At 40.3% G+C, this 144,179-nt stretch overlaps 1 protein-coding gene and 2 long non-coding RNA genes across 4 annotated transcripts in view; 1 reads left to right on the top strand and 2 right to left on the bottom strand.

Annotated features, from left to right (window-relative positions):
• Positions 1 to 46,445: 46,445 nt before the first annotated feature.
• On the bottom strand, positions 46,446 to 105,888 carry SP3 (Sp3 transcription factor). Its single transcript, XM_049615992.1, has 7 exons — positions 105,798 to 105,888; positions 105,020 to 105,174; positions 104,336 to 104,458; positions 95,233 to 96,592; positions 56,254 to 56,446; positions 50,638 to 50,834; positions 46,446 to 48,206 (listed from the first exon to the last, which is right to left on the bottom strand). Exons 1-7 carry the CDS (start codon positions 105,802 to 105,804, stop codon positions 47,890 to 47,892), a joined length of 2,352 nt encoding a protein of 783 aa, XP_049471949.1. The 5' UTR covers positions 105,805 to 105,888; the 3' UTR covers positions 46,446 to 47,889.
• LOC125911834 (uncharacterized) lies at positions 89,360 to 90,748 on the top strand. The gene is made up of 2 exons (XR_007454475.1): positions 89,360 to 89,907; positions 90,096 to 90,748. It is a non-coding gene; the product is annotated as an uncharacterized LOC125911834 (long non-coding RNA).
• Positions 105,889 to 133,276: 27,388 nt separating the features above from the next.
• Positions 133,277 to 144,179, bottom strand: part of LOC125911832 (uncharacterized) — an 18,557-nt gene continuing 7,654 nt past the window's right edge. For both annotated transcript variants that reach the window (XR_007454473.1, XR_007454472.1), the window contains exon 3: positions 133,277 to 140,450. This is a non-coding gene — a long non-coding RNA (uncharacterized LOC125911832). The remainder of the gene's footprint in view (positions 140,451 to 144,179) is intronic.

Genomic DNA, 144,179 nt, shown 5'->3' with positions numbered 1-144,179 from the left:
TCATTTTATAATGTATGCATATATCAAAACATCACGTTGTACACCTTAACTGTATTCAGTTTCATTTATCAATTATACCTCAAGAAATCTAGAAAAAAATCAATTAATTTAATTCCTTTTTAGGTTTTTACACATACACACACACACACACACACAGAGGAATAAATTCTATAGTAACATTAGGTGAAGATTTTTTTTTTTAATTTCTAGCATTCTCTGATATTCAAGTAGGTCTCTCGAAAGGTAAAACAAAACATTGAAGGGTTCTTTTTCTCATCATTTACAACAGGCTACATTAATAATTTTAGAGTGCCATTAATAATCTTTCCACATAAAAATAAATGTTCTAAAATTGTCCTAATTCAGCAACGTCAGCAGTGCCCAGGACACGAAATGAAAGTACCATAAACAAGTGTTATTAGTGGAAATGGCTATTTCCTTCAGCTCACAGACATAACAGGGCAACAGTAGGAGGCAGCGGGAAGGCGATTTTTCCACTCGGTGTCGACACCACAACCAACAGACGCACAGGACTCTGAACCGGAGGAACAGGAGGCTAGTGGCCATTGGCACCAGCCAGTGACCTCAGCCCTCCGGACCATCCTCTCCCTGGCTACACAAATGATAGGATTGGGGCAGACAAACTTTAAGATGCTTTCCGGTTCTGAAATATTATAATTCCAACCGAATCAGTTAACATAAGTGGGATGTAAAGGAGCCATTTGTTTAATGGCTTGGAGGAAAGCCAGCTGTCAGCCTCTCCTTTCCGAAATGTTTATGCCCCTTGCCACCGTCTGGGCACAAGGCACGCACATTGCAGTCCTTGTCCTCAGGGAGTCCGCAGTCTTGGGATGCAGAGGGGAGCCCGGTGTGTACACAGATCACTAGAACGCAATGTCCCGAGGGCTCTGGGGGAGTAGCAGGCAAGGGGCGGGGGAGGAAGTGACTAACCCACCCTGGGAGATGCCTAACAGAGGAGATGCTGTTCAACATGAGCCTGGAAAGGTGAGTTCAATAGATCGTCTGTGCAGATGGCCACGTTTGAGGGAAGAAAATCTGGGCAGGGGAGAAAGCAAGTGCCCAAGGAGCCCAGAATGTTCTGAGAAAGGAAATCTGGAGAGTAGACAGGTAGGGGGACCTCCCTTGTCGATGGGAAGACCCTCCTGGGCTTTCCCGCAGGAGTTAGGCACGTTCAGATCTGCCTCACAGAAAGCTCCCTGGTAGCAATGTGGAGGGTGAGTTAAGGAAAAGGAGCCTGAGGACAGGGACACCGGGCTATTGGGGATGTCCTGCATCAACAGCTGAGCCAGCTGAGGGGATCTGGATTAAGGCAGTGGTGGGGATGGCTTTGGGGGGTGCGGTGGGGCAGGGAGAGACAGGACAGGTGCTGCCTAGGAAGGACAAGCTTCCCGGGGCCCATGAACTACCTAATTTTTACCATGTTGGGGAAGAAAAATTTTTCTTGGACCTTCTTAATTTTACTACACAGGGGCCCCTGAATTAAACTAACAAAGGACAAATTAACAGGAGAAAAGTCACAGGACTTTTGTTAGGATTTACGTGCACAGGAGAGAAGAACTGAAACTCAAAAAAGCAGTCAGACCCAGAGATCATGTGCCACTTTAACAAAGGCAAGCGGGGTTGTGCTTCAGAGGCAGATACATCATGGGGGAGTAACCGGAAAACATATAGGTGAACTAATGGGAGATAAGTTATTTTCCTAAGTTCTGTTTATGCAAACTTAATTCAGTGCCAGCTCCCCGTCTTGCTCTTCCTTTCCTGGTGGGAGGAGAGGGTACCTTCAAAAAGGGAAATTCATGCCCTGCTTTTAGGCAGATTTTAAAGGAAGGCAGAGAATCCTTCCCGCCATCTGTTGATTCTCAACTGCCTCCAGCTCAGAATAATTCTTACACCGAATCGGCACATTTTGGGGTGGCATTTTCTGCTCCCTTTCAACTGCATGTGTGGCTCAGAGTTTAACCTCACTGAGCCTCACTTTCCTCACCTCCAAAATGAGGAAAAAACTTTGCAGATTTGCAGCTAAAATACTATGACACAATCCACTTGAACCACTCAAGATAACACTAAGTGTTCAGCAAGCATAAATCATCATCATTTTTGTTATCACACACCGCTATCCGGTTCTCCGGGATGGCACGGGGCCAGGATGGCCAGGCCCATCCAACCTTGCCGTGAGATCAGTGCAGGCTGGGGCTCAGTGGACAGGGGAACCCAGAGTCATCAAAAGTAGAAAAAGCCAGAAAATGAGGGAATAAGTATGTTTGGGGTACCAAGGGTCAAAGCTACAAAAGCCAGAATCCGTCATCTAAGTTAAAACCTGGCCCTAGCGTGGAGGCAGAATGGAGAACCAAAGGCAAGAAAGGCAGAAAGATGTGGGGACTAAGTAGGAAGCCGAAAGCAAGGTTTCGAGAAAGGAAAGAAGGTCCAGAACAGGACTGAAGAGCCCAGAGCCCAGAGCCCAGGGTGTGGGTGGCCCAGGTGGGTCAGAATGGCTTAAAAGACTGGCTGCATGGGAGCAGACATCCCTGACCACCACCCACTAATGACCTTGAGGATACCTCCCAACAAAAGAACAACTTTGTCGTGAAGAATCTCTCCACTCTCCAGAAAAAGAACAATTAAACCTTCCCCCGAAATCTTCCAGGTAAAAGGAAAAACATTCAGTCCTCATTGCCCTTCCCACCCAACACTGACACTATGAGGGAAGAGATCATTGAACAAAATAGGAACTTTTCATTGATTTGCAAAGCCTTGTTCTTAATGTTTTTCCTGTTTTAATCCTTTCCCCTGACACTGAGGTAAACACAGTCATCGTGTCCGTTTTACAGAGGAGTAAGGTGAGGCTTAGAATTGGTGAGTGACCGGGGTGAGGTCATCCAGCCAGTGAGATCCTGGCTGTGCAGTGTAGGAGCACCCCCTGAACCACCTGCCCCCCCTGGGGCAAAATGCCAGGTTGTGGAGAAGCAAGGGGCAGTGACGGAGAGGAGATAAAAGCCCAAGTCTCTTCCTCTGAGACTGGAGGGAATGTGGGGAAGGTTAAATAATGGGCTAAGGAAGTTAACAGCCTATATTTTCTCTGAATAGCCAGGCTTGGTTTGTGTAGAAAAGTTGGGAGTGGAGTGATGGTGGGGGAGCATGAGGCCTTCTGGAAGGAGCCCATTGTGGTGTGGCCTGTGGAGAAGGCATATACTAGAACCTTGCTATTTATCATGTGACCCCGATTCAGCAGCAGGAGCACCTGGGAGGGGACTCTGCCCCCCCCACCCCCCCCCACACACACACACACTCAGATTTACTGAGAATCTGCATGTTAACCGGACCCCCCTGGTGACTCATATGCACCATAAAGGGCAAGACATACTGTTCTGGAAGGCAAAATACCCAAGCCCAAAGCTTCAGTTTGAGCCCCAAAGTCAAGGGTCTATGGCCGCAATACTGTTTTGATTCTCCTCAAAACATAAATCTCTGGAAGAGACAGAAATGTTTGAGCCTGGGTCAGCAATTCTGGGCATGGTCTAGGTATCAAAGTCCAGAAGACAGGTGGAATGGGATGATTCCACAATGTTCCCTGACAGGAGCAGAAAGCAGAACTGAATGCATAGCCTTGTGCAGGAGAGTGTTCCTGTCACATATTCTGTGGTCTAGGGGGCAGTGTGTCCCATCCCACCCCACCATCCATCCAGTCATTATTGAACGGCCCCTATGAGCCAAGCACTATCCCAGCTGCAGGGAAAAACCACAGCAAATAAAATAGGCAAAGATCACTGCTTCCAAGAAGCTTTCATTCTACTAGGAAAAGAAAATAAATTAAGTGAAAATACACTGCATGCTAGATGGTGTAAGTACTACAGAGGAATATAAAGCAGAAAAGGATATGGATGATATCAGTGCTAGTTTGCACTTTTAGGTAGTGGGGCACAGGTAGATCCCCCTGAGAATGTGACATTAAGACCCAAAGAAGATGAGTGTGCAAGCTAGACAGTTATCTGGGGGAGGAGCATTGCAGACAGAATAAACAGCCAGTGCAAGGGTCCTGGGGCAGGAGTGTGCTTGGCTTGCTTAAGAAACAACGAGCCATCTGTGGTCGGAGAGGAATAAACAAGACCAGTAGGAGAACTGCTCAGAGAATCAGCACAGAAGCAGATCCTGTAAACCCTACGGAACCCAAAAGTTTTGCTTTTGCCACTGGTGACATGGCACCTCACAGTGAGGCGTGATGTGGCCCGACTTATGCTGTAGGATCGCTCTGGTGGCTGTATTGAGGAGAGGCAGAAGCAGGGAGAGCAGTGAGGAGGCTGCTGATAGAGTCAAGCCGAGAGAGGACGGGGACCCGTAGTCAGGTGGCAGCCGTGGCAGTGACGAGGAGAGGCTGGGTTCTGGATATTGAGAGAAGGTAGAGCCAAGAGGATTTCCTGTGGGAGGACTCCAGGGTGTTTGGCCCGAGTAACTGGAAAGACGCAGTTGCCCTCATCTGAAACGGGGAAGGCTGCAGGCAGAGCAGGCCAAACAAAAAAATCTGGAGCAATAGAGCACGGTTCGCAGTACTCGGGGAAAACATGTGTCATGTCCTCATCTCGCATGTTCTAAGAGCAAGTGGTGTTTTAGCTTTAGTTGGAAAAAGTGGTTAGGTGGTCCCTCCTCCCCCACTTAAAAGGATAAACGAAAATATCAAATTACCAAGACTTTGCCAAATGTCAACAGTGAGCTGGCACCAAACGCATCTGGGCCAGTACATCGCCCTGAGCACAAACAGTGAAGATCCAGCTCATCGCGATGGAAACCGAGGGCTGGACGTGACCACGGAATCTGGTTACCACTAGCGGCCATGCTTCCTGGCCCGCCCCTGGCTCCCATCTAGATTCTCTCAGAATGAACCCTTTAATGAATGCTACTTGGTTCTCGGCTTCTTCAGTCACCACTGAGCAGGGCCTTTCTCTGCCTACAGGGCCACCAGCAGGGCCAGGAGAAGACCTGTCACCTTGTGGTCACCATGTGTCACCATGTGGTCACACACCAGACAGGTCACCGTGTGGCCACGCCTGATTCACATTTGGAGACCTCTCTTTTCCTTCCAGCTTCGTTGAGATCTAACGGACCTATAACATTGTATAAGTTTGAGGCCTACAATGCGATGATTTCACACGTCTCCATTGTGAAATATTTACCACAATAAGGTTAGTTAACACATCCTTCACCTAGGACAGTTACCATTTTGTTGTTGCTGTCATTGTGGTAAGAACAGTAAAGTTCTACTCTCGTAGATACATCTCATGCTATACATTGTACATCCCTGGAACTTAGTCGTCTCATAACTTGAAGTTTGTGCCCATTGACCAGCATCTCCCCATGTCCTCCACCTCCTGGCCCCTGGCAACCACCATTCCACTCTGTTTCCGTAGGTTGATGGTTTCAGATCCCGCATACGAAGGAGGTCATATATTTATCTTTCTTTCCCTGTCTGATTTATATCACTCAGCCTCAAGTTCCAGCCATGTGGTAAATAGCAAGATTTCCTTCTTTTCTATGGCTAAATAATATTCTGTTGTATATATATATGCCACACTTTTTTTTTTTTTAACGTTTATTTATTTTTGGGACAGAGAGAGACAGAGCATGAACTGGGGAGGGGCAAAGAGAGAGGGAGACACAGAATCGGAAGCAGGCTCCAGGCTCCGAGCCATCAGCCCAGAGCCCGACGCGGGGCTCGAACTCACGGACCGCGAGATCGTGACCTGAGCTGAAGTCGGACGCTTAACCGACTGAGCCACCCAGGCGCCCCAATATGCCACACTTTCTTTAACAACTGACCCATCATTGAACCCTCAGGTTGTTTAGATGCCTTTGCTATTGTGAATAACGCTCAGTGGACATGGGAGTGCACACATATCTTCAAGACAGTGAGTTCATCTCCTTTAGATATACACCCAAAAGTGGAATTGCTGGATCACTGGGTAGTTCCATTTTTAATTTTTTGAGGACATGTCATACTATTTACCGTAGCAGCTACACCGGTTTCCATTTCCACCAACAGAGCGCGCCTGGGTTCTCCCTCTCCACATCCTCACCAGCATTTGTTATCTCTTATTTTTTTGATAGTAATCATTCTAACAGGTATGTGAGGTGATATTTCATTATGGTTTCAATTTGCATTACCCTGGTGATCAATGACACGGAGCGCTTTTTCATGTATTTGTTGGTCATACGTATGTATTCTTTAGGAAAACGTCTATTCAAGTCCTCTGCTCGTTTAAAAAAACTTTTCTAATGCTTATTTATTTTTAAGAGAGACAGAGTGTGAGCGGGGGAGGGGCAGAGAGAGAGAGAGAGAGAGGGAGACACAGAATCCGAAGCAGGCTCCAGGCTCCGAGCTGCCAGCACAGAGCCCGATGCGGGGCTCGAACCCACGAACTGCGAGATCATGACCTGAGCCGAAGGTTGACACTTAAGTGACCGAGTCACCCAGGCGCTCCCTCTGCTCATTTTTAATTGATTGAGTTTTTGTTTTGTTGTCGTTGTCGTTGTTGTTTTGCTGGTGCGCTGTTCCTTATATATTTTGGATATTAACCCCTTATCAGATATAAGGTATGCAAATATTTTCTCCCATTCCGTAGGTTGCCTTTTCGTCTTTTTGATTGCTTCCGTTGCTGTGCAGAAGCTTCTTAGATTGATGTGTCACACTTGTTGATTTTTGCTTTTGTGCCTGTGCTTTTGCTGTCCTGTCCAACAAATCACTGCCAAGACTGATGTCAAGGATCTTTTCCCCTATGTTTCCTTCTAGGAGTTTTACAGTCTCCATTCTTATGGGTAAGTCCTTAATCCATTTTGAGTTAATTTTTGTGAGTGGAGCCAATAGGGGTCCAGTTTCACTCTTTTACAGGTAGATACCCAGTTTTCCCAACACTGGGAAAATTGAAGAGATTATAAATCTCTTTATTAAACATTTATGAAAATCAGAGGCGCCTGGGTGGTTCAGTCGGTTAAGCATCTGACTTCAGCTCAGGTCATGATCTCACAGTTCGTGGGTTCAAGCCCCGCATTGGGCTCTGTGCTGACAGCTCAGAGCCTGGAGCCTGCTTCAGATTCTGTGTCTCCCTCTCTCTCTCTCCCCTTCCCCCACTTTCTCTCTGTCTCTGTCTCTCAAAAATAAATAAACATTAAAAATAAATAAATAAAGGGGCACCTGGGTGGCCCAGTCGGTTGAGTGTCTGACTTCGGCTCAGGTCATGATCTTGTGGTCGGTGAGCTCGAGCCCCACGTCTGGCTCTGTGCTAACAGCTCAGAGCCTGGAGCCTGCTTCAGATTCTGTGTCTCCCACTCTCTCTGCCCCCTCACCCCCTCTCAAAAATAAATAAACATTAAAAAATATTTTTAAAAATAAGAAGCGATCATGTTCATTGTCAGTTTAACTGAATGTTACAGAGGACTTTCCTTAGTAGAAATGAACAGCAAATGGGTTTATTCAGCAAAAGAAAACAACAAAGATTTGCTAAATGGCTAATTATGTTTTTCAAAACCTAGACTCACTGACACCAAATTCACCAGGTACCAGCAATGCATTACCACTAAAATAGTAGGAGGAAATATATAGACTCTTTGCTGAATAATCCAGCAAACAGGGGCACCTGGTAGCTGAGTCGGTTGAGCATCTGATAGCTCACAGTTCATGGGTTCAAGACCCATGTCAGGCTCTGTGCTGACAGTGTGGAGCCTGCCTTGGATTCTGTGTCTCCTTCTCTCTGACCCTCCCCCACTTGCACATGCTCTCTCTCTCTCTCTCTCTCTCTCAAAAATAAACATAAAAAATTTTTTTAATAATAATCCACCGAACAAGCAAAACAACCAAATGATAGAATGTCTCCATCACTGCTTTATTTTTTTATCCAAGGATAATGTAAACTACATTGAAATTACCATAACATTTAAGATTTGCCGAAGCTTTCCGGCTAGAAATACACGACCATAAATTAGATGAACTCACACACTTTGTACTTCCGTGTGTTTTTGTGGGATTTCAGTTGCGCACAGAGAACCTGATTTCTTCGGAGAGTTATCTAGTTCAGGATTTCATCTCTGCTCTTGTACTTAAGTTTCTCCTCTATGTCTTTACTTTGGTGGGGGGAGGGGAAATGAGAGGTCCACAGAGTGTCCTGTCATGTGGATATGCAATCAATATTAACCCAAGATAATGTAAACGATGTGTTCTTCATACAAACAGGTCTCTGTTACTCTTCATACTCTGAAGAAGCATTCACACACAAAAACACAAAAGACAAATGCTGTAATGCCTTACAAAATAACTATGCGAGTTTCCAGGAGTATTCACCAAAACAATACCATCTGAATTGTTCTAGCCTGGATCCCTGCTGTTTTAACACACAAACACACAACCAGTTTATGCCACCTGCCAAGCAGCCTGTTTGATGCCTGCCAGGGAACGTCTGGGAATACTCTACTGTATTTGTAAGTGCACATTCCTACTGCTTGCCCATCCCCCCCTTCTCTTCTATATTATCAGACACGATGCTAAGCTGTCCATTGATATGTCATACCTCCAGCACCCCCAGCAACCGAAGCTGCATGCATGCCTTGCGAAGCCTCACGATTCTTTGCAGTGCACAGAAGACCTCTCAAGTCTCAGTCCCCTTGCAGTTGGGCATGGCCATGTGACTGTCCTGATCGATGGGCTATGAGAAGAAGGGAGTGTCATTTCTGGGATCTTGCAGGGCTATGAGAAAGCAACATTTCCAGATAGTACGGCTACATGGTGGGGGGCCCCTGTTTATCATGGTTTTGAGCCCCCTGCCGACTTGTGGGGAACATGCAACAGGAGCTAGAAACGAACATTGCTGTGCTGTTTAACACTGAGCTTTGACATCACTTGTTTCTGCGGTCTCCTGATGAACCTAATAACTTTAGCTGGCGTTGCTTCTGAGCCATCTGAACCAGCTGTTTCCCTTATCAATGTTCTGCCCATTCTCCAGCAGATCCTACTTCCCCGCCCTGGGGAAGGACACATAAATTTAATTGCACAGATCCAGAATTCCTCCAAGAGGTGACTTCTCCCTCATGAAGCACCCCTTCTTCTGGCCTACCTTAGCACACCTCCCTTGGTCTTCCCAGTCACATTCATGGGCATTCCAGGAAGACAACTGCCGGTAATCCCTGTGCAGCCAGGTCATACTTCCCAGACCCTTCTCCCAGGAAGCTCCCGTCCAGCCACCAGCTAGCTCCCTCCGGGTACGATCCTGGCCTTCCGGCTCCTCGCCAATCCACTCAAAGAATTCAGTTCACGGCTCGGTTTTTCTTTAAAAATTTTTTTAATGTTTATTTGTGAGAGAGAGAGACAGACAGACAGAGTGTGAGCAGGGGAGGGGCAGAGAGAGAGGGAGACACAGAATCCGAAGCAGGCTCCAGGCTCCGAGCTCCGAGCTGTCAGCACAGACAAACTCACAGACCTTGAGATCACGACCTGAGCTGAAGTCGGACGCTCAACCGACTGAGCCACCCAGGCGCCCCATTGGTTTCTCTAAACAGCAGACCAAGAATTGCTTCAGGACTTGCCAGAGATGCTACTTTCTCCCTCTGTTCACAAAGGAACCCTCATATTTCTGCATTTTCTCTCTTTTCTACCATGGAAGGAATCAGCCAGTTTCTACTGAGAGCCAGAAGCCCGAATCTGAAATGTAGGCCTGAGGCCACGGGGATGATCTCATATATCGTATTGTCCATTCCAGCTCAGGCAATTCCCATGCAGATGCTTCCAGCTAGAGCTCCTCTGTGCTCCACTTCTGATTTCCAGGGTTTCCTTGTCTGTTAAGCCTGCCCCCTCCTGTTATTTTTAGATTTGATTTTATTCCTTCAAGAGGGCCAGGGATGGGGAAGGGAGAAACTTTTTTTCCTTTTTAATTAAAAGCAGATGACAAAGACAACTCAGTCATGGAAAATAATAGGAGTCACACTGTCTCTCGGGCTCCCAATCGTGCATTTCCGCCATCAGCCTCGACTGAACAGAGCTGCAACAATGCTAATCGAGTCTCCCCTGCCTCTTCTGGAAGATACACATTATCTAAACAGATGTCTACTGGGATTCCATTAGAAAGCTGCATATGCCATTCTTCCTTTCCATTCCTGCTCACACAATGATTGCATTTTGGAGCTGGAGGGGGACTTCTATGACTACCTCCATATTCCCCAGGAGGAGCCCCGGGACAAGGGAGGTTAAGGGATGCGACTGGGAAGGTGTGGTGTGCTCAGGTCCCTCCATTCCCACCCTCCAAACACTGAGCCCGTCTGTTGAATCCGTGGTTCTCCGCCGCCCTAATAACCAAAATAGACCGAAAGCTCCTTCAGGTGGGACCCCTGCTTTCCATATTCTCTTCCTCAGTTCTCAGGTAACTGTACCAGGCAGATCAACGTTCATGGAGAAGCACTGGGTTTTCACACGTTCTTCCATAAACTCTTGTTGTTGCTTACTTCCTTTCCAACGACTGTGCTTCTCTCTCTCTCTCTCTCTCTCTCTCAACCGAACGCAGCCTTATGCATATTCTGTGAGCCTGGACATTTGTTCGCTTGCCTCTTTGCTAACTCAAAACTGTTTGATTCCAGTTTTTCTTAGAAGACTTCATTTGGATTCAGTCTCAAAGTCACATTATCAAATGTGTGCACAGTTAAAATGTTCTATTACCACATACAATAATTCAGTAGTCCTGGTCTCTGTGCTCGGGTAACTTACATAGAACAGAACATAGCACGTGTTCTGGTCATGGCATAGAACTTCGTTTTGCATTGTCAAACTCTTGCCTTTCTTCCTTGTTTCCCAAAGAAGAAGGTCATGGGGTGGGAGTGACCAGATGAAATCACTTACAGGTTATCCATGAGACTAGGCCACAGAAGGTCTGATAAAGACAACTTCTGATCATATCATATGGCAGGGAGGAAAAGCATGTGTTCTAGAATTTCTGTCTACCTCCCTAGGAAAATGAGAACTCTTGACTGTAAAAGATAGAAACCCAAGCTAGCTTGAGCAAAAAGACGAACTTATTTGAAGTGTCCCCTCCCCATCCGGGAAAAGCAAGAATGCCACTGGACATCAGAGACAGCTGGGACCAGGGACTCACAAACTCGCAGCATGCTCTCTTTTCTCTGCATCGGTCTCTGAGGCAGCGTTATTTCTGATGTTCCACGCTGATGTCCTCGTTGGGAAACCCTGAGCTCTTCCTCATCCTTACCTTAACCATCAGGGAAAGATTAGCTCTCTCTCCCCAGTTCCTGTTGCAAAACTCCCAGGGAATGATTCACTTGGTCTGACGAGGATGAGGTCCTTACTCCCATCCCTGAATATTGGGGGCTTTTCTCAGAAGAGGGGAAATCGTAGAGGGCTCTTCGGTCACCCTAATTCACATTTACCACGATATGCAGCAACGGGCAAGTTTCTTAACATCTCTGAGCCTCGGTTTCTCATTATAATAGGACAGGTTGGGAGGGGGCACAAAAACAATACCTTCTTCAAAGAGCTGTTGATTTCACATGGATAAGCAGTATTAATGGCTGGTGCGGTGTCTGGTCCATATGAAGCATCAATAAATGTTCATTTTTCCTTCAAGGTGAGTCTTAAAGTCAAGGAAGGAGTGAGCACATTAAAATGGAGAGGAAAAATTTTTGGAGCACAGGGAACCAAATGAGAAATGCGATACAGTTCAGAGTAAGAGGCACTATAGGAGTTGTTAAAAGGAGGGTAATTGAGCCTTAAATCATTCCCACCCATAAATCACCCACAAGATCCGTGTTCTAGAAAAAGGCGGGGGGGTGGGTAACATTAGCTATTGGGAACCTGGAATGTCAAGTTGACCAATGAATCTGTAGCTTGTGAGACATTCTTTGCCATCGAGGGGAAGATTATTTGAGTCAAGTAACATTTTAGGGCCAACATAAAAAGAATTGTAAAAGATTTGGATTTTGATGAACTCTGAGGAGCAAAAGCTGCATTTGCTCATATTCCCTTTATAACTTTCTGGAGTCCAGCCAATGAATATAGCCAGCTGTGCAGTAGGATAACTTGAATTGACTACACGTTCTACAAAAAGATTCCCTATGTTGTCTTCCCTCATACATTTCATCCTTAAGTTTTATGAGAAGATAAAATAGACTTCATATTACACATTTCTTCCATAAGATTACTACATCAATGAGGCACTGAAATCAATAGATTGTAAAATTTCCAGTTTTCCCAAAGCTTTCCCAAAGAGTTTAATACATCTCAGATCTGGCTTTTTTTTTTTTTTTTTTTTTTTTGCATTTGAATCGATTTGACTCCCACAAACATCTGTTCTTGATAAAATAATATGAAACTTAATGTCTTCATGGTGGCACAGAATCAAACTCTACCTCCTCTCCTCACTCCTCATCCAGTTCTTCCATAGTCCCCATGTCATCTGCTCTCCCAGTTTGTAAATGACCATGATGTCTTGCTCTCCAGCATTCACCTGCCCCTGGTTTCCATTTTCCTAGACACACGTGGGCGACCAAAGGTGGTGGCCACAACTCCTCATCACCTGTGGTTCGTGGCGTCTTATACAGCTGAATCTTTACACTTGCCAGATTCATTCCACTCCCTTGAGTTTGACTCAGCCTAGATCCTGGCTCTAAGACCCACTCCCTCAGTGAAGACTTCTCTTAACTCTCCCAGCACATGGCACATTCTCCTCTAAGCTCTTACTTACACCCTCAATACTTATCAGTACTTTAAGCAAAGGCTGCTTAGCATTGCAATTTAATTTTTACGTGCCCATGTCTGGGACCTTGTTGTCTACTTGTTCCCTGGTACCAAGCCCAATGCCGATACATAGAGGCTCCATAAATACATGCATGAATGAATAAATGAATGAATGAGTTGACGGAATGCATTTCTACACAGCTTGGCATTTTTAATCTTTGGGAATTGAGGTCTACATCAGACTTAAGTCTAAATACAGCAGATTTTAGCTCAATCTTGTCAGTTACTCTTATCACAAATTACGTTATGGATCTGGGAGACACTAGGATCAGCAGATGGAGATAGAATTAAACAGGGAGCTATTAGGAATGGCATGGAGCTGTGGCCAAGCACAGAGGTGGGACTGGGGACTAGGGATGGGCAATCATCCCAAACTCTGGTTCAGGAACCGAGTAACCTGCATTCCATCCAGGTCAACCACTGAAAAGCAGGTTCTGTGAACCAGGGCAAGTCATTGATTCTTTCTGAGCTCAAGAAAGTTCATATACATCTACCAATGTGTATACAAAGCCCCCCCGCGTAAGCAGAACAGATGACTACAGGGCTCAAGAAACATCTATGTGAAAGAAAGCAAGCCCAAAAAAGAGCTTTCATCATTTGTCTATTTCAGAAGAAATGTTCAGGAGCACGGGTGTTTAGGAGACCATCCTTTATGGGCTAAAATGACTAGAAGCAGCCTCTGTAAGTCACTGGAGAATTGGAAATACACTCTCGTCCTCTTGAATGTTCTTCAAGACTCAGTGAGAGGTAGATAGGTCCAAACAGAAAGGATGAAGGCTCTTCCCATCCCCTCCCCTCGACCCTTCCTGAACACAGTTGAGCACTACTAGCATTGTCATAAACATCTGACTGCTTAACAACCTGGTAAATAGTGGGACTGGGTCCCTGGGCACTGAATGACGGTGACAAAGGACTGAGGAAGAGGAGGAGGGGAGGGAAGGAAGAGGGAGAGGAGAGAAAGAAAGCCAACCTCCTTGAGACATTCCCATATGCCAAGCTCTGGGCCTCGGTCACTTTCTTACCTCACCTCACAAAGCAGCTCTCTGTTGCAGTGGGCAACCAAAGCCAAGGCCTTAGGAACTTGCCCATGGTCACATCTCTGAGTAGCAGAGGCACTCACCAGTCAAAATGCACAGGCTGCAAGGGACCAAGGGTGTCAAGGGACAGAAAAGAGACCCTGAGAGGGCAGATGGAGGATGCTTGAGGCTTGCTGGGGCCAGATCTGTGGCTTGTGAGACACTTTAAACATCAAGTCACCATCTGGTTTAATCCAGGTGTGATATTGTCCATCATGGGAAAGCAATGGGGGGGGGGGGGGGGGGGGGGGGGGGGGGGGGGGAGGTGAGGAGTCATGCTCTGGTGGAGCCCGAGCAGCTGGAGTGAGGGAGAGAGCGTGGCACAGGAGCTTGGGGACAGGGGCGACCTGCCCATGGGCACGAAGGATTTCCACAAACAATCAGTACACACATTAGTGTGTACCAATAAAACATGAGTCCTAGTTTAACCCCGTGCAGACACAGAGCATAAGGTTTCCTTATGTGTAGAGTAGGAGATTAAAAAAAATTTTAAAGTCCTTTGGCAACCTCTTTAACCCATCTCTAATGAGGTCCCAGATGTCTCAACGGGGCCACAAACCCAGCACATCTAACTGCATCTGTGAGGACATGGTCCCCCCTGTCTCTACCAGAAGGCCATCCTGGGAGCTCTGTTTGGAAGCTAAGGCAATTAATTGGCGTGCATGAACCTGGTGGGTAGAGTGATAGGGAGAGAAGAGGAGAGATTCCTAAAGCATGTCCCAAATTTATCTCAACTTTCACATTTGTGCTGGGAAAAACACACCCAATGTATAACCAACGGGGATAGCTCATTACTTCAATGTTCCAAGTTTTCAATCCGCTAGGCAACTTCTGAGAAAATGTCATCCCCCAGTGAGGGAGGGAGGAAGGGAAGGAGAGGGAGGGAGAGGGAAGGGGAGGGAAGGAGGAGGCCCACAGGAAGGTCTGAGGATTGCTACAGAGCCAGCGTCTCAGGAGAACATGATTGAAAACAAATCACAAGTTTGCCGCTTCAGAGATGTTAACCAAATCATGGAATAAAAATTTGTAATGAAAAATATGGGCTGATATATACATATTGTTTATGCAATACTCTGGCAATCATTCTGCAGAGATGTAAGGAAATCAGAGCACAAAAAGAGGGACATCCATCGCCCACACCTATGCCAGGCGAAAGGGGAAGGGATCTCTGGTTTAAATTTTAAGCCAAACATAGGGCACCTGGGTGGTTCAATCGGTTACGCGTCCGACTTCGGCTCAGGTCATGATCCGGTGGTTTGTGGGTTCGAGCCCTGTGTTGTGCTCTGTGCTGACAGTTCAGAGTTTGAAGCCTGCTTTGGATTCTGTGTCTCTCTCTCCCCATCTCTGCCCCTCCCCTGCTCACTCTCTGTCTCTCCCAAAAATAAAATTGAAAGCATTTTTTAATAAAATAAAATAAATAAATTTTAAGCCAAACATCAAACCATTAGTCAATAGTGATAGGGTAACAGTGAAAGGTAACAGTGAAAACGGAGCTGTCTGGATGTAGAATCCACGTAAAAGTGAAATGTTAACACTGCAAAGATCCCAGTCATTGGCCCAGGTTTCACAGTGGTAACAACACCGAGAGACTTCTCACTATGTGCAGGCACCTGTCCGGATGCTATTTGGTGTAACCCACTCAGCAACCCCATATGCAAAGTGCCAACCCCACACCCCGGTCACCAAGGGAGGAATTAAAAGGTCGTGCAAGTATGTGTAAGAGTCAAGGTTTGACTCCAGGCAGCCTGACTCCAGGAGTCCCCTTTGTTTATAATACTATAAACATTTCTTTATGTCCATGTCCCCTATGCTTATAATATTAAACACCAACATTTACTGGGTACTTAGCATGTTCCAGGCACTGTCCTAAGTGGTTATGAGATGGTATTCTCATCCTTTGTTTTTAAATGAAAAAACCGAGGCACAGGGAAGAGCTATAAATGACCCCAGATCTCAGAGTATGTTGTACAACCAGGGCTCAGAACTAAGTAGCCTGGTTCTGGGACTCATGGCCCTGGCCAGTGGATAATTGCCTAAGGAACACACACATCCGGGTTGAGGGAAAGCGTTCACTGAGATCTTAAAAGCATGAGAGAATCCCACTGCCTGAAATCTGATCAAGGTCATGCGTGGGGAAATTTTCCACCTGGCTGCCCACATTAGGGACACAGAATCATGGGAACAAGATGAAAAACATACCTCTTGATATTTTTGCCACGTGGGCTTGGACCCCAGTTTAACAAACGTGGCTTTGCCCTCGGTACCACCCTCTTGGCACCCGTGGGATGGTTCTCCACCCAGGTCAGGGCACCCTTGAACTCTTCGTTTTCTCAAAAAGATAGCCCTTCTGTTTAACTTCCCAGGTACATGAATCTGCCCCAACTAGTCCCACACGTAAGTGGACTCCAGCCCTCATCAGTGAACCTATTCACAGACTGACTGCCCGACCTACTCCAGCCCAAACCCCCACTGGATGAAGTCACATTTGTAGAAAGAAAACTTACTCTAGGTTCGGTTCTTGCATTTAGATGGGCCACCAGAAAGCCAAATATCTGGGCTGTGTTATCCTCCCCGCCCCCCTTGCAGAATTTCTTCCCTTGAGTTGCATTTGGATATTTTGCTGTCAACATTTACCAAAAATCTTCTGTGAAACCGTTAAATGAAACTCCTATAGCATCTGCCATAGGAAAAAAATTGAGGATATTGTCTACTGTATCACCCAGTCCCCATAGGAAAGACCCCATAACAAACCTGCTCTTTTTCAAGCTCAAAAAAGCTTTACTCATCTTGAGGAAATAGTATGTTTTGTCACTTCTGAGCATGAACATTATGTCTTAACTGCCCATCCCTTTTTCTATCTCCCTCTCACTTCTTAAAGCTTCTAGGAAGCTCAGAGTCAAACTTGAAATTGAAGGTACGGACCTTCTTAGTCTCTACAAGAGGCCATAAAACTTGTAATCTTACCATCTCATAGGAAAAAAATTAAGGTATATATTATTTGGTGTAATTAAGGTGTATATTTATTTCCCTATTTATAAGTTCTATGCATGTACATGATTATATATTATTAACTGATATTTTAAAGCACAATATACAAGGGGCGCCTGGATGGCGCAGTCGGTTAAGCGTCCGACTTCAGCCAGGTCACGATCTCGCGGTCCGTGAGTTCGAGCCCCGCGTCAGGCTCTGGGCCGATGGCTCAGAGCCTGGAGCCTGTTTCCGATTCTGTGTCTCCCTCTCTCTCTGCCCCTCCCCCGTTCATGCTCTGTCTCTCTCTGTCCCAAAAATAAATAAAAACGTTAAAGCACAATATACACAGAGGGCAAAGTTCACTGTTCATGACTAAGGATATAAATTCATATTTTAAAATGTCTTCTAATAATTTCAAAATCGTTTTGGCCTTTTCTCTCAGACCTCGCTAGATTAGACTGTCATCGCACTTGCTCTTAGTGAAGCTGAGACAGAGCTTGCCCAGGCAGCCCGGGAAGGATCAGCAGATGGTACTAGCATGAAAGGCAAACCAGCAGTTTCTTTGCAGGGATATTTTGAAGATACTATCCTCCTTTTGCGAGGAGATACTTAAGCATGGGTAATAGAAACCAGAATCCGCGTAACTGGACGCAGGTGCACGGCAAGATGCCACAGGTTGCCAACGGCAACCCAGCCAGCCAGCAAGGAGGCTTTTCGGCATCTCTGGGTGTGGAGAGCCTGCCCAGAGCTCCGCAGACACCGTCCGGGAGTGTCACGGGCTGGCCGAGGGAAGCATGTGACAGGCGCGCGTTAAACAGGACGAGATCTCAATGGCTCTCATTTTAAGATGAAAAGTCTCTAACTAAACATTCTGATATGGGTGCTTGCCACACTACAGTTGATCTGATGTACAGATCACGTCCCTTCGGAATCCATCTATCTCTGTCCTCTATCTTGGTTTACCTTATCCTGGTCCTGACCTCCTAGTCATGTGCTCTCCTCTCGGTCACTCTATTTTTAGTCCTACTTACCATTATTTCTGGCCTGGGTCGTCCTGAAATCCTTTATGGAGTGGGAACGTACCTTCCTCCACGTCATGAGCAGGATGGATAGAAGAAACAAAGAGGAGGCTTTTTCTCAGCGTCCATATTGTTCACTTCAGCTAATGGTGTATTTGGGATTCTTTCATGTAAAAGAAGTCTCGGGGGTGAGTCAGGCAGCTCCATGAAATTATCTGGGACTCAGCGGCCTGCAGTCACTCCTAAGAGTGGTCTTCCTGTCTGTCATCTTCCAGCAGCTAGAGCTCCAACCACCACGTCCGTTCTCCAGGCTGACAGCAACAGGACGGAGGGGTGGGGCACCCCCAGCAGAAGGGCTCCATGCCGCTTGCCCTCGCACAGCCTCACCCAGGTAGGAGGTAGAGTGAGAGGGCCGTGAGGGTGGGTGAGAAACAGTAAAAGTCAGGGAGGGGCGCCTCGGTGGCTCAGTCTGCTAAGCTTCCTGCTTCTGGTTTGCGCTCTGGTCATGATCTCATGGTTTGGGAGTTTGAGCCCCGTGTCCAGAATCTCCCCATTTGGGATTCTCTTTCTTTCCTTCTCTCTCTCTGCCCCTCCCCTGCTCATGCTAGCTCTCTCTCTCTCTCTCTCTCTCTCTCTCAAAATAAATAAATAAACTTTAAAGATAATAAGTAAATAGATATGTGTCAGGGAGAATGGAGATTGGGAGAATGATAAGCAGTTTTCGCCACATCTGTTTTAAGATTCGAGATCTTTCAGGGTCTCCTGGGTGGCTCAGTTGGTTGAGTGTCTGACACTTGATTTGGACTCAGGTCATGATCTCACAGTTCGTGAGTTCGAGCCCTGCATTGACAGCACAGAGCTGCTTGGGATTCTGTCTCTCTCTGCCCCTCCCCCGCTTGCTCTCTATATCTCTCAATATAAATTTAAAAAAAAATTTTAAATAAAGTTTAAAAAAATTAAGGTTTTCATTAGCTAAGTAGGACTCAGTATTAGAATGGCATTCAGGAGAATCCTCATTCTAGACCATCACCCTGAACCTAATTTGCATCTTTTTTTGCCCCCCATTCAAAGACCCAGTATCAATTACCACTCAAAGGTATTTAATTTTTTTTTAATGTTTATTTTTGAGACAGAGAGAGACAGAGCATGAATGGCGGAGGGTCAGAGAGAGAGGGAGACACAGAATCTGAAGCAGCCTCCAGGCTCCGAGCTGTCAGCACAGAGCCCGACTCGGGGCTCGAACTCACGGACCGTGAGATCATGACCTGAGCCGAAGTCGGACGCTCAACCGGCTGAGCCACCCAGGCGCCCCCCCACTCAAAGGTATTTAAAGTAAGAATCATCCCAGGAATACATTGTCCACTGTAGAAGCCCTAGAAAGTATGTGAATGCATAGTTAACACAGATGTACAGAAAGGCAAACATTTTTTTGTCTAAGAGAAACCACAATGGGTATCTTCTCAGACACAGTTGCACATCAGGTTTTGCAAACTGGATCCTCCTTCAATTAACTATTTAGTGAAACTTGCAGTGAATTGGGGTGGGGGAGACCTCCATCTTGTAACATGAATGATCATATTCTAACACGTCTGTGTCTGGATTTGAAACGTTCGCTTAGACTGTTCTAAGTTAGTGCCAGCTCTCCAGACTAAAACGTGGCCTCTGACACAAACCCGAAATGCAAGTGTCACGATGGGCATCGCCTCCTGTTTGAAGTCTCAGCTGCCACGTGTCTCCCAGAGACCCCAGTGGCAAGATGGTCCCTGGGATTTTGCTGCTTTCCCCTCGAACTGACTTCAAGAGCCAGACATATGAGCAGATGCTGAGTGGACAGTCTGCTGTTGTTGAACACGAGTCAGGGACAGAATTCATTGTGCAACGACGCACATCTCTCATCTTTCAGATGCCAAAAGTATAAAAATACCCCAGTGGGTCACTCACCAGAATAACATAGGCAGTGTTCCATTCATGAGCTCACACTGTGCCAGTGACATCACAGGAAGGCCTGTGCAGTTTACAACGAATCAACCAGAGACCCTAAAATAGATAGGCTCTCCCTTCCTGGGCCTCGCCCCTCCCACCAAACCTGGGGTGCTTGCTGGCTCGAGTTTACAGGAAAAGTCCAGGAACCTGGAGAGTTTCACTGAGCTGAAGAGTAAAACATATTGGGGATGGGGGTTGAATTTAACTGTGTACCTTATGAGTAATGAAATCGCCACAGCAAAAGGTGTGGTTTCCAGAAGGCTGACAGGCCGTGAGCACATTCACTCACCCGCCAGCATTAACTCCAGTGCATGAGGAGGGGAGGGAATCTCTCCCTCTGTTGTGTACTTTCCCCCTCTCCGAACTGCAAGTGAAAAAGGAAAACTATAAAACCAAGAGGCTGCATGTCCCCTGAGACATTTAGATTTAAGCTGGACCAAGCACTGCCCGTGTATCACAGGCCACAATTTCACCCTGGCAGGGAAGTGAACTAAGTGACTTAATGGGTATTTTCCATCTCTAATTTCCATGATTAAAAGAAAGAGGTTGAGAGGGGTACATGTGGAGCCTATTGTGAGTTTGCCAATGAATCCTAATTTAGATCAAAGAGAGTCAATGTGACACTGAACCATAAACACCCTAGTGTGCGTTACTTCAAGGAAGTTGTTAGTGCGTCCCCGATGGCTATTATGTGATATAGTTGCACTCTATAGCCTGCACCCTTTAATTACTAATATAGAAGAAAATCCCATATGAGAGGAAGGAATGTAAATGAGACCTCTGCTCTTTTGAACATTTTATGCATTTGCCAAATGAAAATTTGCTGTGGACTTTGGTTTTTCCTGATCGCTGTTGGTAGTGATCATTTGGCTCATGGGATTAAATCCGAATTTCCAAAAACGATTTCTGATCAGTGCACAGGTTTTAGATCTTTATGGATGCTTTGCACTGAGACATGGATCATCAGAACCAGATTGGGAACGACGTCTTTGAAGTTTTCAAAGGTAGGGAAGAAGCCCTCTTCCGTTCTCATCTTTCCTCACGCTGAGCGTTGCTCAGCGCGGGTCGAGGGGTACAGCTGAGAGAGGGACCTGTGGAGGCCAGAGCCTTGGTATCACCCCCAACTCGTGCACTATCCCCAACATGTGCCGGTAGCTCCTGTGTAGAGCGGATCGTGCTTTAGGGACACGGGTCTCGTTGTTGCGCACGACCACGCCTGCTGACGTGGGGTTTGCTCACGCTAAGATTTAAAAGCACAATTTTAAGAGAAGGATGGCCCCAAGGGTGCACTTGAACAGTGCGATTTTAAAGATATTTCCTTCTCTAGGATTCTTCTACCCTTAGCCTATGGGCACAAAAAGAGGATCGACAACAACTTGGCACTTAAATGAGGGGCTGAGTGTAGGACCAGGCCTTGTACCAAAGCGAAGATGCTCATTAGACACAACAACGACTGAAGATATTAACCATTCCAGGCGATTTGCCGTGACCAACACTGCATCTCGTTCAGTAAAGCAAACTCCTGCTTTGCCATCTGTCTCATACTACAAAGAGATAATAATAATAAAATCGTTGCTTCATGAGTACACCAGGTAGAGGATAATTCTCTGGTAGACCACATCAGTGTTCTTCTCCGAAGGATGCCATATTCTCAATGAGGCAGAGAACACAGGGGAGAGTGCGTGATTATGCACAAACGGGATGCCTAAAATCAAAAACCAATGCAGCATATGTCAGTATTTAAAGCCCCATCAAAGAAACATCCAACTTTTCAGCTGTAACCCAAATACAAATTTTCCTTACCCTGTCAATTAGCAGATTACACAACTTCTGTAGCAGGAAGACCATTCTGCCAGCAGAGCCGTAGTGTTTGGAATGGGTCCAGGTCAGACAGATGGTGTGGAAAAAGGATGCAATGAGACGTTCCCGATTGGCAGAGTCAACAGTTCTTCCGTGCGGCAAACAGAACCTTTGAAGGGCGGAGCCAAAAGGTAAAGTGTGTTTCCCACACCGCGGGAGAAGCACGCAGGCGGCCAGAATCACCAGGGTCATCAGTGACTAGCACAACAATGGGCTGGCTTCAGGGAAGCGTCTAGAGAAGAAAAATAGGCAAAACATTACATAAACGGAAAACTTGTTCTTTGGCACGTAAAAAGCGCCGCCCTCCTCCCCCAACCCTAAGCCAAAGGGGCATAAAAAGCAGAGCTATATCTTCTCCAAAACACAACGGTTAAATTAGTACAAGAAAGTGTTCTTGCTGTCTTTGGAATGCTGGCTATACTATAAACAATCAAATGATGTACCCACGAGGGGAAGACAAAGGATATTTGCTATATTGTTATTAAATTCCACCTGCACATGTCACACTCTGTTTGCAAAACTGGCTCGCTTACCGACAGCACCCATCCAGCTGCACAGAAAAGCTTGATTCAGGAGCTGACTATTGAAGTTACTATGCATAGTAATAACAATAACAGCCCACTGAATTCCAAAAGTGAGCTCTAAAATGTAATCACTTTGGGGCGCCTGGGTGGCTCAGTCGGTTAAGCGTCCAACTTCAGCCCGGGTCACGATCTCGTGGTCCATGAGTTCGAGCCCCGCGTCAGGCTCTGGGCTGATGGCTCAGAGCCTGGAGCCTGTTTCCAGTTCTGTCTCCCTCTCTCTCTGCCCCTCCCCCGTTCATGCTCTGTCTCTCTCTGTCTCAAAAATAAATAAACATTAAAAAAATAAAATAAAATGTAATCACTCATTGAGGATTTTTTTTTAATTTTTAAGAATTTAAATTCCCTTTCATTAAGATCAAAGAAGCAAGGCTATTTCATTAACTTAAACATCTTTAGGTCAGTAAAAGTGTCTTTGTAGCTATCTCTTTATTTTTTTATTTAAAAAAAAATTTTTTTTTAATGTTTATTTATTTTTGAGACAGAGAGAGACACAGCATGAACAGGGGAGGGGCAGAGAGAGAGGGAGACACAGAATCTGAAACAGGCTCCAGGCTCTGAGCGGTCAGCACAGAGCCTGACGCAGGGCTCGAACCCACGGACTGTGAGATCATGACCTGAGCCGAAGTCGGACGTTTAACCGACCGAGCCACCCAGGCGCCCCTGTAGCTATCTCTTTAATAGCAACCGGCCATCGTAAGCACCATCAGTGCACTTAATCCTCTACACAACCCTGCAAAGTGGAATGATTCTCATCATTTTAGAGGTAAGAAATTAAAGACCCAAGAAAGGAGCCTGGACACCCCCTGGCCATAGCTCGAAGTGCTGCTATTCCAATACCTGGGTTCTGGCTCAAAACCCTGTTTCTCCATTCCCCTCTGGTGCCCCCCAAGGAGGAAGTGAATGTTTGTTGCAAGTTCCAAGTCAAACTTCTCTCTCCAAATGGAGAAGTACGGGGCGATGATGTGTGGATGAATTGGCCCAATGCAAAAGAGCCGGTTGGATGTATGTGCTAATTTTTATTCTCGCGACTTCTGGGCCTTCACTAGAAATCACTTCACCGTGAAGTGATTTGTGCCCAAACACAAGTTGGAGTCTTACTTTTAGGCAGCTCTTCCTGAAGGGGATCGTGCATGACCAGGAACCTAATTCCACCCTGCCACCTGTCTTCTGCTAAGAGACAGAGAGATAGGCAACTCATAAGGTGGGCATGATACGTCTGATCTTCACAGTGCCCTTCTCCACCAAACCCTGATTCTTTTCCTTCTATTTTTGCCCACTCACCTATAGAGGCTCAGGTCTCTATGTTGCAATCGCGTAGAGAGGAAAACACGGAGGTCATTATCCGAGGCTGCTGGGCTAAGTTCTTTTCAGCTGCACTGGCAAAAGCAGACTCAGCCTTCGTACAGAGGCTGGGTTTTCTTTGACATGATCTTGTTGGAACAAAATGGGAGAGAACTCGCATGTCATGCTCTGTCTATAATAGCCCCTGATTAGAGAGAATATAGACCTGGCAACACGTTTGATGCTATAGAGATTTCAGAACCAAAGCAAGGTCGACCTGCCAAGCCTGGCATGAAATTTTATGACTAGGACCACTGTTTTACTTCAGAACAGCTATAAGAAAGATGATTCAATGATTAAAACAGCAAGTAACTTGGTCGTCAGTTTCAAGTTTTCAACCCAGGTCCCTGCCCTATATCCACACCCTGTGAAGAGAAGGGGGAAAAAAAGCACAAAAGGCTCATAGAAGTAACAATTGCCTATTTTAATGTTGGCAACGGATAAATGACAATTATGTTGTTAATTGATAGTTATTCCAATGAGTTGTCATCCATGTAGATTGTTCAGATTAGCAATGTTGTTTTTGCATTGTGATTAAACCACTGAGTTGCTGCATAAAGGCTGTTGTATTCCATAGTAGACACATTCTAATAACCCAGAAGAGAAAAAGGGCCAAGCCCCTTAAAAGAGGCAGTTGATTTTTTAAAAAGGCTGGGAGATATAAAATCTCGTTAAGATGTGATTTTTAGCCGAATGCTAGATTAATGAAATGCACTGTTTAATTAAGGAAGTTTCTATACAAATGAAGTATTAATAAGACAAAAGGCAGTAAAAAGGGAGCAACAACCGAAGAGGTTTAGAACAAATTCACACCCCAAGACTAAATAGCAGCCACCAACTCTGTACCTTTAAAAAACAAAACAAAACAAAACAAACAACTCTACATCTTACTTAAATGTTTCTGTGGCTTTCCAACGTTGCAAACAATTTTGAAGTTTGAAGTTTTTCTACTCTATAGGAGCTTTAAGTTATAGCCGCTGATTAGTAACATTAAAAAAAGTGATCTCAAAGTCTGCAGCCAGCCATTCAAGAGGGCTTGACTGATCCCTCCCTGTGGCAGCTGCCCAAATCTTGGGTAGAGAAGCCTGTTGGAATTAAGCAGAACCTAGCAGCCATTTCATGGAATTTCGGCATGAAATTGGACAAAAAGCATCATGTGAAGCAAGCTTCTCTTTATTTCTTCTTAAAGTAGGTCCAGCCAACAAGCCTGGCAATGACTCTTGCTAAATTGGGGTAATATTCCCGTTCTTATCAACTGTACATACTTTAAAAAAAGGAAAAACCAACTCACCTTTTGGCAGTCATTTGCATCCGTGCAAGTATTCCTACGCTTCACTCCTCCACCCCTCACCTCTCTCAGTATTGACATTGCTGTACTACTGTCCCACTCAATGGAGCAGTGAACATCTGTGGTTTTAACTTGCCCAGAATTATTTCCCTTTCTTCTGATAATTGGACTCTAATTTCCGGGAACCACCCCTCATCTACACTAAGCCTTATGGTTTAGATGGGACAGTCTCACACACACACACACACACACACACACACACCGTCTCAGGAGTGGACATGTATCTCAGGCCTGACTCATCAGCTTGATCCACTCCTCTGGCCACAGTAAATGGATCAGGGATGAGCACAGAACCCAGCCCGGTAAGAACCAATCTTGGAACTTTTTCTGGAACTCCTAGGAAAGAGAAAGAAGCAATTTGGTCACAACTTTATATGTTTATACCATGCTTGAGAAAATAGGTAAATATAGTGTAGATAATGAGAGTCCAGCTTCTCACTGTCAGAGAAAAAAGTTAAAAATAAGGAAAGAAAGGGGGCGCCTGGGTGGCTCAGTCGCTTTAGCGTGTGACTCTTCATTTGGGCTCAAGTCATGATCCCAGGGTTTGCGGGATCGAGCCCCGTGTTGGGCTTTGCACTGAGTGTGGAACCTGCTTGGGATTCTCTCCCTCCCTCTCTCTCTGCCCCTCCCCTACTTTCACATGAATGCATACTCTCTTGCTCTCCTTCAAAAAATTAAAAAGAAATTAAAAAGAAATAAACTAATTTAAGAAAATAAGGAAAGAAGGGAGGTTAAATGAACCCCAAGATTTTTGGATTGATATTAGAGGTACTAGTATGAATTTGTGGTTTTTAAATATGTACCCAAATGGGGGCACCTGATTGGCTCAGTCAGCTAAGCATCAGACTCTTGATTCGGCTCAGGCCATGAACTCATGATTGGTAAGATCGAGCCCTGCATTGGGCTCTGTGCTATCAGCACAGAGCCTGCTTGGGATTCTCTCTCTCTCTCTCTCTCTCTCTCTCTCTCTCTCTTCCTCTCTCTCCCCTACTCCCCCGCTCACACTCTCTCTCTCAAAATAGATAGATAGATAGATAGACAGACAAATAAATAAAATACGTGCCCAAATAGATGGATAGGTTTCTGATATACTCAGAAATAAATATGTGTGTGTATGCATGAGCTAGTGTATTTCATAGCCTTGTTTTTGAGAAGGCCTAGACACAATGACACCCCAGGAGTGATAAGCATACCTAAGCACCCAGATCTTGGGTTCCAAATACCATTCTCCAACAAAAGGAACCAGGGCTCCTTGGAGACATGATTGATTCTGGGACTACAAAAGAGAAAACATATGAATCTGTTGCATCTCAAAGTGCTAGAAAGTTGGGAAGGGTTCAACAACAATGATGGAGGCAGGGTGCCTGGGTGGCTCAGTCAGTTAAGCGTCTGACTTTGGCTAAGGTCATGATCTCATGGTTCTTGAGTTCAAGCCCCGCATGGAGCTATGTGCTGACAGCTCAGAGCCTGGATCCTGCTTTGGATTTTGTGTCTCTCTCTCTTTCTGCCTCTCTCCCCCTCACACATTTTCTCTCTCTCTCTCTCTCTCAAATTAAATAAACGTAAAAAAAAATAATAATGATGATGGAGGCATATCAAAAGGCATGAAAGAGCTTCCAATAGCCAAAGATGAACCATTTGAAAAACAAAATAAATAATGACATTATTGGATTGTATAATGACAGTATAGAATAAAATAAATGTCCATAAATGTCCACAGAATAAAATAAATGTACAACGTGACTAGTCAGGTTGTAATTTATAGAATAAAATAAAAGTCCATGTCATGGACATTTATTGGTAATGATACCAATAAGTAATTGAATAAATATATCAATGGAGAAGAGACAGCTTTTTTTACAGAAAACTTCCAGCCAATAAATATAGATGGAATGAGGGAACTAGAAAATTACTATTAGAATAATACAGTAAAAATTGTTGCAGGCAAAATCAATCGATGATTTCCAAAATTAATGGGCAAAAGTTTGAGGAAAAATAAGATATTTGTGTAGTCTCAAAGTATCTCCCCCAAGATATGTATTAATTACAAAGGGAGATATTGTTAACTTTTCATTGGAGAAACCTGGCTGACACCATGTTAAATTAACATTACCAGTAATACGACATCCTGATATCATGTACCCCCAATATGATGGCCTGAGAAGAGTCTATATTATTTCTGAGGTATTCTTTTTTTTTTTTTAATTTTTTTTTTTTAACATTTATTTATTTTTGAGACAGAGAGAGAGAGAGCATGAACGGGGGAGGGGCAGAGAGAGAGGGAGACACAGAATCTGAAACGGGCTCCAGGCTCTGAGCAGTCAGCACAGAGCCCGACGCGGGGCTCGAACTCACGGACCGCGAGATCGTGACCTGAGCCGAAGTCGGACGCTTAACCGACTGAGCCACCCAGGCGCCCCATTTCTGAGGTATTCTTAACACAAATGCATGACCTCAGTCTCATCATGAGAAAACATTAGACTCAAATTGAGCGATGTTTTACAAACTGACTGATCAGTACTCTTTGAAAGTATTAAGGTCACTAGAGACAAAAATGGTTAAGGAAATGTCACAGAATGGAGGAGACTAAGGATATGTGACATCTAAGTAAGACGCGAGATCCTCAACTGGATGCTGAAGCAGATTTCCATGGAAAAAAATGGCGACCCTCAGTCTTTTTATTTAGATTGCAACAGTATTAAGTTCTTAGTTTTGAGCATTGTACTTTTGCCACCCAGGAAGTTAACATTACTAGAAGCGGGATGAGGGTATTCAAGAACTTTCTGAATGACTTTTGAAACTCTTTCACAAATTTAAAATGATTTCAAAATAGTTTTTGTACTATTTTGTACAGCATGGGGACTATAGTTAATGGTACTGTATTGTGTATTTAAATGTTGCTAAGAGAGTAGATCTTAAAAAGTCTCATCACAAGAAAACAATTTTGTAACTATAAATGGTGACAGATGTTAACTAGACTTACAGTGGTGATCATTTTACAATATATACAAAGCAAATCATTATGTTGTACACCTCAAATGAATATGTTCTATGTCAATCATACCTGAATTAAATTTTTCAAAAATTAAGATAGCTTTTTTAAAGTTAAAAAAAATTTTTTTTGATATAGAGGTTAAAAGTCAAGGGTCATTTAAGATTACTGAATAATGGCGCAGGAGAAGAGTAGCCAGGGCCTGAAAATAGGAGCTCCTGGATCAAGCTATGACTGAAGCTAACCACGCCAAGACTTTTTGGTTGTTTCTGGACAAGGATGCAAATAAATTTATTCTACAGAACAATAAATTTAAATAAGTACAGCAACGTTGGGAAGAAAGCAAAAGAGAAGTGTACAACAAGGAGAGCAGGTAAGAGTTGCATTCTACAAAATGTTAAAATAGTGTCATTAATATTTTTTAAAAATTGAAATGTTTATAAATACGCTTCTCCAGCTTGCCCAACACTTCTGAATATCACTTCAGGTTATCCACTGAATTCACATTTTGCCTAGCGATACCGCCTACCTAGTGTGCCTGAGAAATGCAAGAAAACTCAGCCTGAAACATCTTTCTATTGGCCATGCCATAGGACATGAAATTCACGGTGTCCATTTCCTTTGGAGTTAATGCCCTAAAGATCTCTACTAAAATGGAAATCCTGTGGCCCAACATATAAAGGCCATCCAGGTTCTATCTGGAAGAGTAACAGTTTATCAACAATTAGCAACTTAGCACCAATTTATTAACCAGATTAAGCACTGCCCCCTCAGAGGGTCTTGGAGGAATGGAGCAGAGGATGAGGAAATTTTTTTAATGTTTATTTATTTTTGAGAGAGTGACAGAGACAGAGTGTGAGCGGGGGAGGGGCAGAGAGAGAGGGAGACACAGAATCTGAAACAGGCTCCAGGCTCTGAGTTGTCAGCACAGAGCCCGACACGGGGCTCGAACTCACGAACCATGAGATCATGGCCTGAGCCGAAGTCGGATGCTTAACCGACTGAGCCACCCAGGTGCCCCGAGGATGAGTACTTTTTAATGAAAGAACCAAGAGGGAGGAAGAATTTGAAGACTAAGAGGGAAGATCTGGATAATGTGCTGACACTGGAGGTCCAGCTTGAAGGTAGCAGGCGGAGAGAGGAGAGAGGAGCACAGACAAAAGGAATAGGGAAAGAAGAATGGCACAGTGCCAAGAACAAACCCGCCAAAGATACCTGTCTGCAGCCACCTCTTGCAGTACTAATAGAATCATTGTCCAAAGGGCACATTAGAGGGGCGCCTGGGTGGCTCGGTTGAGCTTCCGACTTCAGCTCTGGTCATGATCTCATTGTCTGTGAGTTCGAGCCCCGCGTCGGGCTCTGTGCTGACAGCTCAGAGCCTGGAGCCTGTTTCAGATTCTGTGTCTCCCTCTCTCTCTGACCCTCCCCCATTCATGCTCTGTCTCTGTCTCAAAAATAAATAAACATTAAAAAAAAATTAAAAAAAAAAAAAAAAAACAAAGGGTACATTAGATTATGGCTGCCATATACAGTTGTGCTGGCTGTTCCCAGGCAAGGGGACAAGTCGGGATTGAAATCCAGCCCAAGATGCTCTTGCCAAGCCGTGAGTCCGAAGGGGGGGTGGGGGGGGGGTGCTGCATCTGCTGAGAGGAAGGCCTTTCCTGTCGTTGAGCAAATACTTCGCAGTGGCAGCCTTGCATCAAAATAATTGTCAAGCCCTTTTCCCCGAGGGGACGAGAACGTGTTGATACTTTCCTGGTGGCACAATCTCCTTCCACTTCCGGGGAATGTGCCAATAGACCTTGCTGCCTTTCACATCCACTGTGCTCCCAGGCCACTCCCACCCAGTCGCCCTTCTAACACTCAGATGTGTTTTGGAGGTGGTTGAAGGCGGAGGACAGGGGGCTCTGGCTGGAAAGAACTTTGTAGCCGTTATCAAGTTATTTTCAAAGGCAGAACTACTGGAGCAAAGTCTGTGCCGGAAACGTTTTGTGTGCTGGTCTATCGTTCGAGCTGTTCGGAGAAGGACAGTGACAGAAGCTTCCATGCTACTAGCATCCTCAACAAAAATCACAAGTTAAACATCTTCATCCACTCTTTTTTCTGCTACCTTATGGACTGCAAAAAATACTTGAGTCAAAATTAGGGCAATCACCATGCCCTGTGAGTTATTTCTCCCTACTGTTCTCAGGACAGTGTTAACGTGCACGGCTGCTTCTGATACATTTTGACAAGGAGAAAGTGGCAAATTAGCTCATTATCTCTTTAGAGCAGTGCAGAGACGCTGGGAGAAAATCCCATCTGGCCTTAGAGTATCTTACCTGATGAGCAGAACCAGCAAATGCTCACTTTTGTTTTGCCCAAACTCTTTTCTGCAGCTTTTTCTCAGGCCAGTAGTTGAAGCCAGGCTCCCTTTGGACCAGAAGTCATCTGCTGTCCCCTCAGGATTGTGGCCACTTCTGTAGAGCACCACGCACCCATGGTGAGCCCAGATGAGAGCCCAAATTTCACCAGTGAAGGAAGTTGAGGCGATCATCATTAGCATTTATTTCCTGGTTTTTCCTATCCATATTCCCAATCAGTGACGTAATGAAGATGCTGAAGATACAGGAGGCAGCCACGTAAGAGCTTTTATCTGAGACACCATCTGCCCTGAAGCTCTTCCTCCCGAGAGTCTGCTGCTGCCCAAAATATTTGCATAGGGCTACGTTCCTGCTGAATGCAAGCATGTTGCTGTAGAAGGACAGCACATTAATGGCCCTTTCCGCAATCACACGTCCATTATTTATTGACCGCCTACTATATTTAATCAGGTCTTCCCGCTAAGCCCTGAGGAAACAGCGGTGACCGAAATAGACATGGGGAGTGTCATGTCCAATTTGCCATTCTTACCTAGCCAACCCTTTCCACCTTCAGTTTTTGTCACTCCGCCGGGAAGCCCTCCCTGAGCCCTAACCCTGATTTAACGGACCCTCTTCTATTCTCCCCTCACGTTCTGTGCACACCCCCATGGCACTTAATGCTAAAAGGGAACCCCCAGTCCCCAGGATTTCAAACAGGGGCAAAGGTTAGTTTACATCTCAAAATCTCCTTTCATTTTCATTTCAGTTGTAAAGGACCACATAAAATAACTCTTAAAACGTCACCCTTAAGTGCTACTGAAAGGAGGGGAAAATTGATATTCGTTGCGCAAAATCTGGAAAAAATAAAGTCTATATTGCTCATAATGGCAAATGTGGTTGTGGGTCATGAATCTGGTCTAACTCACTAAAATCCATAAAAATAGTTACAACTTGTTCGTAAAACACCTCTTGCGAGACTTTCCGTAAGAAACTTCAGAAGGTAATGAAACATCGGATAATGGGGAGTGCTAATTGACTCTGGCAAAGCCCTGAGAGGCTCTGCTTCATCTTCCTTAGGTGCGCCATGGATACTGCCCCCACAGACAGGTGACTTCTTCACCCAAGTTTCCAAGAACCAATAGCCAAAAGAGCCAGGGCCCTTCCTACCATGAGACCTCTAACCTAGATTTTACTTTTGAGTTTAACATGGTACCTTCTCGTGTCTTCCTGCACATTCCTGGGTCATCAGATAGAGTGATTTTGGTAAATAGATCCTATAATTGAGAATTAAGATCATTAAGGTCTCCCAGGCATGTCCCATGTTCAAAATTTAAAATTGAAACCAGGCCTATAATTCATAGTGAAAGATGGAAAACCAAAGGGAAACTAAAGTAGAAAAGAGAAAAAATTCTCACACAGGCTGAGAAAACCCTTTCATGTCTAGCTTCTCTCATAAAATATGGAGTCTTGGGGAAATCACAGTATCTTGGATTCAGAAAACCATTTTTACGCTTTTTCTTCTTTGCATTAAAAAAAAAAATCCATGATAGTCTTGGCCCACTTCCTCAGGTTTTCCAGACCCATGAGCCATTCTGCATCACCATGGCGTTTATTATAATCTTGAGCTCTTGACAAAAGTAGAGGCAATTTTCCATCACGGTGAAACATTTGCTAAGTACTGACAAACACAATTTGCACATCTCCAAATGGAGCTAATTTTGACATGATAAAATAAAATAAGATTACTGCGTATTTAGGCTTCATAATGACCAATTTGATTTCACAAAATAATTCAAAGGGAGGTAGGGGAAATCCACCAATTACTAACTGTCAAAAACATATTAAGAGGCATCATGGCCAGTGTAAAGTTATTAAGTTAATCAACGGAAACTTCTGTTCTCCCCCCAGCCAATCTTCTGTTCAATATTGACTCTCTTGACAGTATCCTTTAATGCCTAGGAACTGCTTTAATAATCTTGAAACAGGAAAAAATAATTAGCATGTATTTGTAACAAAAGGTGTATAGACATTGATGCTGTAATTATAGATCATAATAGAGGATATAACTTAACGTCCTAAAAGACAGCTTGCCTGAACACACGTAGGAGATGATTTGGGGATGTGTGCAGGGATGGTGCAGTTGGGTACTTGGAAAATAATTTAGGCGGCAAGCAATGTGGTCTGCTTACCCAAACCACAGAGCGAATGTAATTAAAAGGGGGAATGGAAAATATTGTGGGTTTGTCCCCAAAAAATTGGGCAGGGACTTTTTCTGACTATAATCTTCTCTTGTTACAAACGTCAGCAGAAGGAAGTAGCGATGTGAAGAACATGAAACAATGGCAGATCTGTCCAGGCTATTCCTCTTAACTGCTTGGTATGCAGACAAACAGTGAGGAAGACAGAGGGAAGTCTGGACAGTAAGGCTGGTAAATTTAGATACTTCATCCCCTATGATAAAAACTCTGTACCAGTCCCCTTTAGTCTTCCACTGAATTCAATTGCAAGAAAAAGAAACAAAGAGAAAGGAGATAGAGAAACTCGGGGTTAACATGAAAAGAGAAAGACCTGCTCAAACAAAAACATGGCTCGCTTCTTCTGTCTTTTCTGCTACCACCAGGTTCCTGTAAAAGTATTAGAGAAGCTCTACAATAGAGTACCAGGGAAGGCACCATGTTCTCTCTCATACAGTATTTATTTATACTTTATTCTACTTGGAATTTCTTTCTTCAGGAAGTTCAGATTTTACTTGAGGCTTTCCCATAGCACAATGTCTTGAAGAAAAGAACTAGGTCAGCGTAACTGGGTTGGATGTTACGATCTGACACCACCAGTGTCGGGCTTGAGACCAGAGGCATCGGTCATTTTTCTTTCGTTAAAGTCAGGTTCCCCGAGGGGAGGTAGTGAGCTGGGGGAAGAGCATGAGAATCAAGAGAGGACCCTGGTGCCAGGAGCTGGGGAGAAGGGCTAGGCTCCAGCTGAGGGAGCCAGACAGTGAGTTGATTATACATACAGATGTGCAGAGCAGTTCTTTGCTTTGAGCGCAGAATGCCTCTTGCCATCAATTTATTTCTCCCTGGGATGGAAATTGAGACTAATCCAGTCTCCATCTTAGTGGGTCCCATCTCCTCTCCCAACGGACACTTTGCACCCTCCCGTGGTGCGGCAAAGATACAATAGGAACATCTCAGATGGAAGGACCAGAATGCAGGGTCCACTTAATCATCAGGCACAGTAGGCACAGTACCTAGGCTCATAATACATTTAGGGGTCCATGCAGATGTTTTTAATTTGTTTTTAAAATCAGGAGAATAATGAATCCAGCAATCATGCTCCTAGGTGTATACCCCCTAAAGTTGAAACAGGCATTCGAATATTTACACGTGAATATTCATCGACGCCAGTAGAAAGGTTAAACAACCGAATTCCCACCAGTGGACGAAGGGATGACCAAAATGTGATCTATCCATACAACGATGCAATACTATTCGGTCGTGAAAATATTCAGCCACGTAACTGATAATGTTCCATTGTGGATGAACCTCCAAGATGTGGCGTTAAGTGAAAGAAGCCAGATACAAAAGGCGACATGCCGTAGAATTCCACTTACATGAAATATCCAGAAGAGGTAAATCCATGGAGACAGAAAGCAGATTAGAGGTTCTCAAGGGACTGGGTGAAGGAGGTTATGGAGAGTAACTGCTTAATAGGTACAGGGTTTCTTTTCCAGGTAGAGCTTTGGAACTAGACAGAGGTGGTGGTTGTACAACATTGTCACGAAATTAAATGCCGTTGCATCGTACATCTTAAAATAGTTCATTGTATGTTATGTGAATGTTATCTTGATAGAAAAAAGAAAGAAATGAATCCAACCTGGATCATATTTACCTTTGTACCAAGGTTATCATAAAATACAAACTTGTAGAAAATTCGTGAAGGGGCCCCCAACGCAAAAGTGCCTGCAGCATACCGAAGCCATAATGCAGCCTTGACAGAATGCACAAAGCCCAGGCGCAAGCCAGAAGGAACATGAACTATCTGAGGAAGTGAGAGAAGCCACAGTGGCTGGAGCACAGCAAATGAGGGACAGACTCCTTGAGGAAGATGGTCAAGTCAGCAGGGGATCAACCATGGGAAAGACTCAGGATGCTATTGGAAGTGCCAATAAAGAGTTTTAAGGAGACTGGTTTTGTTTTGTTTTTTTTTTTTAATCCCTCTGGGCTGCTATTTTGGAGAGTAGACTAGTAGGGAGTCAAGAAGGGTGGTTACTTTGGTGGAGTCCAAATAAGAGGATATTGCCATAATCTGGATTAAGACAAAAAAATAATGGCTGCTGGCAGGAGAGGTGTAGAGAGACGCATGGCTTTGGAACATTTGAATTTTTTTTTTTAATTTTTTTTTTAAGTTTATTTATTTTTGAGACAGAGAGAGACAGAGCATGAACGGGGGAGGGTCAGAGAGAGAGGGAGACGCAGAATCGGAAGCAGGCTCCAGGCTCCAGGCTCTGAGCCATGAGCCCAGAGCCTGACGTGGGGCTCGAACTCACAGACCGCGAGATCGTGACCTGAGCTGAAGTCGGACGCTTAACCGACTGAGCCACCCAGGCGCCCTGGAACATTTGAAATATCAACAGGACCAATATGGGGGATGAGAAGGAGAAGGTGGTCAAGGCTCATTTTCGCTTTTCTGGCATGAGCATCTAGATGCATATGATGATGCTATTCATTAAGAAAGAAGCCACCTGGGTGGCTCAGTCAGTTAAGCGTCTGACTTCGGCTCGGGTCATGATCTTGCAGTTCACGGGTTCGATCCCCATGTTGGGCTCTGTGCTGACGGCTCAGAGCCTGGAGCCTGCTTCGGATTCTGTGTCTCCCTCTCTCTCTGCCCCACCCCTGCTCACGCTCTATCTCTCTCTCTCAAAAATAAATTAACACATTAAAAAAATTAAAAAAAAAAAAAAAGATAGATACTGATGGTCCAGGATTAGGGGCAGACATTCAGAAATTGTGTTTTGAACATATAAATTTTGAAGTACCTGTGAAACTTTCAACAGGGAGGACAAAAGGGTAGTTCAGTATCTTGGGTGCAATTCAAGTGGGGAGCAGAGTAGGGACAGAAAACTTGGTGACTGTCCATGTCCAGAGTAAAAGGAAACCCCCAGAATGAATGAGATCAAAATGAGGAGAGTAAGAGTGCAAAATGAGGAGAGAATTCAACTCAGATCAGGACTTGAGAAAACCCAACATTTTAAGTGTCAGAAGAAAAGCTAGGAAAGGAGATAAGTGGAAAGAAGTAGAAGGAAACTCAGGAGGGCCATGGATGTCAAGGAAAGATACTGTTTCAAGAAGAGGAGGACACACAACTGACCCCAACACTTTTGAGGTCAAGCAGAATGTGAATGTTTAAATGTTACATGGTTATGCTGTGGAGGTCATTATCGACCTTTTCGAAAGCTTGTTGTTAGTGGATGGGACAGAAACCAGACGAGAGTAAATTGAGAAGAGGGTGGGAGAGGGGCATCTGGGTGGCTCAGTTGGTTGAGCATCCGATTTCAGCTCAGGTCACGATCTCATGGTTCATGAGTTCAAGCCCTGCATTGGGCTCTGCACTGACAGTGCAGAGCCTGCTTGGGATTCTCTCTGTCTCTCTGTCTCTCAAAATAAATAAACTTAAGGAAACTTTTTTAAATAAGAGGGTAGGAGAAGAGGGGGTGGACAGAATGTGGAACAGCTCTTTCAAGAAGTTGTGAAGCTGGAGGAGCAGGTGATCGTGAGACAAGCCAAAGCCCGACTTCGCTCACCCTCACTGCCCATTTGGCAAGAGGGGAATGAAGGCACAGCAGAGACTGCTAATTCTTAGAGACCAGGGACGAGCATCAGAGGCCCTTCTGCAGCTGGAGGCTTGACTGCCCAACAACTTGACAGGGGCCGCACCACGACCCTGCTAATTTTGTGACTTTGCAAAGGACAGCGTTCTCCGCCCTTTCAGAGCAAAACCACAGAGAAACTGAAGTTTGGCAGCTTTCTCGCCAGCAGCTCTCAAGTTGTGGGGGGAAATCCTCAAGAACACGAAGGCATGATCACAGTGGGTCCGAGTCCAGAATGCCATCTTCAAATAATATTAAGACTCTGTACAAACAGCAAGCCAGAGGGCAAGTCGGGGAGGGGCAGAGGGAGAGAGAATGTTAATCAGGCTCCAGACCCAGCACACAGCCCGACACGGGGCTTGATCTCACAGCCTTGGGATCGTGACCTGAGGTAAAATCAGGAGTTGGATGCTCAGCTGACTGAGCCAACCAGGCGTCCCCCGAACACAGTTAGGAGGACACCCAGCGCCAGTGCTGAAGACAGAGCCCCGCCCCAAGATCCCCTTGCACGTTCCTCCTCACTGTTCACTTCCTTCCACCGCGCCTCTCCCCCCTGTGTCGTTAGTTTAAATTCTGGGACACAAGAAACATCAATACTGTCCCTTCATCCTTTGCCAACCGCAGAAGGAACCAGCCCAGCAGAGAGAGGCCCAGATGATACAAGCCTCCTGGTTCTGGGTGGTTTACACCTACTGCCCCTGCCGATGTATAGCATCAGGCAAATGATGCTTTCACAGGGCAGAATGTTACTTTTTCCTTCCTCAAGAACTGCGATTAGAGAGTTGGCTGTGTGCGTATGTTGCTGCCTTAGAGTCTCTAGTTTCTGTTTCAGGGTTGACTACTGTCTCCAGTGTTCGGGTAGATTCAAGAAGACTTGAACCAGAAAGACAGACCCCCACAAGCAACTTTTCTGGGTTTTTTTCCCCACCCTGAATGTGGCCTATCAAGTAAGCTTTGAGGTTCACACTAGAGCCTGAGCAAGTAAGTCTCTATGTTCTTTCTTTGAACATCATAAAATGTTTATTAGGTGTCCTCATGCATATAACCCTGTGCCAAGCAGACAGAGGGCCTACACTCTGGCTCTTACATACTTGAGGTACGATGTTCCAGATGTCGCATCTGTGGACACTTAGCAGGGTTATGCTGGAGCTCCTGGTGGGTAATGTTTAAGGGGGAAAAAAAAGCTAGCCCTCCCCTAACTTTGAAATAAAGGGAATATGTTGTTATAATGTTAAAGAGTACAGGAAACTAGATTAACAAGATAGAATTTTTTTTTTTTTTTTTTAAAGTCAGAAAGGCAATTGTAGTCAGAATGTCATCAGCCTATTCACCTTCAGGACAAAAACTACGAATTGATCATCTTTTTATCCCAAGTGCCAAGCTCATGGCACAAGGATCCAATGTGAGAAAGAAAAGTAAATGATAGTCAGAAACAGGGCAGAGATGTCTGTTACCAGCATTTCAGGTTAATACTAAGCTGCCAATGCAGTAAGATAGATTTTTTTTTTCTTAAAAATGTTTGTTGTGGTTTTTTTTTTTTTTTTGAGAGAGAGAGAGAGAGAGTGTATGAGCGCAAGTGGGGGGAGGGGCAGAGAGAGAGAATCCCAAGCAGGCTCCGCACAGTCAGCACAGAGCCCGACGTGGGACTCGAACTCACAAACCATGAGATCATGACCTGAGCAGAAGCCAAGAGTCAGCTGCTTAACTGACTGAGCCACCAAGGCACCCTGCAGTAAGATATTTTTAAAAGTAGAGGTATCAGAATTGGAAATGAAGAGACAAAACTTTTCTTATTTGAGGACTACATGACTGTCTCCATAAAAATGTTATAAAATCTATAGGCAAACTATTAGACCTAGCAAGAGAATTATGTAGGATTGTTAGACAGAAACAGTTTATAGAAATCAATAGCAAGTATATAGATCAGTAGTGACTAATTTACTCATTTAACTTAAAAAAAAAAAAGTGGGGGGTGCCTGGGTGGCTCAGTTGGTTAAGCAGCCAACTTCGGCTCAGGTCATGATCTCGCAGTCTGTGAGTTCGAGCCCCACGTCGGGCTCTGTGCTGACAGCCTGGAGCCTGTTTCAGATTCTGTGTCTCCCTCTCTCTGACCCTCCCCCGTTCATGCTCTGTCTCTGTCTCAAAAATAAATAAACGTTAAAAAAAAATTTTTTAAAAAAAGTTATTCCTATAGCAAAAGAACAAAAAACCAAAAAACAACCAAAGAAACAACATAGAAAAAAATGTAAAAAGATGTGTAAGACCTTTCAAAGAGAAGATCGTATATAAAAAGAACATTAAAATAGACTTGAATAAGGGAAGATACAGAATTTCCATGGATAGGAAGATAACATTCTTCCTCCAAACTAACATATACACTCAATATACTTCCAATAGAATCCTAACATGATTTTTCAGTGGTACTTGACAGTTTAATCTTAAGCTCACAGAAAAAGCTAGGGACCAAAACAGTCAAACTATTTTGAAGGACAGGTTAGAGGTGAGCAGAGGCTTGCCCTACCAGATAGCAAGATGTGGAAGCTAGGGCACCTACGTGGCTCAGTAGGTGGAGCGTCCGACTCTTGACCTTGGCTCAGGTGATGATCCCAGGGTCGTGGGATCAAGCCCTGCATCAGGCTCTGCACTGAGCATGAAGTCTGGTTAAAATTCTCTCTCCCTCTGTCCCTCTCTCCCGCTTGTGCGCTCTCTCTCTAAAAAACAACAAAAAAAGATATTAAAGCCATGGTATGGTTGTATGGTGCTCACACAGGGAAGACAGAAAGGACTGGAGGAATAGAGCTACATAAAAATGGAAACTTGATAAATGACAGAAGTAGCATTACAATCAGTGGGGGAAAGTTGGGCCATTCAATAATGTGCCAAGAAGACATCCATATGAAAATAGTAGAGACTTCACACCTAAATGAATAACTTCAAATTGGACTAACAAGCTAAACCGAAAAACAAAATGGTAAAATTTTTATAACACCAGAGAATTTCCTTAGAAAGACAGAATAGCTGCACCTCATAGATTCAATAAAACTCTCACAAAACGGCAACCTATATACACAAAACACCATAATGCTAGGAAGAAAAGCCCCATGTTGGAAAAAGATATTATTAGCCCATTGATCTCTAAAATAATATGTATCTGGAATTTATTATGTTTAATTTTTTTGTGTTTACTTATTTTTGAGACAGAGAGAAACAGAGCATGAGAGGGAGAGGTGCAGAGAGCAAGGGAGAGGCAGAATCCCAAGAGGCTCCAGGCTCTGAGCTGTCAGCACGGAGCCCGACGTGGGGCTTGAACCCACGAACCATGAGGTCACGACCTGAGCTGAAGTCAGATGCTTAACCAACTGAGCCACCCAGGTGCCCAAGAATGTAAAAATCAATGCAAAAATGCAAATAATTAAAAAGGCAAAAGGGCAAAGGATTCGAATAGCTAATTCCCTTCAGAGGAAACATGGATTATAAACTTAATGAAATAGGCTCAACCGCACCAGAATAAAGGGAAATGAGAATCAAACTCATGAGTTATTTCACATCCATCATGTGGGAATATATGGTAATTCTGGGGGTCTGCAAGAGAGGGTTTCCCCAATGTGAAGCTGGCTTATGCAGCTGGCGGGCTGGTCAAAAGGACTACGTGAGTTGGAGTGGGTGTGGGGATGCCGGGAAGAACTGGAGAACAGAGCAGACAAGAGGCCACGGTGCCGTAGCAGCCTATATCCCAGCCCCTGGATGAAGGGCACCACGGAAGGCAGTCAGCTGGGCTTGAGCCTTCTTTACAATATTCCATCCAAGAGGGTGGTCTCCTGTGTAGAAGCCTCAACAGTGAGAGGCTAGGGGGAGTAGCACACCAGGGCAGGGGCTGAATTGCCAGTTAAAGGGTGGAACCAGTAAGAAAAGCACGCATTGTTTGTTACTCTTGTCCAATGCTCGCTTATGCCTGCTGATATCCATGTCTTTATATACACGTGGCTTAGGTTTTCCGATGCCTGTTTAACTTTTTACCCTTACTTGTTTTTCTCCCAGATGAACTGTAAACCATTTTGTCAAATTCCAAAATAAAATTGCATTGCTTTTCATTGGAAAAAATACCTGCCAAGGCCAGCAGTTAGACAGTATGGGAACATGTGAACGCCTATACACTGCTGGTAGGACTGTGATTTGGTATGAACTCAGTGCAGATCAACTTGGCAATACTTAACAAACTTGAAGAATATCCTGTTGGCCAGTGACCGAAGTTCACGATACATACCTCAAACACTCACACAAGTGCACAAGGAAACATGTCAAGTATTTCATTGCAGCATTGTTTATAAGCGAAAAATTTTAAGTAACTGAAACATGCGTCGACAAGAAAATGGAGAAATTGTGATATACTCAATGAACTACAGCGTTTTTAAATGAATGCTTTAGAGAAACATGTATTCACATGGATACATCTCAACAACATGAATGAGAAAAACAAGTTCCATAATCTACACTATGATACCATTTATATAAAGTTTCAAAAACATGAAGACAATCCTATATATGCATATATATAATAAGCATGTAACACAGTTCATGGTATCATTCCGATAAACAAAATTGAGAGCAGCAGGTACCTCTGTGGGTAAAGGGAAAGGAATGGAATGAGACAGGGCTGCATAGATTTCACTGTAGCCAGAACTTTTTAAAAAGAAGCAAATGTGTGTAAAATATAAGATTGTAAAAGCTGGATGGTGGATACACGGGTATTCACTATATTGTTTTCTATATTTTTTTCTGTATGTTTAAATGCTTCATAATAAAAAGGCACAATACAAATAATAGCAATTTTGTTAATGTTTGCTGATAGACAGCTAGCTAGATGAAAGCGAATAAACACATTAATACATGATGGGGATAACTGTTTCCAAATGTAGGAAGAATATTGATTCCTCCAAGGCTTATATTTACTTAATTCTTAGCTATGTATCAGGCACTGTGAGAAATGGTTTACATGCATTAACTTATTTAATCTCCTCCATCCCCCTTATGGAGATAATGCTCCTCCTATTATCATTTCACAGATTGGAAAACTGAGGCTGGGAATGGAATGTAGAGTCCAAGGTCACATAACTAGTAAGCAGCAGAGCCAGGACATAAACCCATATGTGTCTAAGTCTGAAATCTAGGCACTGTGTCTACTGTGAAAAGTTTCACCTTTATTAAACGAGTCAAGATGAAAAGCCACAGAAATTTACCAAGAGCACAAATGGGAAAGATGCAATTTACTGAAGATTTTTAAAGAATCAGGGTGTAAGGAGGACTAAGTAATTGGCTACACACAATTAAAAGTGAGGCCCAAACCAAACCTGTGTGCATAATGAAAATATGAAGGGAAGAACATATAGCATGAGAGATTAACTACAAAGCTAACATTGGCAAGAAAGCCAATATCCCTTAACCCCAAAAACACAGACAGCCCTTTGATAAGAGTCCTCAAACAGTAGATGGACTTTTCAGGCCTTTTAATCAGTTCCCTTGGGTACATTTCACTGGCCCTTCAAGGCTCACCCTTTCTGACTCACTCAGGCTCTAAACTAAGTTCTCCCTCATCTAAACCCGACTCATCTGGCACTGATGGTTTTTTTGTGGTACTTTCTACAGGACCAAGTCATCAACTAATTCAGACCACTTACGTTATGCAAGAAGGAATTGTATCTTATGTTTTAGTTGGCATTATTTGATAACAAGTAACAGCCTCCCAGACGTTAAGAACTAAAGGTGGAAGGCGAGGAACCTCTGTAAGGTTTTAAGGGTATCTTACTGAACCCAAGAGCCCGAAACGTAGACAGGCACAAAACATTGGAACAAAAACTGCGGTTACCAGCAATCAAGGCAGCTGTTCTCGTCATCTTTTTATTCTGGGATTGTACAGTCTTGTCTTTTATTCTTTCTGCTTCACATCCATGTCCCAAATGCAACCTCCCAAGACATCGGTTTCCCTGTTCTAAATTCGCAAATCACCTACTTGGCTCCAATTTGACCAGATGTCCACTCCTTGTCCAATCATCTAAACAACTCCTCCCTGAAGGTGGCAGAAGTAATCCTCAGAAAATAGGTCAAAAGTTGGGCAGCAATCCTAGAAATTATCTGCTACAACATTTCATTTCTGTTGTCTATTAATTGGATGCTTAGACTTTTCTTGGAGAAAATAGGCCGAATTTCTTTGATGGCCTTTTCCAACTTAAGGTTGGAGCCACTGAATGCTAAATTCAATCAAAATGAATCTAAAGATTCTCTGGTTGGTTCCTAGAAATGTTAAAATAGGATAGAATTCTACATCAGGTTGTAATTTCCTTAAGATGACACTTTCTGTGCTTCATTCTTTATTTCCATCCTTTCTGACGGGGCAGTCACTTCCCTGACATTGTCCACCAGCAATTTAGATTCTATAGTTCTCTTTTCATATTTTTTTTTCCATTAAAAAAAAAAAAACTCCCTCTTTCTGAAGAAGAAAAATCAATGCATGAACTACAAACAATGGAAACCCCCAAGTACTGTCCCCTTCACCACAGAAAAATGTCTTCAGATGTGGAAGGAGAAAAAATTATGAGTTGCTGCTCTAAGCCAGAGGCACTATGATAAATGCTTACATTTTAATCCTCACAACAATCATATGAGGGATACCATTGTTATCCCTTTTGTGGATGATGAAAATTAGGTTGTTTTTTTTTTTTAATTTTTTTCAACGTTTTTTATTTATTTTTGGACAGAGAGAGACAGAGCATGAACGGGGGAGGGGCAGAGAGAGAGGGAGACACAGAATCGGAAACAGGCTCCAGGCTCCGAGCCATCAGCCCAGAGCCTGACGCGGGGCTCGAACTCACGGACCGCGAGATCGTGACCTGGCTGAAGTCGGACGCTTAACCGACTGTGCCACCCAGGCGCCCCGAAAATTAGGTTTTAAGAAGGTAAGAAACCTATCTGTTCTCACATATCAAGTAGGTAGCTTAATACGGATTTATAAAAGAAAGAAAGGAATTAAAACCTGGGGAGTGGGGAAAGACTGAAGGAAACCGAGACCTCTCATTCGGCACCCTTTTAATACCGAAAAACTGCATTTAAATATATAATGAAGAAATGATTAAGAATCATGTTACTTAACAGCATATGCAGTTCTTTAAAAATTTCAAATCCAGGGGCACCTGGGTGGCTCAGTTGGTTAAGCGTCTTTACTCTTGGTTTCAGCTCAGGTCACGATCTCATGGTTTGTGGGTTTGAGCCCTGCATCGGGCTCGATGTGCAGAACTTGCTTGGGATTTTCTCTCTCTGCCCCTCCTCTACTTGTGCTCTCTCTCAAAATAAACTTAAAAAAAAAAAAATTTCAACTCCAGCTTAGAGGTCACTTAAATTTTTATAGTTAATATTTATTAATATAAAAATGTACCCATTTTATGAGAAACTTCAACAATTTTCTCATTCCTTACTCAGCATCTGCCTCCTTTATTCTCTTTACCATCAAATTTAACAGAATAGCTATGCTTGTTTCCATAGCCTCTTCTCCTGTGCTTTCAACCAGTCTTTTACCCAATACTCTCACCAACTGCTTAAAAAGATCAGCAGGCAACTCCTTATTGCCAAAACCAACGGTCTTTTCCTGCTTTGCATCCAACTTAACCTCTCTACTACATTTTATGTTCATCACCATCATGACACCATCTATGGTTTCTGACAACCTCCCTGATGACTCCTCTTTCTCCCAATTCCTTAAGTCTGACCATTTTCCAAGGGTTCAGGCTTTAGCTCAAACAGATCCCCATGCAGTGTTCAAACATCTTGGATTTAAATGAGAGCTCTTGCATTTTTCTCTAAGACCCAGGATCCAAAAAGATTAGGAACCACTGGTAAAAATTAAATTCTGAACGCCTCTGCAATCTGACCACCTCCTCCAGCTCTTCCACTCCATTCGTCACAAATCCTCGTCATGTGTAACAAATCACACTGTGCCTTTCCTGACGCCATTTCCTCTGCCTTTCCCCAGATCTCTCCATGCAGAATTCTCCCTCCTCTACATTTCTGGAGCACGTTGCATCCGCTGCTGGTATATATTTATCACAATATATACAAATCTATCCAAAAGACCAAAATCAGTATCTTTGGGTCTTCAACACTTTAGAGAAGGTGATTTCACTTAAAATATCAACCAATTCATTTTGTGCTCAGTATCAGACAAAAGACTTGCTACTCATTTATGGCAAAAAGTTTTAAACATAGTATTTGGTGAACCAAATAGCTCTTTTACATTAAAAACATTCTTACCAACTTAATTAAAACTAAAAACCAAACGGTTACTAATAGGGTTAAAGCCAAATGCTATTAGTAATAATAACCACAAATTTCAAGCTATATTGAATACAAGATTTTTAATAAAACAAAAGTTTTGAGATCAAAGATGCTTGCTCTATTTAAGTGATTCTAACCCAGGAGTGTTTATCAGAACCACTTACGGAGCTATTACAAAATACATATATAGTCTCCATCCCCAGAAATGTAGATTTAGGTAAAAAATGCAGCAAGACCTGTGGACGTTTTAAAATGCTCCCAGCATTTTCTGATGCAATACTGGCTAAAAATGATTTTCTATGAAGTATGTTTGACATGCCTTCAACTTATGAGTACACGTATTTTTACTATTTAAGTATTTCCACTATTTTGAAGTATCTTAAGCATTTTCACTATTTTGCCCAATGTTACTTACAGGGCACCTGACTTTTGCAACGTATTCCTTTAAAGCTTTATGTGCTTTTTGGTTAATTGCATTACTTCTCAAAGTCATTAAGTCTCAAAATACAGAAAATAAAATTTTCTTGTGATATTTTCTTTAAGTTGAGGTATACAGAGTACAGACATCTACCCGACTAGGTGACTACGTTCTGATAGTTCTGATAAAGAGGAATTATTTGCATGTAAATATACTGAATATGCACCCTCTAGGCCTTCACGAAAATAAAGCAATTGATGAAATACCTACTAAAGAGTATACTTGCACTAAGAAATATACTCTTACACAATACTAAGATTCTAGAACTAGAAAAAAATAGATCAATATATTCAGCACTTTTAAATACAAAAATAGAAATATTTGAAATGACCTAGGCTGAGGCTGAACACTGACTCTTTTGCTAGGTAAAGAGCCACAGCTCACGGACATATTCCTAGTGGGCACTCTTTAAAATCTAAAAGTGTAAATAATTTTTAGGACTACTTAACGTTCTTCATTGTATTCATGCTCCAAGAACTGATAAAATATGCTTGGAAACTCATGGATCAAAAGCACTCTATAAACTTACTGTAAAATTTCAATATTATTTAAAAACATCTCTACTATCACACTCTAGAAAGATTTTTAATCCCCTGACTTAATAGGTATTTTGCTCAAGTGAGCAACCTTCTCACATAATCCTTTTCACACATCTTCAGTAATAAAAAAACTTCTAAAAATTAACTGGAGTTTAAAGATTCAAATTATGATCCTTGTAACTTCAAAATAATTGTACATTCCATTAATTTCTATAATTCAAGTAATAATGCCTATTTCACATCACAAGCTTAAGTCTCACATTTAGGAAAGAAAACTCTGCCTGTGTTTCTGTGTATCTAGAGTTGTCCTATGCATTCAAAGATATTATTGACAGTGTCAGACTGGGCCTGGAAAACAATGGAAATCTTAATCTTCACCCCCACTGGAAACACGTGGAAAGTAACTGGATTTTTCATTTAAAAATATCCAAAATACAGTCATATTGTTAACTTTTCCTTTCCTTTTCACTCTGCCCTTATCATGATTAGACCTACACAAACTCAAAACATAACTTTTTCAACTAACTCGTGCCACGGTTACCAAAGTATGTCTTATGTTATCATTTTCAAGAATCTTCATGTAAACTCACATTTTTAATGAATCAAAATATTCTGCACTGCTTTAACTGCGGAAATAAAAACAAGGTTTGCAAAATGGGATTATTACAATTAATGTGAATCAATGTGGACTTAGAATTAAAAGATTTTTTTTTCAAAAGTTTTATTTAATGAGCTCATTTTCAGGAGAAAATCAGTCATCTGCTAGTGCCTCTACTCCTCCCTTTTCAAGTAAATATCCCTTCTCCCAATAATTTCAGTGTCTGAGATCAAGAATCTGTGAAAAAAGGTGAAGAAAAATGAACCATACAGATTTTTCTTACCCCATACCACTGCAAATATTTTAAATGCATAGGAATACAACAAACTCAAAAGAAAAAAAATAGTGTTTTATTAACTACCACACTGTTATAATACACTTTAAACGTACAATAAGGTAGCCTTTAAGTTTGAGGTGGTCTTAAGAATAACAAATGAACAGAATTCCAAATTTTGAAATAGGTGAACTGCTGCAGTTATAGGTATACATTTAGGAAAATTGTATAGCTCTTACAAGACCAGCAATGAAACTTTATTTTGTACATTTTTTAATAATTGAAAATATAAACAATAATTAAAAAATAAAAAGAAAATACAGCATAATAAAAAACATACATTTCTCAATTAAATGTACTGGATACATATAAATTTTAAGGGAAGAAGCAAAAAAGGAAAATGGTTGATATTTAAGTGCAGACTGACTACCTAGACAAAAAAAAAAAAAAAAAAAAAGACTTAAAAAAATATCATAAACCTCTAGTTTTCTATGACTAATATCCATATGGTTGGAGTATCGTCACTATGGAAGTGATTTTATGTTTGCATATGTTATACTTTACTGGTAATTTACATGATGGCTTTTAAGGCCCTGGCAGACATATGGTTTTTGGAAACAAGATTGGATTAAAAAAAAAAAAAAAAAAAAAAAAAATCACTGCTAAGACGCAATACACCTTATTTTTTTTGGTCCTCCAATATTCAAGAAAAGGGATAATTCACTTTAACATTTTCTTACCACCCAAATGCCTCAACCTATACATTTTAAACTTTTTTTTTAAACATTGGTTATATTGCCCAACTTCGTTATTGAAAGAATATTAACAAGACATTATTTTGGCAAATTAAATCTTAAACATGGCTTTTCAACAGGATTTTAAAAGGGACTATCCCTAGAGTTCCATGTTAAAATGTAGTTTTCAAAATCTTACAAGAGTAATGCTTAAAATATTGTACATAGTTAACCTAATTAAAATAATTAGCTTCAAAATGACAAATTGATAAGCTAAGTAAAGCCTACACTATGTAACATTTGCTTGGAAACTTGATTTGTCAGTTATGCATAATAAAAATTCCAGTCATCAAGAAAATTACAAAAATTTTTTTATCATAACATGATTTCTTTCACCCACCAACTTTTTTTTTTATCTTACAATAGATAAATACCAACATGTTCTCATTTTTACACTAAACCACACAGGATTGATGCATTTGGTTAGACTACCATTCGCATTGTTAAATTCAATTTTCTCTTTATATAACTTGGTAAAATTTCATTTCTTCTAGATTCCAAAAGTACCTACAAAACCCATGCAATTTTACCATTTTTAATATACTATGGAATATCATACAAAGTAAGGCATTTCAGTGTCATGTATAACCAAGTTACTGTCAATCCAAAAATTTTTGCACATCAATAAAAAGATATCTAAGAACTTAGGAACAATATTCTTCTCACTACTGTATAAAAATAACCACAATGAATAAGTATTTGTGTAATATTTACTCCATTGTCTCGTTTCCAGAAACTGTGACAAGCTGTAAAGGTATTTCAGTGTTGGTAAGGATATCCTGATTGCTGGTGGTGGAAGTATTAACAGTTCCTATCCCTGAAACAGAACCTTGTTGAATATTTGCAAGGATAAGTGTTGTTCCTCCTGCAGTAATCAAAGCATCGTCTCGTGCAGCTTCCACAGATGCCAGCACTGCACTGCTAGAGTGAATACCTTTTTTATTCTGATGTGTTTTAATATGTTTGGCAAGGTGGTCACTTCTCATAAAGCGTTTTGAACATTCTGGACAAACAAATTTCTTCTCACCTGTTAAAAAGAAATTAGGTTACTTAGTTTTTTAAATTCAACATGAATAGACTGATCATCTGCTGAGAAAGAAAATAAGCCAACACTGACAGAGACAGGAAGCAGAGTTCAGTTCCATTAAAAGCGTATTCGTTTCGTGAGCTGTCCTTGCAAGATTTCTCACATAGAGTACTCTTCCCTCAAAATAAATCTGTCCTCTTTACTTCTGAATGAAAAGTGATCTTCGAACTTATAGACTGATATTTGGATATGACTTGAATACCTCAGCTATGCCAATAGTTTGTTTTGAAACATCTGTTAGAAGACACCGTACAGCTAAAAAATGACCATCTGCAAAGAGCACACTGTTTTAAGCTATATTTAAGGTATTATTAGCATGTCATATCCACGATACTAAACCTTTTAAATGTGAATTCAAGGAACTACACAGGGTACTTAAGATTAAAGCAAAAACATAGCCTGTGCTCCAATAAGACTGATAATCCCAGGAATAATGGAGATGGCTAGCTGATGTGATTTTAGCTGGAATAGTCAAGAGCAAGCCTGATATACCATCATGTTATAGTTAATTCAAGACCCTGATGCCTAACTTTATTTCCCCAGTATGAATAAAATCCTTTTTTTAAATACAAAAGACTGACTGAACTTCTATTATGTTGAAGACAACTACAAAAGAGAATTACTGGAGGAAAAGGCAAAAGGCAAATCTAAAAGGAATCCAGAGAGAAATCAAGTAGTAAACAAATCTACCTATCTCTTATTTCAGCACCTCCACCTTAAGTAGGTCCTCATCAGACCTCACGCCTGAACTATGCTGCAGTGACACCCTAAGTCATTATCCCCCCCTCTCCTATCCAGTCAGTCAATGGCAGACAAATCTTCCTTAAATACCAAATCGTATCAGTGTGAAACTTCACCATGACACTAAGTGGTACGGAAATATAAGAATAACTTGCAGATTATGAAATAGATTCTCTACTGCCTAACTTAAAAGGACCTCCATAACATAGCTCTATCCTACTTAACAGAAATGTGCTATATAGAATCTCACCTTCACTCATGGCAAATGGTCTCTCACCTCTTCTATTCACATATCATTCTATTCTTCTGGGAAGGTATTTCCCAAAATTTCTTTTGGAATTAATCCTGAGAGATGCTCCATGGAAAATGGCACAACAATCAAAGGAGGCTGGGAAATGCTACACATACTACATCTCCCAACTTAAGAGATGCACAGTCTTCTTAATGTTCAATTAATGGTCCTAAGAGGTGTTGCCTTGAAGGTAGCTGGACTAAACCCTGTTTAACTCAGTGTTTCTCACATTTATTTGATCACAGACTTTTTTGTCCCCTTTTATGTTATTCCTTTTTATATCCTGATCAAATTCCACAGAGGAAAATTCTGTTACCAGGCCACTTTAAGGTCCCAGCCCACTGCCCAACAATGTCTTACTATCCCATGCAACACTGATCTCTGTCTCTAAGTACACTCGATCTATTTTCTTATTTTGTTTGCTGCAGCTTGAAACAGGTTAAACTCATCTGTCTAACCTGACAAATAAGACAGAAAATAAGTAGCACATGTAATATGTATACTACCAAATACTTCACAGGTTATTTTATATATTTAAAGACAATGTAGAAGGTGTGAAAGTAGAGTGAGAGACAGCTTATTTGCTTACTCTAACAGAGAACCTGGATTTGAATCCAGATCTAGAACCAACACTTTCATTTCACAATAAGCTTTATTGTGACTATAAATATATATTTTTCAATTCTTCAGTGTTGAGCATAGACTGATGAACACCTTGACCATTATATGGTAGCAGGAGAAAACTCTAAGATACATTAAGTTAGGATTTAGTTGGAGTCACTCCTAGGCTCATTTCATGTAACAACCCCACAATACCATGAAAAACAATCAAACAGAAGAGTTCTTCCATCAATAATGCCCTGGTTATTCCTCATTGAAATGTTTTTTGCTTACCTCACAGATACTAAAACAAGAAAAGGTAAAATACTTCAATTTATCAGAAAAAAAAAGAATTATTCTTTAGCATGTTGAAGAAAAATAAAGACAGATCAAGAGTAAAAGCAGACAACTAATTTAAAAGGTTAACATAATAAATAAGAATTGCATAAATGTGGCTTAAGACATTAAACAACGTTACAACAAAACAAAAAAAGCTAACTATATAAAAAAAAAAGCTAACCAAAGTCTGCATAAAATAAAATGCTATTTTACAAGATAAACCATATTGGCTTATTTGGAATTACTGTTCTTAAATTGGTATTACTGAAGATAAAAATTGAATGTAACTAGTCATATTTTAAAAGATTCAGATCAGTAAGATGTGGGGGGGGGGGGACTTCAAGATACTATGCCCTATAAGTCATTTTTTTTTTTCAGTGAAAAGTAAATATTAGTAACCTGTATGTGTTCTTCTGTGCCTCTGTAATTCATCACTTCGAGTAAATCTTTTACCACAGAACATCCAGTTACAAACAAAAGGACGCTCCCCAGAATGCCAACGCAGATGAGCTCTCAGATGTGAGGTCTTCCCATAGACTTTACCACATCCTGGTATATGACAAATGTGTTGCTTCTTTTTTCCAAGATTGGTACCTCTAAAAAACACACAGAGAATAATATATACTTCTATGGAAATATTCAAGTAAACATTACTACTTCTATATTCCCAAGCTGAATTTCAAATCGAAGACGTTAACGCCATGAGGTCAATCAGAAACCAAGACCATTTAAGATCAATTTAAATTTTAAAAAATGTGTGTGTGTGTATATATATATGTGTGTGTGTATATATATATATATATATATATACACACACACATATATCTCTAACATGTAATATCACATTATTAATTTTACTTCAGATTTAATGTGATTGCTGTCCAAATGTAAACATGCTCAAGAATTATATAATTTAAAAGGACATTTCACAAAGAAAGATTGTACAAATAAAGCTACTTAAGTATTCTGTCAGAACCATTCACAAATTCAATGCATAGGCCCAATCCATGTCCTAGTGGTATAAGAAACTAAATAGTCTCTTCAAAGTCACAATGTCAGCTAATTTAAAAATTAAATAAACCAAGAAATGACTACATAACCAATCACAGGTACAATAAAAACGATAGGCACCTTAAGCAGACTTTAAATTAACATGACTTAAGCATATTTATTCCTTTATTTGTATAGCCACACCCTGAATATACACGGAGACTTGGGAGAAAATCGTAAAAAAAAAAAATCTAGACAAAGCTACTGTCATAGCTCCCTTAGCACTACAGAAAATAAATATAAATCAAAATTATCTTTACAGTTAAAATTCCTTTCATATTAACCATGCAAAGATACCCCAAATTACACATCAGAGATATAATAAAATACAGTTTCTCCACAGCATAAAATTTGACATTTGTTACATTTCAGTATTTGATACCAAGAACAGGGTTTGGGAGATATGTGCTTAGATGAATGAACACAGGTATTTTAGCCTAAGCAAGAAGAAAACTTTCTTGATTCCAGAACTGATATTCAAATAGTATTAAACACTATAGAAAGTGTTATTTCCCAAGCTTTAAAAAAAAAAAAAAAAAAATTGGGCTGGTTACTAAATAAAAATGAGTTTATAAAAAATATGACACTTTAGACTCACTGTCAAAATCATATAAACTCTGCAATGTTTCTGAGATTACAAAAAGGTACATTTAAGACCCCCCCGCCCCGACTTCCCCTCCTCCCCCAATCTCATAGTCTAGGTATATAGCCTGTAAACTGTCCATAAGCCTGAAAATCCTCCTTTATATATTATACCTAGCGTTTTTCAATTTTTACTGGAAAAATGCATATTTCCCCACATTTATATTTTAATGTACTCACACTCAGTAGCATGTGAAATTGCCATAGGACAAACAGTGCTAAACGGTGCAGTGCTGGCTGTTAGATGCCATAGGTGTTCTGAACAGGGAGACATCAATGTGGGCTCCAGTAGTTAGAGAAGGCTTCGTGGAAGAGGTGGGTAGGATTTAGATAGAAAGGAGGGAAGGCATTCCAGGCAGAGGAATAGCATAAGTAAAGACAAGGAGGAGTCATGCTGTTGTCTTAAGGGCAAGGACGTCATAATCTAACACAATTCTAGTTTCTGCTCCAGTCCACCCCCAATTTCTATAACTCTCTTCCAAGAGCTGAGTTGAGTGAAACAGGTTTTTCTGGCTCACCTGCAATGCCAAAGTATTAACCAAAGCCAATATTTCATTTAATTTAGTTTTTAAAACTTATTTTATTCTTACACAGCCCTAAGAAAAAAGAGTAATGTTTGTGGTTATTGGTGTACAAACCAATTTCACATATTGTGTTCACCATAGCAATTTCACAGAGAACCCAATTCAGTTCACTCTTGTACTCATGACTTCTTGCCTCTATGCTAAGTGTACCACTCAGGTGAATCCATGTGCTTTTATAAACTCAAAAGTGCTAAATACTTTACTAACTAAGCAAAATTTAGCTTGAGAGCACTAACAAAGCACAAGATTGTAACAAATTACAGCAACAAATCTGGGTTCTCAAAGAACCAAAGAGCTCGGGAGAGGTATTTTCAATTGAATTTTAAGAAAATGAGAAATACTATTTGAAAATGGGACAGGCATCTTGGGGGGGGGGGGGGGGAGGGGGACAGGATGCACACAAATATATCTAATTTAAGGGAAAAGCCTAACACCCGGGTCCAAATTTCTATTTAAAAAGGAAATTTTATTCAAGATAAGATCTAGATATGTTAGATATGGATTTATGACACGTGATGTGAAGGAAAAGAACTTTCTCAACAAATAAATATAAAGGTAATAATAAAAGATTTAGTCGTAAGTTTTCTTCTTGATTTACATAATCAAACCACTAACACCTATACCACCTAGAAAAAACAAACAACTTTGAGTTTCTATTCCTAATTGCCTAAACTTGTTCTCAATAGTTTAGCAATGCCAAGACAGAGTGACACAATAAATAATGCTAAATTCTCAGTATGGGAATTAAGAAAAGTGAAGTAAATCAAGTACTTTCTTTTGCTTGGAATGGAAGAAATGAGACACCAACTGAAATTGCTGACAGATTTTGCAAAATAACTTAATTTTTAAAATATGGACTGATGTTTAATCCACACAAACCCCACATAACAATAATGCTTTTAGAATTTATTCTACTTTATTAAAATTACCTGCCTCTTCCACTAGAGTAAAAAGTTTCTGAGGGCTGGTTCTGCTTAATAAATATTGGTTAAATGCCCAGATGAATACAATTTTTAAATATTTAACTATATTTTACACCTTGCTCAAGAAGGTAAACAAAATTTTGTTCTCTGAATATTCCACTTGATATATGTGTATTTTTAATAGCTGAGGGAAAAAAGGCCAATATTCTAAAATGTTTGAAGTACTGCCCACCTCACCTTTGCAGAACCCTTTAGAATGCTCTGGATTTACTATATGCTATGCTTCTATTAATTAGATGCAACAACTGTCAATGATACAATTTTGCCTGTCATGTATATATCAGTTGAAGTTTGTTCAAATGAGCTCTAAGAAACAATAGTTTTTTTTCGTAAGAAATTCCATTTTGATTGCTTAGAATAATTTTTAAAAATGAACTCACAAAAGTTCTAGAAAAAATAAGTCTTTTTTTTAAGGTATTTCATAAAGACTGATTCACTAAAACTTTTGTGCATAAAACAAAGTTTGCAAAGTTTTAAGTGGTAGAACTCTTCTTTTACTTGTATAACAATGCATTATACAAACCACTGACAAAGTTGAAAGGCAATGTAAAACTAGGAAAAAATACCTGCACATATGATGGTTAAACACACGAATTAACAGATTCACAAAAGACAATTCACAAAAGAAATCTTAAAATGGTAAAATAACACACCAAAAAATGTTCAATCTCACAATGTAACAAAAAATATACTAAATGAAATAATAATGAGGAATTATTTTTCATATCAGACTTTAAAAGGTATTAAAAAAATGATGAAATCCAGTGTTGGCAAGGGTGTGGGAAAGCAGATACTTTCATACACCACTGGTAGGAGTATAACTTGAAACAGATAGAAAAGCAGACAATTCCCTTCGATCCAACAATTTCACTTCTGCCAACTTACAGTGATGAAGTAATCAGACAAAGGTGCAAAAATGTATGTGTAAGATTAGAATGACAGCAATAAACTCTCAAAAAAGATGTTAAATTCTTATGCATCCATACAACAATATTAACAGCCATTAAAAACTTGATGTAGACTCTATACAGACTTGGAAATATGGTCACAAAAATTTTCAAAATAAGAGCAGACATGTAAACAGTGAGAATGATTCCACTTTAAAAGATATGTAAAGTCTGAAAGGATATATACAAAAATGTTATAATGGTTATCTTGACATGGGGTAGAAGTTTGGTATTGTTTTAATATTCTTCTAGATTTCTGAATTTTTATGAGCACATATTAGTTTAATAAATACAAATCTAAAGGAAGTTCATTTTCAAGAAAATGCGTTAAGTAAAATATAGGCCAGATCTTGACCCTCAATTAGATTGGACTTTCACGAACAAATTTATCTTTAAAGTTCCTCTAAAAAGGAGAGTAAATTTCAGAGAAGTTATTGTCTAACCAAACTTAAACTGGCCAAAACATGTCAAAGAATAAATAATATTTCAAACAAATAATTACCCAGTAAACAAAAATACCTAAGGATCTGATATAGAAGCAAATCCACTCAAGAGGTAGTAAGTACAGTTTAGTGGTTAATGGTCTGGAGTAAGAAATTGGGTCTAAATCCCAGTTGCATGTTGCTCTTAAGAATCATTCAACCTCTCTGTGCCTCATTTATAAGACTTTCTAACATCTAAAACTCAGTAAGCCCTCAATGTTAGCAGTTATTAGTCATTGTTACCATCATTGTGAATGGGCTGGCCAATGTACAAATCAACTAATGACACCAACTCGAAGGCAGATAGGCTCTATTTCTATTAGCTTAAACTCATTAACTGTGTTAATAGTATATTTTATCTATTTATGGCATATTTCTGAGAGAGATGTGTTAAGGCTTTTCACTATGACTAGGGATTTGATTAGTATGTCATTAAGAGTCGTATCAGTTTCTGCTCTCTATATATTTCAATGTTATGGGGGGAAAGTATCATAACTATTAAATCTCCTTTGGTGAAAACTTCGTATTATTAAGAAACCTACCCCTATTTAACCATGTGATGATTTTCACCCTGATCCTTCGTTGTCTGACAGTAACACTGCTATCCAAGTTTTCTTGTTAACATTTGCCTAATAAATCTTTTTCCACCCCTTCAACATTCCTGTGCCAATTTATCTGAGATGCTCCCTATAATTAACATAAGGCTGGATTTTGTTTTTAAAATACAATCTGAGTTTCAAGGTCTTAATTATTAAGCTTAATCCATCCACATTTAATATAATCAGTGATCTGTTTTGAGTTTTTCCTGTCATGTTATTCTGCCTTAACATTTATTTTTTTAAAGTACAGAATTAAAATACTACAGTTCCACTTTCTTAAAAAATTCCATCATTAAGGCTTATTATTCATTTCTGTTGAAAATAGAAAATGTTTATGCTTATCAACTATTTCTGAACTTATTTTTATATAACTGCTATTCTCAAGCTAAAAATCAACTCTTTATCTGTATTTAGGCAAATCTCATTGCTGGTTTGCAAATAGGCTAATTTCTCATATGGGCCTGTTAAATGGCATCTGTTACATTTCTTTATTTTAAGGCAAATTAAGTAACTTTAGTTTTAAAAAAGGCACTTCGATCTGAAAATTCTATCTTATATATTTTGTCCCCTTTTTCTACCACACTCATACAGACATACACACAAAATGATCATGTAATGAGAAATTTCCCATAATTAAGTGATACTGCATGCAGTATTTCAAAAATTAGGGTGATGATATTAGCAGTGTTTAAAAAAAAAAAAAAAGAGTATGTTTCATGTGTGCATACCTCCCACCACCTTCTTTACAGTTGGGACAGGTGCAAGCTACCCTTCGAAGTCTTTTTCCTTCTTGATGTTGTTGGTCCCCTTCTTCATCTACCACCTGCACTCTTAAGTGTGTTAGATCATTGGTATTCAATGTAGAATCACCACTGAGCTGCCACTCTTCAGGATCAGGTTCTTCTTCCTTGATCCTAATATCTAAAGAAAAAAGCAAATACAGATGAGAAGCAGCCCACTGGCCCAAAAAGCATGAGATGTGAGCCTCTCTAAGGTAAAGTGAATACTATGTAAAAGTCAAAAATCATGTCTATGGAACATAACCATTGGTCCTAAACATAATCATTGGTTCTCATTTCTATCTTACTCTAAATATCAAAGAATTCAGCCAAAAAGAGAATAAAGCGAGCATGAGAGCTTGCTTTTTAAAAGATTTATTAAGAAAAGTAATTTTCATATGTGGAATTTAAGATACAAAACAGATGAACATAAGGGAAGGGAAGCAAAGATAATGTAAAAACAGGGTGGGGGACAAAACATAAGAGACTCTTAAATACAGGGAACAAACAGGGTTGCTGGAGGGGCTGTGGGTGGGGGGATGGGTTAAATGGGTAAGGGGCATTAAAAGGAGGACACTTGTAGTACTAGGTGTTATACACAGGGGATGAATCACTGGAATCTACTCCTGAAATGATTATTACACTACATATGCTAACTAACTTGGATGTAAATTAGAAAGAAAGAAAGAAAGAAAGAAAGAAAGAAAGAAAGAAAGAAAGAAAGACAGACATTTTTTTTTAAGCAAGCTAAGGCTAAATCACAAGCAATCTGAAACTTCAATTATATACTCGTTCAGCTAATCAATAAATCCAACAGTCAATTCAGATTGGAGCAAATTCTAAAACCCTTCACAGCCTATATCAATCGTTCCTATCAATAGGTACTATGGGAATGCAAAAGAAGGGATCATTCACTTGAAACTGTTACTCACAAATCTAACCTTTAAATTAAGTCATCATTACTAAAATATCTATAATGGCCACAATGTCACTATGGAAGGAGACAGAAATATGAGAGACAGTTTCTATTTTCAAGGAGTTTTATTACAAACCAGATTGGGAAACAAAATGAGGAGGCAATGGTAAGGAAGAATGGACATGGCAGGAAGTTGTGTCATTTTCTCAGCAGAGCCAAACATCTTTATATCGATAGTGATACAATATCATTTTCTACATGAAAACGAAGAGGTTTTTCATCTCAGAAAACTTTGTTAAAGAAACAATACAGGATTTAAAACAAACACTGAATATAACCATCTTTGGTAAAGCAAATTCTCACAGATTTTTATTCTGATTTATGTAGTAAACTAAAAATCTTAATGGAAAATTATTATTTTAAATCCAAAATTAGTCACTAATAACTGGGGCAAAAATAGCTTTAAAAAAATCAAATGTGTCTTGTAACTGCTGAATTTAAACTAATGAAAACTAGAATGTATAACCAACAACCAAGAAAAACACCTCAAACAGTGCAAAACTAGTTTATTTTATCAGGATAACCACAACAAAGTATCGGGGGGAAAGTAGGAAGAAAGGGAAGCATGGCATGGGCAACAGGGTACAGAGCAGTGCCATTCACCAAAATAGGAAATACCGGAGAAAGACCAAGTAGAATTAAAGAAGGACAGTTAATGAGTTCAAGGTTCAAGACCATGGAGTCTGAACGAGTACAGAAGCAGGACCTATACCTTTGGAGCTCAAAATAGAGGCAAGTGCTGGAGATACAGAAATTATCGGTATATATACAGTGATGGGAGTCTTTCCAAAGAAGTAGGTTAGATCACTCCACGACTATAAAGAGGATGAGAAAAGAAAGTAGCCAGTGAGGAATACAAACATTTAGGGAACAGGCAAAAGAGGAGGAACCTGCAAAGGTAATTAGTATCCAGGAAAATGTGCTACATCAATGAAAGAATGTGTTTCAAGAAAGAAAGGAAGTGGTCAACATCAAATACTGCAAATAAGTTAAGAAAGAAACTAAGAAAGTGGGCAAGAAGTGAGAATGTGTTTAATAACAAGTACAGACAAGTTTTTCAAGAAGTCTGGTTTAAGAGAGAGACAAAAATATGGCAATAGACGCTTGAGAGGACCAAAGAGGAGAATTAAGGGGAGGGAGTGTTTTGTTTTATTTTTAAAGACACAAAAAACTTGAACATGTTTAAATGCTTATGAGAAAGATCTATTACAGAGAGACTGGTTGAAAATACAGGATTTTGAAACCCCTAAAAAGTGAGGAGGGGATGATGACCCATAGACCCTACAAGTTCAGCTGATGGAGCACAGCCACAACTCCCTCTATTACATGAGGTAAGAAAAGATACAAGCACATTCGTTCATACCATAAGTAATTAGCTGCTATGTGCTGTGAACAATGCTAGACTCCAGATGCAGAGAGAATTCGATGGCTAGAAATTGAAGGAAAATTGGTTTCTATTTCCTCAGTGAAAAGATGAAGAATTACACTATATATAAAATTCCTCCAAATACACAACATAAATGTGTATTGACTTCTGTTCCTTTATAATCTGATGCCCATCTGTATCACTATGACCAGATACATAAGTACTTGCACAAATATTGCATAATACTAGCTTTGTAAGTTAAAGAAAAGACATAGTACATGGATACCACATATCCAGAGTAGAGTAAGTTTGAAGTCCACACATGAGGCAGTTTATCAGATGTTTTTAAAGCTGCTCATCTTACATTATTTGTGATGAGGCAGCAGGTAAAAAGGAGGACAAAATACTAATATCAAGGATGGATAAAGCAGTCTAGACAGACAGAAGACTTGAAGACACCAAAGAGAAGAAAAAAACAGCAATCGATGAGAGAGGGCAAGAATGAAATGCAACTTAACTGAGGGAATGAAGATATTATATAGCACGTTCCTGCCCCCCATTGCTAGTTCTCTTACTGGAACCTACAAAATACGTTTAAACATTGTGTCGTGGACATAAATACTCACAATTTAGTGTCCTTTCTTACTGAATCTGAATACAGCACAAGCAAAAATACTTCACATGTAAATTGAACCCATCTTGTCCACCAACCAACCTTCTCCTGGCATCTCCTTTAGTTGACAGCATTACAAGTCACCTAATTTTTCGGACTATCAACTCTAGCAGAGTCCTGTCAGTCCATTCCCAGCCTCTCATCTTCCTCTTTTGCTAATCCATCTTCTCCACAGCCTCTAAAATGTTCTTCTTAAATAAAAATCTAATGACATCACCTTCCTGATAACCACACTTACACTAATTCTCTATTTTCTACAGTATAAAGACCACACTCATTAACTTGGTATTCAAGAATGTTCTCAACCTGGCCCCAACCTGGTCTTCCAAACCTCACTATTAAAAACACTGAAATTCTCAGGGCTCCTGGGTGGCTCAGTGGGTTAAGCATCCGACTCTTGATTTTGGTTCAGGTCATCATCTCACAGCTCATGGGATCAAGCCCCACACACATCAGTGGGAGCCTGCTTGGGATTCTCTCTCTACCCCTCTTCCACTTGCACTCTCTCCCTCAAAATAAAAAAAACAAAACAAAACAAAAAACAAACAAACAAACAAACAAACAAAAAAAAAAACAGTGAAATTCTCACCATTTTCAGAATACATGCCCTCTCTTAACGTCACTCCTTTGTGTGTGCATCTTGCCTGGACTGTTTTCTATCTCTTTTCCTTTTTCATCGAACTAACCTCTATTTATCCTTAAAGGCTACTTCAAATGTCATCTCTTTTATATATACTTATGGTAGAATTATATTTATTGGCTCATATATCCCTTTAGATATTGAGTGCTTCACTCCAAAGTGCTCAGAAAATACAATCTGACTAAATGAACAAAAACTTCCCTAAGGAGGAACTTCCAATATAGGCAATAATCTACCTGGAGAGACTTTGCCCTCTGCTTTTCTGTGCTCCTTCTATCTGCAAATAATACATAAAGAGAAGTGTTTTTTTTATAAGATTAAAAGTCATTTCATAGGGACAGGACCACTAAGTGTTCACTAAAAATAATAGATTAATTGCCCAAAATGTGTTACACCAATTTTAAATCACTCCACTTGTTCATACGCAATCTGGGGTATTTTAGAATCTTAATGATAAAATTAATTAATCCAATAAATTGGAAATAATTCCCCTTTGCTAACTGCATATCATTTTAATTACAGACACCTTAAAAATAAGTCTCCAGTACTAGGCAGTCAAGGTTACATCTTCCTCAATAGCCGAGTGTAGACGACAGGAAAATATTTTTTACTGTGCTCTATTAATGTCTTACGTGTGGTACCTAATCATTCTTAGAAATCTATTTATAAGGCTCAGAGGAAAGGGAAGTAATAATCCATCAAAATAGATCATACAAGTATGAAGAAGTACCCAATATTATTAGGTATCAGGAAAATAAAAAGCAAAATCACAATGAGGTATCATACCACCACAATGGCTAACATTCAAAACAGACCAGGCCAACTGTTGGCAAAGTAGTGGAATAACTAAAACTCTCCCACACTGCTAGTGGGTGTATAAATCGGTATAATTTTAGAAAACCTTTTGACCACATCTTCTAAAACTAAACCTATGCATACCCTATAACCTAAGCAATTTCACTCCAACAGAAATGCATACACTAAAAATTCACCCTAAATGAAACAATTCCAATGTCCACCAGTATTAGAATGGAAAATAAATCATAATATATTCATTCATACAGTTAAATGTGTTAAAACAATGAAAATTAACAACCTATATGCAACAGGAATGAATGTCACAAACATAATTTAAAACAAAAGGCTCACATTTTTTCTCTCTCTAGAAATTCTATTTTTATATAAAGCTTATTAACACAGGTAAAACTACTCTACAGTGACTGCCTATCTTTAAAAAGGGGTAATAACTGGGTCTAAGGAGATTGCTGGTTTGTTGATAATGTCCTATATTTTAATCTGGGTAATTTTTCCTAGGTGTTCATTCTATACAAATTCATCAAGGTACACACATATGATTTTACATTTTTCTGAATGTGTATTATACTTCAATATAAATATTATTCTAAATAAAAAATTTTCTGAGTAATCTATAGATTACTTAGGAATTCTGTGTCAATCAGCTTCTTTTGTTGCGGCTTCATCTGTAGTTCCTTATAATCAACTAACACCTTCCCCCAACATAGGAATTTAAAACAAAACAAAACAAAACAAAACAAAACCTTTAAGAGATGAGTGTGCTCTAAAAATTAAGTCCATAAACTGAAGTTTAGAATATAATATTATTCACTCAACAAGTATGTGAGTGACAATAATGTGCCAGGCACTGTTGTAGGTTCTAAGGATAAACAGTTAATACAACAGTTACCTTCATCAAGTTTCCTATTTAGTTGCGAGAAGACAGAACAATTAAGTAAATACACAACATTTTAGGTGATAAAGTGTAATGAGAATGGTAAAGAGAGCAGGAAGTGAAAGGAGTGAAATACTAGCTGTTTTAAATAGAGGGGTCAGAGAAAACTGCCTGGAGGCAAAGGATGAGCAAGGTGGAAGAAAGTATTCTGGGCAGAAGGAAAAGCAAGTTGGATGCATGTTTGGTGTATTCAAGGAAAAGCAAAGAGGCCTGTGTGGGTAGAATGAAATGAATATGGAGAAAGTGTAGTAAGAGATAAGATCACAAAGTAAAAATGTGGAAGAGGAGGAGAGATGATCATATATGATGTTACACATTGCATATTACCTCACAGACCATTATAAGGACTTTACATTTCATTCAGAGTGAGGGAAGCCACCAAGGCATTAGGAGTAGAAGGGTGATATAATTTAAATTACATCTTACTAAAATAAATTCAGTATCACTCTGGATGCTGCATTAAAGAGACTGTTGGGAACAAGGGCATAAGTAGGGAAACTAATTAAATTAGGAAGCTAATACATAATTACCAAAGCAAAAGATGACAGTGGCCTAAAATTAAGGTGTTATTGAGGAAGTAGTAAGGACTGGCCAGTCAGGTAGAGTCCATGACATTTGCTAACAACCTGTTTATTACTAACAGGTTTTTTTGTGAGGTGTTGAGAACAAGAAAGGAGTTAAAGACAATTCTAAGGTTTTTGTGCTGTGTAATAAAAGAGATGGAGCTGCCATTAACTGAGATAGGGTAGACTGGAAGGTGAAAAGATTGTGGGAGAAGGGTGCCAATCAGGCCCCCATTTTTGGATATGAAAGTTTGGAGGTGCCTATGAAATAACCAAATGATGATGCTCATCAGGCAGTTGATGGCTCTGGAGTTCAGGCAAAAGCATGCCCTGCAGATATAAATTTGGACATCCATCAGCATACACAGCTGATTATTGAGAGTGACTTGGAATGGAATACAGATAAAAGGAAACCCTGAGCACTTCAACGTTCACAAGTAGAGGAGACTAAAAGGAACCAGCCAGAGACACGAGGAAACTAGTGTCCAGAAAGCAAGTGAAGCAGTCATTTCAAGAACATAATCATAGGTGTCAGTGCTTGATGAGTCAGGTAAAATGAAGACTGAGAAATGACTTTTGGATGTAAAAATGTGGTAATCACTGGTGATCTTGACAAAGACTGTTGCAGTAGAGAAGTTAGGACACAATCCTGCCTAGAGTAGATTGAAAGAATGAAAGATGAATTGCAAACAAGTACATACGACACTTCCCAAGAGTTATGCTGGGAAAGCAAGCATTCTAAGAATGTCACTGAAATTCCTAAGCTAGCCAACAAAGGCAGATTTAGCATGTCTAGTAGCAAATACATGTATTAATATATACTAACAATATAAAAAATGAATATGCTTAAAAAAACAAATGTGCTTATTTGAAAGGACTTTGGGTACATAAGAAAAAACAAGTTTAAATGCAAAAAAAAAAATTGAAGCAATATAAATAGAAATTCTCAAAGAGGGGTGCCTGGGTGGCTCAGTTGGTTAAGCATCTGACTGTTGATTTTGGTTGTCATGATCTCATGGTTGGTGGGATCAAGCCCCATGCCAGGCTCTGCACTGACAGCATGGAGCCTGCTTGGGATTCTCTCTCTATTCCCCTCTCTCTCTCTGCCTCTCCCTGCTGGTGCACATGTGCAACGCTTTCTCTTTCTCTCAAACATTAAAAAAAAAGAATGTTAAAATAAACAGCACTTTTTTTTTAAGTTTATTTATTTATTTATTTTGAGAGAGAGAGCAAGTGGGGGTGGGGGGGGAGGAGAGAGAGAGAATCCCAAGGGCTAGAACTCACAAACCCCAAGATCATGACCAGAGCCAAAATCAGGAGTCAAAGGCTTAATCAACTAAGCCCAGGTGCCCCAATGGCACTATTTTCAAAATTATATTTATTCTCTACCTCAAAATGTTTAAATTTCCTTTTCATCTGGCTTGGTATATGGCAGTATTGTCTCACGTTTATGGTTGTTTTCATGGCCTACCATAATAAAACAAAATAGGAAGGAAGGGAGGGAGGGAGAAAAAGAGAAAGAGAAAGGAAGGAAGGAGGAAAGAAAGTTTGGCTGCTTTTGTGGATTAGGAAGATAAAGCCAGCCAGTGGTCTCCAAATCTTTGATTGGCACTATTAGTAAAGCTGTGAATATGCACCCCATAAATATTAAGCATATACACTCTAATTGACTATAAAATATTAGAAAACAAATACATGTAAGAGATTAACAATTTTAATTTTATTGTTAATTACAATGGCTCAATATTAGATAATGCCACAACAAAATATTTAGGGCAAGATTCAATGTTATCAATAGCAGATAGAAAGTGACTACTCTGCCATTTTCTTGGGTGTTCAGTGATAACTTCATTTTCTTTGCTAGTCAATGCATGGCTTCTTTACATGGATATTAAAGACACTCGTCCACTTTAAAGGTTATTTAGTTAAAATCAGAAAATATAAATTCATTCAATTCAAGGATATATAAATAGCAATACGCAGCATCGTGCTAAAAGCATGTAAAAAGAGAGAGTGAGCAGGCATATCATATGTAACACAAACAGAGCTGACATGGAATCAATGAAGGCACCAGTGGTAATCTGTATGTATAATCAATATTAGTCAGGCATTAATAACCCAGGACATGCATAGATTTCTATTAAAAATATTACCAGAAAATGCTAAACGCTTCCTCCTAAGACTATTTATCAACAGAGCTAATAGAATATTTAAGATACATTCTTAACTGGTTTATCAAGTCTGGAATATGCATATTTAATTTAAATAAATAATACTAGATAAATATGAATTACCATACTGTTGATAAAATGAGATATTCTCCTTTATCAATAGTATATCATTAGGATTTTTGTTGTTCTTATCAAAGGCTTTCATATTCTGCCTTCAATTTTTTAAGCTCTGACGAAATTATTTCATTTGATTCTAAAGTTTATTTTATTTACATTTTCCCTTTAATCAGTTTCACCTGCCATAAAAAAAAAAATCACCTGAACAGAATTATAGGATAATCCTACAAGATCTCATATATTATTTTAATTAGATTTTCACATTCATAATTATTCAGATTCCTAAGGATATGTGAGAGCTACCAAGTCTCTTTTTCCAATTTTTCTTTCAAGGAGCTAGTTCTAAACTCCAGACATTGATTCCTAGAAATATAACTGTGCTAGTCTAATCAAAAGAAATTAACACTTTAGGGGAAAGTTTTAAAACCAAACTTTATTCCTTTACTTATTTTAAACAAAATATATGTACATATATTATCTGTGCTTTAACATGAAGCAATCTCTTTCCCACAAATCCTATCTCTCTAAACCTAGATTATTCTTCTATGACTGCTCCCTTCCCCCTACTTAAAATTAATCTTTCATCTCTACTAATCTTTTTCAAATCCTCCCCTTCTCTTTTTTATAGCAGTTTTCAGAATCATCTTCGAAGCTTTTCTACCCAAGTGGAGATTATACAATAGGATTATTCATCCTAGTAAATATAGACAAGAGAAGCTTGTCAGATACACACACAAATGTAAACATAATTAGAAATAACTGATTTTCTAATATGCCTCATAGAAGACTTCACTTTATAACCATACCACAAATATATGAGAAAAAGGCTATGTGACTTGCAATTAATATACTGTAAACAGTAAAATATTAAGTCTCTGTTAAAGGGAGCAGTGTTCTATCAAATAACACTTAAGATTTACTCCTTGTTCAGACACTACTGTAAGCACTTAATATATATTCCTCTACTTAATAGATAAGAAAACAAACATTAGTAGTTTCAAGTAGTTAGAAGTCACATAATCAAAAATGGATAGAGTCAGAACACAAGGAAAAAAAATTATGCAAAACATACTCCAACTATTGCTAAAAATCGGTTCTCTACCAGGGTTAGTTCCCAGGAAAAGTAGCTTAAGTAAAGTTAGCTTCCTTACATATGAATATATGTCTTTAACTGTAGTTTGATCAAATGAAATTAATGTGACTTTTAAAATCTGGGGAGAATAAAGAAAATGTTGTATATACCTACAATGGAATATTGTACAGCCTTACAAAAAAAAAAAAAGAAAAGGAAATCCTGTCACATGCTACAACATGGATAAACTTGAAAACATTATATGCTAAGTGAAATAAGCCATTCACAGAAGAACAAATGCTGTATGATTCTACTAATATGAAGTATCTAAAGTAGCCAAAATCACAGAAACAAAGTAGAAAGGTGGTTGCTAAGCACTAGGGAGAGGGAAGATGGGAAATGGATACAGAGTCTCAGTTTTACAAGAGGAAGAGCTCTAGAGATCTGTCCCATGAAGGTTGAGTGTTAACTACAGAACTATACACTTAAACATGGTTAAGATGGCACATTTAATGTCATGTGCTTTTTACAATAAAAAAAAAAATCTGGAAAAATCTTCCCTGTTGCTTCCCACCATAGAGGACTTCATTTGAGGAACCTCACAGATAAAATCTTCAATGTCACAGATAACAAGTTCAGAATAACTGTAAAGGATACACATCAATATAAGACAGTACTGCAGACAGTATAAGGCTCCTCCCTTCCCCCATAAGTTTTACAGACTAGTTTTCCTCTCTTCCTCAGATAAGAAAAGACTACTTTAAAGTTACTCTAAAGTTTAAAAAAAAAAAAAGATAAAAGTTGTTCTCTGCCACATCCCCAGGTTAAAAAACCAAAAAGGATGAGTTTCCAATAATCCTTGACTGCTAAGGAACAGCAAGAAAGTGATCTGTTACAAGTGGTTATCACAACTCTCTCTATTCATACCCTAATAATACCAAACATTCATTCTAAGAGTAGATTCAGTTTTCGGAGACAACTGAAGATGAACTGAAGTGACATATTACGAATATATTAAATACTTAAACTGGGAGATAAAACATTGCTCTTTATTCAAAACTGTGACCCTAACATAAGCTGGATCTTACAGAAGTTAATTAACATTCTTACCACCTAATTTCTAAATATTCTATCCCTGGAAACAACTTCCTAGTCTAAGTATATGATGACAAAATTACACTTAAAAAAACTCTTTTTCCTTAGTAAAAAAGCAAGAGTGGAAATCTACAAAAACAGCAATCAAAAAGTTATGTATGATTCTTTAACCTCACCTCACACAATCCTATTCTCAGTTTTCATGCCAGCTACCCAATAAACTTCTTCCATGTTCAGATATATACATGTTTCATTACTCATCAAGAATGCAAGCAAAAAAAAAAAAAAAATTCTACATTGATTTCATTACTAAGTCATTCTCATTTCATGTTGCAAGAACTCTCTTCTAAAATACATGGTTTGCAATCCTCTCTTAAAATATCTCTTTACCAATACTGAGTTGCATGTTAACTAAAATTTTTAAAAATATATTTCTTTAAAAAATCGTCATTACAGATTTCAGTTATGCTTTTTAGATACTACATATTATCATAACTTCTTGAAATACAATGGCAATGGAATACAGCATAATATAAACTCATTTTCTCAAATTTAAATAAGGTAGGCTCTTTTCATTAAGTTTTAATTATAAAAACTTAAAATTAAACACTGGAGAAGAGTGTTATCTACTACTTCAATGTTTATTTGTATACCACTTTATTTTTGTTAATGTTTATTTATTTTTGAGAGAGAGAGCACACGCACACAAGAGAGGGAGGGACATGGGGGGTGGGGGTGGGGGACACAGGATCCAAAGCGGGCTCTGCACTGACAGCAGAAAGCCCGTTTGCAGGGCTTGAACTCACGAATCATGAGATCACAATCTGAGCCGAGGTTGGACACTCAACCAACTGAGGCTCCTGGGTGCCCTTCGAATCACTTTAAAAATACACTGAAAACTTCTAAAATTCAAAACCTTCAAGGCATGAGTTGTTTAGGATGGTAGTTTACAAGATAACCACAGGGTACCATATTCTGAATGGAAATCTCTCCAGAAATAATTACACACTTACCTACTTTCTTTAGCAGAACCTGAAAATATTATTTAATCTTTAATGACTGCAATTCATTATTAAAATAATTTGGTACTGGACAAGCCCTAGAACACTGCACTAAGTCCAGAATTCCATTTTTTTATTTCATATATCTACTTTTTTTTTTTTTTGCCTTCTTCCCAACTCTAGTGATATCAACCCTGTCTCCCAAGCTACACACCCATTATCCTTTCTAATGTGTATCTTCTAACCCAACTTGAAACTGGAAATCAGCCAAGTTTGTTAAAAATTGTATCTGAATACTGGAAAAATTAGGCCTAAAGAATCTGAGGCTTCTCCTAAGGCTTCTCCTGAGGCTTCTCCTAAGAAACTCCAAAAACTATGCCACAGTGGCTATACCTGTTGCAGCTTAAGGGCTTTCAAACTGTCTTTAAAGGACACTATAAACTGTAAATCTGTCAGTAGAGAAAATGAATACGTAGGGTCCCAGGTCCTCATGTAAATCAGAGCAACTCCATGAGGTCAGTTTTACATACTGAGGTTCTGATAGCCATATTGCTACCACTATATGGCTAGAAAAAATAATAGTTTGGGGTTTTTTCCCCTGCCTCATTTAAAAAAAAATTCTCCATTTAAACAAAAGATTCCTTTTCCTCAATGTCTCAGAAATGCCTATTTTTCCCCCTAAGGATTATTCAACAACACTTTCTGTGGATTTTCAACAATCTTAACTTGAGTTGCTATCATCAGGAATAGGAAACCACACCACCTATGTACAACTTTGAACAATTATGTTTAGTTGTATGTTAAAAGTTTCACTGTTTTTCTATCTTTTCCTTTGTCTTCTACCTAACATCATCTCTTTGCCATACCACCTACATAAGAGGAGCACCTTGTCATTCTTGGGCTTGGCTATCACAAGGAAAATAAACCGAAAAGCCGCACCTCAGCAGTTTTAGAATTTATCCATTTTCCTTTGCCCTTAGATTCCAATGTCTTCAATCCAAACATTTAATGAGCACCTACTGTCACTAAAATTATAATCTAACCCATCAATCAGGACTAGTAAGGTTGTGCTACAGTAATAAACAATCCCAAATCTCAATGGCTTGACACAACAAAATTATTTATTTCTCACTGATTTTACATATCCAATTCAGATTTGCAGGGGGGATCGGCTGGCTCATCAGTCCCTCATGAACCTAAATGCTACCTGACACACACTTCCAAGACTGCCTTGATGAACAAGGTAAAAAGGAATGTGGTAAACAACATCCTGCTTTTAAATTTCAATTCAGTTTATTGGCCATAATTCACATGGCCACACCTGACTTCAAAAATGACAGGAAACATCAAGAGAACAGAATTGGACTATTTATGAAGAATCCTGACTCCCAAGTCCCCTTCGTGGTCAAACATTTAATTTATTCTCCTTCCTACAAGAGGAATACACCTGTCCCCTACCTGTAGAACACAACCTGAAAATTCCATCTAGTAATAGCATTAAGCTCAAAGACCAGGATCTGTTGATGGTATGGAAATAATCTATCAGATCCAGATGTGGTCCCTCTTCACAGAAACCTATTTACTAAAACAAGTTATCTATCTCTCCCTACACATAAAAAATACACAATGATATATGTAAATATAAGTATAACCATAAAAATGAGGTAAGAATGAGGTTAAGTATAACCATAGAAAACCACTCTCACTCAAAAGAAAGGGAACAGGAGACACAACAGTCAGTGGTTCATAGTAATTCATAAACCTCGCTGAACAGACGGGGTGGGGGCAGGGTATACTCTGATCACTAGGAGGAGTTTCTCAGCAGTGTTCTCTATGCCTCTTAGCTCTACCCTCCAGGACGTTTTTCCTTGTCTATTATCCTGCTTACCACAAATGAAGTGGACACAGAATGTGCCTCCCCAGCTAAGCAGAATTCTCAGCCTGCTGGTACAAGGTTAAGGGGCAGGGACTAAGAACATTAAATCTCAATCAGTTACAATTTTTTCACACTTTTTTCATGCTTGTGGTTTCTTCAGCTATACAACTCCCTGAAAAACTCAGAAGGCTTCTTATATGTTTGATTCTAGCCATTTCCAAGTGCCAGTATCTAGACCACAGATTTTTTTTCTAGATACAGCTTAGACTGACTAGATTTGCTGGCTCTCTTGTCACATGAAACTGTGTCTCTCTACTTAATTGTGAGTACTTAGGGCTTACCTTTACCTGGCTTTAGTAGGGAAGCCATACTTTCATCTCTTTTCCCTAACCGGAATGAATTAGTAGGCCGTTACTCTGAGTCACCTTAATGCATTCAGATATTTTAACAATAGATGATGGTCATCACCTTGTTTGGATCCTTGCCATAAGACTTTTAATTATTTTCTCAAAAGGCTTCTCAGTTTCATCTCTTACTGACTGAATGTGAGAACCAGTTGCTTCTTCCAATCCTACAAATCCCCAAATAGCTTCTCATTCCTACATGCAAACCAGCCAATCACTTTCTAGCTCATTTCCTTCTTATAACTTGTCAAATGGAGCCAACAGCAGTTAAAATACAATTTGTTTTCCAGCTTCATCCCCTAAAGCTACAAATGCATTAGGTATATTACTTGTCCTCAAGTTATTGCAAACGACTCTGCACAGCATCTTCCCAGCCTCTAGTATCAGTTTCCTTGCTGCCTGATCCTTGAACCACATCTGAAGATTTTTTGTTAGAGCACCCTACAGTATTAATTTTGATTTTAGTCAGAGTAGGCTACACAACACAGGTGCTGCCCAACAGAAACATAATGCAAGTCACTTACGTAATTCTAAATTTTCTAGATGCCACATAAAAAAACTTAAAAACCGTGAATTTTAATAATATGTCATTTAACCCAATATATTCAAAATAATTACACTTCAACCCATCAACAGTACAGAAATTGACCTATTTTACATTCTTATTTTCTTGCATACTAAAATGTTCAAAATCCAGTTTGTATCTTACACTTAATCATATCTGAGTTCAATCCAGCCACAATTTAAGTGCTTCACTGCACCAGACAGCTAGTGCCTACCATATTGAACCATGCAGGGCAAAATTAGGTTGCAGCAGCAATAGCAAGCAAGCCCTGAAATCTCAGTGGTTTATCTTTTTATTCATGTCCATCATAGGTCAGCTGAGGGTGTACTGCATGCTTTCCATACTTAGGGGTCAAGGCCAGCAGAGTAGTCACTATGGTCTGTTTCATTGGCCAAAGTAAGCTACACGGCTACACCCAAGTTGGGTGTGCCCAGAAAGAAAACCAGAAACAATAGGTAGATAGCACTAATGACTACCATCTCCATTTTTTAAATCACATTTTAAAACTTTCAAATTACATCTTCAAGGAATTGGAATTCAACATTTTTCTTTTTTTCCAATATACACCCACTTCAAAATGCAAAACGATAAAATGGTAAACTACTTCTACTACTAGCCAGTTAAAACAGGAACTCTAGAATACGTATAGTTTCTTCACTATGGAACATAATTTTTTCTTCAAAAAGGATTCTGAAGATTTGGTAAAAGCAATTGAAAAGATGCGACTAGAACTCAAAATACTCCTTTTACTTCAATTGTGGCAAACAAGTACTTTAAATCTTCTTTAACTTCTCGTGCCAACCTTAAGTGATTACTGCTGCTGAAACAAGTCCAGGCTGAAGAAAAATGGTAGGGGAAAAGCCACATTCCTCAAAAGTAGGGTGAAAGAAAAATAAAGAGAGGAATAATGTTACTCAAAATTAAGGATATTTTTCAAAAAGATTTCCTTATGGTCCTTATCAGTTAACTTTCTGCCATTTAACACTGTAACATAAAAACCAATTGCCTACTTATTTATCCAAATTATCAGGTAATACTTCAAAGCCTGGTGTTTTATTTTCACAGGTTTAAGGTGAAACCCCCTTCCTCTTATAAATAAATGCTTATATTCTATTCCACCTTCATTTAAGCATTCAAAAAAAGAATTTTAGCATATTAGAGGACCCAAGATAATAGCTGGATTTGATGAAATGCTGGGAATTAAAGAGTATCCTAGTGAGTTACATGTAGTAGGCAATAAACAAGTTATCACAAGAAAGGGCTTAGGTAAATAAGAAAGCAAATTTTCCTTAGGAAATAAATGCACTGGTATATATGTGGACTGGTTTCATATAGCATTTAATTCCTCCTTACAAAATCTTTTCAAGTCTGGTGTTCTAACTTATTAAAAGACTAGGATAAAATAAGCTCTTTCAAATAAAGCAGAGGTGATAACAGAACCAATAAGCAATCCATGGAGATGCATTTCTGAGAAAAAATAATCCGACAAGTCAAATCTCAACCAACAAAACATCCAAAACCAAATCTATGGAGTCCAAACTAAATTTTCTGATGCCAGACATTAGAATAAATGCCTGTCCTTCTGCTACCCAAAGAAATTATTACCCACTAAAACTTTATAATCCTACAAGATTATCCTAGAAATGGTAGAAAATATAGCTTTTTCTGTATGTTTTATTGATGCTACCAAGGCAGCTAACTGTAGTCTCCATCCCTAAAAATCTCCTGAAAATCTTTCTAAGTCTCTTGTCCAGTTTACCTACTCTCATGACTTCATGTCCATCACCTCTACAGAATTTCAGTCCTCTATGTCTACTACCAACAGTCATTTCAACCTAGAACTACAAATTCAATCCATTAAAACTGCTTTCCCTTTGCTTCCCCTAGATCAGTTTCCCTTCCCAACTCTTTTGAAATGTCTAACATTCTTACTTCCTTACTTTATTCCTGTATAACTGAAAAAGCTTCCTACCTTCTTTAGTGCTAATTTCTTCCCATTCCAATCTATTCTTGAAGTATGCCTTCCAAGAACTGATCAATTCATGTTATTCATCTATTCAAAAACCTTCAACCTTTTAACCTTCAGTTAAAAATATTAAAATCCTCGGGGCGCCTGGGTGGCGCAGTCGGTTAAGCGTCCGACTTCAGCCAGGTCACGATCTCACGGTCCGTGAGTTCGAGCCCCGCGTCAGGCTCTGGGCTGATGGCTCAGAGCCTGGAGCCTGTTTCCGATTCTGTGTCTCCCTCTCTCTCTGTCCCTCCCCCGTTCATGCTCTGTCTCTCTCTGTCCCAAAAAAATAAATAAACGTTGAAAAAAAAAAAATTTAAAAATATTAAAATCCTCACCAGTAGTATAGTCAGTGCTCCCCAGTCTTACCCAAACGTGTCCTATCAGCCACCAGTCCCCAAACAACATCCCAGCCTTCTCTTCAGCTATTACAGTATTTCCTGAAGTGTTCCTTATAATTAACCCAACAAAATACGAATCTTTAGAGATACATAATCTAAAAAAGAAAAAGGATGCTACTTCATTTCCTTAAACAGTCAAGAGGTTTATTTTCCACAGGATTTCTCAGAAACTTTACATGTTAAAGAGAATTTTCATAACTTGTTTAATAGTATCTAATAACATCTCACAAACCATTTTTTTGGGAAATGCTAGGCTGTCTCCTGGATAGGCTGCCTCTATGCTCTTAATGCTTTTTGCCTTGTTGGTATATATCTTCCTTTCATTCTCTACCTATACAAATTTAGATTCCTCTACAGAAGTTCTGGAAGTTCTCTGTTCTCTGTAAGTCTTCCCAGACAACTGGAGCCCTCTTTGAACTTCTACACAATTATCTGTAACATACAATTATAACATCACACTGATTTATACTGTCAATTGTACATAGGTTTATATAGTTGATTACTGTTCCATGTGTCTGATTTAAATACCCCCAACAAATCTGTAAGCTTCTTGGAAATAGGAAAATATGCATCCTTCTCTTAACCACATAATATCAAAATTAAGGGCTATCTGACTTACTTGACAAAAGACAGTTGCACTCTAAGAAACCTGTTCAACTCCTCTCTTCTCTCAAACTCTTGGGCCTTAGTTACTATCCCTTTGCCAGAATTTAAACAGCAAAAGCATTTATAAAAAATCCATCTAGTTTTTCCCTTTCATGTGTAAGAAAAATCAAGAATATTTCATTGTAGTTTAGTATAACTGGATAGTGTCTAAAATTTATCACTTATCTTCATATTAAAGGTGATAAAGCAGGGAAACAGTCTTTACGGTCAAAATCCATCTCCCAGGTTTTCACAGAACCATACAACCTCTTGACACTTGTGATACAACCATGTCCAAGCTGTTATTATGAACAAGGCTCACTAACCAAAACAACACAGGGGATTTTAAACACCAAAATTAAAGTCCAATCTTATAAATTTCTTTTTTAAAAACTCAGCTATCCATAATGTCCCCTAATAAAAAACAGGAAAGAACAAGACCCACATTTCAAGAAGCTTTTTGGTATAGAAACTTCAAATATATACAAAATTAGAACAATATAATAAACCCCCAATGTACCCATCATGCAGCTTCAACAATCAACTCTGGGACAATTCTGTTTATCCATACCCACATTGTCTCCATGTTACTTTGAAACAAATCCCAGATATAACATTTCATCCACAAATTGTTCAGTATGCATTGCTCAAAGATAAAGAAGTTTCATTTTTAAAATCTCTCACCACGTTATTCTTAGAATATACAAAACTTAACAGAGTTAAAAAAAAAAAAAAGACTTCAGGTGAAGTCATTTAATTCTTCTAAATTCCCTCACATTCAGGCAAGACTAAATCTAAAATTCCTTTTGCTTCTATTGGCTTTTTTCTCCACAGGTTTATAGGTTGGTTTCTGAAACAGAATTCTAAACGTAAAGAGTCTGTTAAAAGCTACAAATTTCGCACAATTACACAACTCCAAGTGGTATGAAATAAACAGGTACCACGCATCCCATACATCGGAACAAAGTTAACTGTTTCAGAAGCAAGCAGGTAAAATTTACCTTATATATTACCAGACAAATCTATGTTTGCTCTGTATCCATTACTGATATTTGTTCATTTATTCATTCTCAAAAAAAAAAAAAAAAAAAAGAGGGGCGCCTGGGTGGCTCAGTCAGCTAAGCCTCTGACTTCAGCTCAGGTCATGATCTCACAGTCCATGAGTTCGAGCTCTGCGTCGGGCGCTGTGCTGACAGCTCAGAGCCTGGAGCCTACTTCAGATTCTGGCCCTCTCTGCCCCTCCCCTGCTCATGCTCTGTCTCAAAAATAAAAACATTTTTAAAAAATTTTTTAAAAAAAGAAAGAAAAAGAAAAAAGCAGACGTAAAAATGAGAAATGACTACTGAATTCCAAAAGGAGACAAACATGTAACTATAATACAGAACAAGGGAAATAGATGCTATTAAACAAGCAGTAATTTAAAGGAGGCAGGAGGCTCTAACGGCTATGGGACAAGGTAGCATCTAAGCTAAGACTTTAAAGATGTCAATCGGAAGGTTACTCCTCTCTGCTCCCAAAGTACTATCAGTTCAATGTTAGTACATCATTTGCCACTTTATATTACAATCTTCTACATGTCTGCTAACCCAATGGTTCCCAAAGGGAAGAAGAGGAGTCCTGCCCTCCCGAGGACATTTGACAATGTCTGAAGCCATTTTTTATTGTCATGACTGTAAGGTAGGGAGTGCTACTGGCATCTAGTGGGTAGAAGTGAAGGATGCTGCTAAACATCCTAAAATGCACAGGACATCCCCCACAACAAACAGATCAGCAGACCCAAAATATCAATGATGTGGCTATTGAGAGACCCTGGTTTAACCTGTTAGACTGTGAAAACTTTAGTGCATCTTTGTATCTCCAGCATCTGGCAAAGCAGAAATTCTGTAATTATCAGCAGACTCAACAGACCTCAATTTAAAGGTAATGGAATACAATTTTATGTATCAATTATACCTTAATACAGCTGAAAAGGCAAAAGAAAAGCCAGTGAAGATTTCAAGGAAACCAACAGCATGGCCTGTCTTTAGGGAAGAGAACTTATGCAAAGAATATATTGGTACAACTTCCAGTATCCTCCAAAATTGTAAATGCATACATTGTAGGGGGTGCCTGGGCAGCTCAGGTGGTTAAGTATTGATTCTTGATTTTGGCTCAGGTCTGGATTTCAAGGTCTTAAGACGGAGCCCCACCACAGGCTCCGCGCTGGACAAGGAGTCTGGTTAAGACTCTCTCTCTCCCTCTGTGCCCCTGCCCCGCTCACACATGCTCTCTCAAAAAAAAAAAAAAAAAAAAAAAAAAAAATTAAATACATGCACTGTAACCTCTAATCCAGGAATTTTGCTCCTAGATATTTATCTTTCAGGTATGTTTACTTTCTCTAAGGGAAAAAAGAGTACATGTATATAAGGATATGCACCACAGTATTAGCTGAAATATGACTGAAAATAAATACCCATCAATAAGAATCTTATTAAATAAATGACAAGATATTCAATAGAACACTGTTGTTGCCATTGCTAAGAATGAGAGAGCTTTACACTTAAGATCCAACAAAAAAATTTTTAATGCAGAAGAATGAGGGTGTATAGCATGATACAATTCTAAGAAAGGCAGAGAACATATAGGTAAGGTATGTTAATGTCTGTACATGTATCCTTCCACTAGAAACATTTCATGCATTAAAAACATCCATACTTCATGTATCATACATTATATAATATATACATTATGTACTATATCACATGTAATGTATCATATGTTAAAAATACTATACTAGTGTCATCTATACTTCATTAATAAACTTTAAAAAAAAACCTGGTGGTGATGGCTATCTCTAGGATAGGGAACTGGGTGGTTAAGATAAGGAGGGAAGAAAACTAACTTTTAATAATTATCCTTTTATACTTTCTGAATTTGTGCCTTGTGCAGGTATTGTTTATTCAAGAACTAAATACATTTTTTAAAAGAATTTTAAATGCACTGGGGGAAGACTGAGGCATGGAAAAAGATTAAATGTTAGAAACAAGAGCCTAGCTGTAACAGTAAAAGCCAAACTACCGATATGAGAATGGAGAACAGATCACAAAAATATGGCAGAGATGAAACCAAAAGGACTTAGAACTTTCTACAAGGAAACAGAGAAGAATTAATCATGCACCAGCATCCAAACTGCTGGAGAAAAAAAAACAATTGTGCTAATTAATTACTTAAGTAGGCACCCAGTCACCCCTGCAATTCTACATTTCATCAGTAATTTTGCTTTCCAATTCTCTCAGATGACCATTTTATATCTTCTTCCTTCTTAAATTTCTATCACCTGACCTCCTCGCCCATCTCAGCTTGTGTCTTATTACAAAGGGAAATCAGAAGCAGAATGACAAGAATTACCTTATCTTCCCACCACATATCTGCATCTGTAAGGCTCTATCTTATGTCCTTCCTGTCAAAACATGTGATTATCCCTACTTTTATCAGCGGCCAACCCCTACACCTGTGTCCTGTATTTCATCTTGCTTGCCCTCTTAAAAATTTTCCTCTATTATACCTACCTTCTTTCTGCATCAATTTCTCACTCTTCATTGACACAGGCACATGAAAAACCCTACCTCGACCTCAAGTCCATCTCCAGCTACCACCAATTTCAAAATTCCTCTTAACAACAACAACAAAAACCTTAAAATATTAGTCTGTAATTACTACTGCTACTTCCTCTTCCCTTAAATCTCCTTTTATGTCATTCTATTCAGCCCTCCTCACCACTTGTCACCAACAACCAGAATCCCACTTCTCTATCATCTTACATACCTTCCACAATATCTGAAAAGAACACTCTCCCCCATTCTTAAGCAGTTTATTCACTTGACTTCTTGGATATTACTCTCTTCTTGGAAGTTACTATTTCCTTTGCTGGCATCTCCTCTAATTCTCACCCCCTGAATGCTGAAATGCATAGGATTCAGTTCCAAGGATTTCCCTCAATTTTGGCTGTTTTAAGTTTCAGTTACTGAATTTCTATTCGGTTCCTTTACAAATTTACTATGTCATTTTTGTTATAGTCTCTAACTCTGTTAAAAAGTGCTTAAGCTTGGGGGTGCCTGGGTGGCTTAGTCAGCGATCTTGTAGTTTGTGAGTTCAAGCCCCACGTCAGGCTCTGTGCTGACAGCACAGAACCTGGAGCCTGCTTCTGGTTCTGTGTCTCCCTCTTTCTCTTCCTCTCCCCTGCTTGCAATCTCTCAAAAATAAACACACATTAAAAAATTAAAAAAAAAAAAAAAACCCTTAACTTTAAAATAAGTGCTCAAGTTTGGCTTTTATCTCCTAGACCACAGTAAACAGCTTGTGTTAGTCTATGTTTGATAATTGTAGTATCTAGAGTTCAAATAAGTCTTATTTCTGTTGTCTGACAGGTCTCACTTATGCTGTCTCATCTTCTCATATGCCTGGTTACCTTTGATTCTGTGCTAGACATAACATTTAAAAAATCTAGAAAAATAATTTGAGGCTCCGAATTATACTACTTTCCAAACTCTTCTTTACCTACATTCTCTACTAAGTTATTAATTTTCAAAACACGTGCACTTGAAAATCACTTGGGAACTTATTTAAAATAGATCTTTCCTGGGGCGCCTGGGTGGCTCAGTCGGTTGAGCGTCCAACTCTTGATTTTAGCTCAGATCATGGTTTCACAGTTTGTGAGTCTGAGCCCAGTGTTGGGCTCTGCGCAGAACCTGCTTGGGATTCTCTGTCTCCCTCTCTCTCTGTCCCTCCCCTGCTCACATGCTTTCTCTCTCTCAAGATAAGTAAATTTTAAAACAAAACAAAATAAAACAGATCTTTCCTAAGCCTCATGCATGGCAATTAAATTAGAATTGGGAGGAAGTAAACACAAGTTGTTGGCATTTTTTAAAAGTTCCCTGTGAGAGCCTACCATGCAGCCAAATATTGAAAAGCAATGATCCAAAAGATTTCATCTGGTCACATCTATCTACATTAATGACTCCCAAAGTCTCATCTCTAGCCCATCCACTGTTTATTGAACCATCTATTTGGGATATCTAAATAAGCATTTCATATTTAACAACGCCACAACAGAAGTCCTAATTCTCCATTTACTCCACCTTTCCCCACTGTCCTTATTACTAGCCTAGCCAAATTCAGTATCCTCTTTTGCCTATATTATGGCACTAGCTTTGTGCTTAAACTAGCCATTGCAATTCCCACCCCACCCCCGATCCCCATCTGCCACAGAGACCTGCCAGAGTGATCTTTTTAAAACATAAATAAAATGAGGTCATTTCCATACTCAAAACCCTCCAATGTTTTCCTATTAAAAAATAAATAAATAAAAATCCAAATACCTTACCATGGCCTATATCCTCTGGCCCCTGCCTTCTTCTAATCTCATCTTCCAACACCTCTCATTCACTAAACTCCAACCCCCTCAGTTCATTCTCCCATCCAGGAACATTCACTCCTCTAGATCTCAGTATGATAGGTTCCTTTCTTAATGTTCAGACCTGTACTTCCATTGTATTTCCTTTTAAGGAGGTTATTTCCTAAATATCCTACCTAAAATAACCACCAATCTCCATGGGGTTTTTTCATGTTCCCTACTATTCCATAACCCTATGTTATTTTCTTCATAACACTAATTATCTAAAATTACTGTTTACTTTTTTTTTTTATCCACTAAAACACAAAATTCATGAGAGTGAGGACTTTGTCTCTTTACTATAGCAAGGAACTTAAAAAAACATTACCTGGAATACTTTAGCATACCCTCAAACATTTGATGACTGAATGAATGATGATAGATTACTCTCATCTAGGTTGCTGGGAGGATGATGTTACTATTCATCAGAGGAGAATTTATGAGATTTATGAAAAGCACCACATGTCAAGTACGCTCATAAAATAAAATTGGATACAAAAACTATCCCAAGAGGGGCGCCTGGGTGGCTCAGTTGGTTAAGCGGCCGACTTCGGCTCAGGTCATGATCTCGCAGTCCGTGAGTTCGAGCCCCGCGTCGGGCTCTGTGCTGACAGCTCAGAGCCTGGAGCCTGTTTCAGATTCTGTGTCTCCCTCTCTCTGACCCTCCCCTGTTCATGCTCTGTCTCTCCCTGTCTCAAAAATAAATAAAACGTTAAAAAAAAAAATTAAAAAAAAACAAAAACTATCCCAAGAACCACTAAAATGACCAAGTATTTTAGAGACTGGCTTTAATAAAGTAATTCTCTTAGATTAAAAGTAATAGGGCACTATAGATCAGTGTATCAATGAAAGCATACTAATGAAAATCACACATTAGGTGATTTCCATTTTGCTGGGTCTAAGAATTCTAACTTGCATTATTACTAGTGGCTACATTATGGAAAAAATGTGGCTAATAACAAATTGAATATACTACTTAAAAAAATGAGAAAAATAACTTAAAAACAGATCCAGAGATCATTTGTTAAAGATGCATCTAATGAGTTGAATTAGTTGACCTAAGATTCCAAGATTTAAACTGCATAGCTACATCAGAACAATACTGCTATTATATTTACCAATGTTAGATAGATATTTGAGACTTCTGTATCATCCTCAAAGAATTATTCATGGATGCGTGAGCACTCTATTTCCATAGACTCTAAAAAAACAAGTGTTACCAAAAACATACATTAAAAATGATTTTACTTTGGAAGGTATATAATGTACTCCAGATAAAAATTACGAATTGAAATTTCCAATGTCTTGCAGAAACTCGAATTATATTGGATGATTTGTAAATCAATAGAAATTAAAATCAAAAACTATGCTCCAAAGTTTCTAAATTATTTTGCTCAAAAAAGTGTCCAGTAAAAACTTTCATATACCCAAAATTCACCATGACCAAACTTAAAAGCAAATGGAGAAAAAATTTATGGTATGTAACAAAAGAGTAATGGCCTTAACATATAAAGATGTCTTAAAGGAAAAAAAAACAAGGTATCTTACAAATCAGTGGGGTAGAAACATGCCAAAAAAAAAAAAAAAAAGGAAGGCAATTTACCAAACACAATTTGCCAATAAAGAGGCAAATACATTCCAGTTCCCTAATAATAAATGAATGTGTTAGATTCTACTTATGCCCTCCAAAGCTTTGCCCATTTGATAAAATGATTATCCCAGTATGAATGAAGTATGCAAAAGTATAATGCTGGTGCAAGAGCATTTTTGCAATATATAGAAAAGCCTTAAATAATTAACATTCTTTAACCCAACAATTCCACTTTTAGTACTTCTGCACGAGTAATCAGAAATGTGAGCAAAGATTTCTATATAATAGGAAAAAATGAGGAATAACCTAAACATCTGACAATAGAAGATTAGTTAAATCATGGAACATCCATACAAACATACTTATCTACAAATAATCATGTAGAAAACTGTGGGAAAATGCACATAATACATTGTTTGAAAAAGTTACAAAGCTGTTGTGTACATGACCTCAACTTTATCGAGACACTTAATAATATATAATATGCACAGAAAAACAGACTAGAATATTATACAGCAGATTACTAGCAAATAATTTACCAACTTTACTGGCTGTGGGATTACTATTTTTTTTGTTTCCTTTTCAGAGCTGTCCTGAATTTCTGAATCTAGGACTCTTGTTACGTTTCTTCTTTCTGATTTTCTGCTGGACAGATAATTTTCTAATGGATTGATAATTTTCTATCTCCTGGTCTAATTTAGAAGTTAAAAATTACATTTTTATTCTTGTTACTTATATAAAAATTATAAATTTCTACAAAAAGACTAAATCTAGTCTCCATAAAGATCATCCTCCTAAAAATGGCAAGAACCTTTACCCACACCTAGATTCCTTTATTTTCATACTTAGCATTCCATTTCTTTTTCAACAATATAAACATTAACTACCAAAAATGAATGCTATATATTAAAACATAATTGATAAAATGAGTTCATAATGATATCCCCCAAAAATAAAGAGAATCTTTGATAGGACTAGGATGCCAATTCATCCAATTCATTCAAAAACAGATAAATTTCTTAAAAATGAATTTAATAGCTTATCTTGCCTTTTTTTTTTTTTTTGAGCAGCAGGCAAAAGTTTATTGGGAATTATAAGATTGGAGAATAAGAACAGTAGGAAAACTCTCTTTACAGAGAGGGGATATTCAAAAGCTAAGGCCCTTATCTTGCCTTTTTTGTACAAACCTTTTTTTGGATAACCAAATAGCTAATAAGGGAAAGTTTTTTTATGGGAGAATCAAAAGTCGTAACACAAAAAGATTCAGAAGATTAGAAAAATCACCATTGTACAAACCTTAACGAAATAATCCAAAAGACGATGAAAAGCTGTTAAAACCATTAGTTGAGAAGCGGAGAGCTGGAGGCACATCAACCAATAAAATAGTTTCTGAATCCTAATTTGAACAAATTAATCCTAAAAAAAGCCTCTACATTTTTAAAAATTTATTACTGAAGTATAAATTGGCATACAGTGTCATATTAGTTTCAGGTGTACAAAATATTGATTTGACAATTCTATACCTTACTCAATGCTCACCACAATAAGCGTTAGTCACCATCTGTCACTATACGTTATTACAATTTTATTGACTATTTTACACTCCCTACGCTGTACTTTCATTTCCATGGCTTATTTAGTTTATAACTGAAGTCTGTATCTCTCAATCCCCTTCAACTATTAAAAACACATTTTTTTAACCAACTGGGGAAAGTTAAACATTATAAGGATATTAGGTAATATTAAAAGATTACTAGGAGCACCTGGGTGGCTCAGTCAGTTAAGTGTCCAACTTCAGCTCAGGTCATGATCTCATAGTTCATGGGTTCGAGCCCCGTGTAGGGCTCTGTGCTGACAGCTTGGAGCCTGGAGCCTGCTTCGGATTCTGTGTCTCCCTCTCTCTCTGCCCCTCCCCTGTTCGTGCTCTGTCTCTGTCTCTCAAAAGTAAATGTTAAAAAAATTAAAAAAAAATTTAAAAAAAAGATTACTAGAAATTTAGAGTATGGTAAATAATATTGTGCTTATGTTTTTAAACATCCTTATTCATCAGAGCAGTTTTCAAACATCTTAAATCTTTTAAACTCATGATCACTTTTATACTGTCAAGGAGCTTTTGTTTGTGTGAGTTATACCGATTTGCCAGAGGATGGGGTGAGGGAGAATAGCTGACTATGAAGTGGTACGGGGAACTGGTAGGAGTGATGAAATGATACTGGATCTTGAGTATGGTGGTGATTACACATAAGTGCATGTGGCTGTCAAACTGCAGAATTATGCACTAAAAAGGATGAATTTCTCATTTAAGTTATGTCTGTATAAAAAATGAGAATGGTAATGCAAACTGGTGCAGCTACTCTGGAAAACAGTAGGGAGGTTCCTTAAAAAACTAAAAACAGAACTACCCTACGACCCAGCAATTGCACTACTAGGCATTCATCCAAGGGATACAGGTGTGCTGTTTCGAAGGGACACCCCCACGTTTATGGCAGCACTATCAACAATAGCCAAAGTATGGAAAGAGCCTAACATCCATCGATGGATGAATGGATAAAGAAGATGTGGTCTATATATACAATGGAGTATTACTCGGCAATGAAAAAGAATGAAATCTTGCCATTTGCAACTACATGGATGGAACTAAAGGGTATTATGCTAAGCGAAATTAATCAGTCAAGAGAAAGACAAGTATCATATGACTTCACTCATATGAGGACTTTAAGGTACAAAACAGATGAACATAAGGGAAGGGAAGCAAAAATAATATAAAAACAGGAGCACCTAGGTGGTTCAGTCGGTTAAGTGTCTGATTTCAGATCAGGTCACGATCTCACAGTTTGTGAGTTCGAGCCCCGCATCGGGCTCTGTGCTGACAGCTTAGAGCCTGGAGCCTGCTTCAAATTCTGTATCTCCCTCTCTCTCTGCTCCTCCCCTGCTCATGCTCGCTCTCTCTCTCTCTCTCTCTCTCTCCCCTTCAAAAATAAATAAAAACATTTTTAAAAAGTTTTTAAAAAATAATATAAAAACGGAGGGGACAAAACTTAAGAGACTCTTTTTTTTTTTTTTTTTTAATTTATTTTTGGGACAGAGAGAGACAGAGCATGAACGGGGGAGGGGCAGAGAGAGAGAGGGAGACACAGAATCGGAAACAGGCTCCAGGCTCCGAGCCATCAGCCCAGAGCCTGACGCGGGGCTCGAACTCACGGAGTGCGAGATCGTGACCTGGCTGAAGTCGGACGCTTAACCGACTGCGCCACCCAGGCGCCCCAAGAGACTCTTAAATATAGAAAACAGAGCTGCTGAAGGGATTGGGGGGGTGGGCTAAATGGGTAAGGGGAATTAAGGAATCTACTGAAATCACTGTTGCACTATACACTAGTTTGGATGCAAATTAAAAGATTAGTTAATTAAAATTTAAAAAGTTAAAAAATAAGAAATAGGAAAACATTTAAAATTTTTATGTACTCAAAGGGCCTTTGTTTACATAAGTATAATCTATCAATATTTACCATATTAGGAATCAAAATGGGGAAAACTTAAAGCTGTATTAATTTTAAAATAAACTCATTAGACGTTAACATAAATAACATTTTTATGGAAAATATATTTTCAAAATGTGAGAACAGTATTAAGTCTTTCCAAATCTCTTTAATATCTAGCTTATTAGGAAACAACTAGATCTTTATATAAGCTCCTATGTTCAATCTGTTATCACCCATTGTGTATAGCTTCAGGAAACTCCACTGCACACTATATGTGAAGTGAGAGTAAAAAGGGCAAATAACATATTAGTATTATTATTAAAATACCTTTGATCTCACAGACCCCCATGAAAAGGGTACCAGGGACTCCCAGACCACATGCTGAGAGTGGTCCACTCCATTAACCACATCCATTTTGGGTTAAAATTACACAATTCTGAAATTTTACTTTAAAATACTCCAGAAGATTTTGGGATGAGCACTGGGTGTTGTATGGAAACCAATTTGACAGTAAATTTCATATATTAAAAAAAATAAAAATAAAAAATAAAAAATAAAATACTCCAGAAGAATAAAATTTTAAACAGCAGAAATAGAGGAAACAAGAATGACAGAACACTGATAAATGTTGAAACTAGGAGGTGGTTACATTAAAGTTCACTATACATTTCTCTGCTTTATGAAATTTCCCACAACTCTCAAATAAGTTACAAGTATTTTATTGTCAGTTAAACTTAATTTTTTTATTTTAGAGAGAGAGAGCAGGGGAGAGGAGTAAAGGGGGGAGAGAGGGAGGGAGGGAGACAGAGAGGGAGAGAGGGAGGGAGGGAGGGAGGGAGGGAGGGAGGGAGGGAGGGGAAGGGGGGGGAGAGAAGCTTAAGTAGGCTTCACGCTCAGTGCACAGCCTGACACAGGGCTCGATCCCATGACCCTGGGGGATCAGGACCTGAGCTAAAATCAAAAGTCAGACACTCAACCAACTAAGCCACCCAGCTGCCCTAAACTGTTAATTTTTTTTTAAGCTTTATTTATTTTTGAGAGAGAGGGACAGAGACAGAGCATGAGTGGGGGAGAGGCAGAGAGAGGGAGACACAGAATCTGAAGCAGGCTCCAGGCTCTGAGCTGTCAGCACAGAGCCTGATGCGGGACTTGAACTCACGAACCACAAGATCATGCCCCAAGCCGAAGTCGGACGCTTAACCGACTGAGCTACCCAGGTGCCCCTAAACTGTTAATTTTTTATCCACTTCTGTGCTCACTATTATTTCCACATTTCCCACTCATTTCCTCTGGAACCATTTTTCTACTTAATCCTTCAGTAGTTAGTTTAGTGAGGTCTTTGAATAGTAAACTCTCAGGCCTTGAATATTTAAAATGTCTTCATTACATCCTAATTCTTGAGTAGAAGTTTAATTGCATATAGAATTCTTGACTGCTGGTTATTTTCTCTGAGTACTACGAAGATATGACTACACCATCTTCTGGCATCTGTGTGGCTGATGATAAGTTGGTAGGTCTGCAATTTCTATGTAAGTAATCTGTCTTTTCTGTTAAAATTTAAGATTATCTTTCTCCGTAATTTTAGTGTAAGTCAGGGGTGAACTTATTTTTGTTTTCCTTAATACCTGAAGTAAAATTTTCATCTGTGGACTGTATTTCTTCAACACAAGAAAATTCTCATCCATTATCTCAACGAATACTACTACTCCTACCATTCAATCTATTCTCTTTTTATAAAATTCCTATGCTGGTGGCTCTCGATCTTTCAAGTCTCCTGACTGCTTGTTCATTATTTCTATGCTGTCTTGTGGGCAAATTCCTCAGAACATCACCATTCGCTCACTCTTTTCCTAGGTCCAGCCTAAAGATTGCCCTATTTCCTCCTTCCATTCCTCCACAAATTTATTTCACCTAATCCAAAACAATGCTGACAAGACACACCACCACCAGTAAAAAAGAAAAAGCACTATCAATTAAATATTGACATGCCATGGATTGTGATATATACTCCATGTTTCAGAAATATTAAATGTTAAACAATGTGTGTTTTAGAAGCAATGAAGTATGTTTAGCGCTTCTAGGATTTCTGATTATTGGTTTACATATCTACCCTTGTTTTACAACTTCCTTTTTGTCATTAACGATTATAAACATACTGATCTTATTTTATTATTATTTTTTTTAGAGAGAGAGCACGACCAGTAGAGGCAGAATCTTAAGTAGGCTCCAAGCCCAAAGCATAGCCCGACAGGGGGCTCGATCGCACAATCCTGAGATCATACGTGACTTGAACTGAATCAAGAGTCAAACATTTAACCAATTGAGCCACCCAGGTGCCCCTAAACATACAGATTTTAAATTAAACTCTTCAACAAGCTGTTCTTTCTTTAATCTGACATGAATTAATTTCCTAATTATTGATTTTATTGGCTATCTTTCATAGATTTTTGCATTCACCAAGCATTTTAGAATTTTGGTTTTCAAGTTTATCTTCAGTAAAATTTTTCTCTCTGTATCCCAAGTCTGGAATTGTTGCAAGTGCCTCCACAAATCTCTCTGGCCCCAGCACGGATCCAGATCTTATATTGGATTTAAAGGAAATATTAGGGATATCACAAATCCAGACTCTGAGCTAACAGTTCAGTGTTTCAGACTGGTTCAAATGCTGGTCAGATTGTGTTCCTGTCCTCCTATTCCCTGTAACTTCTTCACATTTCTCTAAGTGTACAGCCTCATTTAAGCCATACCTTGGAGTAACAGAGACCTACACTGTTTTAAACTCCCCTCTAACAAAAAGGAGCTGTACTCCAGCTCTTGGTTTTGGTTTTGTTTGTTTGTTTGTTTGTTTGAGGGAGAGCACACACATGCAAGGAGGGAAGAAGGGCAGAGAAGAAGAGGGAGAAAATCTTAAGCAACCTTGATGCAGGGCTTGATCCCACGACCCTGGAATCATGACCTGCGCCGCAATCAAGAGTTGGATGCTTAACCAACTGAGCCACCCAGACACCCGCCAGCTGTTGGTTTTAAGCAGTGAATCTGATTCTTGGCTCTTCCTTCCTCATGTGGGGTTACTTTTATCGATATTAATAGATAATTAAATAGGATATAATTCCTGACTTAAATACTTAAATAGCAGGTATGTTCATCCTGTTAAAAAAAAAAAAAAAAAAAAGGAACTAAAAATTAAGCAGGATTAAAAAACTGTACAGGCAATAGAATTATAATATTAAAAAAACATACATGACACCATGTTTTATCTTGAGAAGAGATTAGAAACTTCCACATTCTACGTTAAAATTTTCAAAAAGACTCTGCACTGACAGCTCAGAGCTTGCTTGGAATTCTCTCTCTGCCCCTCCACTTCTTGCACGTGTGAGCACTCTCTCAAAATAAAGTAACATTTAAAAAAATTTCCAAAAAGAAAAAACTATTTCCATAATGTTTTTATTTTCCATACCAATCATGTACTACACTTTTATAAGCAGATCAAGCAACTTCAAGAAGTACAGAAAATACACACAACTGAATGAATAAAAAGTACTGGGGAAATCAGAGTATGAATGATTTTCCCAAGCTTTAAAATAAAAATTTTAGAAATTTCCAAAATTTAGTGAAAGACCATGACACGCATATACAGTATATAGATCACAAACGAAGAGTTCGTATTAAAAACAAAGCAGAGTATACTGAATAATATCTAACTAAAAGATCCTCAGATTGTGTTTAATGAAACACTTTAAGGTCTACATAAAACAGTAGCTAGGTTGATCCTCTATTTGTATAAGAGGGCTAAAAGATTTACCAATTACCTTAAGTCATCATGGATCACAGTCATTCACATTTTTTTTCCATTCTTTAGCTCTACAAAGACTGCATTTCCCACCATACATCCTGCTTTTCAAGCAACAGTTTTGGCCTTTTAGCAGCATTTGTCCATTCCTATAATCAGCCAATTCTGACATGTGATTAGATAAAACCAAAAATTATTACTTTCACTTTGTTATAATCACCAATAAAAATGTTTCAGAAGATATTTCCCCCTACACTTACCATGAAAAAAATACAATAAGGCTAGTACCTTCCTCCAAAAAATGAAAGAAAAAAAACACATATTGATGTAAATTAAATAGCAGAACATCAAATCAGTGTAGTATAGCAAAAAACAAAACAAAACAAAAAAACAGAAAACCCACAAAGGTTAGCTGTAAAAGCCTTGGGCCAGTTTCCTTCTCTACCCAAATGTTAGAAAAATAACAAGATTATTGCAAGAAAGAATTACATTATATATCTAAAAACACCTAAATAGTAGTTGACACATTTTTCTCTTTTACCCTTGCCCTCCAACACTTAACTATGAAAAGTTTTAAAAATCCAACTTTTTGTAATGCTTCCATTTTCTCCCTATAATTTTAAAAAGCACATCTACCAATTAGTCCACAACTATGCAGTTATCCAAGGGTAATAGGAAATTCCAAACATGAGGCTTTTTGCTCTAAAGAAGTAATGAGAGGTGCCTGGGTGGCTCACTTGGTTAAGCATCTGACTCTTGATTTGGGCTCAAATCATGACCTCAGGGTTTGTGGGATTGAGCCCCACACTAGGCTCTGTGCTGCTGACGGGAGCCTGCTTGGGATTCTCTCTCTTCCTCTCTTTCTCTGCCCCCTCCCCGCAACTCGCATGCACACGCTCTCTAAAAATAAATTAAAAACCTTAAAAAAAAAAAGAAAGAAGACAGACTTCAAGCTGTATTACAAAGCTGTAATCATCAAGACAGTATGGTACTGGCACAAAAACAGACACTCAGATCAATGGAACAGAACAGAGAACCCAGAAATGGACTCACAAACATATGGCCAACTAATCTTTGACAAAGCAGGAAAGAACATCCAACGGAATAAAGACAGTCTCTTTAGCAAGTGGTGCTGGGAAAACTGGACAACGACATGCAGAAGAATGAACCTGGACCACTTTCTTACACCATACACAAAAATAAGCTCAAAATGGATGAAAGACCTAAATGTAAGACAGGAAGCCATCAAAATCCTCGAGGAGAAAGCAGGCAAAAAACCTCTCTGACCTTGGCCACAGCAACTTCTTACTCAACACATCTCCGGAGGCGAGGGAAACAAAAGCAAAAATGTACTGGGGCTCATCAAAATAAAAAGCTTCTGCATAGCAAAAGAAACAATCAGAACTGGAAAGCAACCGACAGAATGGGTGAAGACGTTTGCAGATGTGTCAGATGGAGACTTGGTGTCCAGGATCTATGGAGAGCTTGTCAAACTCAACACCCAGGGGACAAATGATCCAGTGAAGAAATGGGCAAGGAACGTGAATGGACACTTCTCCAAAGAAGACATCCAGATGGCCAACCGACACATAAAAAAAATGCTCAACATCACTCGTCATCCGGGAAATGCAGATCAAAACCACAACGGGATACCGCCTCACACCTGTCAGAATGGCTAACACTGACAACTCAGGCAACAGCAGATGCTGGCAAGGATGCAGAGAAAAAGGATCTCTTTTGCACTGCTGGTGGGAATGCAAACTGTTGCAGGCACTCTGGAAAACAATATGGAGGTTCCTCAAAGGATTAAAAACAGAACTACCCTACGACCCAGCAATTGCACTACTAGGTATTTACCCAAGGGATGCAGGTGTGCTGTTTCAAAGGGGCACATGCACCCCAATGTTTACAGCAGCGCTATCAACAAACAGCCAAAGTATGGAAAGAGCCCAGGTGTCCACTGATGGATGAAAAGATAAAGAAGATATGGTGTGTGTGTGTGTGTGTGTGTGTATATATACATATATATATACACACACACACACACACACACACACACACGCACACACACACACAATGGAGTTTTACTCGGTGGTCAAAAAAAAGTGGTCTTGCCATCTACAACTACGTGGATGGAACTAGAGGGTATTATGCTAGGTAAAACTGGTTGGTCAGAGGAGGACAGATGTCATGTGACTTCACTCATATGAGGATTTTAAGAGGCAGAGAAGATGAATATAAGAGAAGGGAGGCAGGAATGATATGTGAACAGGTAGGGGGACAAAAACATGGGAGACTCTTAAATGTGAAGAACAGGCAGAGGGTTACTGGAGGGGTTGTGGGAGGGGTGATGCGCTGAATGGGTGGGGGGCACTGGGGAGTTTACTCCTGAAATCACTGTTGCACTGTATGCTAACTTGGATGTAAATTTAAAAATAAAAAAGAAAGAAAAAGAAAGAAGCAATGATTTCCATAAACCTTTCTTCCTACCTCAAACACCTGACTGAATTTTAAATGTGCCCAGTCTTGAAGGATAAATTTGTATTTATATAACAAAATCTGGTAGAGAACTAAAATTTGAGAGCCTGAGTAAAGGCAGTCTTGGTGTGAACTCTGGGGACATTTTCTGACCAGAAAAAATGTTGGAAAAAGACATAAATCCATACTTTGTCTCTCCCCACTGATTTTCAAATACACAGCAATGGTAGACAAAATAAAACTTCAAAAAACAGAACTTCTCTAAAACAGCATGCATTTCTCAACGGGAAAAAAACAGAAATATAATAAGTGAGTGGGGTTGCAACTTGGGGCATGATGAGCTGCTCTACGTTCAGTCTGGTTTCTAAGGGATAAGAGGCACTAAACATACCCATCATGAGAAGGGGCCCAGAGTCAGATGCACTGCCTTAAACAGGCAGGAGCTGGTCATTTTTGTTAAAGGGAAACTTAAGAAAAACAAAAAGTCAAAGAAATTCCAGAGCCCCAGTAAAAAATCTGTCTTCTCATTTATTGTAAAATTGTTACATACTTAACAAAAACAAAAATTCAAACCAATGATGTAAAAGTATTTGAAGCATTTCATCTGGGCATACTATGCTCTAACACAGATTTAAAAAACCTTATTCTTATTTTCAACTAAAACACATCCTAAAATAATTTATCTTGCTTCTTGCCAATTAAAACTCCAACACACCAAGGGATAGTTTTCCTATCACCAAATCTCCCCCAAATTAAAATTTCCTGGGTTACATTGCTAAATATGCTGTTGTATACTATGCAGCATTTATTCTCATTTTACTTTCTCAAAAATTTTCCCCATTCCTAAAACTGGAACAAAATTCACTTTTGATGGCCTTCTTTTATTTTACCCTTCCTTGCCACCATTCAATAAACTAAATTACCACTTTAAAAAGTCCACTTCATATTTGATTCCTACAGTGTTGTTATTCTGATAGTATTTTAGAAGTAATGTATTTGAAGTATTTGGTGCTTTGTAACACTGATTTATGACCAACATAAATCCACAAAAATCACAAATAAATTCCCTAGGGATGTTTTTCTAACATGTACAGATCTCCACAACCTTAACTTTATTCAAGCTTTAAAAACTGGTTTCGAAAAACTACCAGCTAAATCTTCAGAAGTCTGTCATTCTCAAACTTTTTGGTCTCAGAACTCCTTCTAAACGCTTAAATATTACTGAAGTCTCCAAAACTTTGTTTGTGTAGGTTATATGTTTTGATATTTACCATATTAAAATTTATGACAAACTGTAATTGTTTTGTTTAAAAATAGTAAATTATTATGTCAACATAAATTAACATTTTATGAAAAATGATTTTCCAAAAATATAAACAAAAAGTTTAATGAGACACCATGTTTTACATTTTTGTGAATATCTAGGTTAAAAGAAAACTACTAGAGTCTCATACTTGTTTCTACATTCTATCTGTTTGCAACATGTGGTTTGGGCTGAAGCATAGAATATCTAGTCTTACCAAGATATGTGGCTAGAAAAGGAAGAAATAATTTGTCTTTCAATCAATTGTGGGTATTCTCTGATACTGTATCAAACTTGACAAGTGGCAGTTTCTTTTAAGTCAGTGGCAGTGTAAAATCTGAAACCATATTGATAAACTTTCCATACACTTGTTACAGGTGTATCTCAAACTTTGAATGGATCTTTCTACTGCTGCATGATTTTGTAACATGAACTGGTTATCTGACAACTACTGGTTCACTGAGTTATCACACAGATCTTCCAAATGTTGGCACATTTTGTTATAATACAGTATCAAATCCTATTTATTAAGATCATATCCATCTCATCAAAAAAGTAATTAACAAGCAATCAAGTTCACAGAAATAAACTTGAGTTTTCCAAAATTCTGATTTTCACTGGAAAACCCAAATTTTATCATTGGTAGCAAATACTGTTAGGCTTTTTTTAAGTGATAGGCTCACTTAAATCTTTTTTTTTTTTTTTTTGAGAAAATATTTGCACTTAAATACATGAGTCTCTCAATAACCATAGTTTGTCAGTTGTTCTTTCAAGTAAAAACACTCTTTCCCAAAAATAGCATTTAGTTCACCTTGCAACTCACACAACTGCACAATTGGAAAAGAAATTTTTTTAAAGATAATCATCTTGTTTATGGTATGACGTAGAAATTGCTTCATTAAAGCATACTTCCCATTTTGTCACAAAGAATATTACAAAGACATAGCAGGAACTGCAAATTAAATACGAGACAGCACTTCATTCACATCCACTAGGATGGCTATAATCAAAAAGAGGGGTGCCTGGGTGGCTCAGTCAGTTAAACATCCGACTTTGGCTCAGGTCATGATCTCACCACTGGTGAGTCCAAGCCCCACATCCAGCTCTGTGCTGACAGCTCAGAGCCTGGAACCCACTTTGGATTCTGTGTCTCCCTCTCTCTTTGTCCCTCCTCCACTCACACTCTGTCACTGTCTCTCTCTCAAAAATAAATAAACATTAAAAAAATAATTAAAAAATTTAAAAAGATAGTAACGGGTGTTGGTAAGAACGTAAAATGGTGAAATGGTGCAGCCGCTTTGGAAAAAGTTTGGTAAGCAGCTCTTCAAAATGTGAAACATAGTTACCAAACAATCCAGCAATTCCACTCCTTAGTATATAACCCAAATAAATAAAAACATGTCCACATAAAAACTGTCCTCAAATGTTCACAGCAGCATTACTCACAATAGCCAAAAGGTAGAAACACAGTCTGTCAACAGGTAAATGAGTAAAATGAGGTATATCTATACCATGGAGTATAATTCAGCCACAAAAAGGAATGAAATACTGGCCCAGGCTACAATACAAATGAAACTTGAAATTATTATATTAAATTAAAGAAGTCAGACACAAAGAAGCCACAAAATGCATGATTCCACTTATCTGAAATAATCAGCAAATCCAGAACAGGCAAATCCAAAGAGACAGAAAGTAGATTAACAGTTGCCAGGGGTTAAGGGGAGGGAGGGAATGAGGAGTGACTGCTGATGGGCATGGGTTTTTTGTTTTTTTTTTTTTTTGCGGGGTGATGAAAATGCTCTAAAATTAGATGGTGATGATGACTGTACAAGTGTGATTACATTTAAAAAAAAAAAAAAAACAACACTGGGGCACCTGGGTGGCTCAGTCAGTTGAGCGTCCGACTTCAGCTCACTCAGGTCATGATCTCACGGTTCGTGAGTTCGAGCCCTGCGTCAGGCTCTGGGCTGATGGCTCAGAGCCTGGAGCCTGCTTCCAATTCTGTGTCTCCCTCTCTCTCTGCCCCTCCCCCATTCATGCTCTGTCTCTCTCTGTCTCAAAAATAAATAAACATTAAAAAAAAAATTAAAAACAAAAAAACAAAAAACAACAACACTGAATTATATACTTTAAAGAGTGAATTGTGAACTTTACAGTATGTGACTTGTACTTCAGTAAAGCTATTTTTTTAAAAAAGACATGCAGCACTCGAGTCAAGATTTAGTAAAAACAACTATTTTGACTGGTTCATCAAGGTCATTCTTCAGTGAAAATAGCATTTTTCTTTAACTGCAAGCACATGGTCATGAAGAATACAACAAGCCTGGAAGTGGTACTACTTTCATTTTTGCCAGGACAGAAGCCATTTTAGCCACCATCAGGGAAATGTCAACATGATGAAAAAGGCAAATAATGTCAGTATTATGAAAAGTGGTGTCCTTGACATCAAGGACCTCTGAGAGGGTTTCTGGGATCCCCCAGGGATCCACAGACCATGCTTTTATAATGGCTGCTCTAAACCACTGCTTCAGGAGGCTCAAATGCAATTAAAGTCTTGCCAAGTACAGATCTGAGGCTTCAGAACAATTCTAATTTTCTAAGCATATATGACAAATTTCTTCAAAGAAAAAAAGTAATATCTATGGTGATGGGAATTACTTCAAAAAATTAAATTCAAGTGTCCTAATGTAAGAGTTTGGAATCTTTGACTCACTCAGGTTATAATAGTAGTACAATCAACACAATAACCCAAATACAAAATAGAAGAGTAAAACTAAGGATTTAGTGCACATCAAAACACTCAATAAAACGTTATCTAAAGAACATTAAAGTAATAATGATACCATCTCTTTTACAACTGTTTAATTTCTACACAACATTCGAAAAACAGACTTCTGAGATTTCTACCCATACTATCAATAACCATGTATCTAGCACGGTTAAATTTAATGCTCAGCTACATACCTGTAAGAATAAACTATCACAAAATCAAAGAATTTTAGGTCTGGAAGGCACCCTAGATATAGTCACCTAGTCCAACAACCCCATTTTATATAATGAGAAAACCAAGTTTGCAAGAGAAAAAGTAACTTGGCCAAAATCACAGCTAGGTAGTAGGGGAGACAGTCTTGGCTCCCAGTGCTATGTTTTCACCATGCCAACCTAATTCCCCAACCAAAAATAATGCATAAAACATTTAACTTACATCACACCAAGCACAACCAAGACACCTTACCTGCCAAATAAAAATTCTGTAATGCCACCAATCAACACCAATCAAAGGTGAAAACAGATATAAAATTGGGGAAAAACTACAAACATACTTGGCATAATGGAGAAATGAATCCTTGACTTCAAAACTTTTCAGTGAAGAACAATCTGGAAGACACTTTGATGTCTACCTTTCATACAAACATAGGGAATCGTATCATCACCTTTAAAGATACCCAGATACTGAAAACACCTTAAACCAAAAAATATCCCTACATGTTAACAAATCACTGATCTATGGCATGACATGACTTAAGACTCACCTGCAGGACTGTCAGCATTCTCTCCTGGGTGTAGCTGTATACCAGTAGAATCTATAGAGTTCACTGTAACTGTCTGTAGATTTGGCAACTGACCAGTGCTTAGACTAACTGGAGTTGAAGTCAAGGCTCCACCTGCTGCAACTTGACCAAGCGTGAGTGTCTGAACAGGCGTCAAAGTTATTTGCTGGGCAGCAGTATTCTGTATTTGTAAATTCTGCAAGTTCTGGACCCCTTGTACTTGAAATGTTTGCCAAGTTATCTGTCCAGAAGGGGTCACTGTCTGTGCCTGAATTAAAAAGGTTCCAGGATTCAGCTGCAACTGGAGATTTTGCAAAGCCTGTTGTGATATATTTTGACCACTGGCTTGCACACCATGGATTGTCTGTGGTGTAATACCTTGCACAATTTGGGCTTGACTGGTTGGCTGCTGAGACTCTTGAAGTTGTAGATGTTGTACAACAGGCTGAGCTGTAGAAACCTGAATATTCTGAGCCTGTGTCTCTTCAGAAACAGGCGACTGGATATAATTTCCCTGAAGATCTGAAGAATGGACTTGCCCACTAGAAGTAGTCAAGCTATTTGTGTTTTGTTGTAATATACCTGTACTATCTATAGTAACAGGCAACTGTGATGAAGAAGATGTTGGCACAAATAAATCTGTATCAGTATTAGTTTCATTAATATCAGGAGAAACCCGCTCACCAGTCCTTTCTGAATTGTCTGAACTATCCATAGCTTGTCCTGTGTTTATCAAATGTCCATCGGCATTAATGCCTGCAGTCATTGTCTGAGAACTGCCCGAGAGTCCCAAAGAATCTAGATCGACACTATTGATTGGTACAAAGGTAATATTTCCTGGCAGACCAAGAGGCACATTCGCAACTACTTGGGTTTGGCCAGGAAAAGATGAACCACCAATTGCAACTCCCTGAACCTGGACTTGACCAGTCTGTGGTATGAGATTCTGGATATTAGCAGGAGGTGTTCCAGAGGCAAGCAAGGTTTGATTAGAGCCAGGAATGATCTGAATTTGACCACTTTCTTGATTTATACCCCCATTATCTGAAGAGCCTGTGAAACCAATCTGAACTTGCTGACCATCTGTTGACTGAATCTGTGGTATTACTTGATATTGAACATTGGACACTGTACCATTTGATGAATCTGATCCTGGTGCAACTGAAAATATTTGCTGATTCTGCAAATTCTGAAGGGGAAGGACATACTGCCCACTCGAAGTAGCAGCACTTGGAATCTGTACTAGATTACCAGCTTCATCTTTTATAGTTGTAGGTGTGGCTGACAAAACCTCCCATCGGTTTGGTGCTCCTCCTAACTGTGCAGAAGCCAAATCGCCTGTCTGGATAAAGAAAACAAAAAATGTTATGCGATATATGTCTGTGAAATATTTGAATCAATCCTCAAAAAAATCTTAAAAACTGACATAAATCCTACTACCTGAAATTAAAAGTTCTCTTAGTAACACAGTAGACTTCAAATACTGAGACAGTACTATATAAACCATAATATTTACTATTATTTCCAATTTTGTTAATTATTACAAAGATAACCCGTGCTATTTGAGCAGGAAAAAAATTCAGAGTATTCTTTGTTTTATGACCACAAACTGGTCTTCTATTCCCTCACCTATGATCTCTAATCTATACAGTTAAATAAATAAAAATACAGGTAGCTAGAAAAGATTATGAACCGCTCAAACCAAACATTATCACAAACACTGAGGAGTTCAAAAAATATATATACTAAAATATGTATCACTAAATCAGGTACATTATATTTGTGTACAAAAAGGAAACATAACCAGTACAGTGTTATCAAATCATCTAAATAAGAAAAATTAAGATTTGTGTATTACTGCTATAAACCTTAAGTCAAACTATTAAAGCTCCCCTTTTATGGCACATATTAATGTCCTCCAGAGTAAACTCTTGGCTAGGACTATCCCATTAGCAAGCCATCATATTCTTTACTTTTCCCATGAACTACAAAAAAAATATGAGACCTTAAAATTTTTTAATGAGGAAAGATTATTGCCCTGTGACCACATGGCAAAGTCACTCCACCTGAAAGGTTTTTCCAGAATCTAAAAGCTGGAGGATACAGACATGATTTTATCTACCACTCTATTTATGTTTGCAGGAAAATGACAGACATATACATTGTGTATTCTGTTACGTAACAGAATTTAGTTATCATCCTCATATTTTACAGATTGAGCAACACAGGAAAGCAGAAAGCAATAAAATCTTACACATCAACATCAAAGGGCAAAACTTTTTAAGAAAATAAAGGTAATGTCTCACATTGGAGCCGTTCTTTTAATGCCAAGTACTATGATAGTGATTTATGAGATTATTATCTACTCCTTACAACAATTTTGTAAGGTAGGTGTTATCACTATTCTCATTTCACAAATGAAAAACTGAGAAAAATCACACAGCTATCAAATGGCCAAGACAGGATTTAAAACTAGGCCAAGTCTAACTCCAGAACCTAGACCTTTAATTCATACCAAACTGTCTCCCACTAAGATCAAGGGTAAAGACACAGAGAATAAGACTTTATATGAATTACCCTTAAAATAGTCATTCCTATGCCACTTCCTTCTCCATCTATATGTGAATTCCTATGACTATGCTTATCACCAGACAATGAAAACATAAGCAAATCTAGTCCAGCATTCTCAACCTAGGACCCATGCTTGGGCTTCAAGGGATCTCTGAATCCTCTAAAATAACACAGCAACTTTTTGAGAAAGTACAACTGGGGAGCAGAAGGATAATCTAGGGTTACACTGTATTCTCAAAGGAGGTCTATGACCATAAGGCATATATACTGTTCTCTCAGTATAAACCAGTCCACAAAACTTAATGCAAATATTGTAGAACCACATTTTAAAAGTTTCTTAAAGAAACTCACTACCTAATTCTCATGCAGACGCGTAGTTGAAAAGCATGTATTTCAATGGATGAACCACAGTTTAATAACTCAATTCAAGACATTTGAGCATATGTGCCAAGTTGAAATAAGCATGAGTAAGCACATGAAACACACACTCTCTATTTTAAATGGTTCACAGTTTATCCAAGCAGACACAGAAATACATGCTACTACTATGTGAATATAGGTGTGCACTAGCCATAGAAGGGGAACATAGAAGATTGGGGGGGAGGGGGGGGGAAGGTATCACACGAGATATTTAAAGTACTCTTAGAATAAATTTATGATTTCACTGTAGGCATCTAGGAAAGAGAGATGGGGCATTAATAAAGGCATAAAAAAATATTCACAAACAAAAGGAAATTCTAAAGAATGGACAGTTTGTGGAGTTCAAGAGAATCCAGAAAAGGCTCATATTCATAGAGAAAAGCAATGCGGAACAAGACATTTTTATCAAGGCCTGTAGTTAATGGCTTTGTAGATCCTGCTAAGGAGTTTGGACTTTATCCTGCAGATAATAAATGAAAGCTATAAAAAGTTTTTAAGCAAGTGATGCAATCAGGATCTGTGTTTTATAAAGATAAACTAAGGCCCAGTGAAGGAGACTGAAAGAAAGGCGGAAGAGACTAAAGACAGATAAACTGTGGGACCCAGTACAAATGTGTAAGCTTCAACTAAAATAATCATCTTTTAAATACAAACATTTAAACTTATCAAACTTAAATTACTAAAATGAAGACCAGTCATTAAAGTTGCATGTCATTCTTCAACTTCTATCTGGTATAGGCATTATAAGCTTAAGTCATCGTTCTCAATATCTGAGTAATAATTCATGTTTCATTTCAGTCTCTTGGCATCTTAAATAATCTAAAGACATTTACATCTAGACTTTATACTGAAATCTACCATAAAATATGTCTAATATCCAATCTTTATCTTCCTAAGGTTGTTGTTCACCTCTGAATTTTGACCAGCATTAAATTCACAATTATTCAACTTATATCAAAGAATACAGTATCTCAGGTACAGATTGTTTTATCATACTGGCATTTTATCTTTTTCATTCTTTAAAAAAAGTCAAATTTATGGCATCTGAAGTTTTTTGTTTTGTTTTTTTTTTACAAAATAGTAGTAAAGGCAAATAATCAACCATCAGTGAACAGCTTTTTAGTCAAGAAATTCCTTGAAAATAAATATAACTACTCAAATGACAAATCTGAGTAAGTACTATCCAAGGATCCAGAAGTTAAATAAAATAAATTGTGGTACCACTTTTCCCAAAAATGCAGGTCATTAATTGAAGGGAAATCCCCAAACGTTAAGTAACACAGCATGATGCATCTGAACTTTTTGAATAAACCTAAGGAGAAATGCATACATAAGAAATATTTATGAAGCACAAACCCAGAGGGAAGAAAAACAGCAACAAATAATTTAACCAAAAGACAGGCAAAAGGGATCTTTTAAACGAAATAAATTTAGTTTTAAAAAATTTACCAATATTAATTTTTTTTAATAGAATTGGAGGAAAAACACTGATTCAGAAAACTATTAGACTTTCATGGTTTAAGCTATAATTATGTTTGGGGGAGGTAAGTATATTACATTATAAAGAAAAGAACTGACTTCTAGCTAAAACTGTGGAATTGTGTGTGATTTAAAGCAGGACTCAATTTTCTTATGTTAAAAATGGGGGTGGGGGGCACCTGGGTGGCTCAGTCGGTTAAGCATTCAGTTAAGCATTCGACTTCAGCTCAGGCCATGATCTTGCAGTTGTTGAGTTCGAGCCCTGCGTTGGGCTCTGTGTTGACAGCCTGGAGCCTGCTTCAGATTTTGTCTCCCTCTCTCTCTGCCCCTCCCCCACTGGTGCTGTCTCTCTCTCTCTCTCTCTCTCTCTCTCTCCCTCTCCCTCTCTCTCAAAAATAAATAAACATTAAAAAAATTTTTTTTATGGGAAAACTGGGACACCTGAATGGCTCAGTTGGTTAAGCAACTCACTCTTGATTTTGACTCCGGTCAGGATCTCACCGATCTGGAGTTCAAACTCTACTTCAGGCTCTGCACTGACAGGGCACAGAGCCTGCTTGGGATTCTCCCTCTCTCTTTGCCCCTCCCCCTCCCCCTCCCCTGTTTGAGCCAGAGAGCCCACACGCCCGCTCTCTCAAAATAAGTTTTAAAAACTTAAAAAAAAAAAAAAAGGGAAAATTATTACCTCACAGGATCTTAAGAATCAAAATAAAGCGTTATGCTTTATAAACTATAAAGCACTATGCTATAAACCACTATGCTATAAAGCACTATCCTAAAATCCTATCATTATGATTACTCAGATTATGAGGACACAGCATGATTTGAATGCCTAGTACAATCCCTGGCATAAAGATCAGTAAATATTTATTGAATGAATAGTTAAAAGTATTTACTTTAAAATCGCTGCAAAGAAAATGACAGAAAGGAATGGATCAATAAAACTGACCTTGAGATATTAAAGTCTTCTATGAAAAACTCCCAATTTTAAACCAATTTCTTTCCATAATTCAACAGTAAGTCCCCCCAAACTTTCAAAACTATAGAGCCTTGACTAAGCCCATTCATTTGTAAGAGAAATTTCATTAGCAGCACCCCACTCAAAGAGATGACGATTCATAAAATCAAGAGACCAAAGTAAAAACATGTGATGTTAAGCTATTGGAAACACTAATGTTAGGCTTATTGGAAACACTACAGAAACAAAAGGAGAGAGACCTAAAAACACATAACCCAGGCAAGAACTAGCATTTGGTTTAGGTTCAAGATAACTCTCAGGAAAAATCCACCAGTGTTTGTCTCAGTAACTCTTCATATTCTTATCAGACAACTAACAAACACCAAGCTGACATGGAAGTTGGCATCATCGTAAAAAGTTGTAACTTGAAGGTACTCTTAGGTCTCCCTCTGTACATAAACACATAATCACACCGTAAAAAGGACCAAAACCAAGAGTAGCCCTAGGACGTTGCTATAGCAATTCATTACAAGGGCTTTCTCCAGTGCAACCAGGCATAAAAATGGAGGGGGGAGGAGCGGTTGAATGGGAAAAAAAAAAAAAAAAAGAGGCTATCTTCTCAGATAATACCTGTGGAAGGGGGGAAAAATGCATAGCACTTATTGCATAGCATTTGGAAAGGATTATTAACTTCTCAGTTCCCACAAATGGCTTTGTGAAAGCCAGAACCCGGCAAGGACAAAGTGTTACTGGAAACAAAAACAAGTGTGAAGCTAAGGTGGAAAGAAACTAAGAACGACTCAAGTTTCTTAAAATCTTCAAGGAACACTAAAGAACTCAAACCAACTTCAAATAAAAACAATTACCCAATTAACTGATCACAACTTGAAGTACAAATGAAATAAGCAAATAAATAATCCAGAAACTCACATGAATACAGATTGGACAAATTAATGTGACATAAAGGTCTACTTCTTATATTTCTTGATTTATTTTTAAACAACTTTTAATAATAAAATACAAAAAGGGCTTTGACATCAAACCAACTTTGGGAGTCCATGCTGTGGAACATTACAGTTGAGAATGCTTTATGATTAGACCTATTCAACACTGGTCTGAAGGTAACCAAACACTCTTGGCCAGGATCCAGAAAAAACCCCTATCATATTATAACAAATTCTAAATTCAAAATACTTAAAACAAATCTCCAGTGTAGCTCACTGGCTTTTCAATGCCCTTTTAATCTTAAAATACCAAACTCAACTAGCATAAAGTTGAATTTTATGTGTACATTTCCACTTGATTTCATACACAATACTATATGCAATGTGTTACCCTGGATTAGACCCTGGAACAGACAATGGGCATTAGTGGGGAAAAAAGTAAAATGAGAATGAAGTCTGTAATTTAGTTAATAATACTGTATTATTGTTACTTTCCTAGTTTTGACAAACGCACTATGGTTATATTAACATTAGGGGAGGCTGGGTGAAGGGTATAATGTAACTCTCAGTTCTATCTTTGCAACTTTTCTATAAATATAAAATTATTGCAAAATAAAATTTTAAAAAAGCACAGCTACAAAAGCTCTTAACAGGCCTCTCATGATTCCCAGTAATTTGAGTGATTACAGTTAGATTACCTAAGCACATTTTTAAGTAGAAAAAAATGCCCATAAAAATTGCTTAAATTTTTTCATTTTCTGAGATGTACATGTCTGAAATTCATTTTTAAAATGGAAAACTAATTTTCACACTTGCTAAGGCAAACATACTCAAGCCAGTCTTGCTAATTCTACTCGGTGAAAAAAATTTATGCATGCATACCAAACATACAAAGAAAAAAGTGCTCCTACTGATTCTAGTTCACGTTCATCTGGCGGGAAATGTGATGTCAGTAGAGATTTGGTAACTGAGAGGAGGAGTCAAAGAGGCAAGGAAACAAGCTCCCTACAAGTATATGGCCACAGGAGGATGAGACTAGAGACAGTGTTCTACTCCCAGGGCTGAGATTCCCATCTACAAGTACATATACATATACATATACATATACATATACATATACATATTTTTCACCCATAACTTCCTCCTTCACTCCTCCCCTCCCCCTCCCCTAACAGTGAGCTATATACACTTGCTAAGTTGTGGTTACAAGTTTTTGTTCTAATTGAAAATATTTTAAAAGATAAGTAGAAGCAATCTGCTTCACAATTTTACTTGTACAGTGGTTTTTTAAGATAAACAATTTGTTTTGGCTCTATGGGCCTAGAGGAATAATTCATTAAAAAATGCTTACCAATCCATAAGTTTAAAAGTAACAACGCCTCTCACAAATATAATTTTATGCTTTTACATTTTAATCAGCTTACAAAAGCACAAAACCTAAAATACTTTTTAAGACATTAAAACTACTCATATACCTCTACAATATAATTTGAAGCACTAAAAATACAAATACAATATTTAACAATATAGCTTAACATTAGCTTCACTTTTAGTGCCTAGACATACTAAGAATTTCCTGCAGACTATGCCAAATATCAAACTTTTCTGTCTATAGTGACTATTCAAAATATCTCTACACAAATCAATTCCCATAATCCACCTCAAAAAAAAAAAAAAAAAAACAACTGGGAGAGGTTTTAATTATTTAACAAGTGAACACATCCACATGTTTAACGCAACAGCGACGATTCAAACAGATAAAATTCACAACTGATTGTCTTAAAAATTCTGTCTAGCTAATTTGTATTAAGCACTCATGAAACACACTGACCAGCTCCACCCTCTGCCCCCAAACTAAAAACACTACAAACAGGATCCCATCACATTGTATCAGACCGGTAATCATAACAAAATGGAAATACAGCTCTGCCAATCACATTCAACTGTAAGTACAGTATACGTTAGTATGCATGTAAATACAATTCCTTACATGTACTTTTGTTTCTAATACTGGTATTCCATATTCAATTTCAAAAGCCAAAGTATCGTGTAAGTAACTTCGCGGATTTCAACCGTCGCGAATGTTTCACTTACTCCACTTACGAAAAATCACAAATTTAAGTCATCTGCAAAAACTAAAATTCATCAATTTAGAATGGCCACTAAAAAAAAAGCACTCACAAAGTATTCACTGCTGCATACAGAAAGGTAATTCAAAGACTAAACCTTCATTCCTTTTTTGGTTTCTTTTTAGCAATTTAAGATTTAAATCAGTAAGATCTAGTAAGTTGCAGCAGAAAAAGCTCCAGGTTCAAAAACACTAGAAACTAAAGACACTGCCTCTGTAGTTGATACTATCTATGGCCGACAGGCTGTGCTTGAAAATTTTGTAGTGTTCAGCGAAGGAGTTTTCAGCACTGATATGAAATGCTCAAACATCCATTTTGGAGTCCTCCACCCCCGCCCTCTCTGACTTCATTTTGTAGTGAATTTGGATCGAGGCGCCACAGTGACAATTTAGAGAAAGCCGGGGCTGGCCTCTGATCCACAGAGGCACGCGAAGGAACCCGAAAGGGTGCCCCGGCTGCGCGATCCGTCCGTATCGCGGAAGACGCGGGCGCCCGGGAGGCCTTTTGGGCAGGCGGGCGCGCCGCAGGCCCGGGATGGCGGGCCCAGGGCCTTGGCGGGGGCGGGCCGCGCGCGCGAGACTTACCGCTCCGGCGGCGGCGGGGGCCCCGGCTGCGGCAGCCGCCTCCTCCTCGTCGTCGCCCGGCGATGGCGGCCCTATCTTGCTGCAGGTAGCGGCCAGCAGGGCGAGCGGTGACGGCTGAGTGTCCTACCCCCGATGGGCGGGTTCAGAGAGGGAGACAGGGGGAGGGGGTGGCGGTTAGGGCCGGGCCGCCGCTCGCACAGGAAGTGCGCCTCGGTCCTCGCAGGCTGCGCCCGGGCGAGCGCCAGCCCGCGCTCTCCTCCTCCTCCTCGACTCCGGCTCGAGTCCTCCCGCTCGCACGCACACCAGCTCCACCGTCCGCGGGAAGGCGGGCGGCAGGCTGCGCGCCGGGCCTCCACCTTCCGCCCGGAACCCACCCCCGGGAGGGCGCACACGCTCTCACGCTCGCGCGCGCACACACACATACACACACACACACACACACACACGCGCGCGCGCGGGCGGGCGCGCGCGCGCACACACACACACACACACACACTCACACTCACACACTCACAAAAAGGCGGCGGGAGGGGGAGCGCGGGCGGGGTCGGAGCGTTGGCGCCTCGGGCGGGCAGCTCCCGGGGCGGGGGGAGGGGAGGAGAGAGGCGCGGAGGGAGGGGAGAGGCGAGGGGAGGAGAAAGCGGCGCTAGGGGGGAGCCGGGCCGGGGCTCAGCCGCTCCTCACCTGGGCCGCCGCCGCCGCCGCCGCCACCGCGCCGTTTCCGTGCTGCTGCTGCTGCTGCTGCAGATACTCGCCGTGGCCGCCGCCGCTGCCGCCGCCGCCGCCGCTGTCCACGTCCAAGGCAGCCATTTCCTCTTGTTTCACGGGCTTTTCGGGAGCTGCAGGCACAGCGCGGGGGGGTGGGGGTGGGGAGGAAGGCGGGTGGAGGAGAGGGAGGGGGCCCGCGGGCCGAGGCGAAATTACTCCGAAAGCCCGGACCGAGTCCCCTTCCCCTCCCCCACCCGCCCCCCGGCGGCGGCGGCGGCGGATCCCTCCTCCTCTCCTGCTGCTGCCCCCGCCCGCCGCTGCCTGTAACCCTCCTCCTCCTCCTCTTTCCCTCCTCCTCCTCCTCCCCGCGCTGCCCCTGCCCCCTCTCCTCTCCTCTCCTCCCCTTTCCCTTCGCGCCGCTCGCTCTCACTCGCGCTCGCTCCTCTCGCACCGTCAGTCACTCACACACGCCCGCCCGCCGCCCGCGCCCGCACACGGGGGGATGCGCTCCCGGCGGACCGGGCCGCCCGCCCCAGGGCCCGGCAGGGACACGGCGTTGCTGGGGCTTAAGGGGTGGACGGTGGCTGGCCGGGAGGGGAGGGAGGCGGAAGGGAGTGCGGCTTTCTGCCTCTCACAGACACTCGGTCGCACACACGGGGCCGGGAGCCGGCGGCGGCGGCCCCGGGCTGGCTGTGGTCGGCGGCGGCGGCAGCGGCGGCGGCAGCAAGGGTTGCTCTCTCTCGGCTTTACGTACCGGTCATAGTGTGTTTAGGGCACCTCAGGCGGGGCTCCCCGCCGCCTTACACATGGTGAGGAGCGAAGGCGGCGGCGGCGGGAGAGGATGCGGGAAGCGGCGGCGGACACGGCCGGAGCGGTCCGGGGATTTTTTTTTCCTATTTTGATTGACTGTGCGGGAAACACAAAAGGTGGAGCCTCCAGCCCAAAAGGGGGGAAGAGGGTGACAGCCCGCCCGGAAGTCCCGCCTCTCTTCTCCGCGCTCATTCGCCGCCACGCTCTTGGTCGGCAGTGCTCATTGGCTCGGATGCCCGTCAGTCGCTCGGTCAGCCGGCGCGCTTCCTGTTTGCCCCCGGGTGGAAAGAGAGAGACAATAAGCGGCCGTGGCGGCGTAGGTTCCCGAGAGCGGCTACGGCTCGACTGTTACCCCGCTGTGCCCGCCTTGCTCGCCGGCTGCCGCTGCCAGGCCCCAGACGCAGGCCTCTTTCACCTCGCAGGTGCTTGGAGCAGGCCCAGCCAAGCTGTAGAGAGCTGGGCCGGGGAGGAAATCCGTCCCCGGCGGCCCCGGTTCCACTCGACGCTTCCTCCATCCCGACAGCAGCCTCCGCCGGTTCTCCCCAGGGCCTCACGCTCTCGGAGCCGCCGCTTTGCGCTGCCAGAAGGCCGCCGCAGCTCAGCCCCGGGGCTGCCGCTACGGCCGCTGCAGCTACTGAGCAAACCAGACCCGCCCCACGAGCCCGGGGGGAGGGAGTTGGTATTGGGGGAGACACCCCCTCCGAGGCTGGAGGAGGATTTTCTCTCTCACACATTCAGCTCTTAGATTCACAGTCAGAGCCATCTCGTTCCCATCCCCCTTAGCCCCAGGTTTTCCACGCGTCTGCCACTTGTACGTACCCTGGAGGCAGGCATTGAAAACAAAAATCTCCGTTCACCTCACTAACGGGAGAACTTTTTTCATTCTGGCCAGTGGCACCAAAACAGGCACTTAAAGTGTATCTCATTTGGTACATAGCGAGTATATATATTCAACGGGGCAGAATAATTTTTTTAATCCACTCATTTTGCTGGTCAAACATACATTATTCCCTGCTTTTGGATCGTCTTGGTAACAAGTCAACATCCGAAAAAACCCACCAACTATTACCAACATCTTAAAAACAGTGATTCTTAGTATTTTTTCTTGGAACATTTTAGTTATTTACTTTAAAATCTCATTTCACGTATTGGATTAGTTTAACACTACTTTGCCCTAATCACCCTTCATATCTTGCTTTTGTCCCGGAGGGAGGGTAATGCTTAGGCTTTGTGTGTGTGTGTGTGTGTGTGTGTGTGTGTGTGTGTGTGTGTTTTGCCAACTAACATTTCTGCGTATGACCTTTAGATCTAATTGCCAAGAAAGGTTAAATTCAAGAGGTGGAAACGCTGTCCACAATAACCCTTTTTATTAGAAATCTAACTCAAACAAGAATTAATGTTTCAATTATTGTATTTTGTGTGATAGTTGTGCAGTCCAAGCAATTGAACTAGATTTTGTGTGTGCTAACTAAAGTTAATACAATTCTTAGCCCGTTTGTGAGACACTAAATTTGCACCTCAATTCTAAGGCACTTATACTTGTAATCTATACTCATAGGATCAAAAACACTATATTTGGCACTTAACGTACAAAAGACATAACTTCTAGGGAAATAACCTAAAAACCACAAACATGCAAAAACAAGACTTGAAATTCAGAATTTCAAGTTGAGCTCATCTAATAGTAAGACCTTTGGTCTCATATTTAAATAGAAGAATAACTTTAAAAGGCGAGTAGTATAAATGCTGTACTATTTTACCCTTAAGTTTTTTAAAGGAAAATTAAAGCATCAGAATAAGCTGGCTTGGGATGGGGGGAGGAATGGGAGGCTTGAAGAGGAGGACAGACCTGAGAAAAGTGGAGTAGGAGAGGAGGAACGTCACGGTATTGTCACTTTTCTGGCATGGATATGTTGGATAGAGGATCATTCTGTCCCTAGAAGAGGGATTTTCAGCTGTTTCTCTAAGAGTGGCAGTGTGTTTTATGAGTCTAAGATACCACCTACGTGCCCCTTTTACAAAGTCTTAGTCCAGCCACCTATAGAGAGCAAAGTATTTGGCCACAGGAATTCATTTCCTCATTGGTGCCAACTGACAAATGGAATGCAGAAATCATTTTCAAACCTCTTTGGTTCATAGACCATTCTGACAAGATGCAAAAATACCTCACTCATTTAATCTTTCTGAAAAGGGAAAATAACCTACCAGAGCTAACTATTCCTATTCTGCTTTTAATGCAGCGCTTTTAAGAGCTATATATACCAAAAGTATTACTACTACATAATTAGATTCAGAGGACCCCCTCAGCCCACACTTAAAAGAGTGATCGTCATGCAATATCTTAAGGCTGGAAATGAAGACAGTCTCTGGACAGAATACCTTTTTCTTGGCTATTCCAGCACTGTAGTCAAATCTTGAAGTACAGCTTATGTTAATTAAAAGATAGCAGGGTTTTCTCAGTAGAATCTACTGCCACATTACATAAGAATCCAGAACTGCAGTTGCTTATTACGAAGGGAAGCACCATGCTGGACATCATTTATACTTTCTCCTTTGCAAAGATGATTTCAGGAAGTTCTGTGCTGGCCACTGTTTTACATCACAGTAGGAGATCTGGGTGTTACTATATTTTCCTTTATCCTCAATTTCCTCACTTATTTTTGTATCTTCTATGTCTTTGTGTAAAGTTTTCTGAAATCCTTTGGAAACATAAATGTCAAAGGGCCTAAAAGATTTCTACACCCAATCCATGAACTTTAACCCATCTTCAACCCCCTTTTTCTCTACAAAGAGAAGAGGCTACTAAATAATGCTTGATTCACATCTGTAAGAGCCTAGCCATTCTGTATTAAAAACAGCAACAGCCCCGATGAACTGCACCACAGCTGAAGGACTCTTCCCTTTCCCTCATAGTCTCTACTGCTTCTCTTCCTTCCTGAGCATCTGTGAGTGGACCATATGAAACTGCCAATACTCAACCATTTTCATCTAAATGGCAATTTTTAATAGTTGTACCTAAATCAATGTCTCTTTGACATAACCTTTGTTGCTGTGATTGTGACCCTCCTCTTACCTACCCCTGGATCTCTTTAACCTGTTCACACTGGATTTCAAGAATCTTCAAGTTCCATTTACATAATCACTATCATATTTCAGAAACATTCTGGTTGACATTGACTAGTATACTTAACCCCCTTCATACTTTCTATCTTCCCTACCTTATTAAAAATATACCTCAAAAAAGAAAAACAAAAAATATATACCTCAAAGACATATTTCTTATTTTTTCTTAATCTACCAAAAGAGAGAGTATTTTGGGGCTTTTCCTATGTGCCAACTCCTTCACATTTTTAATCCTCACAGCCTTAGGAGATATGTATCATAGACTTATCACTTTATAGATGAGGAAACCGAGGTTAAGCAAGATTATGGGACTTGTTCTGTGTTATTTTTCAAATAGGTGGCAGAATCAGGATTTAAACCCACATGTGTCAGTTTCACCAATCAACATATCAAGTTTTCTTAAATCACCAGTTTAAGAGTTTCATCTACCTATTATGGAAAAAAGAAAAAATAAAACACAATAGGGGTACCTGGCTGGTTCAGATGGTACAGCATGGGACTCTTGACCTCAGGGTCCTGAGTTTGAGCCCCACAGTCGGTGTAGAGATTTATACTCAAAAACAAACCCCTCATACACATATGCAATAAAGTAGATAAAATAGGTACATATGTATAAGGAAGATCATTTAATTTTTTTTTTATTTTAGAGAAAGAACACACAAGGGGGGAGATGGGTCTGGGAGAGAAAGAGGCTCCATGCTGAGCGCAGAGCCCCGGAATCACAACCTGAGCCAAAATCAAGAGTCAGATGCTTAACCAAATGAACTACCCAGGTGCCTGAGGAAGATCATCTTTAAAGCAAGTCTTAGGGTGTGAACTCCATGTGTCAGGGATCATATTTTGAATGCTCTAACCAATACCTAACACATTGTGGATGTTTAAAATTAAGCAGAAAGATTGTCAAGATAATTATCTTGTGGGAAAACAAATGATGAATTAAACCAATAAATACTACATGATAAAATTTGTTCAACCTTATAATAATTCTCCTCTTTCAAAATCACTTTTCCCAAGTAAGTTAGACCCTCATTTTCATTCATTCATTCATTCATTCATTAATGAATATCATCCTAGTACAAAAGGACTCATCTTTTCATAATTCAAGGGATCTCATTCTCTCGATCTAACTTATTGACATACCTAGATATTCTAAACTTTCTAATTGCCCATAACACTTATGAAAACATCTTCATGTCAGTCTAGGAAGCTAAGTGCACTGACAGATTTCTGAGTCATTGCAATTTTCTGAAAAAAGATGGTTTAAGTATTTCTACCTTGTTAATCTGTCTTCAAATGGGGCATCTGGGCAGCTCAATCGGCTAAGCATCCAACTCTTGGTTTTGGCTCAGGTCATGATCTCACGGTTCCTGAGTTTGAGCCCTGTGTTACCCCAAACCAGGCTCCACACTGACAGTGCAGCTCCTGCTTGGGATTCTCTCCCTCTCTGCCCCTCGCCCCCCTCAAAATAAACTTAAAAAAAAAATGTGTCTTTGAATTATAGTGTCTTCTTAATTGCCTTTCTTAGAATAATATAAGATGCCAGAAAGTCTCTTGGTTGTAAATTAGCAAATTGATGAGGTAGCCATACTTAACAAATGACACTACTAGCCTGATTCCACTAAGGTATGATGTCCTTAAATGATGAGAAACAACCTTCAACCTGAACTATATTCATACTTTATTTCATGATTCACTGTCTTTTAATAGAATTTTTTCTATCCTTTAATCCTGTAATCCAGACATATCCATCAACTACAGTGGATCCTTGAACAACACGGTTTGAACTACATCAGTCCACTTTATGCAGATTTTTTTTCAGTAAATACAGTACAGTACTGTGTTTTTTCTCATGATTTTTAATATCATTTCTCCGCCTTACTTTATTGTAAGAATACAGTGTATAATATATATAACATACCAAATATGAGTTAATCGGCTGTTTATGTTATCGGCAAGGCTTCCAGTCAACAGCAGGCTATTAATAGTTAAGTTGTAGGGGATTTAAAATAGTTAGGTTGTAGGGGTATATGCAGATTTTCAACTGTGTAAGGGGTCAGCGCCCCTAACCCCATGTTGTTCAAGGGCAAACTGTATTCCCAAAAGAGCCAACCATACCCAAGGCCTAGTTAGAGAAAGTAAGAGAAAAGGGAAAAAAAGAATCAGGTGGCAGGGAAAAAGCTGGATAGAACTGTATAAAGTATTGAAAACAGTTTTTACCTGAAGGAATAGAAGTTTTCCAATTACCACTAAAATGGTTGAAATGTCACACCATGTCATCATTCCGTTTCAACCCAAGAGGTGGAGTACAAAATAAATGCAATTATACATACACATACATCTATATATATTATATTTATAATATATAGTATAATCCACAATGATTAATAAGTTATGGTGTATTCATTAAGTAACATTTAAAATAAATGAAAAAAGATGATTCATTATGGATAAATCTCAGTAACGCTAAGTGAAAAAAGCTTGTTACAGCAGGATAAACAGTATAAACTTTATATATATGGAGTTGAAAAACATACCAACTTATATTCTGCACTACATGTGGAATAAAACTATAACATCTTGCATGGGAATGATAGACGCTAAATTTTATTTTTTTAATGTTTACCTTTGAAGTAAAGAGAGCACAAGTTGGGGGGGGGGGGTGCAGAGAGAGGGAGACACAGAATCCGAAGCAGGCTCCAGGCTCTGAGCTGTCAGCACAGAGCCCAACGTGGGACTCAAACCCATGAGCTGGGAGATCATGACCTGAGCTGAAGTCAGACGCTTGACTGACTGAGCCACCCAGGCGCGCCACAAATGCTAAATTTTACGTGGTGACAACCCTGGGTGTGGAGAGGAGAATGAGATCTGAATGGATTTCTCAAGAGGCTTTGTATTTGCAAGTTTTACTTAAGTTATGCTGAGTATGTTATTCTGGTATTGTCCCCTATTACTACTGTTTGCCTGAAATACTTCATAATCATAACTTTAAACAAAGAGAATAAATTAATAAATGAGTCTATGGCAGAGTAGTAAAATAAACATGCCCAGGCAACTGATTGACTGAAGGAGTGGAGGGGAGGGAGAGAATGATTCACATATGACTAAGTTTTCCAGCATGTAAAAAATGGGAATGGGTATGGGTTGGACAATCATGAGTTTCATTTTAGATGTGTTGAGTTGGAGGGGCTAGGAGAATATCCATGAGATATCTAAGAGACTATTGTAAATTTGAACCCAGAGCTAAAAAGAGAAATAAGTGTAGGGCATGGATTTGGAAGCCTGTGAAATAATAGAAAAAACATACATTGGCCTCTGCACCTGGCTCCTGGCACAGAGCCCCTAAAACTCTTGTGATTCCCTAAGCGATAAGAAGGTACATCTAACTCTAGGTACATCTTGTGTTCAAATATTTGATCTTTGACCCTGGATCTCGACACAGAGCACCTAAATCCCTTGGAATGTCCTAGATGATAGGAGCATCTTTTGTTCTAATGAGGTGACTTGGGGTGGGCTCCTGGACAGGGGCTGGTCACTAGAAAGACCAAGCCGTGATTAGAGGCTTAGAACTTTCAGCCCCACCACCACCCCCTGGAAAGGTACTGGAAAATGCGTTAACAATCGGACATGCCTATGTGATGATGGCTCCACAAACATCCTCTAAGTACAGAGTTTGAAGAGCCTTCCAGGTTGCTGAACTCATGAAGTTGCTAGAAAGGTGGCATGCCCAGAGAGAGTATGGAAGCTACGCCCCCCATTCCCCCTGTCTTGCCCTATGTGTCTCTTCAACTGTTTATCTGCATCCTTTGTGGTAAACTGGTAAAGGTAGGTAAGTGTTTCCCTGAGTTCCGTGAGACATTCTAGCAAATTATCTACTCCTAGGAGGAAGTTGTGGGAACCCTGATTTATAGCCTGTTGGTCAAAAGAACTTGCAATTCAGGGCACCTGGGTGGCTTAGTCTGTCAAGCGTCTAACTCTTGATTTGGGCTTAGGTCATGATCTCATGGTAGTGAGATCAAGCTCCATGTCAGGCTCCCTGCTGGGCATGGAGCCTACTTCCAATTCTTTCTCTCTCCCTCTGCCACTCCCCCATAGGAACATGCTCCCTGGCGCTCTCTCCCAAAAACAAAACAAAACAAAACAAACAAACAAAAAACAAAAAGAAAGAAAGAAAGAAAGAAAGACCCAAAAAACTGGTGAACTGGGCTCTAACATCAGGACAGTCTTGCGAGATTGAGCCCTTAAACCATGAGGTCTGACACTAACTCCAGGTAGATGGTTCCAGAACTGAACTGAACTGTAAGGCACTCAACTGGTGTTGGTTGGTGTGGGCATAAACATGCACATTTGGTACCAGAAGGGAGAATGTTCTGAGCATCGTGAATGTGAGAATAAAGAGAAAAACCAGGGAGCTTTTCCTAGATGGAGCCCTTACCATCTTCATAGGTGCACTTAACTTCAAACATGAACAGTCTCCCCATCCTTAAAAAGCCTCCTTGTGACTCTGAAGTTTTCTTGAATTATTGTCTTCTTTCTTTCTTTCCCTTCCTTCTCCGAGGTCTCAATAACTTTCTACCTACTGCCTCCCTAATTTAATGCTATACTCAGTTTCTGTGCCTACCATGCTACTCAAAATTGCTGTCTGAAAGGTTGCCAATGACTTCCTCATTGCAAAACCATGGGTTCCCCATCCGCGCTGATTTTCATTCTTTTTCAGGTTTCTTAGCATTTGACACTTAATCCTTAAAACTCTCTCCTCCCTTCAAAGGTCATCTGCTCTCTGGTTTTCTCCCAAATGAGTATTTCTCCATAACTTCTCAATGCTGTCCAGTAATGTCATCTGTGATGATGGAAGCACTCTGTTCGCACCTACCACGTGGGGCTATTGAGCACTTGAAATACAGCGAGTATGACCAAAGAACTGAATTTTTCATTGTATTTAATACTCATTAATTTAAATTTAAATGGCTGTGTGTGGCTAGTGACTACCATATTGGACAGTGCAGCTTTCAAGTTTCTTTTTCTCCTCCTAGGTCCTAAATACAAAAACATTACTTCAGACTCAGTTTTTGATTTCCTGAACTTATCTTTAAAACTCATCCTCTGGAAGCTGAACCATTCTCGGAACTTCATCCATGTCTCTAAATTTAATCCCCAAATCTTATCTTTAATTGCCTCCTGTCACCTTGACTTCCTCAAGCACTAAAAATTCTCTTAATCTCTTCGGGTGCCTGAGTGACTCAGTTGGTTAAGTGTCAGACTTCAGCTTAGGACACAGTCTCATTCACGATCTCATAGTTCATGAGTTCGAGTCCCGTGTCGATCTCTGTACCGACAGCCTAGAGTGCCTACTTTAGATTCTGTCTCCGTCTTTCTCTGCCCTTCCCTGGCTTGTGCACGGTCTCTCTCTCTTTCTCTCTCTCTCAAATATACATAAACATTAAAAAAAATAAAGGGGTGCCTGGATGGCTCAGTCGATTAAGCATCTGACTTCGGCTCAGGTCATGATCTCACAGTTCGTGAGTTCAAGCCCTACGTGGGGCTCAGTGATGACAGCTCAGAGCCTGGAGCCTGCCTCAGATTCTGTGTCTCTCTGCCGTCCGTCCGCGCCCCCCCCCCCCCCCCCAGGCTCTCTGTCTCTGTCTCTCTCTCTCTCAAAAATAAACATTAAAAAATTTTTCTTAATAAATAAGTAAATAATAAAAAATAAAAATTCTCTTAATGTCTCAACATTTACCTCAAACTCAGAATATTCAAAGCTGAACCCATAACTCTACGGAACCAGCCCCCCTTTCCCTTATGACATTCCGGTCTCTGACAACAGTGTCCTCAGCATTTTCTCACATGCCCACACGTGAAATTACCCCTGTCACATCTCTTTCTTCTCCCATTGGCAGCCTGTTACCAGGTGCTAACAAGTCTTCCTGCAGAATGTCTCAGCTATCTACCCATTGAGCCCACAAAGTTTACTGAACCCCACCCTGCCAGATACTGCATGACCTTCACCCTCAAGAAGCAGATAATCTAATTAAAAGACAAAATATTAATAACATATGAAATTCAGATAATATAGAAAAGAAATAACAAAGTCTAAAGTTCACTAGATGCGTTGTCAAAGCAGTGCCCTCTGAATTCAGAAATCACTGAGGGGCAGTCAGCTCCTTCTGAAAGAGATCAAAGCATGCTCTGCCCTGGGCTGGACTTCTGTAGCTCTAGAGAGTACTCCAGACTTTCCCTGAGCCTTTCTGTTCTGCATCTGCCACCAAAGTAATCTTCTTTTACCTTGCTTTAAAATGTTAGTGGTTCCTGGGGTGCCTGGGTGGCTCGGTAGGTTAAGCACCTGACTCTTGACTTTGGCTCGGTCGTGCTCTCAGGTTTGTGAGTTCAAGCCCCGCATGGGACTCTGTGCTGATGGTGTAGAGCCTGCTTGGGATTCTTTCTCTCTCATAAATCAACATAAGGAAAGTTTTTAAAAAATGTTAAGTCATTCCCAAGATGTAACAAACACAGGGTCTCTCTTGCAACTCCTCACTGCCCTGTGTTTAATCACCCTTCCCACCAGGACTGTGCCTCCCACTCTCCTGCTCTCATACAAATTCTCACATGCCTTCAAGCTTCCTTTCAAGTCTTAACCTCTGCCGTAAAGCCATTGCTTCCAACAATTGGTTATTCCCTCCCCTTTAACTTTCCGTTACATTTGAATATGTACCCTTAATTCAAGACAGGGCTGTCACCGCTGTTTAAATTATATACATATTGTGTACAAGCATGATGTATCAGCTTCCCTGACTTCCCTGAATCAAGGAAGGAGAGGGGTATGGTTTGAAAACAATATAGCTCTTCATTTGTCCCCCTGGGACATTTTTCTTAAAGCTATGGCATGAACTTATTTGAATTTCCAATATTAAAGAAGAATGGTAGATGTGTATGCTTTATCAAAACACCTATCTTGTTTAATAAAAGAGTTCAAGAAACAGATCTACGGCGGTGAGCAAATCGAAGATAACCAATAAATATCTGTTGAATTATTCACTGATTTCAATAAACCACACATCTGGATTGTTGGGATTAAAGTTTCAGACTTCTTATTTTAATGGAGAAACTGCTAATAAAATGAGCGGCCACAAAACTAGGATTCACCAGCTGAACAAATCATCAGAAACTCATAAGGAAATCTTTAAATGTGTTTGTTATATGCCATTTGAAAGATATACAATATGTGTAGCATATATGTAAGTTATAAAGCATAATAAATAATCAGTTACGTGACCCGGTCAACTAATTTATTTCTGGTATTGACAGGCCACTCATAATTTAAGGGTTCTACCATACTTGAGAGCAAGTGTCATTATATTTGCTCTAATTATATATATTCCAGTGAGTTATTTGCTCAGTCTAGTACATTAAAAATATAATTAATATTTTTATTGAAATATTAACATTTACATGAATATTTAAATTCTGCAGTCAATATTCCTGCCTCACTCATAGCATTTGAATGCTTTTTATTTATTTCTAGCACAATCATGTATACATCTAATGAGTTTTTCCTTTTTTTTACTCTATTTTGAACATTCTGATTTCATACTACCGTGAGATAATCTTTCTACTTCATATTTCCTCCACACTGAACTGAATAAGCCACTTATCTGCTTATGTTACTAGTCTAGTCAAGTCATTTCATTCCTTCTTTGTATTGACTGTCCCTCCCTCTGGTTTTGTATGACCAGCTTACTGCATGTTCCTTCTTCTAAGTCAATGAGATATAAAATGAAAAAAAAAAAAAAAAGGTCCTAATATTGATCCCTGGAGCTTTGTAATCCATCTGTTCCAAACTCTTCCACACGTTGATATCAAAGTCAGTGTTTAATCTACTTAAGTAGTTCATCCCTATACCATACTTCTCTAACTTCTAGATTAGTTGTTGGTATAGTATTCTTTTCATGGTGCTTTATCCCAAGTAATTGGCTCATGGCTTCCCTCAGCTGATATTTGTCATTATATTTCACATCACCGAGGCAGATGAGATGTGAATCCATGCTGACTCTTTGAATTAAATAGCTTTCTGATACTTCCAATCATTGATTTTCTACAAAGTTTACCAAGGTCTTATCCTCCATGGAAATTATACTTGATACTTCTAAGTTTTAGGGGCACGTGGATGGCTCACTTGGTAGAGCATACAACTCTTGATCTCAGGGTTGTGAGTTTAAGCCCCACATTGGATGTAAAGATCACTTAAAAAATAAATACTTTTTAAAAATTAAAAAAAAATAATTCTGAATTTTATATGCAGGAGAAAAGGGATATTTAGGGAATGATCAATAATTTAATGAAGGTTTTGTTTATTATAACTGATATAGACAGTCTATAAGAATTTTAAGTCACCTTTATTGGTGAATTCAAGCATCTATTAAGAATCAGGAAAAAATACCCGAAAAACAAATAACCCAGTGAAGAAATGGGCAGAAAACATGAATAGACACTTCTCTAAAGAAGACATCCGGATGGCCAACAGGCACATGAAAAGATGTTCAACGTCGCTCCTTATCAGGGAAATACAAATCAAAACCACACTCAGATATCACCTCACGCCAGTCAGAGTGGCCAAAATGAACAAATCAGGAGACTATAGATGCTGGAGAGGATGTGGAGAAACGGGAACCCTCTTGCACTGTTGGTGGGAATGCAAATTGGTGCGGCCGCTCTGGAAAGCAGTGTGGAAGTTCCTCAGAAAATTAAAAATAGACCTACCCTATGACCCAGCAATAGCACTGCTAGGAATTTACCCAAGGGATACAGAAGTACTGATGCATAGGGGCACTTGTACCCCAATGTTTATAGCAGCACTCTCAACAATAGCCAAATTAAGGAAAGAGCCTAAATGTCCATCAACTGATGAATGGATAAAGAAATTGTGGTTTATATACACAATGGAATACTACATGGCAATGAGAAAGAATGAAATATGGCCTTTTGTAGCAACGTGGATGGAACTGGAGAGTGTGATGCTAAGTGAAATAAGCCATACAGAGAAAGACAGATACCATATGGTTTCACTCTTATGTGGATCCTCAGAAACGTAACAGAAACCCATGGAGGAGGGGAAGGAAAAAAAAAAAAAAAAAAGAGGTTAGAGTGGGAGAGAGCCAAAGCATAAGAGACTGTTAAAAACTGAGAACAAACTGAGGGTTGATGGGGGGTGGGAGGGAGGGGAGGGTGGGTGATGGGTATAGAGGAGGGCACCTTTTGGGATGAGCACTGGGTGTTGTATGGAAGCCAATTTGACAATAAATTTCATATATTAAAAAAAAAAGAATCAGGAAAAAATAACTTGAAATACAATAGTCAAAATCTAGTAGTCAAAACTCCATAGAATTATGCCTAAAAAGACTGAGTTTCAGTGAATGTAAATTATATCTCAGTTTGTTTAATGGGAGAAAAAATCAAATAGAGAAAATCTTCACTTTACAAAATCTGACAGGAATACTGAAAGTGAAAGACCAGAAGAAGCGCATAGGGACTGGAACCTGTACATAGGGGAGGTTTAACTCATCATGGAAACTTTTTCGAGGAGGAGATGAGAGCATGTGAATAAAGACCAAGCAATTAATATTTTGAAAGCAGGTAAAATCCATCAATAAAGCAATGGAATGGAAGGAAGTATAAACTATTTAAAGCTTATATGTTCAAAGTGAAGGCGTAAAAAGGCAAGTGAATAAACCCACAGGGTTCCCCACAAACACATATCTCTGAACACAGCAAGATAATAAAAGAGAGCAGTATATATCTGGATATATCTGCTTTGTCCACTCAAAAGCAGGGATGAGCAGAAAACTTAGCACAGAGTAGGACTTCACTACATTTATTCGATAGATGGATATTTAACTTCTTTAGCCTATTATCCCATTATTAGTCAGTTGTCCCTAGTTTGTTTATATTTTGTTTTTAATTTGTTTTGTTGGTTTTTTTAAATTTTTTTTAACGTTTTTATTTATTTTTGAGACAGAGAGAGACAGAGCATGAACAGGGGAGGGTCAGCAAGAGGGAGACACAGAGTCTGAAACAGGCTCCAGGCTCTGAGCTGTCAGCACAGAGCCCGACGCGGGGCTTGAACTCACGGACCGCGAGATCATGACCTGAGCAGAAGTCGGCCGCTTAACCGACTGAGCCACCCAGGCGCCCCAATGTTTTGTTGGTTTTTTGATTAATGTTTTATTTATGAATACTTTTAGACTTATAAAAAGTTATAAAGATAATGCAGAGTTCCCATCTACCTCTAAGCCAGTTGCCCCTAATGGGGACTGACCAATCATCCCAGTTTTCTTGTGACTGCCCTGGTGTTAGCACCAAAAGTCCCATATTCCAAGAAATCGCATTCCCAGGCAAACAGGGATGGTTAGTCACCTACTACGTCAACATCTTAAATTACTGTGGTCTTTGCGTCAAAACTAAGAAACCAACACTGGGGAGTTACTGCCAACCAAACTCCAGACCTTATTTGGATTTCACCAGTTTTTCCAATAACGTCCTTCTTTTCTGTTCCAGAATCTGATTCAGGATACCTGTGTCTAGTCGTCATGTCTTCATGTCCTCTGTCCTGTGACAGTTTCTCACTCTTTCCTCACTTCTTATGGCCTTGACTTTTTTGAGGAATAATTGTAAAGTATTTTGTAGAATCTCAGTTCGGATTTGTCTGATATTTTTCTCATATTTAGACTGGTCTTAGGAGCTTTGGGACCCTAATTTATTTTTTAATTCTGCAAAGGTCATGCTGATTTTCTTGGCTCCACTAGCCACGGTGGACTTTAAATTCTTCAGAATATCGTTTTAATTTTTAAAAGATAAAATCACTTGTCCAAGAGTTAGAGTAAATTTTTTTATTATAGATATAGTTCTCACATTACTATTCTACAAAGGGCAAAATTAAATTGCTTCAAATTCAAAAAATTCTTCTTTAAACTTTGAAAATGACAGATAACTCGGACTCATTACCCACAGCCTTCTCCACTGATACTATCCTCAGAGGGTAAAACTACATCACTGTTTGGCTAAACAAAGGTAGGAAGGTTTAGTTTTCTTTTCTTTTCTTCTTTTTTTAATATTTATTTTTGAGAGAGACAGAGAGACAGAGACAGAGTGAGAGTGGGGGAGGGGCAGAGAGAGAGGGAGACACAGAATCCGAAGCAGGCTCCAGGCTAGAGCCCGACGCGGGGCTCGAACTCACGGAGTGTGAGATCATGACCTGAGCTGAAGTCGGACGCTTAACCGACTGAGCCACCCAGGTGCCCCCAAAATATGGCACTTTAAAAAGTTGCATTTCTTTGACTACAGTGGAGGTGAGCATTTTTTTATATTATTACTGAAGTATCGTCGACACCCAGGGTTATATTAGTTTCAGGTGTATACCACAGTGATCTAACATCTCTGTTGTAAGTTATGATATGCTCACCGCAAGAGTAACTGCCATCTGTCAACATACAACACCATTACAATAGCATTCACTATATTCCCTATGCTGCCTTTCATTCCCGTGACTTAATCATCCCATAACTGGAAGCCTGTATCTCCACTCCCCTTCAACCATTTTGTCCACCCCCTCCTTCCCTCTGGCAAACATCAGTTTGTTCTCTGTATTTATAGGTCTGTCTCTGCTAGGGTGAGGTTTGCTTTTTGTTTTTTGTTTTTTTAACTTAAATCCACAGTCGTTAACATATAGCGTAATAATGATTTCAGGAACAGAATTTGGTGATTCACCACTTACATATAACACCCGGGGCTCATCCCAACGAGTGCCCTCCTTAATGCCCCTCACCCGTTTAGCCCATCCTCCCACCCACAGGGTGAGCATTTTTATATGGTTAGTGCCGTTTGTATTTCTTATACTACACTTGTTTACACACTTTAAAATCCAATGTCCAGGGTGCCTGCTGGTTGAGCCAGTGGACTGTGGGACTCTCCATCTCGGGATTGTGAGTTCAAGCCCCACGTTGGGTGTAGAGGTTACTTTTAAAAATGAACTTAAAATAAATTTAAAAATAAAAAAATAAAAATCCAACTTCCCCTCAGGGCATCCATCACTTTCTTCTTGATTTAAAAGTGCACATTAATGACATTAAACTTCTCTCGTAGAGGTTTCAAATACGTACATTTCTTTACCTGTTTTTCGTTTGCCTTTTAATGATGTTTTGATTTTCAGAGGTATGTAGTGTTCTCATTTGTTTTCTGCCTCTAGTGGATGTTTTCGGTTTTTTTGTTTGTTTTCGTTTGTTTTTATGGTGAGCTCAGTCCTGAATCTTGGTTGTTCTAGTTCGGGGCAGCTTGTGTGAGTCTAGGAATCCCGCAGTGCGACCACTTCGGCACAGGTTAGTATGTTCTTTCCTAGTGAGGCAATGCCCTGAGTCCTCCCAGTCCCAAGCTTTAGGAAAGAAAAAAGAAATAAATTCAAAAGCCCACTGCCCTGAATGTTGCCAAATTCGGGCCTCCGAGGAAAAAAAATTCCAAAGACAGTAATAACTCAGTTAAAAAAACAAAAACAAAAACAAAAAAACTCTTTTAAGACAATTCAGCTCCCAAGCCTCAAAACTGTCCATTTTAATAGCTGTAGGGCTGTACCGACTGGGGACCCCCAGCCCACCGCTTGTGAGTACCCCTGCCTCCAAGTCCTTCCCAGGCTCCTTGCTCCCTCCAAACGGGGATGAGAGTCCGGCCTCTGAAGTCAGGCTCCGGGGGGCCAGGAGTTCTCTTTCTATTTCCCCTTCTCCTTGCCTCCATTTTAGGACATCTCAAGTCATGACAATTTCAGGACAAATGCCAGGACTGAAAGTTATTAAAAAGAACCAGAAAGACTTAAACGCCTTCTTCCTCTTTTCTTTTTCTTTTTTTAAATGAAAACGTGTAGGATGGCTCACGTTTTACATTAAACTTAAGCCAAGAAAAAATAAATAAAAGAGAAAAACTTAAGGTAAGAAGAAGGCCTGGCTCACATACAGTAAACGTAGCCACTTTTGCGCCGTGAATCAAGGGGCCTGGGGAAGGCCTCCTCCTCACACATTCCCCAGAATGTCTCCCTGCCACAAACTCACCATAAATGGTTCCTTTCTCAAGTGCTTGACCCGATACCCAGATAGAGTGGGTATTTGTGAGTAACTGTGAGAAATGCGATCCTTCTCGGAAGTACTGGGGTCTGTGAACCAGGCGTTTGTCCTCAAGTCTTGAGAGACGCAGACTGCCCTACAAAAATAAAGCTCTGCTTATGGTTCTGCCTGACCTGCCCTTTCCAGTTGAGAAAGGGGCCTCGACGGAGACGAGAGCCCCCATGGCCTTGATCAAGGTGGGAGCAGGAACTCAAGCGCATGCTTACTCTGCCCATCGGATAATCCGTCCTGATGGCGATACCACACTGATATTAAATGGTATAAAAAATAGGAAATGGAATATGGTTTTGACGCTAACCTACTCACTGGTCCCAGAAGCTGCTTTCATCCCGAAGCTGTGCATCAGAACAACTCAACATTCAGCCAGCAACCCTAGGTCGCATCGCTGATTCTAAAAGGCTCCAGCCCAGCTCCTGCTCAATGAAGCTGTGTTATAGAAATATTTTCTTTAGCACTTGTAAACTGCTTGCTTTCTAGAGTTTCCTTGTTGGTGACCTTATTTTGCCATTCAGCTTCAATATTAATTCAGCACGGAAGGGAGGTGGAGGGATGTCCCAGCCTGAGCCCAAGCTGGGCTCAGAGCCAGGATTCAGATTCGTCCGGGCATGTCTGATGGACCTGCCAGGAGTCTCTCAGCATGAGGGTTGGAGGAAACTCATGGAAAACAACATCCTAAGGCAGTGGGTGTGGGGGATACATCACAGGTATCAGAATCACCAGGGAAACTTGTAAAAATATGTACACCCTGCACAAATGTGTCCCTCATCCTGGTCGTGTGTGTGTGTGTGTGTGTGTGTGTGTGTGCGCGTGTGTGTGTATCTATGTACACAAATGGATGCACACTAGCAGGAAGCACTGCTTTGGCACCAAAATTGGCCCCAAGATTTATGTAGAAATATTTTCTGTATTAGCCAGCACCAGGGGCACTGAGCACTCCAGAGAACACAGGGTGGCTTCTCTGCACATGAGAGTTCCCTGGGCTCTGGCAGTGTGGCCCTGCTCTGTAGCTCTGAACACCAATGGCTTCCACACTTCAGGGACTCGCTGCACCAAGAATTCTTAAACTGGAGATCCTGGCTTCCTGGGAATCCAAGAATAGGCTACCAGGGTCCCATACACTTCTGAAAAGTACTTACTGGGAGTACGCTTTTCTGGAAAAGTTTCTCTAAGTGTCTCAGATTTTGAGAAAAGGAGATGACCCTCAAAAGGTCAAGAACTAGAAACTGCCAAGAAAACATTGGGCAAGCAGATGTTATAAGATTGTAAGAATGTCATAATGACGGATACAGGCAAAGCCAGAAAGACTGTGTTTTTTGTTTTGTTTTGTTTTGCTTTGTTTTGTTGTACTTTCAGTTAATGTGACTTATTTTCACCTTGAGGCATCCATGACCTGGTGAAACTCTGGTTACATGAAAACATGAAATCCCACCTCTGCTTCAAGCCCACCTCAAGTGTCTCCACCTCCCTCCCACTCCCGAAGCCAAAAATCACTGCTCCCTTGGCCCAGGCCTTGTTTGTGTACCTCGTATAACAACACTTTTACCTTAGATTTTCGACCTGTGTGCACACATCACGTCCCTTCTACAAACTGTAACCTTTGAGAGTAGGAATCATGCCTTCCCCATATTCTCCCTCTTATGATGTCAATAAGCATATTGACTTAGTTCTCAACAGACGAGGGAATGAACAAATTACAAATCCGTCCCATCTACCAGACCTTTTTATTCCCTTTTACTGAAAGACTAGCCCTATTTCCTTGTAAATTATGCATTTCAAATGCATTCCTTATCATTTATATTGTCAGTCAATTGATTTACTTCTTTATGCATCGTGCATTAATTACCTGCCTTACCTGTTTTATTTGGTTGTAAACTGCCTGAAGGGTAAGGATCACATGTAAGGCACACTACGTAAACCTACGAGCCTCTTGGGAGGAACACACGGGGCTAACCAATGTGTTCAGCGTCCCAGACGGCAGGCTCAGGCTCGCGAGGAAATCTTTCGTGAGAAAACATCGGCCAAGGTAGAACAGAGGTGGGTAGAAAAGAAAACAAAAAACAAAAAACAAACCACAACTGCTAGTAGGAACAAAGCTAAAGAGTGAAATCGTCAGGTTACAGAACTGACTTCTAAAGAGGAGGTAAACCAAAGAGAGAGCAGCCTGAAGCTGCGTGAACGACAGCTCAAAGAAGAGGCCCAGCCTCCGAGGGGGTGTGGCTGGACTACAGTTCAGAGCTTTGGTGTTGGCTCCGCACAGGTTCTGGAAGGGCTGCCAGCTTTTTTCTAGCCCGTTACCCTGTTTGGTTTGTTCCCTGTTTGTGCCAGGCTTTTCTTGTGTTCAAAAAACCCTGACCGCCATTATTACATGTAAAATGATGTTAATGAATCATTTTAGTCTGTTTTCAGAGTAGAACGCTGGCAGGGTATTTTTAAAATTTTTTTCTTTTGATGTTTATTTATTTTTGAGAGAGAGACAGAGTGTGAGTGGGGGAGGAGCAGAGAGAAAGGGAGACACAGAATCCGAAGGAGGCTCCAGGCTCTGAGCTGTCAGCACAAAGCCCGATGTGGGGCTCGAACTCACAAGCTGTGGGAGATCATGACCCTGGCTGAAGTCAGACGCCTACCGACCGACCGACCCACCAACCGACTCACCGAGCCACCCAGGCGCACCAGCTGCAGGGTATTTTTAAAAGGATCATCAGAGAGAGGCACGGACAGAAACACGGTGGCGCTCTCTTTCTCTCCTTTACTTCTCAGTTTAATATTTACTTAACTTCCATATCCACCCACACATTAACACACCCTTCATTCCCTACAACCGAAGGCTCTAGAAGATTGCGTGATCTGCTGACCATTTTAGCTTAATGACTGAATTGTTACAGTATGATTATTCTGGGGATGTTTACTAGCTGAGGGTGGGCAGCGTCATAAATATGACACATAAATATTCCACAGGCAAGAGTCAACCTAGGGAAAGAGCAAGTGGGAGGAGGAAGGCCAGGCCAATTAGTGGCTAGGTGGATAGGAGCTTAGCTAGTGGTTCCAAATTAACCATGACTACTCAGATACCAGCCCCAGGACACAGGGGTAATTTCAGGTTGAATACAGCTAAATAAATGAGATAATCTTCCATTGTGTATATAGTTTGTCACAAGTTTAGAGTATTCATCTTTCAGCAGCATGCATTGGGTGCCTATGTGTGGGAACCATCGTTAAGCAGAACGGAAATCCTTGGATTATCTGTCAGTCCTGGTGGTAATTTTGCATCTTCTCTCGATCTTCACTCTTGGAGGTCATTATCTTGCCTGTCTCTATTATTTGCATCTCTGGACCCCCAAATAAGTTTGTTTTCAGCTAAGTCTTTGGGGGAGCAGAGTCCTTGCATGTCTAAGTCAGACTGTATGTAGTTCAATTAGAATTTTTTAAAAAATCTGTGTTCCATAAGCTAATCCATTTATAGGTTTTTATCATTGTTTGCTCAGTTTACTAGGATGAGCCAATTTTGAAAGTGTTCAGTGTTGTCACAGCTGGGCTGGACTATGCTAACAGAAAAGAGAATTCCTCTAGATCTCATTCGATATCGGAATTAGGAACAACAGCTGCCTCGGCCAATACGGCTGGTGAATATGGGGCAGAGAGAGCCCAAAGCCTGGGAAGCTTGAGCTTGCTTACCATTTCACATGTTCTCTTCAAGAACCCTAACAAAATGTAAAAGTTAGTAAGAAGCCATAGGATCCAAGACATATGTACATAATTCTTTAGCTTCTAAGTCCTTACCAACTAATTAATTAGCAGTTAAGCAAAGCATGGATCTGGTATCAGAAGACTTACATTCTTCATGTACAGTTTTATGACTTGAGGCAAGATCCTTCACTTTTCTGTGCCTTGGCTTCCCCATCCATAAAGCAGAGACAATAAAACCTGCCTCATCTTCCTCTCTATATTGTGAAACCTAAGTGAGCAAGCCTGTGAAGACTTTTTAGAAACTGTAAAGAAGTGTAAAATTGTAAGGATCATTATCAATTAACATTCAACCTGAAAACTTTCCTAATTGAACTCCATCTTAAATTTAGCAGCAATATGAACTTAAAATTCTGCTTTGGGAGGAGGGCTTACGTGCTTATTTTAAAATTCAAAGAAATAAAACCAATTCCTATAGGTATAATCCTATGAATAAAAATACATTTTCTTTTTTATTTATTTGTTTTCTTTCTTTAAAACTTTTTTTTAATGTTTATTTTATGAAAGAGAGAGAGAGAGCGCGCTAACGGGGCAGCGGTGGAGAGAGAGGGAGACACAGAATCTGAAGCAGGTTCCAGGCTCTGAGCTGTCAGCACAGAGCCCGACGCGGGGCTCGAACTCACGAACCATGAGATCATGACCTGAGCCGAAGTCGGACGCTTAACTGACTGAGCCACCAGGCGCCCCAGTTTTCTTTCTTTTTTAAATAACAAATACAATTTCGTTGGAGGGAAAAAGCCCATTGGGGCAAGTGTTTTAATATACAGTTTAGGGAGCAGATACTGTTTTCTCAACTGCTGAGTGCTAGAGCAAAATGAGAATCAGTAGTACCTGCCCATCCTTCCAAAGGGCTCGCAAGTTTGGCTGCTAAGAAAATCTTGCTCTTTCAGATCCTCTACTTCCGTTTTCCACCATGGAAATGTTTACTTGGTCCCAAATCACGGAGACCCAAAGCTTTGGCACTTTCAGTCCCTTTGATCACAAACTGACGGTACAGATTTGGATGCTCAGGCAAGTTGACTGATGGCCAGATATTTATGAGTATGCACAGACCTGAGGGATACCCTTCTAATGCAATAATTCTGAAGTCCACATGTGCCAACCTCCAGGGCGTAATTAACATTATTTTACTTTATTTTGTAAATTGCACCCTGTGCAACACAGCCCTCGGGGGCTTCTAGAGAAAATGAGCACATTATAACAAATAAAATATTACAGAACAACAACTAATAGCTTAAGCAAGTTAAAAATAAGAACCCATAAAATAGTCTTGTTGCTGGGCCACAGGGGAGGAACAAAGTCCTTTAACCACTAAGACTATTAGACGCTTTAAGACTTTTCCTTCTTTCATGCAAGAGGAGCAGGAGAGGGAAGAAGGATTGGAAGAGGAAAACCACAAGCTCCATTCAGAGTGCATTAGTTCCCAGCAGGACCACAAAAGGCCCCTGAGTTATGGTAAGGGACCAGCACTTTCCTGATGCCCATAGTTAGGTAAGGTCATATTTGGTTTCTTGAGATGTATGGTCCAACTTTCAACAACTAACTAAAGACTTCTGTGCTTCACTTTCCCACCAGACTCAGACCTGATGTCATTTTCTTCATTTTCCTAAATAGGAAAAGTTCCAAATTATTTAAAAACTTAAATAGACCTTATCTATCCTATAGGTACAAATAATAACACCAACTATAAATATATAAATAAGTGCACACATGCACACACACACGTATACACGTACACTCCCACATCTGTAATTGAACTTCCAGAGGCCCTTCTGCAGATGACAATATGGGCTAACAGAAATAATCTAGCCAAATACAAAGCCAGTCCACTAGGCATTTTTAAAATAAGAGTGTACTCTAATTTTTCCTTAAGCCTCCACAAAGTTTTGCATTGCTATCAAAATATTTTTGGAAATTCTGTAATGTTTCTCCTTTTCCCTTGGCTTCTTATTTCTGGCAAGGACTAAACCCCAAAATATCTTTCCTCTGGGACACTGAAATAACTGTCCCAAAGCAGCTGCCAGAGCCATAGCTATTCAGAGATTTGGGACAGATTTCCAAGGAAGGCCACTTAAAATTTTTATTGTTTGAGTCAAAAGCCCCACCTTCTGAGATTCTCAAAGAACAGGTGTGAGGGGCGGGGCTGGGGGGGGTGCTGTCTCCTGGATTCTCTTATTTTCGTTCACAACTCAGTCTGCTGTTTCACTTCTGTTTCTTCCCTGCTCTTGTCTGCCGCCCACCCTCCTGTGGGTTCTATTTTAGATGCAAAGAGAAAAAACAACCCACCACTCCCTCTCCCCACCCCACCCCCATCCCCAGTGCTCTGAGGTTGTATTTCTCCTCTGCTGACTTTCCAAAAGCTTCCTTATTCTAATGGTGCCACAGAACTGGGTTCTTCTTACCAAGGGCCACCTCCCTCAAGTTTAGAACTATGCAGCGGGCGTATCTAGTAGATTAAGAGAAGAAGAAAGAGGTCTCTACCACCAAGCAAGCTGCCTGACTGGCCCAAGCTGGGGGGTTTCCTGCAGACAAATAAGGTTTGGACTTGTTATGTAGCACACAAGGACCTTTACATCAGTGGTTCTCAGCCCTACTCGCGTCTCATAAGCGCCTGGGAATTGTTCCCAAAAATACCTTTGTCAAAAACAAAAACAACAACAACAAAAAACCCAAACCAAACATAACAAAACAAAACAAAAACCTTTGTCCAGGCCTGTTGAACTGAATCTCTGGCCTGGGCCTGGGCGTTGCAATTTTTTAACAGCTCCCAGATGATTCTATTGTGCAGCAGGATTAAGAACCACCGATTTAGATTCCGCTTGTGGAAGTTATCCAACCCCGAGCTTACTCCCTTCCTTCCAAATACACCCCAGGAGATTCCTCTGCCTGCTCTCACACCAAACATTTCTGGGAGCCAGGAAATGGAGTATGGTGGTCTAGGGAATGCAGTTTAGTTTTAGAAAAGAAGAGGGTTGAAGAGAAAGGTGGCACCAAGGCATGGAGGAGGCTGGTCCTGGTGGTCCTCCCGGCCCCCTACATGTAGGGGCACACAGCTGGTGTACATGAGGCCCCTCCTCTCCCTGGGGCCCGATCCTCTTAGAACTTGGCAGATAAGGCACTTGAAGCATCATGATGCTTTCTTGCCTGCCTGGGAGAGGGGAAAAACTAAGTTGTGGGGGACACCGGAGACTCACAAACTGTGATGCACAGACTCAGGATAAGAACACATCCCAGCCAGCAAAAGGACAACTTAAAAATTAAGTCACATCTATCCTGTAAGTGTTAGGATACAATAACAAGTGTGATTTTACATGCAGATTATAGCCAGAGAGATGGACACATAGCTGCTGCCTTGACACAGTCTATTCCTGGTCATACAAAGGCCGGGGACTCCACTGACCAGGGAGAAAGTGGTTCCTAAAGCCCCAGACCACCATGGTCTCTTCAGACCCTCCAGCTGCTCACCAAGCAGTTAGGAAAGGATAAGGAGTCCCTCCCTCAAAGCCCAGAGTTCTAACGAACTCCAGGGGGTTCTAACCCTCCCTCGTCCCAGTTGCTAAGGCAACTGGTGGGCACCATCCAGCTCTTCTAGGCCAATGACTCTGCTGGGCAAGGGCCTACCCTGTACTTAGCTTTTGCTCAGAGCTTCTTGGCTCTCCGCCCGCCTTCCTCTGGCACATTTACAGCTGCTGTTGCACTCTTGGCTTAGTCTATACAGAGAAGGTCTTTCTTCCAATCTCTCTCTCTCTCCCCAGATGTCTCAGAGTTTATGTGGGAAAGCATATTCTTACAGCCTGTTAAAGAGACCTTCAAAGTCATGCCTTCTCCTGCAACCTTTGGAATCCACTGGATCCAGGCAGTGTGTCAAGTGGAATGAACGGGAGGGTGTGACTATTTTGCATGCGCTGGGTAGAGTTCCTAAATGTTTCTGGGTTTCCCCTAGCATGGTTCTGATTGTGAGCATCCAGAACTCGGGGTCTTGCCCTCAGAAACAACCGTGAAAAGCACGGGCAGCAGGATTAATGCAGATGTGCAATATGGATGAGGTCCAGCTACCAGGGAGCAAGGGTTTTACATTTTCTTGGCCAAATTAAAACCTTCCCCCATTCACACCACCTTGGCGCTTCCAATATAATGAAGCTCCATTACTTGGAATTTGGCGTGTGTTTCTTTCCCCACCCCACCCCCACCCTCAAAGCAAATTCAAGCGAAAAGACTGAAAGAGAGTGAATGAATGATCTCTCTTTCAGATAATGAACTGCCAGAGTCCTGGCTCCTGCCAAACCATACCCCACCACCAAACCAGCAAATGTCAGCCTGTGCCGGTCACCGTTGCTCCTTCCCAGAGCCACGTCATCCCGCCTGACATCCTAGCCCGTCTGGGGCTAGGGCCCATCCCTTCCTAAAGCTTTAGCATAAATTCGCAAACATGTGCAGCTCCCCACTTTAAGAAAGTTTTTTTGCTTTGCTTTGTTTTGTTTTGTTAATGAAACGAAACCATGTAACCTACTGTATTTATTTGCATTCGAATCCAATAGTTAGATCTGGATACTGAATATGATATACCTTTAAAACTTGTCAGAGTGATCACATTCCAAGACTGGGGACAAGGAATGCCTAAAGGCAGACCCTCCTACAGGAGGGGACTGACTGGCAGGGAACGCCCTGCCTTGGAACTGATGTGCCCTGCTGCAGGGGTTTCTTGCCTTGTTTCATTTTTAGAAACCAGAAAAACACGAAAGGGCTCCAGTTCTAACCATCCCACTCAGGCCAGGCCCCAGGCAAAACTAGAAAGCAGACCAGGAGGGCCAAGCCAGGCTTCCAGCTCCTACTTGCCCTGTGAAAATCAAGGACCCAGTCAGGGACCCCATACTCCCCAGCCCAGGGTAGACAGAAGCAGCTCAGGGGCACATGCATCCCAGAAGTCTCTGAATACAGGACAGAAGAGCAGAAAAATCAGTTAGGTATGTCAGGGAGTCAATATAATAATCATCATGATGATAATAAAAATAATAATGGCCACTAGGATTCTTATCCCAGCTCTTCTACTTAGAGGCTTTGTGACCTTGAGCGTTTAGCCTCTTTCTTCGCCTGTAAAATGATGACAATTATCTACCCTGCCCTTGCCCCAAGGGTTGTCATAAGAACCAGATGAGATCATGTAAAAAATTTTTTTTCAAAAACTATAAAGTTGGTTTGTAAGCTGTTCAGAATATTCATTCCTTTCTTTTTTTAATTTTTAATTTTTTTTTTTAATTTTAGAGAGAGGAAGTGGGGGGAAGAGGGGAGGAGGGAGAGAGGAGGAGAATCCCAAGCAGGCTCAACACTCAGCATGGGCTGGGGGCTCTATGTCGGGCTCGGTGTGGGGCTCAATCCCACAACCCCGGGGTCATGACCTGAGCCAAAGTCAACAGTCAGCTGTTCAACCCATTGAGCCCCCCAGTGCTCCTGAATATTCATTCTCTTTAAGGCTATTTAACATCAGTAGATATGCAAAACCAGATACCACGCCTAAGTATTATACTAAGTAGATGAAGTCTTAGCTATCTATTGATAGTTAAATATGCATATGGTATTTTTCTTATAATAAGTTACTGTTACTGGGAGATCTGTAAATAGCCTCATTGCATAAAACCAGTTCCGGCACTTGCTAAAGTGGGCTTCTACCTCTTGATGTGGTATAGTTTCAAGGGTCCCTAAGGAGTGCTCTGTACAACTCCGAGTGGGTGGTGCAAGTCTTTAGCTAGACCACATAAAAATTATATCTATTCTCATTGAATGCAGCTATCTCTATGATTTGTGAGTAGGCTGTTCAATGAGTTCAGAAAAACATTTCCTTCTAGCTCCAGCTGGCAAGATGTCAAGATTGAAAAACACATTTCCTGCTTCTCTTTCTTGCCCCAATTGGGATGGATGACCCTAATTCTCACCACCCCATTTCCTTAAGCCATTAGCAGTGATTGAATCTCTGCCCATCCCAATGAGCCTCACACAGACGATTACAATGCACAGCGGCACCCGTAATAGAGAGAACTATGTTGTGAAACTCCAAATTTACTTTTAATTCCGCCTTTGACAGACCAAATTGAAGCCATGGGTTATACTTTGTTATGGCCGCTTAACGCTAGCTGGAAAACTCAGGCACCCTCCAGTTTGTAAAAGTTTCCTTCTCCCATTAGCCTCAGATCAAATGAGATACCTCCATCTCTATCTTGATGGCTTTCAGTGCACAAAAAAAGAGTCCGTCATGATGGGGGAGGTTCTATAGAAAGGACAGCCAGAAGCCAATGTCCCCGAGGAACTGGGGAGCCAGCAGAAGAGACAACGAGGCAACCAAGCATTGTCCTCTTACTGTCCATACATTCACACACACTTGTTACAGGCTGCTGAGCGAGGAAGGAGTTCCATAAGACACACAAAAGCTCTGCAAGCAATATTCACTCATTCTTAAGTAACCAGGCACCACTTACCTGCTCAAGCTCGAGAGAAGAAAAAGATAATAACAGCAACACTGCCACCGACTGTTCCCCCTCTTCACTCTCACAACGAACCCACTATGATCCCCATTTGACAGACGAGGTACTAACAAGGCTTAGAAAGGTTATGTAACTTGCCTAATATGTCATAGGTGTTTGCTGCAGAGCAAAAATTCCAACCCAGATTTATCTGATTGCCGAGCCTCTGCTCTTAACCATTACACTCGGCTGGCTTCATTGTCCAGAGGAGTCAGTGAGGAAACCTTTGGGATGCTGAGGCTTGAATCGGCTCTTGAGTGCAGCGTGTGGCTTGGGTTGAGGGAGAAGAGAAGAGGGTGTAATCCAAATTGCTGAGTTTGTATCCCCAGGGCTCACCACACTGCCTACTACATGGTAGAAACTCAATGTGTATTTAATGAATGAATAGATGAGAAAATGAGAAACAGTACGAGCAAAGGTAGGGAGATCAGTCTAAGAATGGAGAGCAGATGTGGGGAAAGGGATAATGAGAAAGTGGAAGGGGAAAGAAGCGCAAGGAGACCAGACTGGAGCAGGTCTCACTGTAGCAAGGAGTAGGAGCGGAGGTCAACCAAGCCAGGTGGAGCTATTTGAGGAAGGCTTAAAATTCTAGAGTCATGAGTCTGCATTTAGTTCTGTGCGCGGTTAAGGTAATTCCTAAGAAGGGGCGTGATAAGGTGGAAGCCTTGATTGAGAAGGTGAGTCTGGGTCTGGTGTGTGGGAGTGGCCGGAGGTGGAGCCCCAGTGAGAAACACACTAGGGAGGACTGGGGGCTCTGATTGGTGACCTAGGTACGAGTGGAGCGCAGGCTTGTCTTTTTTTTTCAGGTTTGTGTCTTAAACAGACAAGAGAGTTGGGCATGCCATCATGACTGCATTATTTAGGGCAAGCAGAGGACAGTAAGGAGGCGTGCATGTTGTTTTCATGACAAGCAAGCTAGGATATGGAGATACGATGAAAATAAGCAGCTCAGCCTCACTACACAAATAATTACTTTTAAAAATCTGCGGTCATCAGGTCAAAGGAATTAGCTACTACCTGTCTGAGCAAGTGGTTCCAAGTATGTTTAATGATCTTCATTGGCCTGAGATCTTTTTTTTAAGCCCTCAAATAATTAGAGCAGTTCTTTTGTCAAATTTAGGTGGATCCTCTTGCTATTAAGGGTCATGAACCACAGGTAACCATTACTATTTGGCAAACATGTTGAGAACAAAGGCAGGACCTTCTCCTTTAGGGGGAACCTCGCAGTGGGTTCAGCACGGAGTACACAGAAATGAGTGCCTCGCAAATACATGTGGCCTTGACTTCCTAGCAACTGAGAGAGCTTTCTCCTTATGTCCCATACAGAGCCGGCACTCACATGCTTCTAGCAATGCTCAAAGAGCTACTGGGGCTCCAAACATTTGTGCCCAACATCAGTTCTCTGACTGTGCTTTAATCACATACATTCACAGGGGGTTTTGCCTTAAGAAATGAGCCTTAGGGTTCTTCGATGTTGGTAGTATCCTGTGAACAGAAGAGGATTTGAAACTGCAGGCACATAGATGTTCATTTAATCATTCAACATACTTACTATGTACCCACTATGTACCAGGCTCTGTTTATGGCACTAGAAATATATCAGTGAACAACACAGGCAGTCCTGCCCTCATGAAGGTTACCATCTAGTCAAAGAAGACAGGTAACAAACAATAAACGTAACTAGTAAGTTGGAAAGTGTGGAGTGCTATGGAGCAAAGGAAGAGTGTGAGGATTGGGGCCAGTGTCACAATTTTAAATAAGGTGGTCAAGGTAGGCTTCATTGAGATGGCGACATTGATCAGAGACCTGAAGAAGATAATCGTCTGTGTTGTTCCTTACTTATTATACTTAAAACCTTTCTTAAAGCATCAAACGTAAGGTAAAAATGAGGCATCAACATCTGGTATAAGCGGAATTGGGGACTAGCCTTCTTGTTGCGAAACTAACCAGACACATATTCAATATACTTGCATTTTAACAAATGCGACCGGATAAAACTTAATTTTCTGAGGTAGAATGTGCTAAAATAGCACTCCAAAACCCTTTCTGGGTAACAAAGTTGCCCCGTTAAAACTCTGGCCCTGTCAGTGCCTTTCTGTCAGGTACCATACTTTCTCTGAAAACCACAATAAGAACTGCTCTTTTATCAAGATTAGAAACAGATACCAAATGTTTAAAGGGGATAATTAATAGCCAACAGCAAATCTTTGCATTAATGCAGTGGCAGGTGAATGAGTTATGAAAATTCCCTTTACCAGAGAAACAATCAGCTGCTTTACCACTCACCCTGCAGCCTTTATTTCTCGCTTGGAAAAAAGCCATATTTATGGCTTTTATGGGGGAAGAAAAGAGGCCAGGAATTCTGTGTTGGATAAATTTGATATCTGTCTAACCAATGATAACAATTCACGTTTAAGTGCGTATTGTTAAAACCATAATCTCCGTTCCAGATTCTAAGCTATCGTAATACGTGTGTTTTCAAGCCTTTTGGATTCCAAATGGCTCCCAGATCTAGAAAGTTATCTTACTGCTCAGCCAGGCAGGGGTTTGGTCTTGCACAGAGCCAGTTTCAACAAAGTCCCTGAAACACAACGTGTTCTGAGAAATTAGAAAGTATGCAGCGTGTGTTTCTTTTACATGATTATAACTCGGTTTCTGAGTGGTTTTCATACTAAGTGGTTCTGCTCCGAGATTTCACCCCCAATATCACCTCCACATTTCTACGTCCTGCCTGCATTTCTCTGGTAGCTCATATATCTTCAACTTCTGACTCTGCTCAACCCGGTTCAGGCCTTCCTCAATTCTAAGCTGCCAGAGTATCATGGCTGAAATACTTGAATACTCATGTGAAAGGAACTCAATCAACTTCTGCTTTTGTGTCATTTAGCAACAGTTGCTCTATTTCCTTCTCTTCTATTAAGCAATTCTGTTTGCACAGAAAAAACATAACCAACAAATGACTCTTCTTTTGTTTACCAAGTACTAAAAGCAGTGATAATAAACTAAACCATGCCAGACATTTACATAACCTACTCCACACTCACATGGCAATGTCACATAGGGCTACGCGATGTGAGCCCCTTCAGAGGAGAAATGACAAAGAACTTCAAGGACAAGAAGAATTGCTTTTACCAAGAAAAAAGAAGCATGGTTTAATTGTGATTTGACTTGACAAGGGACGCGTCCTGCTTTGAACAAAAACACAGGAGCCTCTTGGGCAAATTAGCAGGTTGATGTTGAATACACCGGTTTATCTTTCCCATCTTTTGCCAGATGCTCCATTTCATGGGTTGGTCTAGAACCACAAAATATATCCTATTAAAGCACAGGAACAAAATAGATGCTTTCTTCCACAGGAAGGCTCAACATGTAAATAACCACTGTCTCTTTGACCTATATCCATCCCTGAGGCTGCACTCGTGACTTTCTACAAGCACCAAGCACCCCTGTATCTCACTATCACCCCAACCATCCTGCTATTGTGTAGATGAATTAACTGTGACAAGATGAAGTGACTTGCTCAAGATCCAGTCACCAGAACTAGCACTCAGGTGCTCTTTTGCCCAAGGTTACACAGATAATTAATGAAAGGTGATATCATTCCCTGCCTTCCAGCTTCTGGCAACACCCAACTTCCCCACCTTCTAGTATCTGCCTCAACGCACCTCACCTGTGCCCTGCACTCAACCAGAATGTCTGACTGCCAAAACATGCATTTGAACCCGTGTTTCTTCTACGTCATTTGGTTGAGTGCCACCTGTCTTAAAAGCAGGGCTGATGTACAAAATATTTAACCACTGCTATGGTCTAAGCACTTGACCATTCAGAAAGGATATTGGCTTAATGCTGAATCAGGGACCTGGAGGCTCCCCTCCCCCCTCAATAGGCCCTGTTAGCTGCAGGTGTGTGGGGAGATCAGAGGGACCCCTAGGGGCAGTTTCTAAAGAGAAAGGTGTAAAGGATCCAGTCTTCCATAATCTGTGCACCACGTGTACAATGCTTCCAATTTATTATTCATTCAACAAATATTAAGCACCTACAATATGTTTTTCCTTGTGGGAAAAAGAAAAGCAGTCAGACACACCCTCACGTCCTACCTTGTTTCTCGATGGAAGAGACAAGAAATGTCTGTCAATAGTTACAACAGAAACCAGAAAATTGTTTTAAGATAGGTCCAGGAAGATGGGTATGGCTGTTGACAAAAGGAGGCATCGTTTGTGGTTATGCATCACAGAAGGCCTTCTGGGAGGCTCATTTCAGCCATGGCTCTTAAAGGGTGGGGAGGATTTGGGGAGGAGGAGCTAAAAGGGACAGTATTCCAGGCTTTGGGAAGAAGTGCACACAAAAGTAAGAAATGGTAGACTACAGATGTAGTCTAGCTGGCTGGCCGTCACTGGTGGCACGTTTACAGGCATCAGCACCAAGGAGTGTGGCCATAGGAAAGGAAGGGGTTAGCAACGACTGAATGAATACTCCAGAGCACTGCTTCCTGGGCTTCAGGGCATGCTCCCTGGGAGCCCTCTCATTTCTAAACTGGTCAGGCACCCCTCCCCCAATTTCTGACTCTACTAGAGAACAGGCAGGCATTGGCTAAATGGACCAAGGGATTACATGCCCTTGCCAGGCTCTGATGGGCCAGGGAAGAACTGGCGATTGAACGCTGCCCTTGGAATCACTGCCTGGGAACAGGATGCATTCTCCAGCCTGCTTGGAGGCAGCCCAGCACTGAGTCTGGCTCTACTCCAGCCTGGTTCCAAAGCCAGAAGTGGGAGTATGTGACAATGGGCCGTGAGTGCTCCCTCGTTCCTCAGTTGGGGCTGGAGGTGGGAGAGGGGAGGGTTTGTTAAAAGTAGATCTAAAATAGGAGTAGGCAGAGAACACTGTGTGAAGTCATTTAAGAAGAATGATCGACTCTCAGAGTTTGCTCTAGACTAAATTGGAAGAGATTTTTTTCAAAGTTGCTTTTACCATCTCCTATCGAATATACGGGTCCCTCATTATTTTAGTTCGATGATGGAAACCAGCAACTTGCTAATTGGAAAGAGCATGGGCTTTGGAGTTCCACCAATCTGGCCCCAGCTCCTTCCTTGTCAGGAAGAGAACATGCTTCCTATTTACCTAGAAATGATGCACTGGCAGGGAGGGTTCACGGATTCAAGATGAGGTCTAGGAAAAAGGAAGTTAGTAAATAAGAAGTTGTCAGTGCTTCTCTACCATGATGCAAGAACGATGGAACTCTGTTCTCCCTGACTGGTAGTCTTAAACAGAAGTATTTGCACAGCAAGTACAGAGAGGAAAACCAGCTCCCCTGGTCTAAAGGCTGTGCTCCCTGCGAACAGCCAGCTCCTTCTGTTCTTATTCTACACCCCAGAATCTGCCTTTACATCTACAATCCAGTTTCCTGAGTAGACTTGCTTTAGAGCATCCTGTGTATATAACCAGCTCCAATTTTCAAACAAAGCCTTTCTCCTATTGCATTGTTTTCCATATTGGAGACTTTAATCAAATTCTCAGAGGTCCACGAATTCTTTAGAATAACTTTTAAAAGTTGTGTTTTCATTTGAAAGATCGCATAAACATTTTAACACAAGCATCACCTGGATCACCATCTTTTTACAGAGTAATGCTCTGTAATATCAATGCCCAGACTGGATTTGCATTGATGACTATTTTGGTCAAGTGACCATCTAAAGTCTCATAATGTAAGTGTGAAAGCAATAGTTCTCAAATGGGGATATATTCAAGGGTCCACACGTTTTCAAGTCTGAGAAACATTTCTTAACTATCAATAACATGACAGGCTGGTTTATCTATCAGTCTCTTGTAAGTTTGGCTATGATGAATTGATCCCTCCCAGCTTAATCACCCTGAATGAAGGGACCCAATAGTTATTGCATCTGTAGAGCTAAAGATCAGATCTGTGGTATCTGTACCAATACACTGCCAGTCAGTGAAGCAACCAGTTAAATGACCTCCTCCTGAAAAGCTCTACTCTCTTGTATGTGACACATAGATTGTGAATGGCCATCAGAAAAACTAATCTTAGATCTGAAATAGAAGACCTTTTGATCTCTACTCTCAACTTTGTAAAATGCAGGTGAAGCTACCTCCACTACTATTAATAGGGATATTGGGCTAATAATTCCAGACTTTCCGCCGTGCCAGGTCTGTCTGGCCCTGCTCCTGACTCAGTACTCTTATCTTAAGGAGATTATGATGTGCCAAAGACCAGTGAGATGAAAGAGGCATGAGAAAGAACATTTGGAGAAAGTCATACCTGAGGTCTGCAGGCTAACTCAGGTAGGACTATGAAAAGTTTCTTTAGGCAAATCATGCATCTGAAAGACGTCTCTGAGTCTAGGTCAGAGTAGCAGTATTCATGTTTTGGATGCAAATAACAAAGTCACCAAGGGGACTCATTTGTTCTCGTAACTGGCAGTGCAGAGGTCGATCCGACTTCGGGTGTAGACTCAGTGGCTCAGCACTGCCATCAGGACAATTTCTTCCTGCCACTCTGCCCTGCCAAACACAGCATTGGCTCCAACCTCAGGCTGGCTCTCCTCGTGAACACAGGATGGATGGCTGCCAGCAACACGTAGACCATGCGCTTCCTCCTTTGGGGATGCTTTTATTCAGCATACCAAGCAACAATTCCAAGATTTCACCCTGATTAGAGTCCTTGAGATCTCTCTTCTCCAACATTCACATCGAATCAATCAGAAAACGATGGATTCTACCTTCAAAATATATATGGCATCCAACCACCTGTCACCACCCTATTGCCATATTTCACCTGGATTACTGGAGTCACCTCCTAACTGGTCTCCCTGCTTCTGCTCCTATTCCCCCTAAAGCAGCCTGTGTGATACTTTAAAAATGTAATTCAGATCATGTCACTGCTCAGAATCTTCCAATGGCTCCCCATCGCACTTGCGAATGAGCCAGCGAGTTTGCAATGCCCTGTTAAGTGCCTGATCTGGCCCCCGGCACCCTTTTGGGACCTCAGCCCCTGCCACACCCCCTCCCTTTCTCACACCAGGTGTGCTCAGCTTCTGATCAGGGACATTATACTGGCTGTCCTCTTTGCCCAGGACACTCATCTTCTGAAGAGCCACACGGCTCACTTCCAAGTCACTTTGTCGGTGAGACCTAACCAGGTCAGCCCATTGAGAACCACAATGTCTGCAAGACCCTCTGCACTCACAATCTCCCTACCCTGCTTACTTTTTTCTCTAGTACTGCTCACCTAGTGTACTCATTGATTTATTGACTCCTCCCAGCAAGAACGTAAGAGATTTATGTCTATTCGTTTCCCTGATACAGGTGCTCAAAAAGGTTTGCTGAATGAATGAATGCATCAGCCCGGCTCTGACACCTCACCTACTTCTGAACTCTTTTTTTTTTTTTCCAATGTTTATTTTTTGAGAGAGAGAGAAAGAGAGAGACAGAACGTGAGGGGGGGAGGGGCAGAGAGAGAGAGGGAGACACAGAATTCGAAGCAGGCTCCAGGCTCCAAGCTGTCAGTACAGGGCCTGATGCAGGGCTCGAACTCATGAACCACGAGATCATGACCTGAGCCGAAGTCAGATGCTCAACCGACTGAGCCACCCGAGCGCCCCTACTTCTGAACTCTTATGGGAAAATGCCTAAGACCATAAAGTTAGGAGCAGGACCTACCAAAGTTGGACTACGCTGGATGTCTCCAGAGAATTCTGATTGGAATTTTGATTATGTTCTAAGAAAGAAAATGATAGGAATCAACAGACAATCGGTGGGGTTAACAACACCTATGGTGCTTATGTAAAATGATGGTTCTTGGGTCCAACCACAAACTTACAAATCAAAATTTCAAGGGACAGGGATTATAAAAATCTCCATCTTCTTTTGTTATTTCTTTCTTTCTCGTTTCTCCTTCTTCTCCATCTTCTTCTTTGTCTTCGTCTTCACCCTCATCTTCATCTTCATCTTTTTAAATCAGCAGCTCCAGGTGATTCTTCTGTTCATTAAAACTGAGAATAGTTTGGGGAGTGTGTATCCATACTTGGCAGGAGCAGCACAGGTGTACTGTGAGACATAACAAGTATGACAAAGACAACTGAGATATAATAAACAGTATTTTTTAATGTTTATTTATTTTTGAGAGAGAGAGAGAGAGAGAAAGAGAATGAGCAGGAGAGAGGCAGAGAGAGAGCTAGAGAATCCAAAAGGGTCTCTGTGCTGACAGCCCGAGGCGGGGGCTCAAACTCACAAACCATGAGATCATGACCTGAGTTGAAGTGGCATGCTTAACCGACTGAGCCACCCAGGTGCCCCAAGAATATTTTTTTGGTTGTTTATTTTGAGAGAGAGGGGGAGAGAGAATTCCAAGTAGGCTCTGCACTGTCACTGCAGAGACCGAAATAGGGCTTGATCTCATGAACCATGAGATCATGACCTGACTCAAAATCAAGGGCAGATCCTTAACCAACTGAGCCATCCAGGCACCCACAGAAGAATACTTCGAAGTCGAAACTGTTAATGAACTTTGGGAGTTGGAGTTCTCTTTAGATAATTATTTCCTTTTGTTTGCATAAATCTTTGTTTCTTGATTTTTCCATACAAATAATCAATATTCAAAAAACAATGGTATTTTTGTCACTTAAATAGAATTAGATTAACATTTTGTTAAATTTCATGCCAGTTTATAGGACTAGATTTTGCTTTTGACATTTTAATAATCATATTTAATCAATCTCTGAATCTGAAGGACAGTTTTTAGTGAAGTGCTATTTTTTGTTCAACAATAAAATTATCATTGTTTTTATCCAACTTATTTAAACAAACAAACAAAAAGTTCACCCATTTCTCTTAGCCCTACCACTCCCTGCCTCTGGCAACCACCAATCTGTTCTTTGTATCTATGAGTTTAATTATATGTTTTTTTCTAGATTTCACATATAAGAGAGATCATATGATACTTGTCTTTCTCTGGCTTCTTTCATTTAACACAATGCTCTCAAAGTCCTTTCGTGTTGTCACAAATAGCAAGATTTCAATCTTTTTTATGGCTGAGTAACATTCCATTTGTGTATTTGTGTGTGTGTGTGTCCCCCGATTTCTTTATCCATTCATCTATTAATGGACACTTAGACTGCTTCCATGTCTTGGCTGTTGTAAATAATGCAGCAATGAACATGGGGGTGCATATATTTTTGAATTAATGCTTTCATTTTCTTCAAATAAATATCCAGAAATGGAATTGCTGGATCACATGGTAGTTTTATTTTGAATTTTTTGAGGATCCTCCATAGTGTTTCCATAGCAGCTGCACCAATTTACATTCCCATCAACAGTGCACAAGGGTTCCCTTTTCTCCACATCCTCACCAACATTTGTTATTTCTTCTCTTTTGGAGAATAGTCATTCTGACAGGTGTGATGGTGATATCTCATTATGATTTTCATTTGCATTTACCCAATAATTAGTAATGTAGAGCACCTTTCCACGAACCTATTGGCCATCTCTATATCTTCTTTGGAAAAATGTCTATTTAGATTCCCTGTCCATTTTTTAATTGGATTGTTTATTTTTTTGCTATTGAGTTGTTTGAGTTCTTTATATATTTTGGATATTAGGTTCTTATTAGATATATGATTTGCAAATATTTTGTCCCATTCAGTAGGTTGCATTTTGATTTTGTTGATTGTTTCCTTTGCTGTGCTTTTTAGTTTGATGTCATCCCACTTATTTATTTTTGCTTTTGCTGCTTTTGCTTTTGGTGTCAGATTCAAAACATATCACCAAGACTTATGTCAAGGATCTTACCACCTATGTTTCCTTCTAGCAGTTTTTTTTTTTTAATGTTTATTTATTTTTGAGAAAGAGAAAGAGAGAGAAAGCATGAACAGGGGAGGGACAGAGAGAGAGAAGGGAACAGAGGATCCAAAGCAGGTTCCAGGCTCTGAGCTGTCAGCACAGAGCCCGACACGGGGCTCAAACCCATAAGCCGTGAGATCATGACCTGAGCCAAAGTCTGACATTTAACTGACTGAGCCACCCAGGCACTCCTTTAATCCATTTTAATTTTTGTGCATGTTATAAGATAGTGGTTTAGTTTCATTCTTTTGCATGTGGCTGTCCCAGGTTTCCTAACACTATTTACTGAAAAGACTGTACTTTTCCCATCATATATTCTTGGCTCCTTTGTTATTATTGACCGTATAGAGGCACCTGAGTGGTTCAGTTGGTTAAGCATTCAACTCTTGGTTCTGGCTCAGGTCATGATCTCACGGTTCATGGGTTTGAGCCCTGAATTGTGCTCCTGTCTCTCTCTGCCCCTCCCCCCCCCAAAAAAAATACATACATACATACATACATACATAAACTTAAAAAAATAATGGACCATATATGTGTGGGTTTATTTCTGGGCTCTCTATTCTGTTCTATTGATCTATGTTTGTTTTTAGTGCCAATACCGTATTGTTTTAATTACTAAAGCTTTGTAATAGTTTGAAATAAGGGAGTGTGACACCTCCAGCTCTGTTCTTCTTTCAAAAGATTGACTATTCCAGGTTTTTTATGGTTCCATACAAAGTTTAGGATTTCTATTTTTTTTTTTTTTTTTTTTTTAGGATTGTTCTATTTCTGTGAAAAATGCCATTTGATAGAGCTTTCATTGAAACTGTAGATTGCGGGGCACCTGGGTGGCTGTCAGTTAAGCGTCCGACTTCGGCTCAGGTCATGATCTCACAGTCCGTGAGTTCGAGCCCTGCGTCAGGCTCTGTGCTGACAGCTCAGAGCCTGGAACCTGCTTCAGATTCTGTGTCTCCCTCTCTCTCTGACCCTCCCCCGTTCATGCTCTGTCTCTCTCTGTCTCAAAAATAAATAAAACATTAAAAAAAAATTTAAAAAAAAAGAAACTGTAGATTGCTTTGGATTGTATAGACATTTTAACAATATTAATTCTTCCAATCCATGAGCATGGACTATTTTTCCATTTATTTGTGTCTTCTTCAATTTCTTTCATTAATGTCCTAGAGTTTTTAATATATAAGTCTTTCACATCCTTGGTTAAATTTTTTCCTAGGTATTTTATTCTTTTTGATGTGAGATTATTTTCTTAATTTCTCTTTCTGATAGCTCACTTTTAGTATATAAAAATGAAACATAATTTAAAAAAAATTTTATGTTTATTCATTTTTGAGAGACAGAGTGTGAGGGGGAGGGAAAAAGAGAGGGTGAGACCCAGACTCTGAAGCAGCCTCCAGGCTCTGAGCTGTCAGCACAGAGCCCCATGCAGGGCTCAACCCACAGACTGTGAGATCGTGACCTAAGCTGAAGTCAGATGCTTAACTGACTGAGCCACCCAAGTGCCCCAAAAAATGAAACATATTTTTTTAGTATAAGTTTTGTATCCTGCAATTTTATTGAGTTTGTTTATTCTAACAGCTTTTTGATGTATTCTATAGGATCTTCCTGTATACATTATTATGTCACCTGCAAATAATGAGTTTTACTTCTTTCTTTCTGATGTAGATGACTTTTGTTTCTTTTTCTTACCTAATTGCTCTGGCTAGGACTTTCAATAACATGTTGAATAAAAGTGCAAGGGTGGACATCCATGTCTTATTCCTGATCTTAGAGGAAAAGCTTTCAGCTTTTCACCATTGAGTATGATCTTAGCTGTGGACTCGTCATATATGGCCTTTATTATGTTGAGGTATGTTCCCTCTACACCCACTTGGTGAGAGTTTTTGTCATAAATGGATGATAAATTTTGTCAAATGCTTATTCTATCTACTGACCTAATCATAT

The sequence above is a fragment of the Panthera uncia genome (assembly GCF_023721935.1).
Source record: "Panthera uncia isolate 11264 chromosome C1 unlocalized genomic scaffold, Puncia_PCG_1.0 HiC_scaffold_3, whole genome shotgun sequence".
Classification (NCBI taxonomy): domain Eukaryota; kingdom Metazoa; phylum Chordata; class Mammalia; order Carnivora; family Felidae; genus Panthera; species Panthera uncia.
This window is presented reverse-complemented; position numbering and strand designations above follow the sequence as displayed.

Bases quoted from the DNA above. Each gene is read 5' to 3' on its own strand.
- SP3 (XM_049615992.1), bottom strand. The intron at 104,459-105,019 runs GTGAGGAGCGGC...CATCGGGGGTAG, and splicing joins CGGCGGCGGCGGCGGCCCAG to GACACTCAGCCGTCACCGCT. The intron at 96,593-104,335 runs GTAAGTCTCGCG...TTCTTTATCCAG, and splicing joins CCCCCGCCGCCGCCGGAGCG to ACAGGCGATTTGGCTTCTGC.